General features: G+C 41.8%; 6 protein-coding genes across 10 annotated transcripts in view; 2 read left to right on the forward strand and 4 right to left on the reverse strand.

Moving 5' to 3' along the window:
- Positions 1 to 4,584: 4,584 nt before the first annotated feature.
- LOC106582443 (uncharacterized) lies at positions 4,585 to 13,515 on the reverse strand. 2 transcript variants are annotated; one of them, XM_014165570.3, is made up of 4 exons: positions 13,318 to 13,515; positions 6,079 to 6,441; positions 5,696 to 5,962; positions 4,585 to 5,492 (listed from the first exon to the last, which is right to left on the reverse strand). In XM_014165570.3, exons 1-4 carry the CDS (start codon positions 13,394 to 13,396, stop codon positions 5,383 to 5,385), a joined length of 819 nt encoding a protein of 272 aa, XP_014021045.3. In that variant the 5' UTR covers positions 13,397 to 13,515; the 3' UTR covers positions 4,585 to 5,382. The 2 variants fall into 2 exon arrangements, with proteins under 2 accessions (XP_014021045.3, XP_014021036.3); XM_014165561.3 differs by having other exon boundaries at positions 5,693 to 5,962.
- A 12,983-nt stretch (positions 13,516 to 26,498) lies between these two features.
- Positions 26,499 to 45,658, forward strand: prs6b (26S protease regulatory subunit 6B). Of its 2 annotated transcripts, none has more exon segments than NM_001146666.1 (10): positions 26,499 to 26,544; positions 27,325 to 27,423; positions 28,981 to 29,167; positions 31,137 to 31,283; positions 39,879 to 40,082; positions 40,254 to 40,421; positions 44,149 to 44,225; positions 44,367 to 44,535; positions 44,924 to 44,979; positions 45,188 to 45,645. In NM_001146666.1, coding segments are annotated over 10 exon segments (1,257 nt in total). In that variant the 5' UTR covers positions 26,499 to 26,508; the 3' UTR covers positions 45,302 to 45,645.
- Positions 45,659 to 52,209: 6,551 nt separating this feature from the next.
- On the forward strand, positions 52,210 to 81,281 carry LOC106582539 (beta-1,4-galactosyltransferase 3). 3 transcript variants are annotated; one of them, XM_014165743.3, is made up of 8 exons: positions 52,279 to 52,503; positions 53,427 to 53,522; positions 70,515 to 71,832; positions 73,059 to 73,294; positions 76,798 to 76,985; positions 77,218 to 77,340; positions 77,527 to 77,631; positions 77,843 to 81,281. In XM_014165743.3, exons 3-8 carry the CDS (start codon positions 71,547 to 71,549, stop codon positions 78,102 to 78,104), a joined length of 1,200 nt encoding a protein of 399 aa, XP_014021218.1. In that variant the 5' UTR covers positions 52,279 to 52,503; positions 53,427 to 53,522; positions 70,515 to 71,546; the 3' UTR covers positions 78,105 to 81,281. The 3 variants fall into 3 exon arrangements, with proteins under 3 accessions (XP_014021203.1, XP_014021218.1, XP_014021209.1); XM_014165734.3 differs by lacking the exon at positions 53,427 to 53,522 and adding an exon at positions 70,277 to 70,405 and having other exon boundaries at positions 52,294 to 52,503; XM_014165728.2 differs by lacking the exon at positions 53,427 to 53,522 and having other exon boundaries at positions 52,210 to 52,503.
- A 7,321-nt stretch (positions 81,282 to 88,602) lies between these two features.
- Positions 88,603 to 91,515, reverse strand: LOC123729272 (uncharacterized). The gene is made up of 4 exons (XM_045703674.2): positions 91,342 to 91,515; positions 91,014 to 91,152; positions 90,223 to 90,330; positions 88,603 to 90,058 (listed from the first exon to the last, which is right to left on the reverse strand). Exons 1-4 carry the CDS (start codon positions 91,485 to 91,487, stop codon positions 89,189 to 89,191), a joined length of 1,263 nt encoding a protein of 420 aa, XP_045559630.2. The 5' UTR covers positions 91,488 to 91,515; the 3' UTR covers positions 88,603 to 89,188.
- Positions 91,516 to 101,249: 9,734 nt separating this feature from the next.
- Positions 101,250 to 107,550, reverse strand: LOC106582531 (uncharacterized). The gene is made up of 5 exons (XM_014165717.3): positions 107,480 to 107,550; positions 104,109 to 104,254; positions 103,781 to 103,919; positions 102,998 to 103,105; positions 101,250 to 102,833 (listed from the first exon to the last, which is right to left on the reverse strand). The coding sequence occupies exons 2-5, from the start codon at positions 104,252 to 104,254 to the stop codon at positions 101,964 to 101,966; spliced, it is 1,263 nt and encodes a 420-aa protein (XP_014021192.1). The 5' UTR covers positions 107,480 to 107,550; the 3' UTR covers positions 101,250 to 101,963.
- A 5,894-nt stretch (positions 107,551 to 113,444) lies between these two features.
- LOC106582523 (serine/threonine-protein kinase Nek8) overlaps positions 113,445 to 127,929 on the reverse strand; it is a 22,479-nt gene continuing 7,994 nt past the window's right edge. Inside the window, exons 3-5 of the mRNA XM_014165701.3 lie at positions 117,945 to 118,083; positions 117,640 to 117,747; positions 113,445 to 117,468 (exon numbers count right to left, since the gene is read on the reverse strand). Coding sequence (XP_014021176.2) covers positions 116,476 to 117,468; positions 117,640 to 117,747; positions 117,945 to 118,083 — 1,240 coding nt within the window. The 3' untranslated portion in view covers positions 113,445 to 116,475. The remainder of the gene's footprint in view (positions 117,469 to 117,639; positions 117,748 to 117,944; positions 118,084 to 127,929) is intronic.

The raw sequence follows: 127,929 nt of genomic DNA on the forward strand, positions 1-127,929 counted from the left end.
TCCTTTCTATTGAATACACTATTGTCCGGTTTAAATATTATCGATTATTTAGACAATTGACAACCTGAGGATTAATTATACACATAATGACATGTTTCGACAAACTTTACCGGTACTATTAGGATGTATTCGTCTGCATGTTTTGACCGTCTTGAAGCCAGTGGATTACTGAACAAAACGCGCCAACAAAACAGAGTTTTTGGGATATAAAGTGGGACTTTATCAAACAAAATGCACATTTATTGTGTAGCTGGGACATTTGTGACTGCAACCATATGAAGATCTTTAAAGGTAAGTGATTAATTTTAATCGCTATTTCTGACTTTTGTAATTCCTTTACTTGGTTGTAAAATGTTTGTATGCTTTTGTAAGCGGGGCGCTGTCCTCAGATAGTCGCATGGTATGCTTTCACCATAAAGCCTTTTTGAAATCTGACAAAGTGGCTGGATTAACAAGAAGTTAATCTTTAAGCCGATGTATAACACTTGTATTTTTTATGAATGTTTATAATGACTATTTCTGTATTTTGAATTTGGCGCTCTGCAATTTCACCGGATGTTGTCGAGGTGGGTCGCTAGCGGAACGCTTGCGCCAGAAAGGTTAAACGGAAGCAAACAAAAAAAGCGGGGATAAACATACCTGGATTTGTCCAATAGAAACTCATGTTTGCTAGATGCAGGCAAGAGTGTGCAAGGCGGTATTGATCTGTGTGCACCTACTTTGTAAACTTTCATTCATAGGCTAGGTTGAAGCAACCTCATGATGGGTATAGGGACATTTTGAGTATCATGTAGTAGCCTAAACCGATCACTGTTACATTGAACTGGGTGAATGGAATATGAATGAGTCATCCAATATGCTATAATAGAAATAAGTCTATGCTCATGAAAAAAAATCGTTCTCCCTCATCTTAAACGGCACTGACTACCTCTGGTGGAAATAGCAAGAAACACGCATTATATGGCTTATAAAAGTATTGAATACAAAAGTGTTGCCAGCGCTGAGTAAGAACTTAAACTCTCTCGTAAAAACAGCAGCTCTTTTCTGTATTCGTTGACAGTCTCTCGAGTCATGGTTTTAAACGTTTTGAAATCTCACAGTATCAACTTTGCTGTAGTTTTCTTTTATGCCTGCTACTTTACTGCCGACACAGTAATATGAGCCATCCTATTGGCCAGTGGTAGGCCGATAGGGCACTTGATTTGCTCTCTGGGCCCGCTGGGAAGGCAGAGTTTGTACCTTCACAGCCCGAGACGAATAAAACAAAATAGAAACACAAGGCTTGATAGTTGGGTTTTTTACATAAATGTTTGGAAATCGACTAGGAATGCCTTGGAGATCGACCAGTTGATCGCGATCGACCGGTTGGTGACCACTGGCATAGAGTCTTACAAGCACTGGAAATTGAAGCAGTGGGAACATGTGGGTCTGAGCACGTGTGATGTCATCGATGTTTGTGTGTGTCTGTCTATTGTATTGTTCATATGTGTTTGAAAAATGTTACATTTATCTTACAAAAAAAGGAGTTACAAAAAAAGGAATTGAAATCCTGTCAAGTGTAGCACATGACAATAAACATACATTGTCTTTCTTACAAATCACACAAGTGTAGTTCATCAAAACACCTAAGTTACACTGACGCTACACTGTAACTTGCTGTGGAAAAAAGCCAACACGTTATTTGAAACCTGAGAGGTGGTGTTATAGGTTGTGAGACTTCTGAGTCATTTGGTCGTTGCAGATGGAAATTGTTTTGTTGAATGTGTCAAACTGCAATAAAAAATTCTGAACTTCAACATACATGATGTTTACTACTGAAAGTTTGAGGGAGTAGGAAGGGGTAGAGGAATCTGTTTTGTTGACAGTGCTCCAATATGAATAAAATTCCTTAAACAACAATGTTCTTGTGTTAGATTTGGTATATAGCATTTTTAAAAACAGTTTTAGCTGTGGACAGACTTGACATACAAGATAAACATACACTATATATACAAAAGTATGTGGACAACACTTCAAATTAGTCGATTTGGCTATTTCAGCCACACCTGTTGCTGACAGGTGTATAAAATCGAGTACACAGCCATGCAATCTACATAGACAAACATTGGCAGAAGAATGGCCTTACTGAAGAGCTTAGTGACTTTCAATTTGACACCGTCATAGGATGTCACCTGTTCAACAATTTACTTAGTCAAATTTCTGCCCTGCTAGAGCTGACCTGGTCAACTGCAAGTGCTGTTATTGTGAAGTGAAAACATCTAGGAGCAACAACGGCTCAGCCCGCTGAGTGCTGAAGCAAGCAGCACATAAAAATCTCACTACCGAGTTCCAAACTGCTTACGGAAGCAACTTCAGCATAATAACTGTTAGTCAGGAGCTTCATGAAATGGGTTTCCATGGCCGAGCAGCCGCACACAAGCCTAAGATCACCATGCGCAATGCCAAGGGTCGGCTGGAGTGGTGTAAAGCTCGCCGCAGTTGGACTCTGGAGCAGTGGAAACGTGTTCCCTGGAGTGATGAATCAAGCTTCACCATCTGGCAGTCCGACGGATGAATCTGGGTTTAGCGGATGCCAGGAGAACGTTGGAGTAATCTCTCAGTTAATTAGCATTTGTTGATAACAAACACAATTATCCATGAATCATATAAATGTTGCTTAGGTCCTTACATAGAACGTTAGTACGTCGCATTACAGGGAATTCAACATGGAGGGCATTAGAGCAGCAGTTAGCTACAGTTGAAGTCGGAAGTTTACATACACTTAGGTTGGAGTCATTAAAATGTGTTTTTCAACCACTCCACAAATTCCTTGTTAACAAACTATAGTTTTGGCAAGTCGGTTAGGACATCTACTTTCTGCATGACACAAATAATTTTTCCAACAATTGTTTACAGACAGATTATTTCACTTATCATTCACTGTATCACAATTCCAGTGGGTCAGAAGTTTATATACACTAAGTTGACTGCCTTTCAACAGCTTGGAAATTTCCAGAAAATGTCATGGCTTTAGAAGCTTCTGATAGGCTAATTGACATCATTTGAGTCAATTGGAGGTGTACCTGTGGATGTATTTCAAGGCCTACCTTCAAACTCAGTGCCTCTTTGCTTGACATCATGGGAAAATCAAAAGAAATCAGCCAATAACTCAGAAAAACAATTGTAGACCTCCACAAGTCTGGTTCATCCTTGGGAGCAATTTCCAAATGCCTGAAGGTACCACGTTCATCTGTACAAGCAATAGTACGCAAGTATAAACACCATGGGACCACGTAGCCGTCATACTGCTCAGGAAGGAGACGCGTTCTGTCTCCTAGAGATGAACGTAATTAGTGTGAAAAGTGCAAATCAGTCCTAGAACAGCAACAAAAGACCTTGTGAATATGTTGGAGGAAACAGGTACAAAAGTATTCAGACCCTCGAAATTCTCAAATTATTCAGACTCGAAATTGAGCTGCGGTGCATCCTGTTTCCATTGATCATCCTTGAGACGTTTCTACAGCTTGATTGGACTCCACCTGCGGTAAATTAAATTGATTGGACATGATTTGGAAAGGCACACACCTGTCTATATAAAGTCCCACAGTTGATAGTGCATGTCAGAGCAAAAACCAAGCCATGAGGTCAAAAGAATTGTCCAGAAGGAAGAATCTCTGCAGCTCTCCACCAATCAGGCCTTTATGGTAGAGTGGCCTGACGGAAGCCACTCCTCAGTAAAAGACACATGACAGCCCACTTGGAGTTTGCCAAAAGGCATCTAAAGGACTCTCAGACCATGAGAAACAAGATTCTCTGGTCTGAGGAAACCAAGATTGAACTCTTTGGCCTGAATGCCAAGCGTCACGTCTGGAGAAAACCTGGCACCATCCCTAAGGTGAAGCATGGTGGTGGCAGCATCATTCTGTGGGGAAGTTTTCAAGCGGCAGGGACTGGGAGACTAGTCAGGATTGAGGGAAAGATGAATGGAGCAAAGTACAGAGAGATCCTTGATGAAAACCTGCTCCAGATTGCTCAGGACCTCAGACTGGGTCGAAGGTTTACCTTCCAACAGGACAATGACCCTAAGCACACAGCCAAGATAATGCAGGAGTGGCTTCGGGACAAGTCTCTGAATGTCCTTGAGTGGCCCAGCCAGAGCCCGGACTTGAACCCGATCTAACATCTCTGGAGAGACCTGAAAATAGCTGTACAGCGACGCTCCCCATCCAACCTGACAGAGCTTGAGAGGATCTGCAGAGAAGAAAGGGAGAAACTCCCCAAGCTTTTAGCATCATACCCTAGAAGACTCGAGGCTGTAATCGCTGCCACATCATTGCCAAAGGTGCTTCAACAAAGTACTGAGTAAAGGGTCTGAATTGTTATGTAAATGTCATATTTCTTTTTTTTATTTTTAATACATTTGCAAAAAAATTTTTTTTCACTTTGTCATTATGGGGTATTGTGTGTAGATTGATGAGTATTTTTTTTTATCTAATGCATTATAGAATAAGGCTGTGGAAAAGGTAAGTAACGCAGCGTGAGTTGGTGTCACGGGCTGGCTCGAGGAACAGGAGAGGTAGAGTCAGGCGCAGGAGACAGAGAGAGTTCGTGACCACACTTCTTTATTGGAAGCACTGTACGTGGTCGACAAAGTATAGGGGCGCAGCCCTGAAAGATTCTGCGGTGGTGTACACAAACAAAATAAACCACTGGCAGAAGGAAAAACTCAGTACACGTTCTTTTCGAACACAAAAAACCCGGACAAGCAACACAATCACGTACAACCACATACATCCTACGCTAACCTAAATAACCCCCCCTTACTAATGACTAACCCAAAACAGGTGCGTGCCTACCTAGACCTAACCAAACGAAAGTGAAACAAAAAGGGATCGATGGTAGCTAGTAGGCCGGCGACGACGACCGCCGAGCTCCGCCCGGCCGAGGAGGGGCGCCACCATCCGTCACTGTCGTGACAGTTGGGTTCATCTTTCTTTATTTTAAACGTGAATCAGCAAAACAATAAACAATACAACGAAGGAAAAGCTATGCGTGCAAACACATGCAACGCAAAGACAACTTCCCACACCAGACAGGTGGAAAAAGGGCTACCTAAGTATGGTTCCCAATCAGCGACAATGAAGTTGTCCCTGATTGAGAGCCATACCAGGCCAAAACACAGAAACACAAAACATAGATAGGGAACATAGAATGAACATAGAAATATAAAATATAGAACATACATCAAACCCCAAAACACACAAAACAAACACCCCCTGCCACGCCCTGACCAAACTACTATAACAAATAACCCCTTTTAATGGTCAGGACGTGACAAGGTCAAAGGTTCTGAATACTAAATGCACTGTATATTTGGCCTAAGCAGTCTTACTATCTCCTGTCTTATCTGCGTAAGACAAGAAGGGCTGTGAGCAGAGCCAGAAGCACGGTGATGGGGACCAGGAGGATGGCCACGAACAGGAAAGCTGGTTCAGGAAGCACCTTCTCTAATGCTGAAAAACACAAGAGGAGCAGACATAGGGTGGCGTCAGTCATTGAATGGTATTGCAGATACGGAGAGAAAGCTACATTTCATTGCTATGCACCGACACAAATGGCTATATACTGTATGATAAACCTGGATATAAGTCGACTTGGCAGTCTTCAGTAGATGTGACACACTGTAACTGTAAGGTATGTAATGAGAAAACACTACCTGGCGTCTCAAGCGGCTGTTGGAAGGGCTGGCTCATTATCATGGTGGAGCCCAGGTGGATTTGACACTCATAGTTCTTGCCCTTCTCCAAGGGGAGGATCACAGACAGGGTAACAGGCAGTGACATGCTGGGGTGAAGAGGATCAATGGTCTTTTGGAATACTTTAGATCCGTCTTGTAGCAAGGATAAGACAAACCCATCATCCCGGGAAACATTCACAGCACACATGAGTTGGGTCTCATTCTCAAGCCCAAAGAACATCGAATCTGTTTTAGACATACAGAAAGACACACACATTTGTATCATAACATGGTCTGGTATAGGAAATGAAAAACTGCAATTAGTGGACAACATGGCAAAAGCATAGAAATTGTATCATTACCATGTATCAATAGCTTAACACCGTTCCCTTTCGTCCTCTTATCTTGTTTGGCAGCCCTATAAGAAAGTTTACACTCATACTTTCCAGTGCTATCCTCCCACTGGACATTCTTCAGAAGTACAGATCTGTTTGGTGAGTTGCGGTCACTGTCCAGAACATCCACACGATCCTTGTACGGTGACTCTGGGTCAGGCCACAGTCTTGTCATTTGGGTCAAACTTGTAATTTTATGCCAGTAGAGAATGGGATTCTTTGCCACCTGCTGCTCTGGAGTGTGGATGAACTGGCAGTCCATTGAGGCATTCTGAGCCAGTTTATACACAACCTCATCAGGTTTCTGGGTAACTGTCTGGGCCCAGGCTCCTGTGAAAGAAAGTGTATATGGAGGCTCTATGATGAGTCTAAATTTATTGGCAGCCTTGATAAAGATGAGCAAAAAAGACTGCATCAAATAAATCATACAAATATTGAGATTTATTGTATGCTCCAAAAAATTGGAAAATTATATTATTTCATTCTAATTCAATTTCTCTGAGAAAAATATTTTATTTAACAAGTAATAAAAACAATCTAAGAAAAGGTGTGTATAATAATTTGTGCGTATTGCGTTTTGCTATAATGCAGCATTTCTGTATGGTGCACTCAAAATGTATTGTAGTTTAGTAGCCAGCCTAGGTTACTGCTCAAATGTTGCTGTAATAGGCCTATGTGATTCTACTTTGCATGGTGTTTTGTTGCAGGTTTAGTTTTTTAGGTATTCAATATCAAGCTTTAAAAACCACGAAACCAGACTGCAACATTTTAGTAGCCGAGCTAGGATTGTGGCATGTGTCTGTAAACCTTCCCTCCGCTGAACGCTGTGAATTTACCAATGCAAGCGCATCTGGCTGTAATTTCATAAAGTAGATAACTCAACTGTTAACTCATTCATTCTGGCTTGTGTGTCCTATTCAGCCCGTGGGCCTTGTGTTCGACACCTGTGCGCTAGCCTATTAGCCACCTTTTGACTGACTTGTCATCATTGCCCTTACTCGTTTGATTATATTGACATTCCCAGCCTTAGTTACAGTAGTCCGTTTTTGTTCAAAAGATTTGAGTAATTGAAACTGAAACAGTATATCCCGAACAGTTGGAGGCAGCAAACAATGTACCAAGCCAGTTGTGATTTACAACCTGATAGCAACATTTTTTTGGACTACCAAGAAATGTATTGGTGAATTATACTGAACAAAAATATAAACGTGACATGCAACAATTTCAAAGATTTTACTGAGTTACAGTTCATAGATAGAAATCAGTCAATACATTCATTAGGCCCTAATCTATGGATTTCACATGACTGGGAATACAGATATTCTGAGATTTTGTGACCAACAATCATTTGTTGGTCACATATACCTTTTTCCCATGGATCAGAAAACCAGTCAGTATCTAATGTGACCACCATTTGCATCACGCAGCGTGACACATCTCCTTCGCATAGAGTTTGCAAAGTAGTTAAAACGCTGTCCGATCCACTTTAAACTGAAATTAATTATTTTTTAAAGTCTGATGTTAATATAGATAACATTTTGTTGGGCTCGGGGGCAGTATTGAGAAATTTTGAAAAAAATATGTGCCCATTTTTAACTGCCTCCTACACCAACTCAGAAGCTAGGATATGCATATTATTAACACATTCGGATAGAAAACACTCTGAATTTTCTAAAACAGTTTGAATGGTGTCTGTAAGTATAACAAAACTCATATTGCAGGCAAAAACCTGTGAAAAATAGATTTAAAAAAATGTGAATTTTGTGACTGTACTATTTAGTGTCATTTTTTTATAGATACCATAGTGAGAAAGGATTCATTTCGCAACACCTACGGCTTCCACTAGATGTCAACGATCTTTATAAAGTTGTTTGAAGCGTCTATGATAAACAGAGAGCAAATTAGAATGCAAGGAAGTTGACATGTCGTCACTTCATTTCTTTGCGCCTGCGCATAAATCTGAGAAGCGTGAGTTTGTCATTATTGTTTATCTAGACATAGGATAGGTTGTGTGAAAATATTACTGATGTTTAACGTTAAAAATGGACCAAAAGATTAATGCTAAACAACGTTTGACATGTTTGAACGAACGTAAATAGATTATTTACTAGTTTTTTTTTAGCTTTTCGGCGTGATTTTACACCCCCCCCACCACGTTTTGTGGGAGCATAATGAACGCTAACTACTTGGTGTTATTTGGACATAAATTATGAACTTTGTCAAAAGAAACCACATTTGTTCCGGACCTGGGATTCCTGGCAGTGCCTTCTGATGGAGATAATCAAAGGTAAGGGGATATTTACAATGTTATTATCGATATTAGATGATGCTAACTGTATAGCATAGCTTATTGTTCTTAGCATAGCACCCCGTTTATTGCAAAATGTGATTTCCCAGTAAAGTTATTTTGAGATCTGGCCATTCGGTAGCAATTACGAGATGATAATATATTATTCTTTGAATGACAATATTATAATTTACCAATGTTTTCGAATAGTAATTTTGTTATGTTCACCGGAAGCATTTCAGAGAAGAAAAAAATCTGAATTTCACGCTACTGTAAAATGCTGTTTTTGGATATAAATATGAACTTGATGGAACAAAAAATGCATGTATTGTATAACATAATGTCCTAGGAGTGTCATCTGATGGAGATTGACAAAGGTTAGTGCATAATTCTAGCTGGTTTCTGCTTTTGGTGACGCCTGACCTTGAATTGAAAATGGATGTTTGTACTTTTGTGGCTATGTACTGTCCTAACATAATCTAACTTTATGCTTTTGCCGTAAAGCCTCTTTGAAAATCGAACAATGTGGTTAGATTAAGGAGATGTTTATCTTTTAAATTGTGTAAAATAGTTGATTGTTTGAGAAATTGAAATTATTAGATTTTTGATGTTTTGAATTTCCAGCCTTGTTAGCAATCCCGACTCGGGGTTCATTGCTAACCTGTAGCCCCAACAGGTTAAAACGCTGTCCGATCCACTTTAAACTGAAATTAATTATTTTTTAAAGTCTGATGTTAATATAGATAACATTTTGTTAAACAAAATCTCTTTCTCTGAGCAATTGTATTAGTATAAAATAACATAATTTAAAAAAATGTAGGAGCATACAATATATTAATTATGCTATTTAGCAGATGCTTTATACAAAGCGACTTACAGTCATGCATGCATATATTTTATGGAAGGGTGTTCCTGGGAATCAAACACAATACGCTGGAGTTATAAGCGCCATGCTCTACCAACTAAGCAAAGGACACTATATACACTGAGTATACCAAACATTAGGAACACCTTCCTAATATTGAGTTTCCTCAGAACAGGCTCAATTCGTAGGGGCAAGGACTCTACAAGGTGTCGAAAGTGTTCCACAGGGATGCTTGACTCCAATCCTTCCCACAGTTGTGTCAAGTTGTCTGGATGTCCTTTGGGTGGTGGACCATTCTTGATACACATGGGAAACTGTTGAGCAAGGAAAAATCCTGCAGCGTTGCTGTTCTTTACACAAACCGATGCGCCTGGCACCTACTACCACACCCCTTTCAAAGGCACTTAAATATCGGGTTGCCTTGTGAGGATTTGTAGGCGAGTAAGTAAATCGCCACTACCATCGGATCTATTGGCCAATGTGCAATCACTGGAAAACAAACTGGATGATCTACGCTCGACTATTCTAACAACGGGACATTAAAAACGGTCATATCTTAAATTTCACCAAGTCGTGGCTGAACGTCGACACGGATGATAAAGAGCTGGCTGGGTTTTCCATGCATCTGCAGGATAGAGCAGTTACGACTAGTAAGACGAGGGGCGGGGTGTCTATTTGTCAATAACAGCTGGTGGGCGATGTCTAATATTAAAGAAGTCTCAAGGTATTGCTCACCTGGGGTAGAGTACCTCCTGATAAGCTGTAGACCACACTATGTATATTATTCGTAGCCGTCTATTTACCACGACAAACCGATAATGGAACTAAGACCACACTCAACGAGCTGTATAAGGCCATAAGCAAATTTAAAAAATGCTCATTCAGAAGCGCCGCTCCTACTGGCCGGGGACATTAATGCAGGGAAACTTAAATCCGTTTTACCTAATTTAATTTCTACCAGCATGTCACATGTGCAACCATACTCTAGACCACCTTTACTCCACACACAGAGATGCATACAAAACTCTCCGTCGCCCTCCATTTGGCAAATCTGACCATAATTACCAGCAAGCAAAAACTAAAGCAGGAAGTACAGTGACTCGCTCAATACAGAAGTAGTCAGATGACGCGGCTGCTACCCTACAGGACTGTTTTGCTAGTACAGACAGGAATATGTTCCGTGATTCATCCAATGGCATTGAGGAGTATACCACCTCAGTCACCGGCTTCATCAATAAGTGCATTGAGGACGTTGTCCCCACAGTGACCGTACGTACATATCCCAACCAGAAGCCATGGATTACAGGCAACATCCGATTCGAGCTAAAGGCTAGAGCTGCCGATTTTCAAGGAGCGGGACACTAATCCAGACGCCAACAAGAAATCCCGCTATGCCCTCAGATGAACCATCAAACAAACAAAGAGTCGATACAGGATTAAGATTGAATCCTACTACACCGGCGCTCGTTGGATGTGGCAGGGCTTGCAAACTATTACGAACTACAAAGGGAAACCCAGACGCGAGCTGCCCAGTGACGCAAGCCTACCAGACGAGCTAAATGCCTTCTATGTTCGCTTCGAGGCAAGCAACACTGAAGCATGTATGAGAGCACCAGCTGTTCCAGACAACTGTGTGATCACACTTTCCGTAGCTGACGTGAGCAAGACCTTTAAACAGGTCAACATTCACAAGACTGAAGGGGAAGACAGATTACCAGGGCGTGTACTCAAAGCATGCACAGACCAACTGTCTTCACTGATATTTTCAACCTCTCCCTGACCAAGTCTGTAATAGCTACATATTGCAAGCAGACCACCATAGTCCCTGTGCCCAAGAATGCAAAGTTAACCTGCCTAAATCACTACCACCATAGCACTCTTTACATTTTACCAGGTAAGTTGACTGAGAACACATTCCCATTTACAGCAACAACCTGGGGAATAGTTACATGGGAGATGAGCCAATTGTAAACTGGGGATTGTTAGGTGACCATGGAGATATGAGGGCAAGATTGAGAATTTAAGCCAGGACACCAGGGTTAACACCCCTACTCTTACAAAAAGTGCCATTGAATCTTTAGTGACCACAGAGAGTCAGGACACCCATTTAACGTCCTTCCGAAAGACAGCCCCTACACAGGGCAATCTCCCCAATCACTGCCCTGGGATATTTGTTTTTAGACCAGAGGAAAGGGTGCCTCCTACTGGCCCTCACGCATCACTTCCAGCAACATCTGGTCTCCCATCCAAGGACCTACCAGGACCAACACTGCTCAGCTTCAGAAGCAAGCCAGCAGTGGGATGCAGGGTGGTATGCTGCTAGCTACTGATTGATGTTGGTAGCCATGAAGTGCTTTGAAAGGCTGGTCATGGCTCACGTCAACGGCATCATCCAGGAAAACCTAGACCCACTCAAATTCGCATACCGCCCCAACAGATCCACAGATGACACAATCTCAATCGCACTCCACACTGCCCTTTCCCACCTGGACAAAAGGAACATGTATGTGAGAATGCTGTTCATTGACTGCAGCTCAGCATTCAACACCATAGTGCCCAAAGCTCATCACTAAGTTAAGGACCCTGGGATTAAACACCTCCCTCTGCAACTGGATCCTGAACTTCCTTACGGGCCGCCCCCAGGTGGTAAGGATGGGCAACAACACATCTGCCACGCTGATCCTCACTACCGGGGACCCTCAGAGGTGCGTGCTTAGTCCCCTCCTGTACTCCCTGTTCACTCACGACTGTGTGGCCAAGCACGACTCCAACACCATCATTAAGTTTGCTGATGACACAACGCTGAGACAGCCTAAAAGGAGGAGGTCAGCTACCTGGCAGTGTGGTGGGGGGACAGCAACCTCTCCCTCAATGTGAGCAAGACAAAGGAGATGATCATGGACTACGAGAAAAGGAGGGCTGAACAGGCCTCCATTAATATCGACGTGGCTATAGTGGAGCGGGTCGAGAGTTTCAAGTTCTTTGGTGTCCACATCACTAACAAACTATCATGGTACAAACACACTGAGAGAGTTGGGAAGAGGGCACGACAACACCTTTTCCCCTTCAGGAGACTGAAAAGATTTGGCATGGGTCCCCAGATCTTAAAAAAGTTCTACAGCTGCACCATCGAGAGTATCCTGACTGGTTACATCAACGCCTGGTATGGCAAATGCTTGGCATCTGACCGTAAGGCGCTACAAAGGCTAGTGCGTACGACCCAATACATCACTGGGACCAAGCTTCCTGCCCTCCAGGGCCTATATACTAGGCGGTGTCAGAGGAAAACCCCCAAAATGTCAATTTCCAGTCACCAAGGCTTAGACTTTTCTCTCTGCTACCGCACGGCAAGCGGTCCAAAAGGCCGCTTGCGGTTCAGTATTTGTATTATTTATTTGATAGTCTTTTTTTTGCTGATCTTTATCAAGGGTGCCAATATTTTCAGATATGACTGTACCTGTAACTAGCCATGATATTTACTCATGACAGACTTAACATAGTTTATTCTTAATATACAGTTTGTGGCTACGTGCTTATAATGGTTTAGTAATAATTAAGGAGTCAGAATTATTTCAAACATTAAAAGGTCCAGTGCAGTCAAAAACATGGTTTCATATACATTTCCACACTATGAAGTAGGAATAATACTGTGAAATTGTGAAAATGATGATAATGCCCTTTTTGTGTAAGAGCTGCTTGAAAATGTCTGCCTGTTTTGGTCAGATGGAGTTTTGGCCTGCCTGGTGACATCAACATGCGATCAATTAGTTAATAGACCAAAAAAGAAAGAGAGATCCAAACTTCTGCCAATAATAGCTAGTTTTCAGTTCTCCCCTCCCTACTCAGTCCACTCCCAGACACTCCTAGCAAAATTATTGAAAAATTGCTCTTTGCTAAGAAGTTACTTTTTGAAAAAGAAATCACAGTCAGTTACTTAATTGTTGCCCAGAAATGATTTAATATTGAGATTTAAAAAAACAGCTGCATTGGACCTTTAATCCATTTTGCCGTAACATTTAAAAGGTGGTAAAAGTTTGAGGTTCAAAAATCTCACCTGCAGCGACGAGGAGGGCAATACTTAGAATGTTCCACAAATCTCTCTTTGAATTTGAGGTAATCAAAACCTTTGCCATTTTCCTTTTTACCACAATAATTATCTGATTAGACCTTTATCAGCACAGACAAAAATGATAAAACAAGCTGTGCTGAAAATGATCATTTCCTGTCTCTGTCTGTATGGTTAAGTTTTGTAATGTATTCTAGAGAACTTCATAGGAAATACACCCACTGAAAGAGTTGGGCTGATCTGTGACTCACTGATATCTTTCCAGTCAGAGGATTGAAGGGACATTTCACTCAGAAAAACTATTTTGGTATTTTATTCATTATTCACTGTTGATACAGTCCCAAAAATATTTAGTTTTTGAGTGAAATTTACCTTTAAGGCAACCTCAGAGAGTTACACGTAATAGTGAACTTTGTTTTCAGAGGACACCCGAGATGCAAAAACTAGGTGGCAGTATGCACCCTTTCAGTTTGTCTACCAACTCATAGAAGTAGTAGAAAATTGACTACTTCAAAATGGAAACTGCCGCAGTGGCGCTGCCTGTGCACTCACATACACCACAATGGGACTTACACCAACCTGAAACACATAATGTATTGGGGCGGACTGTTCTGCCCTCTGTATTTCAGACCAAAGTGAGACAATCTTAAAGCTCACTATAGACCTATAAAACATGTTAGCCTCTACAAAGTCTTTGGATGTATTTGCAGTATGACTATACTGTGTTCTTTGTTATTTCTTCATCTTTTCCAGTGCTAACTGAATGGGCAATTCATGTATTTACAGTGTGATTGTGTGTTCTGTTTCTCCATCCTCCATACTTTCCATCGCCATACTTTATTGTCATAATCACTGCAGCTGATAGCATAGCACATACTGTCACGTCCTGACCATAGAAAGATGTTATTTTCTGTAGTAGAGTAGGTCAGGGCATGACAGTTTTTTCTTCTTCTATTTCTATGTTGTCAGGTTCTAGTTTTGTATTTCTATGTTGGGGTTTTGTTTGGGATGATATCCAATTAGAGGCAGCTGATCCTCATTGTTTCTAATTGGAGATCATACTTAAGTAGGTTTTTTTTTTTTTCACCTGGGTTTGTGGGAGATTGTTTTTGAGTAGTGTATGTTTCACTGCTGTATCACGGTTTGTTGTTTTGTCCATGTTTATGTATTGCATAGTTTCATTTACATTTACGTTTTTAGTCATTCAGCAGACGCTCTTATCCAGAGCGACTTACAGTAGTGAATGCATACGTTCTTTTTTTTCTTTTCGTACTGGTCCCCCGTGGGAATCAAACCCACAACCATGGCGTTGCAAACACCATGCTCTACCAACTGAGCCACATGGGACTTTCATAGGGTAAATAAAATGTGGAACAACACACACGCTGCACTTTGGTCCGCTTCTTCCTACGACAACCGTGACACATACTCAACTTTTACTTGACGATAATCAACGGCATCCATCAATGTCAAATCAAATTTTATTGGTCATATACACATATTTAGCAAATGCTATTGCGGAAGTAGCTAGATGTTTGTGTTCCTAGCTCCAACAGTGCAGTAGTATCTAACAATTCACAATAATACACACAAATCTAAAAGTAAAACAATGGAATTACGAAATATAAATATTAGAAATATATATATAGTACCAGTCAAAAGCTTGGACACACCTACTCATTCCTGTTTTTGTGGGGTTTTTTTACACATTGTAGTATAATAGTGAAGACATCAAACTATGAAATAACACATATGGAATCACATAGTAACCAAAAAAGTGTTAAACAAATCCAAATATATTTTATATTTGAGATTCTTCAAAGTAGCCACCCTTTGCCTTCATGACAGCTTTGCACACTCTTGGCATTCTCTCAACCAGCTTCATGAGGTAGTCACCTGGAGTGCATTTCAATTAACAGGTGTGACTTGTTCAAAGTTAAATTTTGGAATTTCTTTCCTTCTCAAGGATCAGACACTTTTTTCAATTGTCGCCTAAAATGATCATCTTTGAAATGCAAGAGAAAGGACATTGTCTGACTTGGACTCTAGGCACAATTTAGATTTTGGCCACTAGATGGCAGCAGTGTATGTGCAATGTTTTACACTGATCCAATGAACCATTGCATTTCTGTTGAAATGTTGTATCAAGTCTGCCCAAATGTACCTAATTGGTCAATATATACTTTTTCAAGTACATAACTGTGCACTCTCCTCAAACAATAGCATGGTACGTTTTCACTGTAATAGCTACTGTAAATTGGACTGTGCAGTTAGATTAACAAGAATTTAAGCTTTCTGCCCATATAAAATATGTCTATGTCCTAGCAAATTTCTCTTGTTACTTACAACGTCATGCTAATCACATTAGCACATGTTAGCTCAACCGTCCCGAGAGTGGGACACCAATCTGTAGAGAACCTTAAGAGCATTTATTAATGTGTTTGAGCCAATCAAATCAAAAATCCAATCAAATCTTCAAATCTAATTTTTTTTGTCACATGCGCCAAATACAACAGGTATTTCACCTTACAGTGAAATGCTTACTTACAAGCCCTTAACCAACAATGATGTAAGAAGTTAAGAAAAACATTAAAATAAGTGTTAAGTAAGAAACAGAAAATAGAAAATAAAAGTAACAAATAAATAAACAGCAGCAGTAAAATAACAAGCGAGGCTATTTACAGGGGCTACCGGTACAGAGTCAATGTGTGGGGGCACCGGTTAGTCGAGGTAATTGAGGTAATATGTACATGTAGGTAGAGTGACTACGCATAGATTATAAACAAAGAGTAGCAGCAGCGTAAAAGAGGGGTCTTGGTAGTCATTTGATTAGCTATTCAGGAGTCTTATGACTTTGGGATAGAAGCTGTTAAGAAGCCTTTTAGACCTCAACTTGTCACTCTGGTTCTGCTTGCCGTGCGGTAGCAGAGAGAACAGTCAATGACTAGGGTGGCTGGAGTCTTTGACAATTTTTAGGGCCTTCCTCTGACACCGCAACAATCAGTTGTGTTGTGATAAGGTAGGGATGGCATACAGAAGATAGCCCTATTTGGTAAAAGACCAAGTCCATATTATGGTAAGAACAGCTCAAATAAGCAAAGAGAAATGACAGTCCATCAATACTTTAAGATATGAAGGTCAGTCAATCTGGAAAATTTCAAGAACTTTGAAAGTTTCTTCAATTGCAGTTGCAAAAACCCATCAAGCGCTATGATGAAATTGGCTCTCATGAGGACCGTCACAGGAAAGGAAGACCCAGAGTTACCTGTGCTGCAGAGCATAAGTTCATTAGAGTTAAATGCACCTCAGATTGCAGCCCAAATAAATGCTTCACAGAGTTCAAGTAACAGACATATCTCAACATCAACTGTTCAGGCCTTCATGGTCGAATTGCTGCAAAGAAACCACTACTAAAGGACACAAATAATAAGAAGAGACTTGCTTGGGCCAAGAAACACAAGCAATGGAAATTAGACTTGTGGAAATATGTCCTTTGTTCTGATGAGTCCAAATGTGAGATTTTGGGTTCCAACCACGGTGTCTTTGTGAGACACAGAGTAGGTGAACGGATGTTCTCCACATATGTAGTTCCCACCATGAAGCATAGAGGAAGTGTGATGGTGTGGGGGTGCTTGCTGGTGACACTGTCAGTGATTTATTTAGAAATCAAGGCAAACTTAACCAGCATGGCTACCACAGAATTCTGCAGCGATTGGTCATCCCATCTGGTTTGTGCTTAGTGGGGCTATAATTTGTTTTTCAACAGGACAATGACCCAAAACACATCTCAATGCTGTGTAAGGGCTATTTGACCAAGAAGGAGAGGGATGGTGCTGCATCAGATGACCTGGCCTCCACAATCACCTGACCTCAACCCAATTGACATGGTTTGGGATGAGTTGGACCGCAGAGTGAAGGAAAAGCAGCCAACAAGTGCTCACCATATGTGGGAACTCTTTCAACACTGTTGGAAAAGTATTCCAGGTGACTACCTGGAAGCTGGTTGAGAGAATGCAAAGCTGTCATCAAGGCAAAGGATGGCTACTTTGAAGAATCTCAAATATAAAATACATTTTTAGTTGTTTAACTTTTTTTGTTGGTTACTACATGATTCCATATGTGTTTTTTCATAGTTTTGATGTCTTCACTATTATTCTACAATGTAGAAAATAGTTAAAATAAAGAAAAACCCTTGAATGAGTAGGTGTTCTAAAACTTTTGACTGGTAGTGTATATCTGTGATGGGATGCATAGACATTATGGACAGTATGTGGATAGAATATTTAGTATATCTGTAGAATACGTAGGATAGAATGTTTTACAGCAATAGTTGAATAGGATGGCCTTGACTAGAATACAGTGTATATACACCAGTGGAGGCTGGTGACTTGAGAAGTTGAGTGTCACGACTCCCACCGAAGGTGGCGCCCCCTCCTGCTCGGGTGGCGCTCGACGGTCGTCGTCACCGGCCTACTAGCTGCCACTGATTCCTTTTTGTTTTCCCCTTTCTGTTATTGTTTGCACCTGTCCTTAGTTGGGTTGATTAGCGGGGCTATATTAGCTAGTTAACCCGCTTGCTCTTTGTGCGGGATTGTTTCTCTGTATGCTGTGCTTGGTGACACGCTGATTTTTGTATTTTGCATTAGTGCGTGTGTTTGCGCCAACAGTGTTTTTGTCCCCTGTGTTTGGGGCACTTTGTTTTGTGTGCGCTCTGATTGCTGTTTGGGGCTGCTTGTGTTTTAGCCATTGTGCTCATTAAAGCCACTACCCTGTATCGCTGCTTCCTGCATTTGATTCCTCGCCAGCACTACACCCAAGCCTCATTTGAAAAACTGAGTTTAATTGTATTTGGCTAAGGTGTATCTAAACTTCCGACTTCAACTGTCTATATATATTTTTTGTAATTTGTTTTGTTGTTTGTTTTTATTGTTTCCTTTTACGATATAACAATGCAATTGAATTACATTTTGCACTAAACAATAACTTGGCAGCCATTAATATACAGTACCAGTCAAAAGCCTGGATACACCCACCCACTCATTTGAATGGGTAGGTGTGTCCAAACCCCCCACCCGCACCACACATACAATAGAGAAGATAGAAAGGGAAACAATCTCAACCTTATAATTTTTCACCAGCAACCCCCCCCCCTCCCCCTAATAACAACTAAACAAACAAAACAAAAGGCCTACCCCTACCAGTCGTCTATGTATGTCTGTAGTCTATCAGGCCATTACAGATTGTTTTCTCTTTCTGTCTCTGAGAGAAAATGTCCTCAGATGTCAGAAAAGTTATTGAGTTTACCATTCATTTTATAAATCAATCTTTCATATGAAGCTTTTTCTGCCAAGACTATGTACCATTCCTTATATGAGGGAGGGTCCATCTCCCTCCAGTGTCTCAATGTGAATCTTTTGGCTGTTGTTAGAGCAACTTTTAGCCAGTTTAAACATGAGATTCTAAGTCTATCAATATCGTTACTGATATTCAGTAATAGAAAAGCAGGATTTGCAGGTGTTGTGGTATCCAGAATATCCCCAATCTTTTCCATCACCTTCTGCCAAAAGGTATGCAAGCTTTGACAGTCACAGAACATATGGTTTATGTCACCTGTACTTGACTGACATCTCCAGCATAGACTGGATTCTACCAAACTATTCTGTTCAACCTCAGAGGAGTCCAATAAATCCTATTGAACACTTTAAATTGAATCCGTTTGAACCAGGCATCTCTCATAGAGAGGAGAATCTGTTTTACTGTTATATTCCATTCCTCCTCTCCAAAAGTTACCTGCAGGTCTTTTTCCCCATACGGACTTTAGGGTTTTACAAATTCCGTTATATCCACCTACAGTATAAGGTAAGCCCTGCGGTATGTGGTAATTTGCAAAGAATTTCTATCTTATTAACACATATCAGAATGTACAGAGAATTTGTTGTTACTCTGTCCTACCTTAAACATAAGCTGGGGATCTCTCCAAAAGTCTTGTTTCTGTAAATTATACTTGGACCTTAGTTCTTCAAAAGAGGTAAACACGTTTTCTTGATATAGACAACCAATGTTCTTTATCCCCTTTCTATATCAATCTTTCCAGAAAACCATGTGTACCCCTATTTTTAATTTAGGAGCTATGACCATCTTTATAACCTGTATCCTACCCCATAATGGGATGTGTAGTTTATCCCAGCTCTTAAACTGAATTTTAATTTTGTTCAGTAGTGGGTCAAGATTTTCATAAATCATGTTCTCCAGACCAGGATTTAAAGCGATCCCCAGGTACCTCAAGTTTTTAGGGAAACATTGAAACCTCCAGCTGAGGACGTAATTCCTCAGACAATGTTTTGATAGCGGCATTAATTCAGATTTGGTCCAGTTTACTTTATAGCCCGATATCTCTGAAAATGCGTTTACTAAGTCCAGTGTCATGACGTTGGCCTCTTTTGGTACAGGGAGGACAGTTGACCCCTCCCTTTTGCACACAATCCACCCTGTGTGTAAAGGGTCGTAAAAACTCTAAAATTCCAGGAGAGTCTCTGGCCACATGGCCCATCGAGAGACACAGGAAATTCTTCCAACTCATAGAATTGGAGAGCCAAGCGACATTTTGTGTTCTGGAGAAGGTATGGAAGATTGGTGAAGAATCCAGCTACGAACTGATCCGCTTGGTACCATTTTGTGATACTCAGAAGAGACAATATAGCCATATTACCATAAAACTGTTTATATAATAGACTCAGTTTAAGACTTGCCTCATATGGGTGTATGGAATGTATTAATAAGGATAAAGCTTTTGTAAGACATTGAGATGCTATGTACTGATGTAATGTGATAGAATTGTATTTCTGTAACCAAATCTAACTCAGTCATAGGCACGCCCCAGGGACACATACAGGACCAGGCGTCATTTGACCAGCCTGTTCGATGGGCACTATAAAACACTCCCTGATTTACATTTCTCCAGACCAGGCCTACACTCCGTTGGCACATAGGTTCTACCATCTAATTCCTCTACTGAAAGTGAACCATACCACGTGGTTAACTTTTAGACTATTGATACCGACAGAATAAGAACAAGTCTTTGATATTAATTATTAGTCTGCAGCTAAGTAAATTATATCATCGAACGCGAAGACCAACGAAACCACCATTCTATGACGACATTAATGAATGTCGCTCTGAAAGATCCATTCTAACCGAGAGAGAGAGAGAGAGAACGCGGACAAAACTTCCCAACAGAACTACTCTCCAACAAGAATCAGAACGACACACTGAGCGTAAATATATATTGATTGCAATTGTTCCCGAATGAGTGAGCCTTCAATTGTCAATTGTTAATATTAATGAACCTGTGTAACTTCTCAGCCGACCTTTTATGATCCGTTGTTCAACAGGCCGACCTGCCTGTTTAGCGAGTAGGGCACATTCCGATACCAATCCTTTGTGACGATAATGACTGTTTGTATGTTTTTCTGTTAATTACTTAGTGTAGTAAATAAATGATTTTAAGACAATTGATGTATGGATGATTTTAGTAAAGACTGGGTTCGTGCAGATACAACAATTTACGACGTTTGGTATGAGACTGGACTAGAGGTAAAATACACCAATTAAACTAGAAGATAATCTGCCTATACTATAATAGAATATTATAGTACAGGAAAGTTATATTAGGAAAATTATAGCTTTGTAATCTGAATATTCTCCTTGGTGCCCCGATCTCCTAGTTAATTACAATTAAACGATTAATCAGTTTAATCGAGTGATAATAATTATAGGGAGCTAATTGATAAACATATCTTCCGTTTAATGGTACCCCCAAAGACACGACACCAGTGAAGGCGATATGGAGAGTTGGGGGTCTGACATTATTAGTAATATGTCATCTGCATAAAGCAGTAGTTTATTCTCCCAACCTCCCATATTATTAACCCCTATGATTGACTTATGCAGCCTAATAGCTTCGGCTAATGGTTCTATTGTTATAATAAATACATTTACATTTACATTTAAGTCATTTAGCAGACGCTCTTATCCAGAGCGACTTACAAATTGGTGCATTCACCTTATGATATCCAGTGGAACAACCACTTTACAATAGTGCATCTAAATCTTTTAAGGGGGGGGGTTAGAAGGATAACTTTATCCTATCCTAGGTATTCCTTAAAGAGGTGAGGTTTCAGGTGTCTCCGGAAGGTGGTGATTGACTCCGCTGTCCTGGCGTCGTGAGGGAGCTTGTTCCACCATTGGGGTGCCAGAGCAGCGAACAGTTTTGACTGGGCTGAGCGGGAACTGTGCTTCCTCAGAGGTAGGGAGGCGAGCAGGCCAGAGGTGGATGAACGCAGTGCCCTTGTTTGGGTGTAGGGCCTGATCAGAGCCTGAAGGTACGGAGGTGCCGTTCCCCTCACAGCTCCGTAGGCAAGCACCATGGTCTTGTAGCGGATGCGAGCTTCAACTGGAAGCCAGTGGAGAGAGCGGAGGAGCGGGGTGACGTGAGAGAACTTGGGAAGGTTGAACACCAGATGGGCTGTGGCGTTCTGGATGAGTTGTAGGGGTTTAATGGCACAGGCAGGGAGCCCAGCCAACAGCGAGTTGCAGTAGTCCAGACGGGAGATGACAAGTGCCTGGATTAGGACCTGCGCCGCTTCCTGTGTGAGGCAGGGTCGTACTCTGCGAATGTTGTAGAGCATGAACCTACAGGATCGGGTCAACGCCTTGATGTTAGTGGAGAACGACAGGGTGTTGTCCAGGGTCACGCCAAGGTTCTTAGCACTCTGGAAGGAGGACACAATGGAGTTGTCAACCGTGATGGCGAGATCATGGAACGGGCAGTCCTTCCCCGGGAGGAAGAGCAGCTCCGTCTTGCAGAGGTTCAGCTTGAGGTGGTGATCCGTCATCCACACTGATATGTCTGCCAGACATGCAGAGATGCGATTCGCCACCTGGTTATCAGAAGGGGGAAAGGAGAAGATTAATTGTGTGTCGTCTGCATAGCAATGATAGGAGAGACCATGTGAGGATATGACAGAGCCAAGTGACTTGGTGTATAGCGAGAATAGGAGAGGGCCTAGAACAGAGCCCTGGGGGACACCAGTGGTGAGAGCACGTGGTGCGGAGACAGATTCTCGCCACGCCACCTGGTAGGAGCGACCTGTCAGGTAGGACGCAATCCAAGCGTGGGCCGCGTCGCAGATGCCCAACTCGGAGAGGGTGGAGAGGAGGATCTGATGGTTCACAGTATCAAAGGCAGCAGATAGGTCTAGAAGGATGAGAGCAGAGATGAGAGAGTTAGCTTTAGCAGTGCGGAGAGCCTCAGTGACACAGAGAAGAGCAGTCTCAGTTGAATGACCAGTCTTGAAACCTGACTGATTTGGATCAAGAAGGTCATTCTGAGAGAGATAGCAGGAGAGCTGGCCAAGGACGGCATTTTCAAGAGTTTTGGAGAGAAAAGAAAGAAGGGATACTGGTCTGTAGTTGTTGACATCGGAGGGATCGAGTGTAGGTTTTTTCAGAAGGGGTGCAACTCTCGCTCTCTTGAAGATGGAAGGGACGTAGCCAGCGGTCAAGGATGAGTTGATAAGCGAGGTGAGGTAAGGGAGAAAGTCTCCGGAAATGGTCTGGAGAAGAGAGGAGGGGATAGGGTCAAGCGGGCAGGTTGTTGGGTGGCCGGCCGTCACAAGACGTGAGATTTCATCTGGAGAGAGAGGGGAGAAAGAGGTCAAAGCACAGGGTAGGGCAGTGTGAGCAGAACCAGCGGTGTCGTTTGACTTAGCAAACGAGGATCGGATGTCGGCGACCTTCTTTTCAAAGTGGTTGACGAAGTCATCTGCAGAGAGGGAGGAGGGGGGGAGGGGGAGGAGGATTCAGGAGGGAGGAGAAGGTGGCAAAGAGCTTCCTAGGGTTAGAGGCAGATGCTTGGAATTTAGATTGGTAGAAAGTGGCTTTAGCAGCAGAGACAGAAGAGGAAAATGTAGAGAGGAGGGAGTGAAAGCATGCCAGGTCCGCAGGGAGGCGATTTTTCCTCCATTTCCGCTCGGCTGCCCGGAGCCCTGTTCTAAATAGGAGAGGCGAGAGACAGTCACTTTGTTTCTGCTGAAAATGGAGATGACCGTAGTCCGTTAGTGACTACTATGGATTTGGGGTCATGGTACGTAAGTTTAATAATATTCTGAAAGCCCTGTCCAAATCCAAATTTATTTATAGTACAATGCAGGTAGTCCCAGCCCACCCTATCAAAAGCTTTCTCTGCATCTAGGGATAAGGCTGTCACTGAAGTATCCAAATCTTTTACCTTCCAGATGACATGCTGTTGCCGTCTAAGGCTGTCAGATGAAGTTCTGCCTTTCACAAATCCCACCTGGTCTGGATTTATGATTTTCTTTATGATATGATTAGCCAGAAGTTTTGTAAACAATTTTCCATCTAAATTGATCAAAGAAATTGGACAGTAGCGCCCACACTCATGGGGATCCTTTCCCTTTTTGATGATAAGGGTGATTGCTGCATCACTCATAGAAGGTGGGAGCTCACCTGTGTCAATCGATGTGTTAAATGTTTAAAATATTTCTGGGCTAAGCTGCTTTGCAAACCTTCTGCGGGTGAGAGGGGGTCTGGTTGAAGTTATTTATTGCAAAGCTGATTTGACCTATTTGGATCTTCCCAGGACAGTCATGACAACAGAGAAGTGTCATCAAATTATTTTTCAAACATCCTTTCTGAATTTAAAAGTAATCCTCGAAGTAATCATCTAGTGTTTCAAAAGTATCTGTAATCTGATTACAATATTTTTGCTGGTAACTAAATGGATTATAGTTACCATTTTTTGTAATCCGTTACTCCCCAACCCTGACTGTATCTAAACATATCATTTTTATCAGTAAGATGTGGTCTTTTGATATAGTTGATGACATTAATTATTATTGTAATTTTTAATGTAGGCTCCTATCTTGCCGATACACATCAAATATGAATATTTGTCAACAGTTGACATTGTACTTTATTGATTGCATGTTTGGATTTCTGTGACTTTAAATGTCAATACAATTAATTTGTGACTTTACAAGTTTGCCACCCAATCTTATTTGTATAATTATTATTATTGTTAATATTACTATTATTCATAATAGAATACATTGGACAGTAACCTGTGAAGGAACATTTTATGCTTGTGCTTTTTGACCAATTTGACTGGGTTCATTTAAGTGAATAATTGAGCTCGCCTGTGAGGAATCCTCACTATCAGTATAATGCAATTGGCAGTACGCCAAGAACATTGTTTTGAGAACCAAAAGGGGTGTCAGTTTCAAGGTCTCAGCTTAGAGAGAAGAAGCCTTGTGAGGTATTGGTCAGTCACATGCACGAACTAAAAGTTAATGATGAATTAATCATGAATAATGTAAATCATACAAATATAACCTGTCTGTTTAAGCAAGCATATAAGAGAACTCACGGGACTGCCCCGACGGAGTTCCTAACAGACGTGTACTACTTGGTGCATTAAGTTTGTTGGAACCTCTCCAGGTTCCTGATAAAAAAAATAATTATTTAAAATTGACTCAGAGTGTCCCTGTGTTGAATTTCCACAACAAACCTTAAAGCCCTAGATTCCTAGACTGTTCTTTAAGGAACCTTTTAAAAAGGTTCCTCAGGGAAAAGTTTCCACTGGTGTTGCAACCTGAGGAACCCCTAAAGGTGCCTCCAGGAACCTTTTCATTTTAGAGCCCTCAAACTCAACTCTGGACCTCGAAGCCAGTTCCACTGCTGTAACGGGTGTCGTAAGGATCAGACCAAAACGCAGCGGGAACGTGTATACTCATCTTCTTTTTAATGTGAAGAAGGAAAAACAAACAAATCACATATACAAAACAAACGACCACCACTAACAGTCCTATCAGGTGCTCAGACACTAAACAGGAGACAACTACCCACAAATACCATAAACCAAACACCCCTCTTAAATAAGAACTTCAATTAGAAGCAACGAGGAGCAGCTGCTTCCAATTGAAGGTCAACCCCATAAACTAAACATAGACATAGAACGACTAGAACTAGCATAGAAATAAACTAACAAGAACATAGCCCAAAAACCCCGGAACACTCTAAACAAACATAACTCTTACACAATAACATAACCCAACAAACCCTGAACCACATAAAACAAACACCCCCTGCCACATCCTGACCAAACTACAATAACAAATAACCCCTTTACTGGTCAGAACGTGACAACTGCATTGTTTTCATTGTTCCCCTCTAATCAGGGACTGATTTAGACCTGGGACACCAGATGTGTGCAATTAATTATCAGGTATAACAGAAAACCAGCAGGATTCACACCTCGTAGGGTAAGAGTTGAGTACCGCTGTTTAGACTATACTGTTTGCGCAATACATTTTGATAACTCGAATACTAATTGAGGGCCTTTCCGACTGTCAGCAATGCGATTTAAAACAATCCACAGCTTATTTATTTCAAAGACGCTAATGATCCTCTGTGGCCAAATCATGCTTTCTGGTGTAGTAGCCTATTTTGAATGATTTTATTTGTTTCTGTATAGACAGGAGTAGGCTAATTAGGCTATATAATTTTGGCAATTTTAATTCAATTTACTTTAGGGGAAGCTTAGCCTATGGGGGACAGTGATCCCTTGAAAACAACTGAATGTTATTGTGATAGATTTGGTATGAAGCATGTTTTTTTAATCTGTGAACAGACTTGAAATACAAGACAAAAAAAAAAAAAAAAAACTATGCAACAGAGGAAAGATGTAGCAGCAGTAGAGTCATACAGCCTATTATAGCCACCAACTAACTGGCAGGAAATCCACAAACCACACCTAACCTATTGCACGTCACTGTCAACATACTTTGCCAAACTGTTCTGTACATAAAACTAGTATTCTGCTAAAGAGAGTGTGAGCTGTCATTCACCTGCTATCCATCATATCTATCATCAGTATTCATCTTATTCATAGTGATGTGAGGGTGCTTGCATACTATATCAGATGGAGGCAAGGTTTAGAAAACAAATTACTCAGAAGAACACAACATTTCATTTTTGGAGCAATCTCTCAATTCATTTGCATTTGTTGATAACACTTGTCCACAGAAACTTCATTACCCATGAATCACACAAATGTCGCTTGGGTCCTTACGTAGCACGTCACATGATAAGGAATTCAACATGGAGGACATTGGAGTAACTGTTGAAAAAATTCAGGTATGATTCATTTTGACGGTGTACATTTTCACGCCGTTTCACCGTTGTTTTTGATTATACAAAGCTTTAAAAAGTATAGACAACTTAAAACGTACTATCTTTAATCTAAAGTGTTCTTTGCATACATTTAAATCGTACGTCATCCAACTAAATGTGCCAATTCATTCACGGCACTGTAAATGCTCTGTCATGTAAGCTAACATGCTATCTCAACTGGCAAGCTAGGCAATTTTAGCTAGTTAGCTAAACGTTTGTATTTTGGTGTGGCTACGTAGCTATTTATGTTGTGGGGGTAGTATTGGTAAGCTTCAAGCTACAACGTAAACAAAATAACAAGTCAACGGCCGGCGGGTAAGGTTAGATAGCGAAGTTAGTTATTAACAAGTCAGAAAACAACTGAATGTAACGTTAGCGAGCTAGCTAAGTAGCTAGCGCGATAAATTAGATTGCATATGACTGAGCCTAATGTTGAATGTCTTATTAATTATTAGCCAAGACAGAAGAAGTCAGCTACCTACCGCAGTAACGTACTTATCCGTTACGGAATAGCACTGAAACAATCTCGTGGATTGAAATGTCTTCCAATTCGCGTCTCTCACATTTTTTGTCGGTCATCACTCACCCAGCATTAGGCAAGTAAATTAACAAGCTAGCTAGCAACACAACAAACAGTTAGCAAACGTTAGTAGTTAACATTAGCTACAGAGTTTTCACAGATTTGGGGGTATGCTCTCAACGTAGAATTTGTGTAAATGTTTGTATTGTCTTGTGTCTACACAGGACGAAGTGCCTGCCATGCTGAACTCACGACCCCATACGGGGCTTTCTTTCCTGGCCCCAGAACCAGAAGATCTTGAAGACCTTTACAGCAGATACAAGGTCTGTACTGGGAACAGCTTCTGTGTGTCTGTGCTTGACTGTTGAGAACTATTTCTGTCAGCACCACAAGAAAAGCAATTTAAATCATACTGGCCCATTCTGTGATTTCTTCAATCACAGTAAAGATGTTAATTAGTTGCGGTGCCTAGAGAAAGTATTCACACCCCTTGACTATTTCCACAGTTTGTTGTTACTCCCTGAATTTAAAATTGATTAAATCGAGATTTTTGGGGGTCTCTGGCCTACACCCAATACCTCATAATGTCAAAGTGGAATTATATTTTTCTATTTTTTTAAACAAATTAATTAAAAATGAAAAGCCGAAATGTATTGAGTCACGTATTCAACCCCTTTGTATGGCAAGCATAAATAAGCTCTGAAGTAAAAATGTGCATAACCAGTTACATAAGTTGCATGGACTCACTCTGTGCAATAAGTGTTTAACATGAATTCTGAATGACTACCTCATCTCTGTACGCCACACACAATTATCTGTAAGGTCCCTCAGTTGAGCAGTGAATTTCAAACACAGATTCAACCACAAAGACCAGGGAGGATTTACAATGCCTCGCACAGAAGGGCACATATTGGTAGATATATATTTTTTTAAACGGACATTGAATACCCCTTTGAGCATGGTGAAGTTATTAATTACACTTTTGATGGTGCATCAATACACAGAGCGACTACGAAGTTACAGGCTTCCTTCCTAACTCAGTTGTCGGGGAGGAAGGAAACAGCTCAGCGATTTCACCATGAGGCCAATGGTGACATTAAAACAGTTTCAGAGTTTAATGGCTGTGATAGGAGAACTGAGGATGAATCAACAATGGTCTTATTACTCCACAATACTAGCCTAATTGACAGAGCGAAAACGAGAGCCTGTACATAATAACAATATTCCAAAGCAGCATCCTGTTTACAACAAGGCACTGAAGTAATACTGCAAAAATGTGGCAAATCAATTAACTTTTTCCTGAATACAAAGTGTTGTGTTTGGGGCAAATACAACACAGTACCACTCTGTATTTTCAAGTATAGTAGTGGCTGCATCATTTTATGGGTATTTATGTAATCGTGAAGGACTGGGGATGTTTCAGGACAAAAAAAGAAACATAATGAAGCTAAGCACAGGCAAAATCCTAGAGGAAAACCTGGTTCAATCTATTTTCCACCAGACACTGGGAGATGAATTCACCTTTCAGCAGGACAATAACCTAAAACACAAGGCCAAATCTACACTGGAGTTGCTTACCGAGAAGAATGTTCCTGAGTGGCCGAGTTTTGACTTAAATATATGGCAAGACCTGAAACCTGTTGTCTAGCAATGATTTGACAGAGTTTAAAGAATAAAAAAAAATGGCCAAATCTGGAAGATGGGTAGGAGCAAGCCCATGTAATGCTTTGTAGGTTAGCAGTAAAACCTTGAAATAAGCCCTAGCCTTAACAGTAAGCCATTGTAGAGAGGCTAGCACTAGAGTAATATGATCACCATGATTCATCAATAAACATTCATTCTCCATGACACCATTCCCAATCTCCCTTTTACTATTGTAGAAGCTGCAGCAGGAGCTGGAGTTTCTAGAGGTGCAGGAGGAGTACATCAAAGATGAACAGAAGAACCTGAAGAAGGAGTTCCTCCACGCCCAGGAGGAGGTGAAGAGGATACAGAGTATCCCCCTGGTCATTGGCCAGTTCCTGGAAGCTGTGGACCAAAACACAGCCATCGTGGGCTCCACCACAGGTACAGTATTTTTATACTTTTGTCTGTCCTCACATAGATTGTGTAGGTAAGCCTCTGGTTGTTGGATCCAGAGACTGGAGACTTGACTCCGAGCCGATTTCGGTCCGATTATTGGCCCTTTTCTAGTATAGCGGCCCTTCTCTGCCTAGCAATACTGCTGCTATGCCAGCCGCCATTCACTGCCTGAGCAAGGAGCACTGCACAATGCCGATGAATGTCTAGCTGGGAAAATCAGCAGGAGCAGCGGGAAGCTAGCTTATTCTCCAACAGAAAGGTGCAGTATTGAGAAACTGATGAATTGACACAGTGACCAAAATTGCAGATGCGCTTCCCTTAGACGGTTAGTTGACAGTTTGTGCAGAAATTCTTTGGTTGTGTAAGCCCACAGTTTCATCAGCTATCCGGTTGGCTGGTCTCAGACATTCCCGCAGGTGAAGAAGCTGGATGTGGAGGTCCTAGGCTGGCGTGGTTACACGGGGTCTGTGGTTGTGACGCCGGTTGGACATACTGCCAAATTCTCCAAAAATGCCATTCAATGTGGCTTATGGTTGAGAAATTAACATTAAATTATCTGGAAACAGCTCTTGTGGACATTCCTGCAGTCAGCATGCCATTTGCCCGCTCCCTCAAAACTTGAGACATCTGTGACATTCTGTTGTGACAAAACTGCACATTTTAGTGGCTTTTTATTGTCCCCAGCACAAGGTGAACCTGTGTAATGATCATGCTGTTTAATCAGCTTCTTGTTATGCCACACCTGTCAGGTAGATGGATTTATCTTGGCAAAAGATAAATGCTCAACAGGGATATAAACAAATTTGTGCATACATTTGAGAACTTTTTGTGCATATGGAAAATTTCTGGGATCTTTTATTTCATCTCATGAAACATGGGACCAACACTTTACATGTTGCATTTTATATTTTTGTTCATTGTATTTATCGTAGTAGCAGTAAACAGCAGCAAGCGATATGAGCGATGGAGAGATGTGAAAGGGAGCGAAGTTGCAGCCTTGCTCTATCCAAATGTAGATGTAGGATCAAGTTATAACCCGCCCATTTCTTGACAGATGGCTGGAATAGCCAATTGAGTTGTTTCGAATTTTGTCCTTGCAGCTGAGTTGTTTAGAGAGAATATTTTCTCACGATCCCGGGAAATGACATAAAATACTAGTTTCGTAAACATCCGTGTTCACAAATCATAACATTATGTTGGACTCATTTGTGTTAAATAGATATTTTATATTCTCAAACTAACAGCAGTGCCTATATGATTTCATTCCATACAGGCGTGACATGCTGGAGTGATGCTTCTGTGCAAATGTTGTTGATCAGTTGGCTAATATACTGTTAGTCCAAAATGAAGGGCTAACAGATTGTAGTCTGTAGCGCCATAGACTCCATTGATCAGCCAAAACAAGCTCAATAACTCAATGCATGCACACACTTCTATTGAATATGGATTCACCTGTATTGTGAGTATGCCTATGACATCTTCATTTACCCAGTTTATCAAAATATTTACCATTCAAATAAAATGACCATTGTTATTTAGTTTGGTAATAACTAAGTCAAATGTATTGTTCGGTTTTAAAATTGAGTTATTGCATACATGGCTGTCTTTGGGAAATGTTATATTGTTCATCTGCCTAAAATATCGGACAACTTAGACCCCTAAAAAATCTATCGGTCATTCTCTAATAGCCACACACCCATAAGCACCCATATTTTGCACAGTAACACCAATGCCTCATTCTTACTGTGATGCTGAACATTTGGCTCTAATATTCACTAATGACATTTCCCTCTCTTTCCCTGTGCCACCCTCTTTCTCTGCTTCTCTCGCTGTCCACCCCCTTCTCTGTCCACCCCCTTCTCTGTCCACCCCCTTCTCTGTCCACCCCCTTCTCTGTCCACCCCCTTCTCTGTCCACCCCCTTCTCTGTCCACCCTCTTTTCTCCGTGACTCAGGCTCAAACTACTATGTGCGTATCCTAAGCACCATCGACAGAGAGCTGCTGAAACCCAATGCGTCGGTGGCCCTGCACAAGCACAGCAATGCCCTGGTGGACGTGCTCCCCCCAGAGGCTGACAGCAGCATCATGATGCTCACATCAGGTACACATACACACTATTTTACCCCCTGGTATACATATCCCTTTTGTAATATGGGTCAAAGACGTAAAAGGTTTTCATCAAAGTAGCAAAAAAATAAAACATCAATTACAATTCCCTAAAAGGCTTTTGTATGTTGATTGGCATGTCACCTATGCCCTTATAAGCTTTATTTTTCAATATAACTTTATAATTCATTTTTATTGTGATTCATATGACTGTACCCAAGTAAAATGTCTTTCAGAATAACACTAAGTGTTTATGAAAAATTGGCATTTTTTTTATTTTTTTTTTATATCACAACATTTCTGCTTAGACTGGCAGAAATATAACTACCCAGAAAAATGACATTTTATTTTGTGTACCACATTTGATTTGTCACGGGTACAACTGAAATTGTATTTTTGTTTTGTTTTTACAAAAACGTACTGCCTTACACTGGAAAAAATGCAAAAATCTATGAAAATATCTTTCACTTCATCCTTTGAGATTTGTTTTTCTTTCTGAGTCAACAAAACAAAGTTATTGTATTTTAATATAAAATACTGGTGTTAGACTGTATGACAATATTTTGTTACCCTGAACACATCGCTACGGCCCACAAATATTGATTAAATGTGATTCCTTCAGCAATTTTTTAAGTTATAAAACTGCGTAAAAAGACAGGATAAGATGTTTAAAATGTGCAGGCTAGCTGAACTTAGATCGCTTCCATACTAGAGAGAGAGAAATGACCCATACGCCACACACATAAAGAACATGGGTTTTACTATGCAACATAGTTTAATTGACACATGAGGTACAGTTTAATTCATGTAGGATTAAATCAGTATTGAATATTTCAAACAAAGCATTAATTTGAAAACATTGCAAAAAATTGTTTTGCTTAAAATTTAACCTCAATTTTTCCCCTCTTTTTTTGAGCATCAGATTGTGTCGTATGGATTGGTGGATGATTAGGATTGACATCCTTCTCTGATAGCTGAAAAACAAAAATGTAATAGTTATGACACTGACACAGAATAAGATTCGCATCCATTAAATGTTATTAGTAGTCTAATAGTAGGCTATACAATGATAACACTTGATCAAAGTTTAAAAGTTAAATCAACTCCCCCTCCCTTTCTCAAACATGTTTTGTTACTATTTCATTGATAATGTTAATAATAATCACTTTACTATAATTTCAGCCTGCGGCAACACTTTACATTGCGTTAGTTTGCATTATTACATGATAGTTAATGTTTTAATTATGCATTGTTACACTATAACTGGTAAATTTCTCTTCAATGCAGGTACATAAATGCAATTTCAAGATACCTACACACATGGCTACATAAAATGGGCCATCAAACTACTTCAATTCATACTTGTACAGTCCCGATTTTTCATAAAGTGACCCAAATGTGAAGCAGCTTATAACTAATAGTTCATAATACATTTTTTATCCATAATTTGTGTGTGTGTAATATTATATTAACCTGTTATGGATAGGGGGCAGTATTTTCACGGCCGGATAAAAAACGTACCCGATTTAATCTATTTATTACTCCTGCCCAGAAACTAGAATATGCATATAATTATTAGCTTTGGATAGAAAACACTCCAAAGTTTCTAAAACTGTTTGAATGGTGTCTGTGAGTATAACAGAACTAATTTGGCAGGCCAAAACCTGAGAAGATTCTGTACAGGAAGTACCCTGTCTGACCATTTCTTGGCCTTCTTGATCATCTCTAACCAAAACAGGGGATCTCTGCTGTAACGTGACACTTCCTATGGCTCTCAGAAGGCGGCAAAAAGCTGAAGGGTGGCTTTGCAGGCCCTGGCTGAAAAACACTAGCGCATTTAGATAGTGGTCGATCAGAGAACAGAGACTGGAGGCGCGTGCCAGAGGCGACCCCATGTTTTTATTCTTTCGTCTTTGAACGAAAACAACAACTCCCGGTCGGAATATTATCGTTTTTTTACGAGAAAAATAGCATAAAAATTGATTTTAAACAGCGGTTGACATGCTTCGAAGTACGGTAATGGAATATTTAGAATTTGTTTTGTCACGAACCCTTGGATAGTGTCTTGAACGCACGAACAAAACGCTGCTATTTGGATATAACTATGGATTATTTTGAACCAAACCAACATTTGTTATTGAAGTAGAAGTCCTGGGAGTGCATTCTGACGAAGAACAGCAAAGGTAATCCAATTTTTCTTATAGTAAATCTGAGTTTGGTGAGGGTCAAACTTGGTGGGTGTCAAAATAGCTAGCCTGTGATGGCGAGCTATCTACTCAGAATATTGCGAAATGTGCTTTCACCGAAAAGCTATTTTAAAATCGGACACCGCGATTGCATAAAGGAGTTCTGTATCAATAATTGTTATGTTTTTTGTGAACGTTTATCGTGAGTAATTTAGTAAATTCGCCGGAAGTGTTCAGTGGGAATGCTAGTTCTGAACGTCACATGCTAATGTAAAAAGCTGGTTTTTGATATAAATATGAACTTGATTGAACAAAACATGCATGTATTGTATAACATAATGTCCTAGGATTGTCGTCTGATGATCATCAAAGGTTAGTGCTGCATTTAGCTGTGGTTTTGTTTTTTGTGACATTATATGCTAGCTTGAAAAATGGGTGTGTGATTATTTCTGGCTGGGTACTCTGCTGACAAAATCTAATGTTTTGCTTTCGCTGTAAAGCCTTTTTGAAATCGGACAGTGTGGTTAGATAAAGGAGAGTCTTGTCTTTAAAATGGTGTAAAATAGTCATATGTTTGAAAAATTGAAGTTTTTGGATTTTTGAGGAATTTGTAATTCGCGCCACGCCTATCATTGGATATTGGAGCAGGTGTTCCGCTAGCGGAACGTCTAGATGTAAGAGGTTAACTAATTTAATCCATCAGTTATACCTTATTAACCTCTCTTGGGTATGTGGGACGTGACCGTCCCACCTGCGGGACACACTATTCAACAGCCAGTGAAATAGCAGGGCGGCAAATTCAAAACAACCAAAATCTCATAATTCAAATTTCTCACACATACAAGTATTATACACCATTTTATAGATAAGACTCTTGTTAATCCAACCACATTGTCCGATTTCAAAAAGGCTTTACGGCGAAAGCAACACATTAGATTATGTTAGGACACCACCTAAACAAGAAAAGCCACACAGCCATTTTCCAAGCAAGAAGAGGCGTCACAAAAAACTGAAATACAGCTAAAATTAAGCACTAACCTTTGATGATCTTCATCAGATGGCACTCATAGGACTTCATGTTACACAATACATGTATGTTTTGCTCGATAAAGTACATATTTATATCCAAAAACCCAATTTTTACATTGGCCCGTAATGTTCAGAAATGTTTTTCCTTAAAAAACTTCCGGTGAATGAGCACATCAATTTATAGAAATACTCATCATAAACGTTGACAAAATATTAAACTGTTATTCAAAGAATTATAGATAAACATCTCCTTAATGCAACCGCTGTGACATTTCAAAAAAGCTTCACGGGGAAAGCACACTTTGCAATAATCTGAGTACGGCGCTCAGAAAACAACAGCAGGCAATACAGATACCTGCCATTTTGGAGTCATCTAAAATCATAAATAGCATTATAAATATTCACTTACCTTTGATCTTCATCAGAATGGAATCCTAGGTCCACAATAAATGTTTTGTTCGATAAAGTCCATAATTTATGTCCAAATACCTCCTTGTTGTTTGCGCGTTCAGTAAGCTACTCCAAATGTAGGAAGCGCGCTGAAATTTCACAACGAAAAGTCAAAAAAAGTTATTTATGTTCATAGAAACATGTCAAACGATGTATAGCATCAATCTTTAGGGCCTTTTTAACATAAAACTTCAATAATATTCCAACCGGACGATTCCAATGTCTTGAAAAATGTAATGGAACACAGCTACCTCTCACGTGAACGTGCGCCATTGAACGTGCGCCTTTCCTGAGTCAGCAACTTCCAACTTCCTCTGTTGCTCTCTGTTCACCATAGAAGCCTCAAACAACTTTCTAAAGACTGTTGACATCTAGTGGAAGCCTTAGGAAGTGCAAAATGAACCCAAAGTCACTGTTAGATAGGCAATCACTTGAAAAAACTACAGCCTCAGATTTCCCACTTCCTGGTTGGATTTTTCTCAGGGTTTTGCCTGCCATATGAGTTCTGTTATACTCACAGACATCATTCAAACAGTTTTATAAACTTCAGAGTGTTTTCTATCCAAATCTACTAATAATATGCATATCCTACCATCTGAGTCTGAGTAGCAGGCAGTTTAATTTGGGCACGCCTTTCATCCGGACGCATTTCTAAGGTATTTGAAAATCGCGCCACGGGATTACACTGGCTGTTGTGTAGGTGGGACGATTTCGTCCCACCTAGCCCAGAGAGGTTAACTACAGTGTAATAGTGCAACTTAATGTTAAGTGTTATCCACCCAGCTTTATATCGTATTCTGTTGCTGACGATAGCATGAAAACAATACCTTGCTTTTCTTCTTGCTAGTCTTTCTGGATCTGCGTTAATCTTTTGTCTGTGCTGTGCAGCACTCTCCTTATTAGATAACGGCATCTACAGTATAAAGATAATGTGCCTTGAAATACCTTAAAATGCCATACAACTGTTTAAAATTATATTCAGTATTCATACAAGTAAATATGAATTGCATAATTAAATGTTGTAAACTAGTGAAAACATGGGATAACAAAGCTACTGTCATTCAGCATAACGAGTGATATAACATGATACTTCTGTTGTGCTGAAGGACCAAAAGCTTGATACTGAAGGACAGATTTCATACATAAACATATTTAACAGGCAGTTCTTTGGCAACCTATATAAAGTAATGATCTTGACCTCCAAAAGATTATCCTTACTTTTCATATTTAATATAGCATTTTATAATATAACATTAAAAGTAAGTTTTCTGTGTTGTACTGAAGGGCATGTGTTTTTGTTACAAAGGTTACTAGAGGGTGAAAAGGTGAAATCATAAAATAATTCAGATTTACTCACCTCATCACATTGATAGAGGGTCTTCTTTGTGATGTCACACGATTACCATCATGTTATACGCTTTAAAATGGCTTTTTGCCTTTGTTCTAATAAATGACATTGATGAAGTGCAAAAGTCCGGACAAAAGTTATTCTCGTTTTAAAATATTTTTTGAGATACAGTATTGTCGCCCATTATTCTATATATTGTTGCAAACACTAACACAATTATGCCATGGGTGTTCATTTCTATTTTTAGGATGAATTTCTACATTTTAAAAACACTTATCATTCAAATTTTAACCCGGACAGTTACACTGAAGGACATTTTAGAGCTCAATAACTACCTTAATTACATCTAGACGTTCCGCTAGCGGAACACCTGCTCCAATATCCAATGATGGGCGTGGCGCGAAATACAAACTCCTCTAAAATCCGAAAACTTCCATTTTTCAAACATATGATTATTTTACAGCATTTTAAAGACAAGACTCTCGTTAATCTAACCACACTGTCCGATTTCAAAAAGGTTTACAGCGAAAGCAAAACATTAGATTATGTCAGCAGAGTACCCAGCCAGAAATTATCAGACACCCATTTTTCAAGCTAGCATATAATGTCACAAAAAACAAAACCACAGCTAAATGCAGCACTAACCTTTGATGATCTTCATCAGATGACAACCCTAGGACATTATGTTATACAATGCATGCATGTTTTGTTCAATCAAGTTCATATTTATATCAAAAACCAGCTTTTTTACATTAGCATGTGACGTTCAGAACTAGCATTCCCCCCGCAAACATCCGGTGAATTTACTAAATTACTCACGATAAACGTTCACAAAAAACATCAATTATTTTAAGAATTATAGATGCAGAACTCCTCCATGCACTCGATATGTCCGATTTTAAAATGGCTTTTTGGTGAAAGCACATTTTGCAATATTCTAAGTACATAGCCCTGCCATCACGGCTAGCCATTTAGACACCGACCAAGTTTAGCCCTGACCAAACTCCGATTTACTATTACAAAAGTTTGATTACCTTTGTTGTCTTTGTCAGAATGCACTCCCAGGACTTCTACTTCAATAACAAATGTTGGTTTGGTCCAAAATAATCCATCGTTATATCCAAATAGTGGTGTTTTGTTCGTGCGTTCAAGACACTATCCGAAGTGTAAATAAGGGTCACGAGCATGGCGCAATTCGTGACAAAAGATTTCTAAATATTCCATTACCGTACTTCGAAGCCATTTTTCTCGTAAAAAGCGATAATATTCCGACCGGGAATCTGCGTTTAGGTAAACAGACGAAAGAAAACAAAGCATTCTGTCGACGCGGGCACGAGCCTGAGTCTCACAGTACTGTAACCAGCCACTACCCAAACGTGCTACTTTTTTTCAACCAGAGCCTGCAAAGCCACGATTCAGCTTTTTGCCGCCTTCTGAGAGCCCATGGGAGCCGTAGGAAGTGTCACGTAACAGCAGAGATCCTCTGTAATGGATAGAGATAATCAAGAAGGGCAAGAAATTGTCAGACAGGCCACTTCCTGCATGGAATCTTCTCAGGTTTTGGCCTGCCAAATGAGTTCTGTTATACTCACAGACACCATTCAAACAGTTTTAGAAACTTTAGGGTGTTTTCTATCCAAATCAAACAATTATATGCATATTCTAGTTTCTGGGCAGGAGTAATAATCAGATTAAATCGGGTACGTTTTTTTATCCGGCTGTGAAAATACTGCCCCCTAGCCATAACAGGTTAATGTAAAAGTTTGCAACACAAATATTTCTGGATCAAAAGAAGGGTAAGAGTGATTTAATATTATATTGATCCATATACACTGCTCAAAAAAATAAAGGGAACACTTAACACAATGTAACTCCAAGTCAATCACACTTCTGTGAAATCAAACTGTCCACTTAGGAAGCAACACTGATTGACAATAAATTTCACATGCTGTTGTGCAAATGGAATAGACAACAGGTGGAAATTATAGGCAATTAGCAAGACACCCCCAATAAAGGAGTGGTTCTGCAGGTGGGCACTTCTCAGTTCCTATGCTTCCTGGCTGATGTTTTGGTCACTTTTGAATGCTGGCGGTGCTTTCACTCTAGTGGTAGCATGAGACGGAGTCTACAACCCACACAAGTGGCTCAGGTAGTGCAGCTCATCCAGGATGGCACATCAATGCGAGCTGTGGCAAGAAGGTCTGCTGTGTCTGTCAGCGTAGTGTCCAGAGCATGGAGGCGCTACCAGGAGACAGGCCAGTACATCAGGAGACGTGGAGGAGGCCGTAGGAGGGCAACAACCCAGCAGCAGGACCGCTACCTCCGCCTTTGTGCAAGGAGGAGCAGGAGAAGCACTGCCAGAGCCCTGCAAAATGACCTCCAGCAGGCCACAAATGTGCATGTGTCTGCTCAAACGGTCAGAAACAGACTCCATGAGGGTGGTATGAGGGCCCGACGTCCACAGGTGGGGGTTGTGCTTACAGCCCAACACCATGCAGGACGTTTGGCATTTGCCAGAGAACCCCAAGATTGTCAAATTCGCCACTGGCGCCCTGTGCTCTTCACAGATGAAGCAGGTTCACACTGAGCACATGTGACAGAGTCTGGAGACGCCGTGGAGAACGTTCTGCTGCCTGCAACATCCTCCAGCATGAACGGTTTGGCGGTGGGTCAGTCATGGTGTGGGGTGGCATTTCTTTGGGGGGCCGCACAGCCCTCCATGTGCTCGCCAGAGGTAGCCTGACTGCCATTAGGTACCGAGATGAGATCCTCAGACCCCTTGTGAGACCATATGCTGGTGCGGTTGGCCCTGGGTTCCTCCTAATGCAAGACAATGCTAGACCTCGTGTGTCAGCAGTTCCTGCAAGAGGAAGGCATTGATGCTATGGACTGGCCCGCCCGTTCCCCAGACCTGAATCCAATTGAGCACATCTGGGACATCATGTCTCGCTCCATCCACCAACGCCACGTTGCACCACAGACTGTCCAGGAGTTGGCGGATGCTTTAGTCCAGGTCTGGGAGGAGATCCCTCAGGAGACCATCCGCCACCTCATCAGGAGCATGCCCAGGCATTGTAGGGAGGTCATACAGGCACGTGGAGGCCACACACACACTACTGAGCCTTATTTTGACTTGTTTTAAGGACATTACATCAAAGTTGGATCAGCCTGTAGTGTGGTTTTCCACTTTAATTTTGAGTGTGACTCCAAATCCAGACGTCCATGGGTTATTAAATTGGATTTCCATTGATTATTTTTGAGTGATTTTGTTGTCAGCACATTCAACTATGTAAAGAAAAAAGTATTTAATAAGATTATTTCTTTCATTCAGATCTAGGATGTGTTTAAGTGTTCCCTTTATTTTTTTGAGCAGTATATTTTTATGTTAAATGAATGGCTTTTGGACACCAAATCTACACGTCTTTGACCCATACATATTGCACAGTTGTGAGTGGAACAAACATGCATTCATGCGTGCTTACATGCATATTCCACTCATTGATACCTTATCACTTGTAGTGCAGCTCCTCTACTCTGTTATGTTATATGCATTATTTTCCTGTATCTCTCCTTGCAGACCAAAAGCCAGATGTGATGTATGCTGACATCGGAGGGATGGATATCCAGAAGCAGGAAGTGAGGGAAGCAGTGGAGCTTCCACTCACACACTTTGAACTCTACAAACAGATTGGCATTGACCCGCCCAGGGGGGTTCTGATGTATGGGCCTCCTGGCTGTGGGAAGACCATGCTGGCCAAGGCTGTGGCTCACCACACTACAGGTAGGCCGTTCACCATTATCTATAGGATGCACTGGTGCTAACATGATTAGGCTATGTTGTCATTTTTTTTGTAGCAAATAATTGTCATGTTACCATATCAGTATTTGGTTATTGACCAATAAATTTCATTTGATATCTTGGTCTCTTTCTCTGTCGCTTTCTCTCTCTCAGCGGCCTTCATCCGTGTGGTAGGCTCAGAGTTTGTGCAGAAGTACCTAGGTGAGGGCCCCCGCATGGTGCGTGATGTCTTCCGGCTGGCCAAGGAAAACGCCCCCGCCATCATCTTCATTGATGAGATCGATGCCATTGCTACCAAGCGTTTTGACGCACAGACTGGAGGTATGAGCCATTGTGTACCTTTTTAGAATCAGCTGCACTTCAGAATAGGCTATGGAATGGACTGGTCATTGGCTAATCACTAGCATTGAACATAGCAACCAAATCCAATAAGACAAGCAAAATAGAGCAGATTTACAGATTGGGATTTACTGATATCAAATGTCTCTACCTGTGTTCTTCAGGGTTCTCAAGGTGCTTAAAGTACTTGAATTTGGCACTCTGAAATTCAAGTACTGGAATACCTTGACTCTGACGTTTTTGTCAAGTTGGTACTTGAATGAAAATGAGAGGAGAGGGCCTTCTGAGTAGCGCACAACCGCCCGTGATCGGGAGTCCCATAGGGCTGCGCACAATTGTTCCAGCATTGTCTGTGTTAGGGGAGGGTTTCGCGGGGGGCTTTACTTGTCTCATCGCGCTCTAGTGACTCCTTGTGGCGGGCTGGGCTCCTGCAGGCTGACCGCGGTCGTCAGTTGAACGGTGGATCCTCTGACACATTGGTGCAGCTGGGTTAAGCGCGCAGGTGTTAAGAAGCGCAGTTTGGCGGGTTATGTTTCGGAGGACGCATGACTCGACCTTCGTCTCCCGAGCCCGTTGGGGATCAACATTGGGGAGAAAAAGGTTAAAAAAAAACCATATATTGATAGGAGAGGAGAACAAATAATGATCAAATGTGTTTAGGAAAATATTTTTATGTATTGGTCTTGACAATTTAATTTCCAGGCAGACTACAGAGTTTTATTTCCTCACGTGTTTCATGCTGTGGTTGCCAGGGGAGCTTGCTCATTCCATCCACACTGCCAATTATCCAGGCAGGTACTGAACTACAGCCGTCACGTCGATGGCTAAAATTCCAGGAAAATTGATTCAAATCCTGCCTTTTGTGCATATGGAACATTTCTGGGCTCTTTTATTTCAGCTCATGGAACATGGGACCAACACTTTATATTGCGTTTTTTATATTTTTGTTCACCTTTTTATACCACTATATCACTGGACCCAACCAACCGACACCATGTAAGGCGCAAAAAATGTGTCAGACTTTGACATTGCGAGCAAGGGGAAGTCGACTCTGAAGAGCCACATGAAGGGGGAAAGTCACAACGCTGCATCTTGCGCTGGTGCCAGTTCTACGTTGTGTGACTTTTTCTCTGCTACAACCTCTGGCAAAAAAAGCTCTAATCACCTCATTCACAGGGGGCACGCGATATTCCGCTTTATCAAGTGGCATTCGTGCTCCTGCCGTTTTAGTGGCCGTTTACGAGCCGTTTTTCTGACACAGCCCACCCGCCCTTCTCCTGACCAGCGACACTAAAGCTGCTAGTCAGAAGCAGGACGCTTTTTCATAGCTATTAACTAGTAGAATCCCAAAGGCTCAATTAAAAACATTCATTAAGGGCCTGCCGGGTGGCGCAGTGGTCTAAGTCACTGCATCGCAGTGCTAGCTGTGCCACCAGAGACTCTGGGTTCAAGCCGTGACCGGGAGGTCCATGGGGAGACGCACAATTGGCCCAGCGTCGTCCGAGTTAGGGAGGGATATCCTTGTCTCATCGCGCAATGCATGCTGACCAGGTCGCCAGGTGTACGGTGTTTCCTCCGACACATTGGTGCGGCTGGCTTCCGGGTTGGATGTGCGTTGTGTCAAGAAGCAGTGCGGCTAGGTTGGGTTGTGTTTCGGAGGACGCATGGCTCTCGACCTTCGCCTCTCCCGAGTCCGTACGGTGTTTCAGCGATGAGACAAGACTGTAATTACTACCAATTGGAAAACACGAAATTGGGGAGAAAAGAGGTAAACATTTTAAATAATTTTTCATTAAGCTGGAAGTTGGTAGTAATGCGAATAGGAAATGTGTGTTCACCAGTAGACATCTCCCAAAACTCTGCTCATCACTACTCATATTACAAAATCATCAGTACTGACTTATGTATGTCATAAATAAGTAGTGAAACAATGTTTTTGAGTAGAGCTTGTAAGGTAGTGATGGAAACGCCTCAACAATATCCAATGGTAGCGCCAGGCGCGAAATACGAAAAACCTCAAATGCTATAATTTCAATTTCTCAAACGTATGACTATTTTACACCATTTGAAAGATAAGACTCTCCTTTATCTAACCACATTGTCCGATTTCAAAAAGGCTTTACAGCGAAAGCAAAACATTAGATTGTCAGGAGAATACCCAGCCAGAAATAATCCCACACCCATTTTTCAAGCTAGCATATATGTCACAAAAACCAAAACCACAGCTAAATGCAGCACTAACCTTTGATGATCTTCATCAGATGACACTCCTAGGACATTGTGTTATACAATGCATGCATGTTTTGTTCAATCAAGTTCATATTTATATCAAAAACCAGCTTTTTACATTAGCATGTTTTGTTCAGAACTAGCATACCCACCTGAAAACTTCCGGTGAATTTACTAAATTACTCACGATAAACGTTGACAAAAAAACAATTATTTTAAGAATTATAGATACAGAACTCCTTTATGCAATCGCAGTGTCCGATTTTTAAAATAGCTTTTCGGTGAAAGCACATTTTGCAATATTCTGAGTACATAGCCTGGCCATCACGGCTAGCTATTTTGACACCCACCAAGTTTGGCACTCACCAAACTCAGATTTACTATAAGAAAAATTGGATTACCTTTGCTGTTCTTCGTCAGAATGCACTTCCAGGACTTCTACTTCAACAACCAATGTTGTTTTGGTTCGAAATAATCCATAGTTATATCCAAATAGCTCCGTTTTGTTGGTGCGTTCAAGTCACTATCCGAAGGGTGACGCGCATCGTGACAAAATGTCAAAATATTCCATTACCGTACTTCGAAGCATGTCAAACGCTGTTTAAAATCAATTTTTATGTGATCTTTCTCGTAAAATAGCGATAATATTCCAACCGGGAGACGTTGTATCCGTTCAAACACTGAAAGAAAAACATGGAGTCGTCACATGCACACGCGCTCCAGTGACATTGTTCTCGAAACTTTAGACTGTGTTACTAATTATATGCATATTCTAGTTTCTGGGCAGGAGTAATAACCAGATTAAATCGGGTACGTTTTTTTATCCGGCCGTGAAAATACTGCCCCCTATCCCAAACAGGTTAACAATAAATATTAGTGCTTGGAAAAAGTACTTGAAAGTCCTTGAATTTGACTTGCTACTGTCTATGCGAACCCAGGATCTCACATTTTTAGCTGTTTACATTGCAATATTTCAATCAAATAATGTTCAAATCAGCCTCAACTAAGCAAGTGGAACATGTTTGTGTAAAGGCCCCCTAGTTGCAATGAGTGTTGGCTAGGCTATGGTTTATCCTTGGCCCAGATGGAGACAACAGACCCATGGTCCGTCCGCTTATCTAGAGCATTGGGGAAATAAATAACATTCACATTTTTGTGTGGCGAAGTGATTTGTTTTGACTGCCACCACCATAGTTGGATAAGTTTAAGGACAGGGTAGTTGCAGTTAACATCAGGTTAGAGTTGGGAATCGGAAGTTGCCTACAAAACAGAACTACCTGTAAAGATGTCAGTAAATGTCATTGTTTAAAGCATCCAGGTGAACAGATTCACACATCCACAATAGAGACAAACTTGGTTGTGGCCTTTATTATTTTGAATGGGATTGATTATTAGGACTGAAAATAAGACCAAGCATTTATTGGTGTGGTTGAACCCTGACATTGGTAATCCGTCATTGTATTCTCTCCTTCCCAAACAGCTGACAGGGAGGTGCAGAGGATTCTGCTGGAGCTTCTCAACCAAATGGACGGCTTTGACCAGACAGTCAACGTCAAGGTGAGCCTCTGTGACATACTGTCTCCAGGGTTTATTGTATGTTGTAGTCCCATTAATGCAGCTAACCTGTAACCTTGTGTGTCACATTGAGAATATATATTTTTTTTAAATGTCTGACCCACCTGTTTGTTCCCTTGTCAGGTGATCATGGCCACCAACAGGGCTGACACCCTGGACCCCGCCCTCCTGCGTCCGGGCCGTCTGGACAGAAAGATTGAGTTCCCCCTACCTGACCGCCGACAGAAACGCCTGGTCTTCTCCACCATCACCAGCAAGATGAACCTCTCTGAGGAGGTGGACCTGGAGGACTGTATCCTTATTAGGCCCTACTTACAGCAGTCTCTCATAACGTGTGTGTGTGTGTTAATGGGTGCAGGTGTGTATTGTACTAGCAGCATCATGCAATCTTTTCCTCCTCAGAACAAAGCACAGGAGCACAAATCCAATTCTGTGTCCAGTTCGAGTGTGCTTGTAAGTTTTCATTAAATATTTACCTCCTTGAATACCGCTCTGATCTGGAACAATAGTCTCATTAAAGGTCAAATGAACCATGACTTTAGTACTCTAACTGAATCCCGCCTTTGTAAAGTCTAATGCACTTTCCCATACCTTTCTTTGGTTGCAAGTAACCGAACGAACACTACATTGTTTAGTGTCGTATGAGTTTGTGTTTGCAGTTGTCCTTAACCAGTGTGTAGATGTGGCCAGACCAGACAAGATCTCCGGAGCAGACATCAACTCTATCTGCCAGGAGGTGAGTGGGACCCCGTGCTGTTGGGAGGAATTCTTCCATGGGGGGTCAAACTACTCCAAAAGACTCAATGTCAAAGAGTAGCAAGTTATTGCGCTTGCTAACTCTTGTAACAGAGGATATTTAGTTCTCTTTGAACATCACCTGTTGTCGGTGTGAGAACTGGAAACGCTGTTTTAAATGTTTTAATTCTTTCATTCCTCTCACTCAGGCTGGCATGCTGGCAGTCCGTGAAAATAGGTACATCGTCCTAGCCAAGGACTTTGAGAAGGCCTACAAGACTGTTATCAAGAAGGATGAGCAGGAGCATGAGTTCTACAAATAGAAAGTAACCTCTTCCGCCCTCTCTAAAAAAAGAAAAAGGCATTCACACAATTTTGTGGTTTGTGTGTTTGTCTACTACTGTGTCCATTTGTGGTTTCACAGACTGACTAACATTGACCTTGGACTGAATTTTGCTTAATTTACTAAAGGCCCAATGTCAACTTGGCTGGGATTCCAAACTTGAACACACACACACACATACATAGTGAATGGACTGTCTTTGTGCTCTGCAGGTTCTTAAGTATGTTTTACTTGACTGTAGCTAGTATAATGGCCTAGAGTTTGTACCTGTAATGTACTCACTGATTAAACAGTACTCTAAAAAATATTAAAGAAGTTTTCCATAAAAATGTAAGAAGTATGCACAGTTGGTCTTTAATGTTCATGTGGACTGAAATATACTGGTTTAAAGTCTAGTGATGTAACAAGACACAAACAATAACATGCCCAGGGTCATCTGCAGTGGTAGCCATACATTTGATAGATAAACTGACTGTTGGTCATAGAGCCTCTATTCTTGGCGCTCTGTTCCTAGTCAGTCTAGACAGGCAGGCACCACTGATGCGGGGTCCTCCGTTAGAGGGGACATGGCGGCTTCTCCCTCTTTCCCTCTCTCTCTCTCTCTCTCTCTCTGTGTCTGCCCATGAGTCAAAGCAGTTCAGCCTCAGGTTGAAGTTCAGCCTTACACCACAAGGGGAGAAAGACTTTCTGTTAGTCAGTCAAGCTCTCTGGAGATAGACATTAACTATTAACCTCTTGGGTATGTGGGACGTGACCAGTGAAATAGCAGGGTGCCAAATTCAAAACAACCAAAATCTCATAATTCAAATTTCTCAAACATACAACTATTATATCCCATTTTAAAGATACACTTCTCCTTAATCTAACCACATTGTCCGATTTCAAAAAGGCTTTACGGCGAAAGCATAGCATTAGATTGTTAGTACATCACCTTGACAAGAAAAACCACACAGCCATTTTCCAAGCAAGGAGAGGCGTCACAAAAACCAGAAATACAGCTAAAATTAAGCACTAACCTTTGATCTTCATCAGATGGCACTCATAGGACTTCATGTTACACAATACATGTATGTTTTGCTTGTTAAAGTTCATATTTATATCCAAAAAACCCATTTTACATTGGCGTGTAATGTTCAGAAATGTTTTGCCTCCCAAAACTTCCGGTGAATGAGCACATCAATTTATAGAAATACTCATAATCGTTGATAAAATATTAAACAGTAATTCAAAGAATTATAGATACCTCTCCTTATTAATGCAACCGCTGTGTCAGATTTCAAAAAAACTTTGCAGCGAAAGCACACTTTGAAATAATCTGAGTACAGCGTTCAGACACGAAACCAAACCTGCCATTTTGTGGCGTCAATAAAACTCAGAAATAATATTAGAAATATTTACTTACCTTTGATCTTCATCAGAATGCACTCCCAGGAATCCCAGCTCCACAATAAATGTTTGTTTTGTTCGATAAAGTCCATTTATGTCCAAATACCTTTTTTGTTCGCGCGTTCAGTCCACTACTCCAAATGCAGGAAGCGCGCAAAAATTTTACATTTACATTTAAGTCATTTAGCAGACGCTCTTATCCAGAGCGACTTACAAATTGGTGCATTCACCTTATGATATCCAGTGGAACAACCACTTTACAATAGTGCATCTAAATCTTTTAAGGGGGGGTTAGAAGGATTACTTTATCCTATCCTAGGTATTCCTTAAAGAGGTGGGGTTTCAGGTGTCTCCGGAAGGTGGTGATTGACTCCGCTGTCCTGGCGTCGTGAGGGAGCTTGTTCCACCATTGGGGTGCCAGAGCAGCGAACAGTTTTGACTGGGCTGAGCGGGAACTGTGCTTCCTCAGAGGTAGGGGGGCCAGCAGGCCAGAGGTGGATGAACGCAGTGCCCTTGTTTGGGTGTAGGGCCTGATCAGAGCCTGAAGGTATGGAGGTGCCGTTCCCTTCACAGCTCCGTAGGCAATCACCATGGTCTTGTAGCGGATGCGAGCTTCAACTGGAAGCCAGTGGAGAGAGAGCGGAGGAGCGGGGTGACGTGAGAGAACTTGGGAAGGTTGAACACCAGACGGTATATAAATATCAGCAGCTCAAGCAGGGTCATTGTCTAAGATGGCAAGTTCTTCAGTTCCTGTGCAAGCTCTCTGCCATCCAAGTTTGAGTGTTCTTTATAGTGCAGTGTCATACTAAGGGCCTCACATTGTTCTGTCAGCTCATTTGAGAGACTTTGGAAGGTTGACAGCACTCAACTTCTCTCCCACATTTTCCAATGTGGAAAATCTTTCCTGAAGGGCTGAGGTTGCAGCATCAACAACGACATTGAAAAATGTCACATCCAGCTTCTTCAGATCATCACTCAAAGGCTCATCAAATGATTTGTATGAAAAGTGCCACTTTGTGGATCTCAGACTTTTTTGTTGTAGAACGGCCTCTACGTTCATAGCCTCGCAAATATCCTTGGCTGATGTTTGTGCAGTCATAAAGCCTGTTGCCCTGTAGTTGCTGAGACCTCTGTCTTTATGAGAAGACTGACTGCACCATGCATACTGGGAGACTACATCAGCTTGCTCACATGCTGGATCTGGCTCAAGATGTCATACCACACCACTGTACAGATGCTGAAGTGGTATGATCCCACCTCTGGCAAGGACTGGGCCTCAATCTTTATCACAGGGTCTTTGGTTTGATCCCTCAACTCAATCAGTGACTCTCTCACCTCTGCTGCCTGATACCTCAGTGGCTCGACACTCTTAACTTTACACTCCCACAGCCTCCCGAGTGGCTCTGTGGTCTAAGGCAGTGCTAGCTATGCCACTAGAGAACCTGGTTCGAGTCCAGGCTCTGTTGCAGCCGGCCGCGACCAGGAGACCCATGGGGCGGTGCACAATTGGTCCAGCATCGTCCGGGTTAGGGGAGGGTTTGGCCGGCAGGGATGTTCCTGTCCCATCGCGCACTAGCGACTCCTGTGGCGGACCGGTCGCAATGCACGCTGACACGGACGCCAGGTGTACGGTGTTTCCTCCGACACGTTGGTGCTTCCGGGTTAAGCAGGCGTTGTCAAGAAGCAGTGCGGCTTGGCTGGTTTGTGTTTCGGAGGACGCACAGCTCTCGACCTTCGCCTGTCCTGAGTCCGTACGAGAGTTGCAGCGATGGGACAGGAGTGTAACTACCAATTGGATACCATGAAATTGGGGAGAAAAAGGGGTAAAAAAAAAATGTATATACTTTACTCTCCCACCTTGTCTCAGTCCATGACTTCAAAGTGATGTCCACATGTTTTTTCAGGATGGCCCATTGCTGTGTTGAGGCTGAGAACAAGGTGTACAGTTTGTGTAAGATGCCAAAGTAACCTGTGGCATCAGCCACAACCAGGTTCAATGTGTGAGCCCCACATGGCACAAATAGAGCTCTTGGATTCATTTCCAGGAGTCTGGCTTGGACACCTTTGTTTTTGCCTCTCATGTTGGCCCCATTATCATGACTGTCCTCTGAATTTTTATCTCTAATCTTTTGAGAATCAGGGATGCCAAATGTTGACCCGTGGACTTGTCTGCCTCTCAAAACCCCATAAATGTTCCTTTATGTGGGGCTCCTTCAGTGACACAATTATAATCACAACTGACAACTGTTCAGTGTGGCTGACGTCTGAGGTGCATTCTAGAATGATAGAGAAGAATTTTGCCAGCTTGATGTCACTCACCATTATTGAAATGACCTTGCTGCTCAACAAATCAATGAGTTCATTCTGTATTTGGTGGCCAAGGTCCCTTTTTGGACACGGTTAAGGTGCTCTTTCATGACTGGATCAAATTGTGCCATCAGTTCAACCTCTTTGAGGAAATTTCCATTTGATGGAGAGTACAGTGTTTCTGTGTGTCCCCTTAGTGACAGATTTCTAATTGCCAGAGACTGCACAATAGCAGTCAGACGTGTCAACACCTCTCTCCATCTTATCCTCTCAGCCTCCATAAGTGCCATCTCATGCTTAGAATTTGTTTACCCTTTTTTTAGCCTTGCCAGTTCTTTCCATGTTTTGGTGTTCTGGACTGCTGTCGTGTGAAGTAAGCAAAGTTCTTGTATGTTTCCAGTCTTGTCAGTCCTGAGTTTGCTAAAGTAATTTTCTTCTTAGAAAAGTTTGCAGCAGAAGTGGCTGTTTCTTTCAGAATACACCAACCAACTTCTAGGGTTTTTTTTTCACCACTCACCAAGGTCTTCCTGAAATACTGGTGGTGGCAACTTCTTCCATCACTCCCATTCCTTGGGAAAATAAAGTTAGGTGGTACCTCACTTGGTCCTCTGCAGACTAGGTGTGTCTGAATTCTTTCAGTCAGAACTGAAGGCCAGTCAACCACTGTAGACAGTGGTTCATCCTCAGCAGCAGGGTTTGGTGGGGATGCTGCTACAGGCATTTATAATGGAGAGCACATGGGCATTAGTTTACACATGTTATTCACAGCATTTATAGTGGTGGAACATCCCACATACAAACCCAGTAATAATAAAATCATTGTTACCTACAATATGGAAACTTAACTTTGCAAAAGGGAAATTGTGTTTTGTTTATGTTATGCAGGGATACAAACACATGTGCGTGTACCCATACACACATGCGCGTGTTCACAAACATACCTGAAGAATCCTGGTGGGGAGAAGTGGAAGCAAATGGGTCTTCATCCTCAGGCTCAGACAACATTTGTTAAGACACCTGTGTGGCTGAGGAGGTAGATGGCTCCTCATCCTGGCTAGTGCCAGAGGGTGCTCCAAAATATTTCAGAAGTGCCCCTGAATTTACATTGAAATACAGTATATGAGTCTGACACCCTAAATACATTTGTTGCACAATTAAATATACGTCATTATGCACAATATATCAAACTTTCAGAATAGGAACCAAATGAAATAAGACACCCCAAAAGACTCAATATATCACAAAAGATACAACATATCAGCATAATATAGACATATTTTAAGTTAGCTTACAGCATTGGAAATTCCCCTTACTGAGCTCGGGAACTAATCAATACAATCACAGAAAACATTTATGATGTCACCTCAATGAACGTTAACCAAATCAATAATGTGCTAGTTAGGTTGTAATCGTTTTGCTGCAGGCTACACACATTATCATGATGAAACTGTGTGAAATTATATCCAATGTTATGTAAGCTAGTTGGACAGAAAACGGAATATAGTCGCCCTATGTGTAATAGCATAGCAAGCAACATAGGCTAACAAACATGAGTGTTAAACTAGCCTATTTCATCACATGCATAATATTATAATCATAAAGAGATGACATAGCTGCTTACCTTTATCTTCTGCGCATTTCTCCTCTTCTTTCCTCTTTTTCCTAAACTGGGCACTTGATGGCTTAGACCTTATCTTATCCATTTGTGTTGATTTGGCACTCGAGCATCAATACATTACCCATCCCCCAACACTCAACCAAGAGTCAAGACTAAACCAATTCAATTTGGTGGTGTGCAGACTGGATTTATATTATTGTTAACGATTTTACAGAAACCAGAAAAAAATGCAACAATATGTCTGTGAAACAATATATTCACAGTATTATGAATGAATTGTGGTTTATTTGGTAGCATTTCGTAGTGTGACTGATTTTACTAATTGCATTAGTACTGTACAAAGTTAAGAGGTGTGCTATTTGATAGATTCCCCCACTCCCCCTACCTCGGGCTTCCAGTTGGTAGACCTGAGGTCAACATACCCTCGCCCCCCTCCCCATCTCATACTTCTGAGTGAGAGACCTTCCCAGGCAGTAGCCTGCCTAGCTCACAAACTAGAATCAGGGCGCCCACTCCGACAAGGTTAATTGACCCACAGTGACATGAAATCATTGACGTGACGTGCAAATATCACCATTCCCAACAAAATGTTGTGCGGGCGCCCCGTGCCGCCCCTAGCAAGATGCTGCCCATGTCGCCCATACCTAAATCCGCCACTGGGTAGCATTCTTTGACCAGGGCAGAAACTGCACCACATTGCTGACACTACAGCATCCAAGGTTGACTGGGGCTTCCAGGGGTGGAACTGAGGAAGGTGAGGTGGGAAGCTTGGGCATTCTGAAGAAAGGTTTGGACAACCAAATTCAAATGTGTGTGCGATCACAAACGGCCATAACTATTTGTCCATAACTACAGTTTCAGAGGATCAATCCATCACCTTAAAGTGGCATGTAGTTATTTGTCAGATTATAGAAATATATTTAGTTTAGATATGTTAGTGATCATGAAAATGCTATTCATTTTGGTAACCACTTCATTGCCTTTGTTTAACTCCTGCCAGTGGACCAGTAACTTAATCTACATGTAACAACTACCCAGTCCCATAACGTTGAATACTGAAGTATTGAGTGGATTCCTTACCTTTTAAATAAGCTGTTTTGTGTTGAAATATGGCAAAAAGTCAGTACTTTGGCTTTGACCACAATTGGTTTACACTTGATTTTCAACTAAGAGATAAGTGATGCACCATTCCAGAATCTAGAACACATCTATTACAATAGAATACTTTATTTTCTCCCATCTGACATTTGGTATAAAATCGATATTTTATTAGAAAGTACAATTTCTACATAAAAGCACAGCTCAGAACGTGTACGAAAGATACAGTAGTAGGTCTAAATAAACACATGTAATTTATATTACACAATTTCTGTAATTTATCTTTACCATGTCTCATCGAGTCAAGCATATGGTGTTTTCCTCGTTCTATAGTCAGTAAGCCATAACACAAAAGGGTCGTTATGTCACTGTGTACTACCCAACGTCACCCCATTCAATTGTATTGTCAGTGCATTCATTTAATTATTGTGAAACCAAAACAGCAAGTAGTGGTGAAAATCAGGACATGCATACAGCACGAAAAGGTTCGAGAAGGTGCGCTAAACTAACTCTTAAAAAGTCTCTACCGACGTTACCATTCATTACTACAAGCAACACCAAACAGCTGTGTACATCACTTCCTGTACTGGTCTACATGTGAAGTGTGGCTGAAGAAGCTGCATTTCAACTTCGAAACGCAGCCCCGGAGCAACTCGAATTGTGAAAGTGATGTTTAGCAATTCTGTTGCCTGGAATAAATTAGAAAAGGAACTATTGAGCTATCCACGAACAAGAGGAGTGGAATGGTAAACACCGTCTCGTGCGTTTAGTTGGTAAGCTGGCTACAGTTTATTTATTTTTATCTAGCTAACTAGCTAATAATGCTAACTGGATAACAAATCATGACCGTGTATGAAATAAGTTAGCTAGTCGTTAGCAAGCTAGCAAAGCAGAAGGAAATGGAGTCAGTGACGTTAGTTTGCCGGCTTTTATAGCTTGTTTCTCCGTCACATTTGCTAGTTAGCCAACGTTAGCTACGGACTATCTAAAATGTTAAATATTTATTTATTTATTGTGGCCGCTTTAAGAGTTGTTGAGGCAAGGCTCGAGCCCAGGTAAATTAGCTACGCCAGAAATGGTGGAATCTTTGGTTACATCATCAAGACTCTCGTACAAGATCTAAAGACTTGAATGGTCTAATAATGTAAAAACACAAAACGAAATAGTTTACTGAACACCATAGAGTGTGTGTATGTCTGTCTGTAGGCAGGCTACATGATATTGTTGCATCTGTTCATGTCTGTGACCAAGCAAAAAAATCTTATTCCGATGGAATAGCTGGGTGATTTTGGTTTATTTCATCTTTATTTAACCAGACAAGTCAGTTAAGAACAAATTCTTATTTACAATGACGGATTTAGGAAATACGTTCGATTTTAAAGAGAAAATGCGAAATTAGATTTTTTTTTTTCACAACCTTTAAGACTAAAATAACCGTAAACTTTTGGGTTAACAGTCATGTTCAGGGACAGAACGACTTTATTTTTTATTTTTACGTTGTCAGCTGTGGGATTCGATACAGCAACCTTTCCGTTACTGTCCCAACACTCTTAACTACTAGGCTACCTGCATATTAGATGTGCATAAGCCATTTGTTACTTTAAAAAAAATATATACAAACAATACGGTCTTCTCTAAGTATTTTGTCATTACCACCACGACAAGCAAATGTATATTATAATAACGTTTTTTTCAGATGTGTGTACTTTGTTACCATGTATATGAATAGTGACAGCTGAGCACATGGAGGAAATTCACATTTTGATGCCGGGAAATGTTTTTAAAAATAAAGGTAAATATAATATTTTTATTGAATGTCATTACCAAGTAGGTTATAATTAAAACAACTTGTTACATTTTTTTTTTTTTTTTTAATGATTTATTTAGGATACATTGTATGCTAGCTGTTCAATTGGAGTTAGCATGTCATTCTCATCCCACGTGATTACCACCACATAATGAACTGTGATGGTAAGGAAAGAATGTGGTAATGACGAAATGTATTAGTTCATACATTTTTACTAACCTTAAGACCTGAAAAAACAAATTACATATGATCATGATTAAGTTGAAATTGAACACTTATTTGCTATTACATTTTGTATTGTGTTTGGATGATGGAGTGATTGTGATGTCTATTTATGTGACTGACTATGGTTATTAATGACTTTAATTATTTTCTATGAGATGTCGCCAAGGAGAGAACAAGGACATACACTATATATACACAAAAGTATGTGGACACCCCTTCAAAATAGTGGATTTTGCTATTTCAGCCACACCCGTTGCTGAAAGGTGAATACAATCGAGCACACAGCCATGCCTTCACCACAGACAAACATTGACAGTAGAATGGCCTTTACTGAAGAGTGCAGCGACTTTCAATGTGGCACAGTCATAGGATGCCATCATTTCCAACAAGTCAGTTCATAAAATTTAAGCCCTGCTATAGCAGCGCTGGTCAACTGTAAGTGCTGTTATTGTGAAGAGGAAACGTCTAGGAGCAACAACGGCTCAACCACAAGTGGTAGGCCACACAAGCTCACAGAACGGGACTGCCGGGCGCTGACGCTCGTAAAAATCGTCTGTCCTCAGTTGCAACATTCGCTACCGAATTCCACACTGGCTCTGGAAGCAACTTCAGCAAAAAAAACTTTTGTCGGGATCTTCATGAAATGGGTTTCCATTTACGAGCAGCCCCGCCCAAGCATAAGATCACCATGCACAATGCCAAGCGTCGGCTGGAGTGGCGTAAAGGTCTCTGCCATTGGACTCTGGAGCAGTGGAAACGCGTTCTCTAGAGTGATGAATCATGCTTCACTATCTGACAGTCCAACGGGCGACTCTGGATTTGGCAGATGCCTTGAAAACGATACCTGCCCCATGCATAGTGCCAACCTTACGTTTGGTGGAGGACGAATAATGGTCATGGGCTATTTTTAATGGGCTAGGCCCCTTAGTTCCGATGACGGGAAATGTTAACTCTCCAGCATACAACGACATACAACTCTGCCTAGAAGGCCAGCATCCCGGAGTCGCCTCTTCACTGTTGACGTTGAGACTGGTGTTTTGCGGGTACTATTTAATGAAGCTGCCAGTTGAGGACTTGTAAGGCGTCTGTTTCTCAAACTAGACACTCTAATGTACTTGTCCTCTTGCTCAGTTGTGCACCAGGGCCTCCCACTCTTTCTATTCTGGTTAGAGCCAGTTTGTGCTGTTCTGTGAAGGGAGTAGTACACAGCGTTGTACGAGATCTTCAGTTTCTTGGCAATTTCTCGCATGGAATAGCCTTCATTTCTCAGAACAAGAATAGACTGATGAGTTTCAGAAGAAAGTTATTTGTTTCTGGCCATTTTGAGCCTGTAATCGAACCCACAAATGCTGATGCTCTAGATACTCAACTAGTCTAAAGAAGGCCAGTTTATTTGCTTCTTTAATTAGCACAACAGTTTTCAGCGGTGCTAACATAATTGCAAAAGGGTTTTCTAATGATCAATTAGCCTTTTAAAATGATAAACTTGGATTAGCTAGCACAACGTGCCATTGGAACACAGGAGGGATGGTTGCTGATAATGGGCCTCTGTACACCTATGTAGATATTTCATTAAAAACCTGCCGTTTCCACCTACAATAGTCATTTACAACCATTAACAATGTCTAAACTGTATTTCTTATCAATTTGATGTTATTTTAATGAACCAAAAATGTGCTTTTCTTTCTAAAACAAGGACATTGTTTTAGAAAGAGGTGTACATACAATGTGTTACTTGGAGGAGTTTCTCCATTTGTGGAAGAGACTGCAATGACATGCTTTGATGCCTACAGTTTGATGCTGAATATGCAAAAACAGGATTTTAACAACATACTTACAACAGTTAGTGAACTACTGTTTACACAATCAGCCAACCAGTGCTGTGTGACCATTCATTTTCTACCCTTCAACAGGTATTGGACATTTTAAAGGGACACTAGGATTTTGGCAACAAAGCCCTGTATCTACTTCCCCAGAGTCAGATGAACTCATGGATACCAGTTTTATGTCTCTGCGTCCAGTATGAAGGAAGTTGGAGGTAGTTTGTGCGCTAATGCTAACTAGCGTTAGCGCAATGACAGTCTATGGTATCTACTAGTATGCTCACAGTTACCATAGACTTCCAGTCATTGCACTAACGCTAGTTAGCAATTTCTTTCCAACTGCACACAGAGACATAGAAATGGTATCCACAAGTTCATTGGACTCTGGGGAAGTAGATAAAGGGCTTGGTTGCCAAAATCTTGAAGTATCCCTTTTAAGGTCTGAAGTGCACTTGCCCATTAGCCAAGTAAGGAGTAGGCTTTTGGTTGCCTGTCAGATATGATAACTTGCATTCAGAAATGCAATATTCTGTCTTTTTATATGAACGTAGTGAATGAACCACACATTTTTATGTTGTGTGGTTGTTTCCAGTGTAAACTGTCACCTGCCCAATGGAACAACCACAGAGCAGGCTCAATTTGCACGACTGCTCAGTTCACTTGCCCTAGGTGACAAGGCAACTTGTTATGCCAATCCCTGTTGATACTTGTGGTTATTTCATTAGTGTTAGCCTTCCTATTTGTCGGGTCCATTGCTGACCCTGCTCCCTTTCTGTCCAATCAGGGCAAGACATTACATTTTCCCCCAACACAATCTATCAATGATGTTGAACCTGTCCCGGGCTGCCATCTATATGTTTTCTGGCCAGTACTCTGGAATGATAGTAGCGGTGGATAGGCAACACATTCGCCGTTCATGTCTGTGTGACTCTTAGTGACCTTTTTGTTATGTTTACGTGGTTATCCTCAGTTTTTCTGGTTGGTCCCTATGGTTGTCATTGCTTAGCTACTGAGCCGTGCAGCTTGTCATCATGGTTGCAATGAGGGCTGTTCCAGAGGTGTGTGTGGGTGCTCAAGCCACAAATGAACTTTGCGCTATGGAAACTACTCAGACTAGTTACTACCCAAGCAGCAGCAGAGAGTAAAGGAGAAGCTGTGGAGAATTTTTCTTTTTTTCTCTTCAGCAGTGAGCCTGTCCCAGTGGACTCAGAACTGAGGGAGCGGCTAAAGAGACATGTACCAGCTGCACTGACAATGAATGGCCAGTGTGTTGCCATGGGTTGCTATGACAAGGGCGTTAGCCCTCATTAACATGTGTGTGTGTGTGTGTGTGTGTGTGTGTGTATATTACACTTTTTTCACACTGTATGCTAATGTTTTAATTGCCTGGACTTGTTTAGTTGGAAGAGCTATCTACTGTATCTTTGTAGGCTATTTTTCTTTTCTTTTTTAGAATGTAGGGTTGTCCTTATAGCCAGTGGTTATCCAAATATGAACAGTTTTCCCTTGTCTTGGCAGTCAAGTAAAGGTAATGCTCTTGTCACAAAGCACATTTTCTGGTGCATATTGATGCTCAGGGCAGTGCAAACTGAGCTGGTCTCTGGCTCAAGCCTCTTCCTCCGTTGATACCACAGACTGGAAAGGAGCCTACGTTTTCTCAAGTTCTAGGCTAGCCTATATGACAATGGTCATTTCACATCCTCGGGAGTCAGGAACCGTCCTCAAGGATTTCAGTTGTTCTGTTTAGTAATTGAATATGGATAGCTTTTTTTTTTCTCCACCTTTTATTTAACCAGGTAGGCAAGTTGAGAACAAGTTCTCATTTACAACTGCGACCTGGCCAAGATAAAGCAAAGCAGTTCGACACATACAACAACACAGAGTTACACATGGAATAAACAAACATACAATAGAAAAAGTATATATATCGTGTGTGAAAATGAGGTAAGATAAGGGAGGTAAGGCAATAAATAGGCCATGGTTGCGAAGTAATTACAATATAGCCATTAAACACTGGAGTGATAGATGTGCAGAAGATGAATGTGCAAGTAGAGATACTGGGGTGCAAAGGAGCAAGATAAATAAATACAGTATGGGGATGAGGTAGTTGGATGGGCTATGTGCAGTGATCTGTGAGCTGCTCTGACAGCTGGTGCTTAAAGTTAGTGAGGGAGATATGAGTCTCCAGCTTCAGTGATGTTTGCAGTTCGTTCCAGTCATAGGCAGCAGATAACTGGAAGGAAAGGTGGCCAAAGGAGGAATTGGCTTTGGGGATGACCAGTGAAAAATACCTGCTGGAGTGCGTGCTACGGGTGGGTGCTGCTATGGTGACCAGTGAGCTGAGATAAGGCAGGGTTTTACCTAGCAAAGTCTTGTAGATGACCTGGAGCCAGTGGGTTTGGCGACGAGTATGAAGCGAGGGCCAGCCAACAAGAGCGTACAGGTCGCAGTGGTGGGTAGTATATGGGGCTTTGGTGACAAAATGGATGGCACTGTGAAAGACTGCATCCAATTTGTTGAGTAGAGTGTTGGAGGCTATTTTGTAAATGACATCGCCGAAGTCGAGGATCGGTAGGATGGTATGTTTGGCAGCATGAGGATGCTTTGTTGCGAAATAGGAAGCCGATTCTTCTAGATTTAATTTTGGATTGGAGATGCTTAATGCGAGTCTGGAAGGAGAGTTTACAGTCTAACCAGACACCTAGGTATTTGTAGTTATCCACGTATTCTAAGTCAGAACCGTCCAGAGTAGTGATGCTGGACGGCAGGGCAGGTGCGAGCAGCGATCGGTTGAAGAGCATGCATTTAGTTTTACTTGCATTTAAGAGCAGTTGAAGGCCACGGAAGGAGAGTTGTATGGCATTGAAGCTCGTCTGGAGGTTAGTTAATACAGTGTCCAAAGAAGGGCCAGAAGTATACAGAATGGTGTAGTCTGCGTAGAGGTGGATCAGAGAATCACCAGCAGCAAGAGCGACATCATTGATGTATACAGAGAAGAGGGTCAGCCTGAAAATTGAACCCTGTGGCACCCCCATAGACTGCCAGTGGTCTGGACAGCAGGCCCTCGGATTTGACCCACTGAACTCTATCAGAGAAGTAGTTGGTGAACCAGGTGAGGCAGTCATTTGAGAAACCAAGGCTGTTGAGTCTGCTGCTAAGAATGTGGTGATTGACAGAGTCGAAAGCCTTGGCCAGGTCGACGAATACAGCTGCACAGTATTGTCTCTTATCGATGGCGGTTATGATATCGTTTAGGACCTTGAGCGTGGCTGAGGTGCACCCATGACCAGCTCTGAAACCAGATTGCATAGCGGAGAAGGTACGGTGGGATTCGAAATGGTCGGTAATCTATTTTAACTAGAGGTCGACCGATTAGGATTTTTCCACGCCGATACCGATTATTGGAGGACCCAAAAAACCGCCGATACCGATTGATCGGCCGATTCAATTTTTTGGCAATTTTATGTTTTTTGAATTTATTTATTTTTATTTATTTTTTTATTTTAAAAATGTAGATTATTTTTTTTTTATAAAAAAAAATATATATATATATATATATATATATATATTTTTTTATTTGTAATAATGACAATTACAACAATACTGAATGAACACTTATTTTAACTTAATATAATACATCAATAAAATCAATTTAGCCTCAAATAAATAATGAAACATGTTCAATTTGGTTTAAATAATGCAAAAACAAAGTGTTGGAGAAGAAAGTAAAAGTGCATTATGTGCCATCTAAGAAAGCTAACGTTTAAGTTCCTTGCTCAGAACATGAGAACATATGAAAGCTGGTGGTTCCTTTTAACATGAGTCTTCAATATTCCCAGGTAAGAAGTTTTAGGTTGTAGTTATTATAAGAATTATAGGACTATTTCTCTCTATACGATTTGTATTTCATATACCTTTGACTATTGGATGTTCTTATAGGCACTTTAGTATTGCCAGTGTAACAGTATAGCTTCCGTCCCTCTCCTCGCTCCTACCTGGGCTTGAACCAGGAACACATCGACAACAGCCACCCTCGAAGCAGCGTTACCCATGTAGAGCTAGGGGAAACAACTACTCCAAGTCTCAGAGCGAGTGACGTTTGAAACGCTATTAGCGTGCACCCGGCTAACTAGCTAGCCATTTCACATCGGTTACACCAGCCTAATCTTGGGAGTTGACAGGCTTGAAGTCATAAACAGTGCAATGCATTGTGAAGGGCTGTTTGAATGAATGCTTACGAGCCTGCTGCTGCCTACCATCGCTCAGTCAGACTGCTCTATCAAATCATAGACTTAATTATAACATAATAACACACAGAAATATGATCCTTAGGTCATTAATATGGTCGATTCCGGAAACTATCATTTCGAAAACAAAACATTATTCCTGTTACATTGCACAACCTTCAATGTTATGTCATAATTACGTAAAATTCTGGCAAATTAGTTCGCAACGAGCCAGGCGGCCCAAACTGTTGCATAAACCCTGACTGCGTGCAATGAACACAAAATTACACAATTTCACCTGGTTTATATTGCCTGCTAACCTGGATTTCTTTTAGCTAAATATGCAGGTTTAAATATATATACTTCTGTGTATTGATTTTAAGAAAGGCATTGATGTTTATGGTTAGGTACAGTCGTGCAACGATTGTGCTTTTTTCGCAAATGCGCTTTTGTTAAATCATCCCCCGTTTGGCGAAGTCGGTTGTCTTTGTTAGGAAGAAATAGTCTTCACAGTTCACAACGAGCCAGGCGGCCAAAACTGCTGCATATACCCTGACTGTTTGCAAGAGAAGTGACACATGTTCCCTAGTTAAAAGAAATTCATGTTAGCAGGCAATATTAACTAAATATGCAGGTTTAAAAATATATACTTGTGTATTGATTTTAAGAAAGGCATTGATGTTTATGGTTGGAGCAACGTGTACCTAAGCGATTATATGCAACACAGGACAGGCTAGATAAACTAGTAATATCATCAACCATGTGTAGTTAACTAGTGATTATGATTGATTGTTTTTTTATAAGTTTAATGCTAGCTAGCAACTTACCTTGGCTTCTTACTGCATTCGCGTAACAGGCAGGCTCCTCGTGGAGTGCAATGTTAACCTGTTGGGGGTAGGGGGCAGTATTGACACGGCCGGATAAAAAACGTACCCGATTTAATCTGGTTACTACTCCTGCCCAGTAACTAGAATATGCATATAATTATTGGCTTTGGATAGAAAACACCCTAAAGTTTCTAAAACTGTTTGAATGGTGTCTGTGAGTATAACAGAACTCATATGGCAGGCAAAAACCTGAGAAGATTCCTTACAGGAAGTGCCCTCTTTGACAAGATCTTGTTCTTCTTGTCTCTGTTTATTGAAGACTGAGGATCTTTGCTGTAACGTGACACTTCCTATGGCTCCCATAGGCTCTCAGAGCCCGGGAAAAAGCTGAATGATATCGAGGCAGCCCCAGGCTGAAACACATTATCGCTTTTGGCAAGTGGCCAATCAGAGGACAATGGGCTTAGGCGCATGCACGAGTCGACCGCGTGCTTTATTTTCTTTCGTCTTTTTTACCTAAACGCAGATTCCCGGTCAGAATATTATCGCTTTTTTACGAGAAAAATGGCATAAAAATTGATTTTAAACAGCGGTTGACATGCTTCGAAGTACGGTAATGGAATATTTCGAATTTTTTGGTCACGAAATGCGCCGTGCTCGTCACCCTTCTTTACCCTTTCGGATAGTGTCTTGAACGCACGAACAAAACGCCGCTGTTTGGATATAACTATGGATTATTTGGGACCAAACCAACATTTGTTATTGAAGGAGAAGTCCTGGGAGTGCATTCTGACGAAGAACACCAAAGGTAATCAAACTTTTCTAATAGTAAATCGGAGTTTGGTGAAGGCTAAACTTGCTGGGTGTCTAAATAGCTAGCCCTCTGATGCCGGGCTATCTACTTAGAATATTGCAAAATGTGCTTTCACCGAAAAGCTATTTTAAAATCGGACATATCGAGTGCATAGAGGAGTTCTGTATCTATAATTCTTAAAATAATTATGCTTTTTGTGAACGTTTATCGTGAGTAATTTAGTAAATTCACCGGAGGTATGCTAGTTCTGAACATCACATGCTAATGTAAAAAGCTGTTTTTTGATATAAATATGAACTTGATTGAACAAAACATGCATGTATTGTATAACATAATGTCCTAGGGTTGTCATCTGATGAAGATCATCAAAGGTTAGTGCTGCATTTAGCTGTCCTCTGGGTTTTTGTGACATTATATGCTAGCCTCAAAAATGGGTGTCTGATTATTTCTGGCTGGGTACTCTGCTGACATAATCTAATGTTTTGCTTTCGTTGTAAAGCCTTTTTGAAATCGGACAGTGTGGTTAGATTAACGAGAGTCTTGTCTTTAAAATGGTGTAAAATAGTTACATGTTTGAGAAATTGAAGTAATAGCATTTCTAAGGTATTTGAATAACGCGCCACGGGATTTCACTGGCTGTTACGTAGGTGGGACGAAATCGTCCCACTGGCCCTAGAGAAGTTAACCTCTCTAGGGGAGGTGGGACGAAATCGTCCCACACTATTCAACAGCCAGTGAAAAATCAGAGCGCCAGATTTAAAACCACAAAATGTCATAATTCAAAGTTCTCAAACACAGGACTATTTTACACCATTTTATAGATACACTTCTCCTGAATCTAACTGCGTTGTCCGATTTCCAAAAGGCTTTACAGCGAAAGCAAAACATTAGATTATGTTAGGAGAGTTCATCGACACAATAACCACCCAGCCATTTTCTAAGCAAGTAGCATGCATCACAAATACCCATAACACAGCTAAATGCAGCACTAACCTTTGACGATCTTCATCAGATGACACTCCTAGGACATTATGTTACACAATGCATGCATTTTTTTGTTCGATAAAGTTCATATTTATATATAAAAACAGCATTTTACATTGGCGCGTGATGTTAGGAAAATATTTTGCCTCCAATACTTTCGGTGAATCAGCACCACAATCTACAAAAATACTCGTCATAACATTGATAAAATTTTAAACGTCATTCAAAGAATTATAGATTAACATCTCCTGAATGCAACCGCATTGGCAGATTTCAAAATAACTTTACTGGGAATTCACACTTTGCAATAATCTGAGTACTGTGCTCAGAAAAAAACACTAGGCGATACAGATAGCCGCCATGTTGGAGTCATCTAAATTAATAAATAGTATTAGAAATATTCACTTACCTTTGATGATCATCAGAAGGCACTTCCAGGAATCCCAGGTACTCTACAAATGTTGTTATGTTCGATAAAATCCATAATTTATGTGCAAATAGCTTATTGTTGTTCGCGCGTTCAGTTCAGCTACTCCAAATGTGCGAGCGGAAAATGTTACGACAAAGTAAAAAAAATTGTATTTATGTTCATTGAAACATGTCAAACGTTGTAAAACATCAATCTTTAGGGCCTTTAGAACGTGAAGATTCAGTAATATTTCAACTGGACGGTTCCTGTGTCTTGAAAAAGGTTTTGGAACGGAGGATCCACCCTCATGAACGCGCCCCAATGAAGTAATGTCATTCTCTGGCTGACCAAGTTCCCAGCCTTCTCATTTGGTCTCTGTTCATCGTAGACGCTTCAAACAGACTGTTGAAGACTCCTAAAGACTGTTGACATCTAGTGGAAGCCTTAGGAAGTGCAAAATGAACCCTAACTCACCGTGTGTTCGATTGGCAATGACTTGAAAGGACTACAAGCACCAGAATTCTCACTTCCTGCTTAGAATTTTCTCAGGTTTTTGCCTGCCATATGAGTTCTGTTATACTCACAGACATCATTCAAACAGTTTTAGAAACTTCAGAGTGTTTTCTATCCAAACTAATAATATGTATATTCCAGTTCCTGGGCCCGAGTAGTAGGCCGTTTAATTTGGGTACGTTTTTCATCCGGCCGTGAAAATACTGCCCCCTACCCTAGAGGTTAAATAAAGGTCTAAAAAAAATTATAAATAAAAAATCACCGTCCAAAAATACAGATTTCCGATTGTTATGAAAACTTGAAATCGGCCCTAATTAATCGGCCATTCCGATTTTAATCGGTCGACCTCTAGTTTTAACTTGGCTTTTTAAAACCTTAGAAAGGCAGGGTAGGATAGATATAGGTCTGTAGCAGTTTCGGTCTGGAGTGTCTCCCTATTGTGTATTGTCGCCTTACACTGGGAGTGGTAGTGAGCCGAGGGGGAAGAGCTGTTTAGTCTACTCTTTCCCCTCACATGGTTTCTGTTAGCTTTGTTCATACCGTATCTTCTTTCCTCCTATACACTCCCACAGGGTGATAACGGGTTTGTTGAGCAAGAGGTGACACATGGAGTCATCTTGTGACTCATGGCAATAGATAGAATGAGCTAGTGACACTAGATAATGCAGTGGATATGACAGTTTGCTTCGTAATGGAACACTGGCGGCAGGTGATATGTTGGTAAAGTTCTTTTGCCAATCTGAGGTGAAATGTAGCAGAAGTCTGCATGATTCTCAGTGGAGCCTATCTTCAGTGTGTAGAACTGAATGGTTCTGAATAGAGTGCAAGGATTTGAGGGCCTTTTCCGCCCAAGCTCCAAAGCTGTTTTGGAGCAGATTTGCAGACTACAGAGATCACAAGGTTAAAGCTAGAAAGCACAGTCGTCCACAGCTGACAGATGCTGACGGATGGATATAGTACGCGTTCCTCTTATCAGCCGAACATGGCATCACTCCAGTCCCTCACCCTTCTCTTCGTGTCTGGCATCCCGCTCTGCTCCGGCAGGTTAAGGCTTTGATTCACAGGCAGGCCTTGCGTTAGTCTGCTATCAACTGCTTCTACCCCATCCTCCCACTCCTGCACCCCTACTGCTGCTCTGCAGCTCTCCTTTGGGACAGACACACACCAGATGTTTTCAAGTACTTGGCTACATATTTCCACTTTCCGCCACTCTTTTCTTCTCTTCTATTGCGTCGTCCTATATTTCCCAGCAGTCTGTTGAGCTGGCTGGCTGACTGCTCCCCTCTCACGGGACTGCGGGTCTCTTAGTGGGTCCCCTGTGCCTGGCCGACAGGCTGGCTGGCTGCCTGGCTATGGGCTGCGCATGCGTGGGATCCTGAATAACCAGCCACGCTAACAGAGATCCTTAGATAATGATTCATATATACATTTTGCATACTTCTCGCTCTCTCTGCTCCCCTTCCATCCCTCCCCACCTCATTTCTCTCTTTCCTCGGCCCCCTCGCTGACTACTATTATCTCATCCATTCCAGTGTGTGCAAGTATGCATGTGTACATACAGTATACATATAATATTGATGGCTCCAGGCAGAAAAGGATTGTCCCATATCTTGCCTGTAATCTTCCATAGCTGCCATCACTCGGTCTGAAGTGTGTGCTGCTTTACAGTCTGAGGAGGAGGGGGTGACGTGAGGAGGTGGAAGAACACTGGAGGGAAGATGTTTGTTTTGGCTGACTCGGGCCTGCATGAGCTAGTCATGCCAGTTCTACCTCTTTGACTTTCAAATGTCGAGACTCGAGAGAGGGAATGTAGCCTAGTTTGAATGCTGGTGAGACAACTAAACTAGCCACTTGCATTGGGCCTACTCTCTGCTTTCTCTCCCTCTCCTTTGTCATTCTCAGATTCCCTCACATAGCATCACATAGCCTGAGGAACAGGGGCATCTAAATCAAGTCACTGGCTCTTTTTATGTGTGCTGAGAAGGCAAGGCCCTGGCTTTGTCAAGGGAGTTGCAAGCTGCCAAGTTGTCCTGCTACACTATATCCCAGGCAGCAATCCTATATCCCATTTTAAGTCAATACGGCCCCTGAGCGCTTAACCGGGCTGGGATGATACTATACACACCCTGTTGATCAGCCGACTATTCCTGTAAACACCTGTGAAACTGCAGTGGACATTGGACATACGGTAGTATAGTGTGCATTTAAACCGTAGTAAATGAAGGTTATCATGTTTGCTCTAAGGATTTAGCCACAATGCCTATATGGTTGCTGTGTATATGATGTTGCTGGCCACGTTCATTTGAGAGGACTGCCTGAGAAGTTCCACATTGCATCTGCTCATATTTAAAGTTGTAAAAAAAAAAGTTATTTTCCTTTTTCCTCTCTTCACTCCCTCCCTCTTTCTAGCTCTCTCCTTCCTGTTCCAGTATCTCCACATTTTGCTGACTCATGTCATGCTCTCACCCTCTTGTCTTTCCATTTCTCTGTCTCTCTGTGTGTTTAATGAACTTGTTTCCTCATTGTCTGGGGATTAAGGAGTATTGAAGCTGAAAAGGCGGGGTAAGGGAGATTTCTGTTGGAACTGATGTGCTCACAGTTGCAGATCACACACGCATATCAGGGTTTCTGTTATGAAAATGTGGCGCCGGACATTTGACCAGCAACACTATAATTTACCAGACATTTGAGAAATGTACCGAACCCATGTGCATTGGGTGCATAACTTGAATAGGGCAACCACCCACGGTGCTCAGAATGACAATCACATTTGGAATATGGTAATTCATCTTAACAGAAAATGTAAGTTGAGGATGCAAGGACGTGTGTCCTTACTGTGTACTTTGAAGATGTTAAAATAACTGTCCACATTTACTTTCCCTCAGCCAACAAGATGAGAAACGAACCCAATCACTAGCATATGTATAGGCCAAGCATGAGTTTCAAGTTTGGGGAAGCACATTTTCACCATCAAAATGCACCATTATAATATAGCATTCCATGCATCATCACATTTGCAGATTTATGTAAGATAGCCTACTATTTGTAATGTGATGAGTAGATTGGATAGTCAGTTAGGCTAATAATAATACTCAGACTGCTCAATGCATGGCTGAGCGCATGCAGTGTAGAGGCCTTGGCTATAGTCTGTCGGATAAGTTTCTTACTTTGCATGGGAAAAACCCATTTCATACAATTCTACTGCACTTGATATGACTGGAGACATTGGCTGTGTGTGTATAAAATACAAAAAAAATAAAAATGTAATAAACAACAAATTACAGGGTAGCCTACTCTGCTGACACTGACAAACAATCAATAACTACATTATCCATATAATAGGCTTATGAGAAGGGGAGACACAAATACAATATGACATCCATCTAAACTGGAGGAGGACATTTTAGAAAAACAACATTTTAAGTGACAGTGAGCCAACAATGATAGAGTGAATATGCACAGTCACCAGCGATGGGGCTGATGCCCCCCGCTCGTCCCAATAAGATAGGCTATGGGTCTACTGTTGTTCGCTCAACTGAAAGACAGATTAGTCTTTTCATTGTCTTTACAGCAATAGCCATTTTCTTTCCACACTGTCTTCCCATGATTTGTATTTTGAAATATTGCAATATCCCTGGCTGGGCCTCTTTTCGCTGACGGTCGCAACTCCACAATCATATTTTTCCTTTTGTTTATTTAGCACCATTTTTTTGGTACTTTTTTTGAAACACCGCATTGTTGCTTAAGGGCACGTAAGTAATCATTTCACGGTGAAGTCTACAGCTGTTGTATTTGGCGCATATGACAAAACATTTGACTTTAAATTATCTATTTGGTATTTGCAGCACGCGCTGACCAAATTGCACGGAGGTTAAGGTCAGCTAATGATCCTCTGTGGCCAAATCATGCTTTTAGTAGCCTATTTTGAATTATTTTATTTCTGGAGAGGAGTATGCTAATAAGGCTACATAATTTTGGCAATTTAGTTAAGGAAAGCTTAGCTTCCCCTAGCCTTATTGATGCGCTGCCTGTGAGCCTATATCAATCTACCATACACTATAGTAAAGTTTACCTAATTTTTATTGGTCAGCTTGTCGAGAAGGAAATGGCTCAGACTCAGGGACAGTCGTGGGATGATGGATCCTAAATTCATACAACCAGTAGGCCTAGGCTACATAGAACAACGTTAAAAAGCAATGAATCTGATGCGACGGATAAGAACGTTTTAGTTTAAAATGTTGATAAACCTATTTTGTTCTTAACAATATTAGTGCAGCAATGCACACAAGGCAACGTGTGCATTTGGCTACCGGACAATGAAACAAAGTTGACGACCAATGGCACATGAGAGAAATAGGCTACTAGTGTCAATGACATGAATGTCTGTATAAAATAATTGCCTCCACGGATATGGTCAGATTTTGTCTAGGCTACTTTGAAGCAAGGTAAATCATGCCTCTTAATATGTAGTAAAACTTTCAGGTTTCAAGCAATTACAGTCCATTCGGAAAGAATTCAGACCCATTTTTACAAATTACAGCCTTATTCTAAAATGTATGAAATATATATTTTTTCCCCTCAATCTATACACAATGCCCCATAATGACAAAGCAAAAACTGGTTTTTAGAATTTTTGTGCAAATTTGTATTTTTTAATATTTTTTTTACTTGATGACATCTACATCAGACCCTTTACTCAGTCCTTTGTTGAAGCACCTTTTGGCAGCGGTTAGTCTCGAGTCTTCTTGGGTATGACACTACAAGCTTGGCACACCTGTATTTAGTGAGTTTCTCCCATTCTTCTCTGCAGATCCTTTCAAGCTCTGTCAGGTTGGATGGGGAGCGTCGCTGTACAGTTACATTATTTTCAGGTTTCTCCAGAGATTGGGCTCTGGCTGGGCCACTCAAGGACATTCAGAGACTTGTCCCAAAGCCATGCCTGCGTTGTCTTGACTGTGCTTAGGGTCGTTGTCCTGTTTTGAAGGTCAACCGTCCTGAGCGCTCTGGAGCAGGTTTTCATCAAGGATCTCTGTACTTTGCTCCGTTCATCTTTCCCTCGATCCTGACTAGTCTCCCTGCACCTGAAAAACATCCCCACAGCATGATGCTGCCAACACCATGCTTCACCGTAGGGATGGTGCCAGGTTTCATCCAAACATGATACCTGGCATTCAGACCAATCTTGGTTTCATCAGACCAGAGAATCTTGCTTCTCATGGTCTGCGAGTCCTTTAGGTACCTTTTGGCAAACTCAAAACGTGCTGTCGTGCCTTTTACTGAGGAGTGGCTTCCGTCTGGCCGCTCTACCATAAAGGCCTGATTGGTGGCGTGCTGCAGAGGAACTCCGGAGCTCTGTGTGTGACCATCGGGTTCTTGGTCACCTCCCTGACCAAGGCCCTTCTCCCTCGATTGCTCAGTTTGGCCTGGCGGCCAGCTCTCGGGAGAGTCTTGGTGGTTCCGAACTTCTTCCATTTAAGAATGATGGAGGCCACTGTGTTCTTGGGGACCTTCAATGCGGCAGACATTTTTTGGTACCCTTCCCCAGATCTGTGCCTTGACACAATCCTGTCTCGGGAACTCTACGAACAAATCCTTCACCCTCATGGTTTAGTTTTTGCTCTGACATGCACTGTCAACTGTGGGACCTTTTTATATAAAAAGTGTGTGTGCCTTTCCAAATCACCTGTGGTAAATTCAGTTGATTGGACATGGAGTCCAATCAAGTTGTAGAAACAGTTCAAGGATGATCAATGGAAACCGGATGCACCGGAGCTTAATTTCCAGTCTCATGGTAAAGGGTCTGAATAATGATGTAATTTTTTTCTCGCTTTGTCATTTATGGGGTATTGTGTGTACATTGAGGGATAAAAAAAATTAAAATAAAATGTATCCATTAAATAATGCTGTAACATAACAAAATGTGGAAAGTCAAGGGGTCTGAATACTTTCCGAATGCACTGTAAAGTAGCTAAATCAAATTGTATTGGTCACATACACATGGTTAGCATACATTTTCAAAATGCATACTGCCTCCAGCTCATTGCAATGTGGTGTGTGATGCGTTGATGAAGCCTGCCTTACGTTGCCTATGCATTTGAATGGGAAGCGCACTTCAATTACCAGTTGATTAAAAAAAAGTTGTGTGTTTATTAATATGCTCTCTTTTTAATCGTGGCCCTAAAACTATTTTTAACAGATCGCATTAAGAATTTTTGTGCTATGATTTGGCCTTATAAAAGTGCTAGCTGACAAATTTTCCACAAAAAGGCTGTATTGTGCGTGTGATGCATAAGGAATATACGTGCCAATTTAATTCTACAAAATTATGCAAATGAACCCATAGACTGATAAGCATGACTGGTCAAATGTATTTCCATCAATGAGTAGGCTAAAAAGCATTATTTCGCAAAATTTTTTTTTGAGGGGGGGACAATTGGCCGGTGCCAATTTCATTTATCGGCGTTTCAATTTTTTTATGGCCAAAAGCCGGCTATTACTGGCTAACAGAAACCCTGATACATATCATTATTATACATGCACACACCCTCGCCCATTGACTCTCATCCTGTTTTCTGCAACTCTGTATCTCTACCATTCTGCCAATCCCTGGGCTCTCCATGTGGGATTAGGATTAGAGTTAGTCTGAGGCTGGCGTCTTTAATGTGCACTAATTGATTCGGGAGTGCCGACGTGTCGGGTATTCTCCAACAGATAGCCATAGCAAGGAAGGAGGATTACGCGAGCACAAGTAGCAGGACTGTTTTAACGACCCATGATCGTTCTATGGTCTGTCTGAGGGGTAGTGGTAGTAGTAGGACCTTTTCCTAGAGCTAGAACGTCCACTGCTTTCTATCTTGATTCTCTGAATCGCTTCAGCTTCTCTGAGCTTGTTTCTTTCTGCTTCTCGGTTGCTGCCAGCGGTCTGTTCTCTTCGAAGGCGTCCGTATTGGAGCTCCTGTTATGCCTGATTCCTCCTGGCTCTCTCCAGCTGGGCTGTTTGGCTGAAAACAAACAAGCTGTTTGTTCCTGCTGTGCATCATTTATGTGGTAAACAGTTAGTCTAATTGGGAAAGATGCTAGCAGCAACAATAGATTATTATAGGATGTCAATCGTAACAACTTCTTAACCACCTACCTCTCTCTCGTTGTCTTTCAGAGCACCATTCTCGTGATTGGTCCGAGCCCCTGTCCGCCACGCCTGGTGAACCCCTCCCCCTTGGATGCGTCTCTCAGCCCAGAGTGTCAGTCAGAATGGAACAATAGCCGCAGTCGCCATCGGACCTTCCCCTTTCTCTCTTTGCTCTCTGTCTGCCCCGTCCCCACACCCTTCCCCTAACACACACACACAGCCAGCCCCTGACTACTCCTCCTTCCACTGTACAGGTTTCGGTCCACTTCCTCTTCCTACCTCTCTAGCCAGCCTTGTCAAGCCAAATGAAACCATAATCCTCTGTAAAAGATAGGGGCCTATACAGCTGCCTGTGCTCCCTTTTGTTGTTGGTGGCTGTTTATTTAGAGGGCCCCCATGAGAGTAGCAGCTAGAGAACACAAGGCAGCACAACAGCACCCAGTCAGCCGTTTTACTGGAAACAAACGAGCTGTGGTGGTGGTTTGGACACTGATGGAATTTTAGTAGCATGATGTTGGGCTGGTATCGCCACCACACGCCATCGATGAACCAGAGGGCCACCAGCAGACTTTGGAGATTGACACATCTCAACTTGTGGTGGGACAAGAGATTGAAATAAAGACATCAATCTTTTTTCAGGATAATTTTTTTACCTTCTTTTTTGCTTCTCCAGTGATCAGCTAAACCAAAGTGCCTTTCTTGGTTTCTCACTGTCGTTTACTATAAACTTGATCTAACTTCATATCACACTCCAATATCTGAAAATAGATTTAAAAGAAACATTTCAACATCTCAAGGATTTTGCACTTTTCATTGATGCACCTCCATACCATTGCCTGTTGCACATGTCATATCATACACAATACTGACAGTGCACACTTGTTTACTGAAAAAACATACACCTCCATTCCGACTGTTGACAATCCCACCCCGTATTTCACCCAGCCACAAAGTAAGCATTCTCTCACAGCGTTCTTCTAGTGTAGGTTGCTAGGACTAACGAAGCCAAACCTATCACCAAACCGCTCTCCAAGTTCCTTGTGACGCAGAGCCAGCGACATGGCGACGTGGCTACAGTCAAAATGGCGCTACCTGTTCATGTTCCTGGGTGTCCAGCTGGTTGTCATGGCTCTGCTGTCCCGCGAGGGCTACCACAAGCGAGTGTCGTACTTCATCAGGATTTTCCGCAAGCCGGAGACCACTGCGTTGGGGACGTCCGGTGCCGGCTCGCCCCACTTGCGCAATCACACGGGCAGTGACGTCTACGCCAACTTGTCCCTCCTGACCAAGGCCCACGGCCGGGGCGAGGACATGCCCTACTGCCCCAAGACGTCTCCCCTGATAGGTGAGTTCACACACAGAAATAGAAGTCCTAGAACTGGCAGCCCCATTATATTTCTGAGTTCACCAGCCGCCGTCTTCAGTTATCCAGCGCTCCCCGTACCTCTTACTTCATTCCCTCTCCAGACTGAAACTGAAGAGGGAATGTTTTTTACAATGTACGCCAGAAAAATACTTTCTCGTAAAAAGAAAGTGGCTCAGATACTTGATTAGTGGGCCAGAAAACGTAATGTGAAATGTGGCCAGTCAGAAAGCCTCGGTTGGTTTGTTGTGGAAGGGAATTTCCAAATAATTCCACACATGCAACCGTCCTTGCTTGTTAGTTGGCTACTAATTTCGGTAGGAGAAATCCTGTTTGGAGAATTCTGTATTTCCTGCTTTTTCTGTTCTGATTCCTGGAGTCCTTCACCCAGGATTTCTGGGAAAGTTACCAGAATTGAGTAGACATGATATGGTGGAACCTTGGCTTCACCTATACAGTCAGGAACTGATCAATGTTCAATGATGGCCCCTAGTAAGGGAAGGAAGGATATGTTTTGACTTTGAGATCATTCAAACTGAGCCAAGACTTGGTGGCGGCTGACCCAACAGGAGTGTTTGTTGTACGCTTCGACTAGAGGGTCTGAATATACTTGTGTTCAAATGGTCAGTTTAGCTTGTTTCCAACTTCCTACTTTTTTGCATTCAAATTTGGATATACACACTGAAACCAAGAGATTTGCCTACAGCAAAGGCTTCTACAATGTTTTGCTGTGCCCTTTTATGTTTGTATCTTTTTACCTTTATTTAACTAGGCAAGTCAGTTAAGAACAAAGTCTTATTTTCAATGATGGCCCAGGAACACTGCCTTGTTCAGGGGCAGAATGACATATTACCTTGATAGCACGGGGATTCGATCTTGCAACCTTTCGGTTACAAGTCCAACGCTCTAACCACTAGACTACCTGCCTCCCCAATCAGTTGGTTGTCCATGCTAGCATGCTCGTTCCAACAGGGTTTTTGGGATTGGAGATAGGTTTTATATGAGACGACCGAGCAGAATGGATTAAAGGGGGCACACTGTCGTCTCATGTAAAACATTTGATCTAAAACCCCAAAAACCCTATTAGAACGAGCATGCTAGCATGGACAACCTACTGATTTTTAATTAATTGGTGTGTTACGATATAGGTCTAGCAATAAAATGCTGTTATGACATCTAGCTTCTTCTCACCCCGTTTCTCTTATCAGGTGGACCGATCCACGTCAGCTTTCCTTCCGGGTTGACACTGGCCCAAGTTGCGCGGAAGAATCCATTGGTGGTCCTCGGGGGGCGCTACAGGCCGCCTGACTGTGAGGCGCGGCACCGCACCGCCATAATCATTCCCCACAGAAACCGGGAGCACCACCTGAAGTTCTTCCTCTATTACCTTCACCCATTCTTACAGCGACAGCAGCTCAACTACGGCATCTACGTCATCCACCAGGTGAAATGCATACGTGTATATATACACACACACACATTGTTTCAAAATGTTCATTTTAAAGGGGCAGTTGCTATATACCTTTTTGGATGTATAAATTAATGATATGTACCCATTTGATTCTTGAAGAATATAACTTATAAATGCCTCATGAGTTTAGTTCAACTGTCACACTCCATGAGAACCCAACATATACGTTTGTTTTTCTCCAATGTTTGTAAATGTAAACAAACACTGTCTAGCCTCAAAACATGGTTAAAACTGTCATGAATGGTCAGTCCTTGCATCCATAGCTCTATGAATTGGAGTGTTTACACATTTCTCCATCCCTCAGCCTTTTACTGAAACGGGGTTGTGAAAAACACGTTGTTTCAACTGTTGATTGCTGTTTTAAAGACAACATTAATGTTATCAATTGATTGTGCAATCTGTAACACAGCCTATCAGTATGAATATGTGCTTTACACTTCCTACAATTGACCAAAAGATATATTCATTTGGACTACGTTCTAGCTGTAGTGGTGAGGCCAAGTATACATTCAGCCTAGATCAAAACCACCCTCTGGTGTCCTAACCATGGAATCACACACAGCCTTATGGTTGAAAGATGCTTACCGGAAGGTTTAACCGAGTTGAATCTTCTTAACAACTTGTAGCAATCCCTTTGTTTACACTTTGAACAAGCACTTTGTCTTACCCTCACACTGTTTGTCAAGTTGTCACTGCCTGCTTGTTGTTTACCTGCAACATATGAACGCCAAGCCAACCTCTACCAAGTTAGCATCTCAAAATGAAACTGGCTCTAAGGCACTTATCATTAGATAGATGTTACAGCATCATGTCTAAAGCATTTATTCATAACTCTGCATGTGTGCAGTATTTTTGCGTAACCAGTGCCAGATTGCACTCAACTCAAACAAGATAATGCAGGCTAGCAGCAGTTCAAGCATTTGCATGTCTTCAGCTGTGGTTGGTTGTCATAGTTACACACACACTGAACCACAGGAACAAATACTACTCATGCTATTGACCTCAGTAACACTCATCTTGCCAGGTGTAATCCTCCTGAGATGTTTTTTTAGTTTAGTGAATATTATTAGACCCTTTGAGTGTATGCTGTAATATTTTTTTAATGTATTTAACCTTTATTTAACCAGGAAGGGCTCATTGAGATTTGATGTCTCTTTTTCAAGAGCGTCCTGGCCAATTTACAGATGATCAGTTGTACTGTAAATAATCAGACTATTGATTTCATTATGTAGACTAGACAATTAATTTCCATGTTGAATAGTTGCAGGTGACTAGGGTCTGGTTTCAATGATGGACTCTTCTGGTATAGAGGAACTAGTAATTCAATACCTATGTCGATAAGGGAAAAAATATATTTCCGAACACTCGCCCAACAAATCACGAGACAGACATGCCAGAACGCTGTATGTCATTAGAGGATACTTTCACTGCTCTCAGGGCAGGTCTTCCAGCTTTGACTAGAGTAAGTGACTTTTCATAGCCGGTTAGGAGAATTAGGTTAAGGATAGGAAAAGGGCTAGGGTTAGCTAAAACGCAAAAATTGTCCCCGACTCAAATATGTAGCTGCAACCAGCCCTGAGAACAGTCTTGGTTTCCACTGATGTGATCCACGTTGCTATTCAAAGCCAAAGTTTACAGGCAAAAGCTTTTGCAGTGGTTTTAATAATGGTAGTTGATTCAAACTAGCCACTTGTGAAATGCACTCATTAAAAAGAACCTCTGGGATCTCCATCTTGCTAGCTACTATGTAGTATTTATTCAAGCAGATAAAGTAGTGACCTAGGCAGTGACGTAGTTCCTCTATGCCCACAGAGTCCATCATTGAAACCAGACCCGTGTTGCCTACGGTCGGCTTTGAGACTACTAACGGAGAATAAACAGTATAAAAATGAAGTCGCACACTCCATATATTTAATGGGTTAACCCCATTACCCGTTATTGTTGTATGGAACCAACGTCAGTGTTTACCCTCTATTCATTTAGCAACGGGGGCCCAAATATGATATATGCACTACATGGTCAAAAGTATGTGGACACCCCTTCAAATTAGTGGTTTTGGCTATTTCAACCACACCGTTGCTGACAGGTGTGTAAAATCGAGCACACAGCCATGCAATCTCCATAGACAAACATTGGCAGTAGAATGGCCCGTACTGAAGAGCACAGTGACTTTCAACACGGCACCGTCATAGGATGCCACCTTTCCAACAAGTCAGTTCGTCAAATTTCTTCCCTGCTTGAACTGCCCCGCTCAACTGTAAATGCTGTTATTGTGACGTGGAAACGTGTAAGTGCAACATCGTCTCAGCCGCGAAGTGGTAGGCCACACAAGCTCACAGAACGGGACCGCCAAGTGCTGAAGCACGTTGTGCGTAAAAATCGTCTGTCCTCAGGTTGCAACACTCACTACTGAGTTCCAAACTGCCTCTGGAAGCAACGTCAGCACAAGAACTGTTTGTCGGGAGCTTCATGAAATTGGTTTCAATGGCCGAGCAGCTGCATACGAGCCTAAGATCACAATGCGCTATGCCAAGCGTCGGCTGGAGTGGTGTAAAGCTCGCCACCATTTGACTCTAGAGCAGGGGAAACGCGTTCTCTGGAGTGATGAATCACTCTTCACCATCTGGCAGTCCGACGGACGAATCTGGGTTTGGCGGATGCCAGGAGAATGCTACCTGCCCTAATGCATAGTGCCAACTGTAAAGTTTGGTGGAGGAGGAATAATGGTTGGGGGCTATTGTTCATGTTTCGGGGAAATCTTAACTTGGTGGCAACAGTTTGGGGAAGGCACTTTCCTGTTTCAGCATAACAATGTCCCCGTGCACAAAGCGAGGTCCATACAGAGATGGTTTGTTGAGATCAGTGTGGAAGAACTTGACTGGCCTGCACCCTGACCACAAACCCATCAAACACTTTTTGGGTGAATTGGAACGCCGACTGCGAGCCAGGCCTAATCGCCCAACATCAGTGCCCGACCTCACTAATGCTTTTGTGGCTGAATGGAAGCCCCCGCAGCAATGTTCCAACATCTAGTGGAAAGCCTTCCCAGAAGAGTGGAGGCTGTTATAGCAGCAAAGGGATGACCAACCCCATATTAATGCGCATGATTTTGGAATGATGTTTGACAAGCAGGTGTCCACATACTTTTTGCCATGTAGTGTATCTTTATCTCCTGTCTATCGTTCTGCTGAGACGCGCTTTTAAATGGATAGTCATTAACTCGATGACTGGAAGTCTATGGGAACAGCTAGCATGTCATTGCACTACCGCTTGCAGCAATGCACCGTTACCCTTGCCACCACTGAATTCTTTTTTTTTTAAATCCTAAGGGAAATAGTGAACCTTCATATTGAATAACCTATTATTATTGTTATAATTTGTATAGAGACCATGTCAATATTGAATATTTGCAGGTTGTTGCTGACATAAGGGTCTCTAAAGGCCAAATAAAACATGTCTTACTTGTCCCTCTTTAGGCTGGTAACTACACGTTTAACCGGGCCAAGCTGATGAACGTTGGGTTCCGAGAGGCCATGCGGGAGGAGGACTGGGACTGCCTGTTCTTCCATGATGTGGACCTCATCCCTGAGGACGACCGCAACACCTACATGTGCGACGCCAACCCCAAGCACGCTGCCATCGCCATGGACAAGTTTGGATATAAGTCAGTCTATTCTCTTTTTTTGAATTTTTTTTTTGCTTCTTTTTCCCCTTATGGTTATTAGTTCTTCTTTTCACCGTAAGTCTCATTGATTTTCACAAGTTTATTCAACACAAAATGTATTATATTTTAGTTGTCATTTAGTTCTTTCATTATGCGTGGCTTCACTCATTTCTGATTTCACTTGTTCCCTATCTGATCCTTCATTTTTATTTTAATCCTGTCATTCTCCTAGGCTGCCATACAAGATGTATTTCGGAGGGGTGTCAGCGTTGTCTCCACTGCACTACCTGAAGATGAACGGCTTCCCCAACAACTATTGGGGCTGGGGAGGAGAGGACGATGATATTGGAGTCAGGTGAGAGGGGTCCTTGGGAGTTTTGGAGGTGGAACATTGAGCCAATTCATTGAGCTATGGACCCATTGTGGTTTGTTCTGTCTAACAAATGATACAATTTAAAGACACGGAATAATCCTATTATTTATAATAGATAATAACCCAATTAAAATTCTTTCTCTTTCCTTCCCTCTCTCCCATTCTCAGAGTATCCCTAGGAGGGATGTTCATCTCTCGTCCATCGGTGAAGGTGGGCCGATACAAGATGATCAAACACAAGCTGGACAAGGGAAATGATGTGAATCCCAGGAGGTATGGTACAGGACTGACACATGTTTGTGTATGGCTGGGGTACATTCAGTAGGGTGACACGTTCAGATTCTTTCAAATAGGCAGCACATTGTATCTGTACATTTATTTATTTCCATCTGCTACCTCTGAATGTTGCCCTCTATCGAATAAGACTGTCTGTTGAATAAACCCACAGACATCACTAAAATCCCCTCTCCCTGCCTCCCCCTAGGTTCAACATGCTGGCCAAGACGCGTCAGACATGGAAGCTGGACGGCATGAACACTGTGGAGTATGAGGTGCTGTCACGTGAACACTTCCCCCTCTACACCAACATCACTGTGCACATCGGCACCGAGGCCGGCCTGCATGCCATGGCGCCGTCCCCCAAGATCCCTGCCAAAGCCGCAGCAAAGCCACCAGTCGAAGCCCCCACCAAACCTCCAGCCAAGCTCCAACAGGAACAAAAACAGAACCAACCCATGAACCACTGACTTGGACCACCTTTACCCACTCCACTCCCATCCACCACCGACTCTCCCCTCCTAACTTATGCCTGGGAGCAGGGATGTGAGAGGGAGCCCTGGACCCTTAAGTCGCTCCTTTCTTTGCCTTCACACCTCATATCAACTCCTACAGTGGGGAGAGGTAGGTGGCTCCCCCTATTGGACTAGAGGCCATTATACGCACATGCCTTTTCCTTCTGTTCCTTCCTCTGGTCTGATCAACATTATCAACTGAGACTTTAACAATAGCATAGCAGAGACTGAACCGAAGACCAATGCTCTCCACTGCCTAGATATAATCTGTGGGCTGAGGCTTTGTCTGTCTGAATGAATTACTGTCGCATTCTCGACCCTAGTTGTGATTCTCGAGCTTCTCCAGCTATGTCCCACCACTCCACTGACTGACTCTATGAAAGGGACTTATGGTAGAGGAGAGGAAAAAAGACTGACTCTATGAGTTTATATCGCTGCCGAAAACCCCCGTTGCCTTAGAAAAACCTGTCTTGTTCTATTTGTCCTTTTAGTAGAACTTCAGGTCGAGAGTTATGAATGGAACCCGTTTCTAGTGATAGCAAGATTAAGGGATAGAATAAATAAATGAAAAACCATTTTATGCTACTGATATTGCAATAGCATATGGGTCTTTCTGCTGATTAGGTGGCTTTTGAGTAGTGTAACTTGGTGAGAACTTGATTTCACCCAATTTTAACATTCTGCCATAAAGAGCACATGTTCAAAACACGGTTTCCCATCTCGAGGTGAAATTAAAGAAATGACCATAGCAGGTGCCAAATAAACTAACAGGGTTGACCGTAACCGGGTTAAGTCAGCCATAAATCCCCTTGTGACAGAGGGAATGGAAGCTTGTTGTATGCAACAAGGAGGGGCAGTTGAATGCAAATTAAATTGTTCAAACATTTCTAGCCTATTTATGGGTAACAGGGTAGACGTGTTATGTTCGAGCTGCTCCGTTTTCCATCAAAAAACACCAGACAATGGCCAAAAAGAGTAAAACCAGCTCACCTGCTTGTACACTATGATTTGACTATTATATGTTCAATCTTTCTTTTGAAAGAAATATTTAAAGAGGAATTTCACCATATTAAAACGAGAGTTCAGTTCACTTTTTTTTTTTCTTTAAAATGATTCACTAATCACATGAAATAATTAAGTCTTCAGAAATTATTTTGTCAAAGCAACAAAATAACTAGGGCTTTCAAATAATGCTGAGGTTAAGTGGGTTAAAATCTTCCTTGAAGTCACAGGATGCTTAGAGGGATATGTCAAAATTCGGAATTTTGGCAGTTTAAAAGTCTTTTTTTCCCCCATGTGGTCAGTATTAAAGGGCACTTCATTTAAAGAACAGGCTTTTAATATTGAATTTCTACTTAATATATCAAAGGGATGAAAAGGCACTAATTTCAGAACGACCCATATGTAACTGATTTTACAGTTTAATATACAAAGTGAAGCCGCTACCCTGATCTTGACATGGGTAAGTGCTGTTTGCAATTAGCATGGTAGTCACCCCCTGGGCCTGTCTTCATAAAGCATCTGAGTAGGAGTGCTGATCTAGGATGAGGTCCTCCGTGTTCATATCAAATTCATTATGGCAAAGGCAACAATGATCCTATATCAGAACACCTAGTCTGAGGGACATGCACAATACAGGCCCTGAATATCAGGCTGATTATTGAAGGATTCTCTCATAGTAGGTTCACAGTTCTGGCACAGCTTTTTGGTATGGTTGGGTTTTATCACTACAATCAGAATGTGTCTTTTCTCCAGTTATCTCCTTCAATCTCTAGATTGCGTTGACGTGGGGTTAAATTTTGCCTTGTCAAATAGAATAGGTGCGGGTGAAATGATCAATGCACTGCCTTCAGGTGGGCTGGCTATATTCACATCAGAATGGTGGTTTGTCATTTGTGTTTTATCGTATTGTTTGTTACCTTATGGAGCTTTTATGTTGGTTTCCTATGATCAGCTTAAAACTGAGGGATTGAAGTCCTAGTGGGCTCTCCATAGTCAGAGACTTGGGCTCCATCTCCATACTCTAAATTGGCTGAATGGTTTGAAAACCAGGAGAGCTGAAAACCAGGAATTTTGTCCATGGATGACCAGAAACCACTATAATTAATTAGGTCTTTAAACGGAATCAGGCACTGGTAAGTGACGTGGAAACTAGTGCCAGTTGACTGTGTGTAGTACACTCATTGGTTGTACTGATTCTGCTGAAGCACTGATTAAAGATTGATATAGGTATACTGGGTTAGCATTTACAGCATTTCCCCACTAGCCATTCTTTCAACATATTACATTTTTTATTTTGTGCTATCTAAAATCTGTCACCCCTAGAATTCCCCAGTGCAATGTCCTCCTCACTGCATGGCTTGTCCCCTGACTTTCCTCTTTGCACGCTGTCTGGACCCCCTGACCAATATGATTGTTTACACTAGATCCCTACTGGGAATTGAACCTCTGTGTGTGCATCACATAGAGGACTCAGGCCTCTTGGCTGAAACCAAAGATGGCTTCGAGAGAAAGCATTGGACGCCTGATAGTTGTGCTGGCGGTTGCATGCTGACATGGGAATAGATGGGATTCCACTGACGGATGCTGAGGTTTGTGTGTGTGTGCTACTATCTGATCTAGGAATCTCTTAGTCTATATAGTGAAGCAGGTCACCTATGTCTTGACCTTTTCTACTCCATATGAAGCCTGATTATGCATGATACACAGACCCTGTATTAGATGAGTGGAATGTACAGAAAACCATACACAGACCACTATCACATGAATTCACATTTGAGTTTCTAGAAGCATGCTAAAGTGTATGCTTGTGTAGTGATTCGTAAGACGTATGCTATATGTACCTTTTAACACTTCATGTAGTGGTTTATTATATATCATGCTATTGTATTATCATGTCTATTTGTGCTCTGCAGTTTGCTTCAGTTGATGTATAGCTTGACTTTCACTCCATTATGATGTGGATCTGCTGTCCAGGGTGACTGCGCCTGAAGATGGAGCTCACCGCAGGGCATTGAAAATGTAACAAGGACAATGTGATACTATATTTCTGATTTTTAATTCCTCTCTCAATGAAGTCTGCACAGTCCAGAGTGGCCTTATACAATGATTAATAAACAAAGATTAGTCAAACACCTGTGAAGTTCCTTCTGACTGGATGAACTGTGTGGGTTACCCTTTCTGTAGCTGAACATGGCTCTGGTTGACAGTCTTGCAAGAGGCCATTTTCTTACACTGTTGTAAAGTAGTCTGGCTGACAGCTCTTGGTCACAGCTCTTTGCTGTGTAGTCACGTGAGTTGCGTCAGCCAGGCTAGTTGTAAAGAGGATAGAACACAATCTATTTGTGAAAAGGGACTTAAGATTCTTAATTGTAAGAAATAATGAACAGCTTCTTGTCATAAATGATACAAAACAAATGCTTTTTACTAGGTACACCAGGGCTCTCCAATCCTGTTCCCGGAGAGCTACCCTTCTGTAGGTTTTCACTCCAACCCCAGTTGTAACTAACCTGATTTCAGCTTATCAACTAGCTAATTAGTAGAATCGGGTGTGCTAGAAAAGGGTTGGAGTGAAAATCTACAGGAAGGTAGCTCTCCAGGAACAGGGTTGGAGAGCCCTGATGTACAGAGTCAATTGTATGATACAGTGCTAAAGATGCAACTGATTTACAAGAGGAATAAGATTCCCAGAACCGATACTTTTTTGACTCTAATTGCCTCTGTGAACTTGCACCTAACCAGATGTGCAACATTGTAGCCATACTGTAGCATTAGAAGAAGTGATAGTACATTCAAGATCATCCCTAAATCCTTACTCAACCTTAACTCACTCCAAGGTGTCCTTCTTACCAATGCAAGAAAACATTTATTGTTGATTTAGTTAAAAAAAATTGGGTCTACTGTAGTGGGAAATATTCACTGTTAGATATGTTTTACTGGACATTTAGAATTATTCCATTCGTTAATCCCGTCTCCCAAATATAATATTCCCTCTCCATAAACATGTCAGACTTTTCCAATGAAGGATGTAAGGGGAGTGGCCCACCCTCTGGAGAAGCAGTCAAATCATCTATTTCACCAACACTCCATAACCTTAACTTGTTAAACATCACATCCTCAAACTTCACTACCCTCCCTCCTTTAGTTGTCACCTTGTTCAGCTCTAACTGAACAGTATATATCCTCCTGATTCCTGCTTACAAGCAAAAACTCAGAGGAAATACCAGTGACGCGCTCAATACGGATGTGGTCCGATGATGTTTTGGCAAGTTGGTTGAGGCATCTAAGGCATGACACAAGTAATTTTTCCAACAATTTTTTACAGACAGATTATTTCACTTATAATTCACTGTATCACAATTCCAGTGGGTCGGAGGTTTACATACACTAAGTTGACAGCTTGGAAAATTCCAGAAAATTATGTGATGGCTTTAGAAGCTTCTGATAGTCTAATTGAGATCATTTGCATCAATTGGAGGTGTACCTGTGGATGTATTTCAAGGCCGACCTTCAAACTCAGTGCCTCTTTGCTTGACATGGGAAAATCAAAAGAAATCAGCCAAGACCTCAGAAAAAAAATGTAGAGCTCCACAAGTCTGGTTCATACTTGGGAGCAATTTCCAAACGCCTGAAGGTACCACGTTCACCTGTACAAACAATAGTAGGCAAGTATAAACACCATGGGACCACACAGCCGTCACACCGTTCAGGAAGGAGACGCGTTCTGTCTCCTAGAGATGAATGTAGTTTGGTGCCAAAAGTGCAAATCCATCCAAGAACAACAGCAAAGGACCTTGTGAAGATGCTGGAGGAAACAGGCACAAAAGTATCTATATCCACAGTAAAACGAGTCCTATATCGACATAACCTGAAAGGCCGCTCAGTGAGGAAGAGGCCACTGCTCCAAAACTGCCATAAAAAAGCCAGACTATGGTTTGCAACTGCACATGGGGACAAAGATCATACTTTTTGGAGAAATGTCCTCTGGTCTGACGAAACAAAAATATCACTTTTTGGCCATAATGACCATCGTTATGTTTGGAGGAAAAAGGGGGAGGCTTGCGAGCCGAAGGACACCATCCCAACCGTGAAACACGGGGGTGGCAGCATCATGTTTTGGGGGTGCTTTGCTGCAGGAGGGACTGGTGCACTTAACAAATTAGATGGCATCATGAGGAAAGAAAATTATGTGGATATATTGAAGCAACATCTCAAGACATCTGTCAGGAAGTTAAAGCTTGGTCGCAAATGGGTCTTCTAAATGGACAATGACCCCAAGCATACTTTAAGTTGTGGCAAAATGGTTTAAGGACAACAAAGTCAAGGTATTGGAGTGGCCATCACAAAGCCCTGACCTCAATCCTATAGAAAAATTGTGGGCAGAACTGAAAAAGTGTGTGCGAGCAAGGAGGCCTACAAACCTGACTCAGTTACACCAGCTCTGTCAGAAGGAATATTATTGTGGGAAGCTTGTGGAAGCCTACGTGAAACATTTGACCCAAGTTAATACATTTAAAGGCAATGCTACCAAATACTAATTGAGTGTATGTAAACTTCTGACCCTCTGAGAATGTGATGAAAGAAGTAAAGGCTGAAATAAATCATTCTCTCTACTATTATTCTGACATTTCACATTCTTAAAATAAAGTGGTGATCCTAACTGACCTAAGGCAGGGAATTTTTACTTGGATTAAATGTCAGGAATTGTGAGAAACTGAGTTTAAATGTAATTGTCTAAAGTGTATGTACCAAACCCTTATTACTCCCTTCAGGGGACCTGTCCTCACCTCCTGACCTCAACCACCCTTCACCTAATCCACAGATGTCCATCTGTCTCACCTGTATCAACACGTTGCTCTCCTCTTGTCCACCCAACACATTCCACAGCTATCTGTCTTTCTACAGAGACCCAGTCTCTTTCACTCCTTAATATACTATGCGTCTGATCTATCATGTCTTTAATATCTCAATGTTCAAAATGTTGAATCCAACACAGGCAACATCCGCATTGAGCTAAAGGCTAGAGTTGCTGCTTTCAAAGAGCGGAAACACTAATCCAGACGCTTATAAGAAATCCCGCTACGCCCCCTGACAAACCATCATACAGGCAAAGCGTCAATACAGAACTAAGATCGAATCCTACTACACAGACTCTGACACTCGTCGGATGTGGCAGGACTTGCAAACTATCACGAATTACAAAGGGAAATCCAGCTGAGAGCTGCCCAGTGACGCGAGCCTACCAGACAAGCTAAATTCCTTCTATGCTCGCTTCGAGGCAAGCAACATTGAACCATGTGTGTGTGCTAGTTGTTCTGGACGATTGTGTGATCATGTTCTCCGTAGCCAATGTGAGTAAGAACTCTACCCAGGTTAACATCCACATGGCCGCAGGGCTAGACGTAATACCAGGACGCGTACTCAGAGCATGCGCTGACCAGATCGCAAGTGTCTTCACTGACATTTTCAACCTCTGCCTGACCAAGTCTGTAATACCAACATGTTTCAAGCTGGCCACCATAGTCCCTATGCCTAAGAAGTTCAAGGTAACCTGTCAAAATGACTACCGCCCCTTAGCACTCACATCTGTAGCCATGAAATGCTTTGATAGGCTGATACTTGGCTCACATCAACGCCATCATCCCAGAAACCTTGGACCACTCCAATTTACATACTGCCCAAACAGAACCACAGATGATGCAATCTCTACTGCACTCCACACTATCCTTTCCCACCTGGACAAAACAAACCTAGATGAGAATACCGTTCATTGACTACAGCTCAGCATTCAGCACCATCGTGCACGCCAAGCTCATCACTAAGCTAAGGTCCTTGCGACTGAACACCTCCCTCTGCAGCTGTATCCTGGAACAGCTTCTACCCCCATGCCATAAGATTGCTAAATAGTTAACAAAATAGCATTGACCTTTTTTGCACCAACTCTTTTTGACTCTATGCACACACACACTGGACTCTACCCACACACCCACACATGCAGTACCAGTTTGGACACACCTACTCATTCAAGGGTTTTTCTTTATTTGTACTATTTTCCACATTGTTGAATGATAGTGAAGATATCAACACTATGAAATAACACATATGAAATCATGTAGTAACCAAAAAAGTGTTAAACAAATCAAAATATATTTTGTATTTGAGATTCATCAAATTAGCCACCCTTTGCTTTGATGACAGCTTTGCACACTCTTAGCATTCTCTCAACCAGCTTCATGAGGTAGTCACCTGGAATACATTTCAATTAACAGGTATGCAGTTTGTTAATTTGTGGGGTTGATTTCCTTCTTAATGTGTTTGAGCCAATCAGTTGTGTTGTGACAAGGTAGGGGTGGTAAACGGAAGATAGCCCTATTTGGTAAAAGACCAAGTCCATATTATGTCAAGAACAGCTCAAATAAGCAAAGAGAACCAACAGTTCATCATTACTTTAAGACATGAAGGTCAGTCAATACGGAACATTTGAATGTTTCTTCAAGTGCAGTCGCAAAAACCATCAAGTGCTATGATGAAACTGGCTCTCATGAGGATTGCCACAGGAATGGAGCCTCAGAGTTACCTCTGCTGTAGAGGATAAATTCATTAGAGTTAACTGCACCTCAGAACTTGCAGCTAAATAAATGCTTCACAGAGTTCAAGTAACAGACACATCTCAACATCAACTGTTCAGAGGGGACTTCTTGAATCAGGCCTTCATGGTCAAATTGCTGCAAAGAAATCACTACTAAAGGACACCAATAATAATAAGAGACTTGCTTGGGCCAAGAAACACGAGCAATGGACATTAGACCGGTGGAAATCTGTCCTTTGGTCTGATGAGTCCAAATTTGAGATTTTTGGTTCCAACCGCCATATCTTTGTGAGACGCAGAGTAGCTGAACGGATGATCTCCGCATGGGTGGTTCCCACCGTGAAGCATGGAGGAGGAGTTGTGGGGGTGATTTGCGGTTGACACTGTCAGTGATTTATTTAGAATTGAAGGCACACTTAACCAGCATGGCTACCACAGCATTCTGCAATGATACACTATCCCATCTGATTTGCGCATAGTGGGACTATCATTTGTTTTTCAACAGGACAGTGATCCAACACACCTCCAGGCTGTGTAAGGGCTATTTGACCAAGAAGGAGAGTGATAATGTGCTGCATCAGATTATCTGGCCTCCACAATCACCCAACCTCAGCCAAATTGAGATGATTTGGGATGAGTCGAACCTCAGGGTGAAGGAAAAGCAGCCAAAAGTACTCAGCCTAGGTGGGAATTCCTTCAAGACAGTTGGAAAAGCATTCCAGGTGAAGCTGGTTGAGAGAAAGCCAAGAGTGTGCAAAGCTGTCATCAAGGCAAAGGGTGGCTATTTGAAGAATCTCAAATGTAAAAATATGTTTTGATTTGTTTAACACTTTTTTGGTTACTACATGTTTCCATATGTGTTATTTCATAGTCTGTCACGACTTCTGCCGAAGTCGGTCCCTCTCCTTGTTCGGGCGGCATTTGGTGGTCAACGTCACCGGCCTTCTAGCCATCGCCGATCCACTTTTCATTTTCCATTTGTTTTGTCTTTGTTTTACACACCTGGTTTCAATTCCCCAATTATATGTTCATTATTTAACCCTCTGTTTTCCCCATGGTTTTTGTGTGTGTTTGTTTTATGTATTTTGGTCCTTTTGTGTGGGCTTGGTAATACTACATGTATTTGGTAATTTTGAGTAAAGTTACTTTTATTACTCATCTCTGATGTCCTGCGCCTGACTCCTCTGCACCAGCTACACCCAGACCGTTACATAGTCCTGGAATTAGTAGGTGTGTCCAAACTTTTGACTGGTACTGTACTTACACTGACACTTGAACACATACGCACACTCACTCACACATAACACGTACACACAGACACACATTTGCAACACACACACTTACACACTCTATCCTGTTGCCTAGTCACTTTACCCCTACCTATTAGTACATATTTACCTCAATTTCCTCGTACCCCTGCACATCGACTCGGAACTGATATCCCATGTTTGTATCCAAAATGGTATTTGTTAGATTTGTATTAGCTGAGTGGAATGTATAGAAAACCACACATAGACCACTCTGAATTCACATTTGAGAATGCTGAAGCATGCTAAAGTTTTTGTGTTGTGATTAATTAGACATATGCTATACACACCAGTGGAGGCTCCTCAGAGGAAGGGGAGGACCATCCTCCTCAGTGAATTTCAGAAAATGTTTAATAGTGGAACATTAAAAAAGTTATCCTTTTTTAGATAAAACTTTACTAAATATATTCACGTCACCAAATAATTGATTAAAACACTGAAGAAGGTCTACAGTAGCCTCAACAGCACTCTCTGGGGTAGCACCATGGCGTAGCCGGAGGACAGCTAGTTTCCGTCCTCCTCTGTATATTGACGTCAATACAAAACTTAGGAGGCTCATGGTTTTTACCCCTTTCAAAAGATTTACACAGTAATTATGAGAACATCCGGAAAACGATCTCCAACCTATCAGAGCTGTCCACCCAATCAAGGGATCAGAGAATGAATATGGTACTGAAAACATAACCTACAGCTAGCTAGTACTGCAGTGCATAAAATATGGTGAGTAGTTGACTCAGAGACAATAGGTGAACATTTTTTAACAAAATTATTTTGTCAAAAATGAAGGAAAAGCAAGAGAGTTATATTTCGTGGTATTCTTTTTCTCACTTTCTCTTTCTTAGTTAGTGAATACAGCTAGCTAGTTTTGCCTACTCAAACACCAGTGTCAAACAGAGAGGGATGCTATGTTAGCTAGCTGGCTATGGCTAAACTGTGTGCACCTACATTGTAAACTTTTATTCGTAGCTCATGATGGCTATAGGGAATATTTGAGTATCATGTAGTAGCCTAAACCTATCGATGTTACATTGAACTGGGTGAATGGAATATGAATGACAGTCATTCAATATGCTGTAATAGAAATAAAAATAATGTCTCCCCTGATCTAAAACGGCACGACCGCCACTGATATGCACCGTGTACCTTTTAACAGTTCATGCAGTGGCTTATTATCAAATCATGATATTGTATTATCATGTCTGTATGTGTGCTCTTTAGTTTGCTTCAGTTGATGTATAAATAAACTTTCACTTCATTGTGATGTGGATATACTTTCCAGGGTGACTGCTCCAGAAGATAGAGCTCCCCGCAGCGCAGTGAAAATGTAACAAGGTCAAGGACAATGTGATACTGTATTTCTGATTTAGTTTCTCCTCTCTCAATGAACTCTGCACAGTCCAGAGTGGCCTTAATACGATGATTAATACAAAAAAAATGATTACTCAAACCCCTGTGTTGAAATTCCTTCTGACGGGATGAAGTGGATGAACTGTGAGTGGGACACCCTGTCTGTAGCTGAACACAGCTCTGGTTGACAAAGTCTTGAAAAGAGGCCATGTTGTACACTTTGTTGGATATAACACCGCATATATTTGTGAAACATGACTTGAATTCTTAAGTGTAAGCTAAATGTAAGATCTCCTTGTCTTAGATGATACAAAACAAAGGTTTTTTTACTATGTTCACAGTCAAATGTATATCAAGCTAAAGATACAACTGATTTGCAAGAGGGATGAGATTTCAAAAACATTCACAGATAGTTATTGTAGCAGTACTGTAAGGTGATAGAGTCCTTCAACATCATTCATGAATCCTTAATCAACCTTAGGTTTCCTTCGTAACAGTGCAACACAACTTTTATTGTTGTTGATGTATATACTGTATATATATATATATATATATATATATATATATATATTTAGTCTACCGTAGTAAGAAAATGCGTAAATGTATTGTTACATAGTATAGTTTCACTGGACATTAGAATTATTCCATTATTCCATCCCCCGTCCCAAATACAGACTTTCGCCTTTTTCAGAAACATGTCAGACTTTTACATTGAAGGATGGAAGGGGTGTGGCCCACGCTCTGGAAAAGCAGAGTCAAATCAACTCCCAACTATTTCACATCTCTCAATAACCTTCTTACGACTTGTTGTTAAACATCACATCCTCAAACTTGACTATCCTCCCTCCTTCAGTCACCACCTCCTTTCGCTCCCAAGTCTCCACTTCCCCATTCCTTTGCTCATAGCGGTGGATTCGCACCTTTCCCGTCGTGGGGAGTGGGCATGGGAGACCCCTCGCTGCCTCTTTGTAGAGAAGCTGTTTCATGACATCTTGACTGGGTTGAGTTATGCCTGATGGAACCAGAGAATTACCCTGGTCTACCTTTGAAAAGGGAGATGGTGAGTTCTTGACCTCAGGCGTTGGTAAGGCTGCCCGCTCCCATCTCGATGGAGAAGGCGCTCGCACAGGAGCTCGCACTAGCGTCTTGACCTCAGGCGTTAGTAAAGCATTGCGCTCAAATCTCGATGGAGATGGTGAACGCTGTACAGGAGGTTGAGGACGTAGCAATGTGGTTTTTACCTGAGTGTGAGGATTGGGTGTCAGAAGACGTCCTCTTTTTTGCCCCCCGGTGTTGCCGCCACCGCCATCTACCCCTGCCCTTTGTATCTCCGGCATGATTCCGGCCATGGTGGCTCGCATTGTGGGGTCTCTTTGCACCATCCTACAGACAGCGTTACAGTACTGCTGGCCTTGGAGACTGAGGGTCTCCTGGATCTTAGTTGGACAGACGTTGGGGGTGTGCAACCTGATTCTGGCACAGAGTTCAGCAATGATTTTACCCATAGCCCACACGTCCGAACGCTGGTCGCGTTGGCCCCGCCTCTGCAGGACCTCAGGGGGAGAGTAGGCCTCGTTGCCCAGATCCATTGCAGAATTTAGGCCATTGCGGAAGAATTTGGCCAGCCCCATATCAATGATCACAGCTCGGTGAGTGTCATGCTCTATCTGGAAGAGATAATTTGAGAGGGGTTGAGAAATATTGTTTTATTTCTAGTCTATTCATTTACAGTGATAATGTGATAAACAACAGATGAACAACTGCTTCTAAAGTCTTGCATCATTAATGAAGAACATCAGAATAACAAAAACAACTTTATTGCCTTTCTCACCATGATGTTGTCAGGCTTGAGGTCCTGATGGACAATATCTTTGCTGTGTAGATAAAGTAGTCCTTCACACATGCCTGTGATGATGGTGGCCTTTATAGATGGAGTCAACTGTGGGGGAAGAAAGGCTTTGATTATCAACTGATGAGCTAACTTGCACATAGAAATGTTTTTTTTTCTTCTTCAATTTAAAGTTTTATTAAGTTTTCTTGTTTTTCAATCAACCAACAGAACACATTCCACACTCGCGATGTGGCAGACTTAAATTAAAAATTAAAAAAAAACAATAATACAAATAAAAATAAACTAATAATAAAATAAAATACTTTTTTTTTAAAACTAACAATAATAATAAGAATGAAAAAAATATTTTTAAAAAGAAATATATATTAAAAAAATAAAGAAAAATTATAAGGAAAAAAGAAATATAAAATAAAATACTTTTTTTTAAACTAACAATAATAATAAGAAAAATTATAAGCAAAAAAAAGAAATATAGAAATAATTCGTTTTTAGTTTTTACAGCACCTTACACAACATGTATCTGCTCATTTCCCTAATCCCCCCATTCACTCTGTCCAATTTGAAATATAGTTGAATAGTGGAGACCAGAGTCTATCAAACTTGGGCTGTTATAGAAATGTTTTAATAATGTTGGGAAGGCCCCCCTGAAAATCCTGTAGGCCTACATACTTGTTTATCAGATATTTCAGATGTAAAAGTTTTGCTATGTGAACTTTCATCAACACCGTCGTATGCATGTTTGTTGGGAGCGCTGGGATCCATAGGCCTACCTGTATTTTCGATTTTTGTGATTTGAAGATGGTTGTCTCCAGTTCCTCTCCAAAGATGAACTCCATGGGGATGATCCACTTAGAGTCCTTGAGTGTTGGATTACCCAGAAGCTTCACTATGTTAGGATGAATTGCCTTACTGGAGTCCCAGGTCACAGAGAAAGTGTGAAAGAAAATGGTGAAAAATAGTTATGAGGGCATTGGAGTTTACAGACAGCACAACTAATCACTTCTGTAGTGACCTTCATCAGCAACCTCATCAACACCATCTCTGATATCATCACCATTTAGCAACATACCATGATAGCACATTGTCTGTCATACTCACTTGTATACTTGACACTCTCTCTCCAGGTCTCTCCTATTGATTAAGTGTTGTGGCACCTTCTTGATTGCAGCCCAGGTGTCATTGTACATCTCCCTGTATATCTTCCCAAAGCAGCCAGCAGCAATAGTGCTGGTGGAATACGCCATCTAGGGGGTTTGGTGGGGAGTGGGCAGTGGGGTCAAGGTCCAATAGAAATGATTAAAGCAGTGATTCTCAATCCTGGTCCTGGGGACCCAAAGGGGTGCACATTTTTGTTTTTGCCCTAGCACTACACACCTGATTCAAATCATCAAAGCCTTTTGATGAGTTAATCATTTGAATCAGCTGTGTAGTGCTAGGGCAAAAACAAAAATGTGCCCCCCTTTGCATCCCCCGGACCAGGATTGAGAACCAGTGGACTAAAGCTTTCACCTCTGCATAACATTTGTTATAGTACTATTGTTATGGTAAGTACCAGTATGTACACCCTACAGTTACTTCTCTCAAAGTTACAAAGACAAAGAGAGAATTCCAAACAGAAGACGATAATGAAGTGGGTGAGAAGGGTGTGCATGTTGACTACAAACTGAAGAAAACAGTGCTGCAACTGTAGAACAGAGGAATTCTACTGACAGTTTCTCACATAGTAAGGCGTAAATTCTGTTGAAAATCTAAACTGGTATTCTAATCCAAACCAACCATCTCTAACTGAGGCATTCCCAAATCCCTGATAGCAATGTAGCATATTTATGCCAGCACAATCAAAGGTTGTCAAACTCTACACAGAAACGTAAAAGTCACATGCTGTGTTATGTCATTCGTTTGTCATATACAGTACCAGTCAAAAGTTTGAACACACCTACTTATTAAAGGGTTTTTCTTTATTTTTTACTATTTTCTTCATTGTAGAATAATAGTGAAGACTATATCAAAACTATGAAATAACACATATGGAATCATGTAGTAACCAAAAAAGTGTTAAAGATATCAAAATATATTGCCTTGATGACAACTTTGCACACTCTTTCTTTCCTGCCTTGCTAGAGCTGCCTCGATCAATTGTAAATGCTGATATTGTGAAATGAAACGTCTAGGAGCAACAACGGCTCAGCCACGAAGAGGTAGGCCACACAAGCTCACAGAAAGGACTGCCGAGTGCTGAAGTGCGTTGCACGTAAAAATTGTCTGTCCTCGGTTGCAACACTCACTACCGAGTTCCAAACTTCCTTTGGAAGCAACGTCAGCACAAAAACGGTTTTTGGTATGGTTGGGTTTTATCACTACAATCAGAATGTGTCTTTTCTCCAGTTATCTCCTTCAATCTCTAGATTGCGTTGACGTGGGGTTAAATTTTGCCTTGTCAAATAGAATAGGTGCGGGTGAAATGATCAATGCACTGCCTTCAGGTGGGCTGGCTATATTCACATCAGAATGGTGGTTTGTCATTTGTGTTTTATCGTATTGTTTGTTACCTTATGGAGCTTTTATGTTGGTTTCCTATGATCAGCTTAAAACTGAGGGATTGAAGTCCTAGTGGGCTCTCCATAGTCAGAGACTTGGGCTCCATCTCCATACTCTAAATTGGCTGAATGGTTTGAAAACCAGGAGAGCTGAAAACCAGGAATTTTGTCCATGGATGACCAGAAACCACTATAATTAATTAGGTCTTTAAACGGAATCAGGCACTGGTAAGTGACGTGGAAACTAGTGCCAGTTGACTGTGTGTAGTACACTCATTGGTTGTACTGATTCTGCTGAAGCACTGATTAAAGATTGATATAGGTATACTGGGTTAGCATTTACAGCATTTCCCCACTAGCCATTCTTTCAACATATTACATTTTTTATTTTGTGCTATCTAAAATCTGTCACCCCTAGAATTCCCCAGTGCAATGTCCTCCTCACTGCATGGCTTGTCCCCTGACTTTCCTCTTTGCACGCTGTCTGGACCCCCTGACCAATATGATTGTTTACACTAGATCCCTACTGGGAATTGAACCTCTGTGTGTGCATCACATAGAGGACTCAGGCCTCTTGGCTGAAACCAAAGATGGCTTCGAGAGAAAGCATTGGACGCCTGATAGTTGTGCTGGCGGTTGCATGCTGACATGGGAATAGATGGGATTCCACTGACGGATGCTGAGGTTTGTGTGTGTGTGCTACTATCTGATCTAGGAATCTCTTAGTCTATATAGTGAAGCAGGTCACCTATGTCTTGACCTTTTCTACTCCATATGAAGCCTGATTATGCATGATACACAGACCCTGTATTAGATGAGTGGAATGTACAGAAAACCATACACAGACCACTATCACATGAATTCACATTTGAGTTTCTAGAAGCATGCTAAAGTGTATGCTTGTGTAGTGATTCGTAAGACGTATGCTATATGTACCTTTTAACACTTCATGTAGTGGTTTATTATATATCATGCTATTGTATTATCATGTCTATTTGTGCTCTGCAGTTTGCTTCAGTTGATGTATAGCTTGACTTTCACTCCATTATGATGTGGATCTGCTGTCCAGGGTGACTGCGCCTGAAGATGGAGCTCACCGCAGGGCATTGAAAATGTAACAAGGACAATGTGATACTATATTTCTGATTTTTAATTCCTCTCTCAATGAAGTCTGCACAGTCCAGAGTGGCCTTATACAATGATTAATAAACAAAGATTAGTCAAACACCTGTGAAGTTCCTTCTGACTGGATGAACTGTGTGGGTTACCCTTTCTGTAGCTGAACATGGCTCTGGTTGACAGTCTTGCAAGAGGCCATTTTCTTACACTGTTGTAAAGTAGTCTGGCTGACAGCTCTTGGTCACAGCTCTTTGCTGTGTAGTCACGTGAGTTGCGTCAGCCAGGCTAGTTGTAAAGAGGATAGAACACAATCTATTTGTGAAAAGGGACTTAAGATTCTTAACTGTAAGAAATAATGAACAGCTTCTTGTCATAAATGATACAAAACAAATGCTTTTTACTAGGTACACCAGGGCTCTCCAACCCTGTTCCTGGAGAGCTACCCTTCTGTAGGTTTTCACTCCAACCCCAGTTGTAACTAACCTGATTTCAGCTTATCAACTAGCTAATTAGTAGAATCGGGTGTGCTAGAAAAGGGTTGGAGTGAAAATCTACAGGAAGGTAGCTCTCCAGGAACAGGGTTGGAGAGCCCTGATGTACAGAGTCAATTGTATGATACAGTGCTAAAGATGCAACTGATTTACAAGAGGAATAAGATTCCCAGAACCGATACTTTTTTGACTCTAATTGCCTCTGTGAACTTGCACCTAACCAGATGTGCAACATTGTAGCCATACTGTAGCATTAGAAGAAGTGATAGTACATTCAAGATCATCCCTAAATCCTTACTCAACCTTAACTCACTCCAAGGTGTCCTTCTTACCAATGCAAGAAAACATTTATTGTTGATTTAGTTAAAAAAAATTGGGTCTACTGTAGTGGGAAATATTCACTGTTAGATACGTTTTACTGGACATTTAGAATTATTCCATTCGTTAATCCCGTCTCCCAAATATAATATTCCCTCTCCATAAACATGTCAGACTTTTCCAATGAAGGATGTAAGGGGAGTGGCCCACCCTCTGGAGAAGCAGTCAAATCATCTATTTCACCAACACTCCATAACCTTAACTTGTTAAACATCACATCCTCAAACTTCACTACCCTCCCTCCTTTAGTTGTCACCTTGTTCAGCTCTAACTGAACAGTATATATCCTCCTGATTCCTGCTTACAAGCAAAAACTCAGAGGAAATACCAGTGACGCGCTCAATACGGATGTGGTCCGATGATGTTTTGGCAAGTTGGTTGAGGCATCTAAGGCATGACACAAGTAATTTTTTACAGACAGATTATTTCACTTATAATTCACTGTATCACAATTCCAGTGGGTCGGAGGTTTACATACACTAAGTTGACAGCTTGGAAAATTCCAGAAAATTATGTGATGGCTTTAGAAGCTTCTGATAGTCTAATTGAGATCATTTGCATCAATTGGAGGTGTACCTGTGGATGTATTTCAAGGCCGACCTTCAAACTCAGTGCCTCTTTGCTTGACATCATGGGAAAATCAAAAGAAATCAGCCAAGACCTCAGAAAAAAAATGTAGAGCTCCACAAGTCTGGTTCATACTTGGGAGCAATTTCCAAACGCCTGAAGGTACCACGTTCACCTGTACAAACAATAGTAGGCAAGTATAAACACCATGGGACCACACAGCCGTCACACCGTTCAGGAAGGAGACGCGTTCTGTCTCCTAGAGATGAATGTACTTTGGTGCCAAAAGTGCAAATCCATCCAAGAACAACAGCAAAGGACCTTGTGAAGATGCTGGAGGAAACAGGCACAAAAGTATCTATATCCACAGTAAAACGAGTCCTATATCGACATAACCTGAAAGGCCGCTCAGTGAGGAAGAGGCCACTGCTCCAAAACTGCCATAAAAAAGCCAGACTATGGTTTGCAACTGCACATGGGGACAAAGATCATACTTTTTGGAGAAATGTCCTCTGGTCTGACGAAACAAAAATATCACTTTTTGGCCATAATGACCATCGTTATGTTTGGAGGAAAAAGGGGGAGGCTTGCAAGCCGAAGGACACCATCCCAACCGTGAAACACGGGGGTGGCAGCATCATGTTTTGGGGGTGCTTTGCTGCAGGAGGGACTGGTGCACTTCACAAATTAGATGGCATCATGAGGAAAGAAAATTATGTGGATATATTGAAGCAACATCTCAAGACATGGGTCTTCTAAATGGACAATGACCCCAAGCATACTTTAAGTTGTGGCAAAATGGTTTAAGGACAACAAAGTCAAGGTATTGGAGTGGCCATCACAAAGCCCTGACCTCAATTCTATAGAAAAATTGTGGGCAGAACTGAAAAAGTGTGTGCGAGCAAGGAGGCCTACAAACCTGACTCAGTTACACCAGCTCTGTCAGAAGGAATATTATTGTGGGAAGCTTGTGGAAGCCTACGTGAAACATTTGACCCAAGTTAATAAATTTAAAGGCAATGCTACCAAATACTAATTGAGTGTATGTAAACTTCTGACCCTCTGAGAATGTGATGAAAGAAGTAAAGGCTGAAATAAATCATTCTCTCTACTATTATTCTGACATTTCACATTCTTAAAATAAAGTGGTGATCCTAACTGACCTAAGGCAGGGAATTTTTACTTGGATTAAATGTCAGGAATTGTGAGAAACTGAGTTTAAATGTAATTGTCTAAGGTGTATGTAAACTTCCGACTTAAACTGTATATATCCCACTTAAGACACTCCTCCTCTCCAATCCTTACATTTTATGGTTTAACAGGAAAATCGTAATGTACCAAACCCTTATTACTCCCTTCAGGGGACCTGTCCTCACCTCCTGACCTCAACCACCCTTCACCTAATCCACAGATGTCCATCTGTCTCACCTGTATCAACACGTTGCTCTCCTCTTGTCCACCCAACACATTCCACAGCTATCTGTCTTTCTACAGAGACCCAGTCTCTTTCACTCCTTAATATACTATGCGTCTGATCTATCATGTCTTTAATATCTCAATGTTCAAAATGTTGAATCCAACACAGGCAACATCCGCATTGAGCTAAAGGCTAGAGTTGCTGCTTTCAAAGAGCGGGAAACACTAATCCAGACGCTTATAAGAAATCCCGCTACGCCCCCTGACAAACCATCATACAGGCAAAGCGTCAATACAGAACTAAGATCGAATCCTACTACACAGACTCTGACACTCGTCGGATGTGGCAGGACTTGCAAACTATCACGAATTACAAAGGGAAATCCAGCTGAGAGCTGCCCAGTGACGCGAGCCTACCAGACAAGCTAAATTCCTTCTATGCTCGCTTCGAGGCAAGCAATATTGAACCATGTGTGTGTGCTAGTTGTTCTGGACGATTGTGTGATCATGTTCTCCGTAGCCAATGTGAGTAAGAACTCTACCCAGGTTAACATCCACATGGCCGCAGGGCTAGACGTAATACCAGGACGCGTACTCAGAGCATGCGCTGACCAGATCGCAAGTGTCTTCACTGACATTTTCAACCTCTGCCTGACCAAGTCTGTAATACCAACATGTTTCAAGCTGGCCACCATAGTCCCTATGCCTAAGAAGTTCAAGGTAACCTGTCAAAATGACTACCGCCCCTTAGCACTCACATCTGTAGCCATGAAATGCTTTGATAGGCTGATACTTGGCTCACATCAACGCCATCATCCCAGAAACCTTGGACCACTCCAATTTACATACTGCCCAAACAGAACCACAGATGATGCAATCTCTACTGCACTCCACACTATCCTTTCCCACCTGGACAAAACAAACCTAGATGAGAATACCGTTCATTGACTACAGCTCAGCATTCAGCACCATCGTGCACTCCAAGCTCATCACTAAGCTAAGGTCCTTGCGACTGAACACCTCCCTCTGCAGCTGGATCCTGGAACAGCTTCTACCCCCATGCCATAAGATTGCTAAATAGTTAACAAAATAGCATTGACCTTTTTTGCACCAACTCTTTTTGACTCTATGCACACACACACTGGACTCTACCCACACACCCACACATGCAGTACCAGTTTGGACACACCTACTCATTCAAGGGTTTTTCTTTATTTGTACTATTTTCCACATTGTTGAATGATAGTGAAGATATCAACACTATGAAATAACACATATGAAATCATGTAGTAACCAAAAAAGTGTTAAACAAATCAAAATATATTTTGTATTTGAGATTCATCAAATTAGCCACCCTTTGCTTTGATGACAGCTTTGCACACTCTTAGCATTCTCTCAACCAGCTTCATGAGGTAGTCACCTGGAATACATTTCAATTAACAGGTATGCATTGTTAATAGTTAATTTGTGGGATTGATTTCCTTCTTAATGTGTTTGAGCCAATCAGTTGTGTTGGGACAAGGTAGGGGTGGTAAATGGAAGATAGCCCTATTTGGTAAAAGACCAAGTCCATATTATGTCAAGAACAGCTCAAATAAGCAAAGAGAACCAACAGTTCATCATTACTTTAAGACATGAAGGTCAGTCAATACGGAACATTTGAATGTTTCTTCAAGTGCAGTCGCAAAAACCATCAAGTGCTATGATGAAACTGGCTCTCATGAGGATTGCCACAGGAATGGAGCCTCAGAGTTACCTCTGCTGTAGAGGATAAATTCATTAGAGTTAACTGCACCTCAGAACTTGCAGCTAAATAAATGCTTCACAGAGTTCAAGTAACAGACACATCTCAACATCAACTGTTCAGAGGGGACTTCTTGAATCAGGCCTTCATGGTCAAATTGCTGCAAAGAAATCACTACTAAAGGACACCAATAATAATAAGAGACTTGCTTGGGCCAAGAAACACGAGCAATGGACATTAGACCGGTGGAAATCTGTCCTTTGGTCTGATGAGTCCAAATTTGAGATTTTTGGTTCCAACCGCCATATCTTTGTGAGACGCAGAGTAGCTGAACGGATGATCTCCGCATGGGTGGTTCCCACCGTGAAGCATGGAGGAGGAGTTGTGGGGGTGATTTGCGGTTGACACTGTCAGTGATTTATTTAGAATTGAAGGCACACTTAACCAGCATGGCTACCACAGCATTCTGCAATGATACACTATCCCATCTGATTTGCGCATAGTGGGACTATCATTTTTTTTTCAACAGGACAGTGATCCAACACACCTCCAGGCTGTGTAAGGGCTATTTGACCAAGAAGGAGAGTGATAATGTGCTGCATCAGATTATCTGGCCTCCACAATCACCCAACCTCAGCCAAATTGAGATGATTTGGGATGAGTCGAACCTCAGGGTGAAGGAAAAGCAGCCAAAAGTACTCAGCCTAGGTGGGAATTCCTTCAAGACAGTTGGAAAAGCATTCCAGGTGAAGCTGGTTGAGAGAAAGCCAAGAGTGTGCAAAGCTGTCATCAAGGCAAAGGGTGGCTATTTGAAGAATCTCAAATATAAAAATATGTTTTGATTTGTTTAACACTTTTTTGGTTACTACATGTTTCCATATGTGTTATTTCATAGTCTGTCACGACTTCTGCCGAAGTCGGTCCCTCTCCTTGTTCGGGCGGCATTTGGTGGTCAACGTCACCGGCCTTCTAGCCATCGCCGATCCACTTTTCATTTTCCATTTGTTTTGTCTTTGTTTTACACACCTGGTTTCAATTCCCCAATTATATGTTCATTATTTAACCCTCTGTTTTCCCCATGGTTTTTGTGTGTGTTTGTTTTATGTATTTTGGTCCTTTTGTGTGGGCTTGGTAATACTACATGTATTTGGTATTTTTGAGTAAAGTTACTTTTATTACTCATCTCTGCTGTCCTGCGCCTGACTCCTCTGCACCAGCTACACCCAGACCGTTACATAGTCCTGGAATTAGTAGGTGTGTCCAAACTTTTGACTGGTACTGTACTTACACTGACACTTGAACACATACGCACACTCACTCACACATAACACGTACACACAGACACACATTTGCAACACACACACTTACACACTCTATCCTGTTGCCTAGTCACTTTACCCCTACCTATTAGTACATATTTACCTCAATTTCCTCGTACCCCTGCACATCGACTCGGAACTGATATCCCATGTTTGTATCCAAAATGGTATTTGTTAGATTTGTATTAGCTGAGTGGAATGTATAGAAAACCACACATAGACCACTCTGAATTCACATTTGAGAATGCTGAAGCATGCTAAAGTTTTTGTGTTGTGATTAATTAGACATATGCTATACACACCAGTGGAGGCTCCTCAGAGGAAGGGGAGGACCATCCTCCTCAGTGAATTTCAGAAAATGTTTAATAGTGGAACATTAAAAAAGTTATCCTTTTTTAGATAAAACTTTACTAAATATATTCACGTCACCAAATAATTGATTAAAACACTGAAGAAGGTCTACAGTAGCCTCAACAGCACTCTCTGGGGTAGCACCATGGCGTAGCCGGAGGACAGCTAGTTTCCGTCCTCCTCTGTATATTGACGTCAATACAAAACTTAGGAGGCTCATGGTTTTTACCCCTTTCAAAAGATTTACACAGTAATTATGAGAACATCCGGAAAACGATCTCCAACCTATCAGAGCTGTCCACCCAATCAAGGGATCAGAGAATGAATATGGTACTGAAAACATAACCTACAGCTAGCTAGTACTGCAGTGCATAAAATATGGTGAGTAGTTGACTCAGAGACAATAGGTGAACATTTTTTAACAAAATTATTTTGTCAAAAATGAAGGAAAAGCAAGAGAGTTATATTTCGTGGTATTCTTTTTCTCACTTTCTCTTTCTTAGTTAGTGAATACAGCTAGCTAGTTTTGCCTACTCAAACACCAGTGTCAAACAGAGAGGGATGCTATGTTAGCTAGCTGGCTATGGCTAAACTGTGTGCACCTACATTGTAAACTTTTATTCGTAGCTCATGATGGCTATAGGGAATATTTGAGTATCATGTAGTAGCCTAAACCTATCGATGTTACATTGAACTGGGTGAATGGAATATGAATGACAGTCATTCAATATGCTGTAATAGAAATAAAAATAATGTCTCCCCTGATCTAAAACGGCACGACCGCCACTGATATGCACCGTGTACCTTTTAACAGTTCATGCAGTGGCTTATTATCAAATCATGATATTGTATTATCATGTCTGTATGTGTGCTCTTTAGTTTGCTTCAGTTGATGTATAAATAAACTTTCACTTCATTGTGATGTGGATATACTTTCCAGGGTGACTGCTCCAGAAGATAGAGCTCCCCGCAGCGCAGTGAAAATGTAACAAGGTCAAGGACAATGTGATACTGTATTTCTGATTTAGTTTCTCCTCTCTCAATGAACTCTGCACAGTCCAGAGTGGCCTTAATACGATGATTAATACAAAAAAAATGATTACTCAAACCCCTGTGTTGAAATTCCTTCTGACGGGATGAAGTGGATGAACTGTGAGTGGGACACCCTGTCTGTAGCTGAACACAGCTCTGGTTGACAAAGTCTTGAAAAGAGGCCATGTTGTACACTTTGTTGGATATAACACCGCATATATTTGTGAAACATGACTTGAATTCTTAAGTGTAAGCTAAATGTAAGATCTCCTTGTCTTAGATGATACAAAACAAAGTTTTTTTTTACTATGTTCACAGTCAAATGTATATCAAGCTAAAGATACAACTGATTTGCAAGAGGGATGAGATTTCAAAAACATTCACAGATAGTTATTGTAGCAGTACTGTAAGGTGATAGAGTCCTTCAACATCATTCATGAATCCTTAATCAACCTTAGGTTTCCTTCGTAACAGTGCAACACAACTTTTATTGTTGTTGATGTATATACTGTATATATATATATATATATATATATATATTTAGTCTACCGTAGTAAGAAAATGCGTAAATGTATTGTTACATAGTATAGTTTCACTGGACATTAGAATTATTCCATTATTCCATCCCCCGTCCCAAATACAGACTTTCGCCTTTTTCAGAAACATGTCAGACTTTTACATTGAAGGATGGAAGGGGTGTGGCCCACGCTCTGGAAAAGCAGAGTCAAATCAACTCCCAACTATTTCACATCTCTCAATAACCTTCTTACGACTTGTTGTTAAACATCACATCCTCAAACTTGACTATCCTCCCTCCTTCAGTCACCACCTCCTTTCGCTCCCAAGTCTCCACTTCCCCATTCCTTTGCTCATAGCGGTGGATTCGCACCTTTCCCGTCGTGGGGAGTGGGCATGGGAGACCCCTCGCTGCCTCTTTGTAGAGAAGCTGTTTCATGACATCTTGACTGGGTTGAGTTATGCCTGATGGAACCAGAGAATTACCCTGGTCTACCTTTGAAAAGGGAGATGGTGAGTTCTTGACCTCAGGCGTTGGTAAGGCTGCCCGCTCCCATCTCGATGGAGAAGGCGCTCGCACAGGAGCTCGCACTAGCGTCTTGACCTCAGGCGTTAGTAAAGCATTGCGCTCAAATCTCGATGGAGATGGTGAACGCTGTACAGGAGGTTGAGGACGTAGCAATGTGGTTTTTACCTGAGTGTGAGGATTGGGTGTCAGAAGACGTCCTCTTTTTTGCCCCCCGGTGTTGCCGCCACCGCCATCTACCCCTGCCCTTTGTATCTCCGGCATGATTCCGGCCATGGTGGCTCGCATTGTGGGGTCTCTTTGCACCATCCTACAGACAGCGTTACAGTACTGCTGGCCTTGGAGACTGAGGGTCTCCTGGATCTTAGTTGGACAGACGTTGGGGGTGTGCAACCTGATTCTGGCACAGAGTTCAGCAATGATTTTACCCATAGCCCACACGTCCGAACGCTGGTCGCGTTGGCCCCGCCTCTGCAGGACCTCAGGGGGAGAGTAGGCCTCGTTGCCCAGATCCATTGCAGAATTTAGGCCATTGCGGAAGAATTTGGCCAGCCCCATATCAATGATCACAGCTCGGTGAGTGTCATGCTCTATCTGGAAGAGATAATTTGAGAGGGGTTGAGAAATATTGTTTTATTTCTAGTCTATTCATTTACAGTGATAATGTGATAAACAACAGATGAACAACTGCTTCTAAAGTCTTGCATCATTAATGAAGAACATCAGAATAACAAAAACAACTTTATTGCCTTTCTCACCATGATGTTGTCAGGCTTGAGGTCCTGATGGACAATATCTTTGCTGTGTAGATAAAGTAGTCCTTCACACATGCCTGTGATGATGGTGGCCTTTATAGATGGAGTCAACTGTGGGGGAAGAAAGGCTTTGATTATCAACTGATGAGCTAACTTGCACATTTTTTTTTCTTCTTCAATTTAAAGTTTTATTAAGTTTTCTTGTTTTTCAATCAACCAACAGAACACATTCCACACTCGCGATGTGGCAGACTTAAATTAAAAATTAAAAAAAAACAATAATACAAATAAAAATAAACTAATAATAAAATAAAATACTTTTTTTTTAAAACTAACAATAATAATAAGAATGAAAAAAATATTTTTAAAAAGAAATATATATTAAAAAAATAAAGAAAAATTATAAGGAAAAAAGAAATATAAAATAAAATACTTTTTTTTAAACTAACAATAATAATAAGAAAAATTATAAGCAAAAAAAAGAAATATAGAAATAATTCGTTTTTAGTTTTTACAGCACCTTACACAACATGTATCTGCTCATTTCCCTAATCCCCCCATTCACTCTGTCCAATTTGAAATATAGTTGAATAGTGGAGACCAGAGTCTATCAAACTTGGGCTGTTATAGAAATGTTTTAATAATGTTGGGAAGGCCCCCCTGAAAATCCTGTAGGCCTACATACTTGTTTATCAGATATTTCAGATGTAAAAGTTTTGCTATGTGAACTTTCATCAACACCGTCGTATGCATGTTTGTTGGGAGCGCTGGGATCCATAGGCCTACCTGTATTTTCGATTTTTGTGATTTGAAGATGGTTGTCTCCAGTTCCTCTCCAAAGATGAACTCCATGGGGATGATCCACTTAGAGTCCTTGAGTGTTGGATTACCCAGAAGCTTCACTATGTTAGGATGAATTGCCTTACTGGAGTCCCAGGTCACAGAGAAAGTGTGAAAGAAAATGGTGAAAAATAGTTATGAGGGCATTGGAGTTTACAGACAGCACAACTAATCACTTCTGTAGTGACCTTCATCAGCAACCTCATCAACACCATCTCTGATATCATCACCATTTAGCAACATACCATGATAGCACATTGTCTGTCATACTCACTTGTATACTTGACACTCTCTCTCCAGGTCTCTCCTATTGATTAAGTGTTGTGGCACCTTCTTGATTGCAGCCCAGGTGTCATTGTACATCTCCCTGTATATCTTCCCAAAGCAGCCAGCAGCAATAGTGCTGGTGGAATACGCCATCTAGGGGGTTTGGTGGGGAGTGGGCAGTGGGGTCAAGGTCCAATAGAAATGATTAAAGCAGTGATTCTCAATCCTGGTCCTGGGGACCCAAAGGGGTGCACATTTTTGTTTTTGCCCTAGCACTACACACCTGATTCAAATCATCAAAGCCTTTTGATGAGTTAATCATTTGAATCAGCTGTGTAGTGCTAGGGCAAAAACAAAAATGTGCCCCCCTTTGCATCCCCCGGACCAGGATTGAGAACCAGTGGACTAAAGCTTTCACCTCTGCATAACATTTGTTATAGTACTATTGTTATGGTAAGTACCAGTATGTACACCCTACAGTTACTTCTCTCAAAGTTACAAAGACAAAGAGAGAATTCCAAACAGAAGACGATAATGAAGTGGGTGAGAAGGGTGTGCATGTTGACTACAAACTGAAGAAAACAGTGCTGCAACTGTAGAACAGAGGAATTCTACTGACAGTTTCTCACATAGTAAGGCGTAAATTCTGTTGAAAATCTAAACTGGTATTCTAATCCAAACCAACCATCTCTAACTGAGGCATTCCCAAATCCCTGATAGCAATGTAGCATATTTATGCCAGCACAATCAAAGGTTGTCAAACTCTACACAGAAACGTAAAAGTCACATGCTGTGTTATGTCATTCGTTTGTCATATACAGTACCAGTCAAAAGTTTGAACACACCTACTTATTAAAGGGTTTTTCTTTATTTTTTACTATTTTCTTCATTGTAGAATAATAGTGAAGACTATATCAAAACTATGAAATAACACATATGGAATCATGTAGTAACCAAAAAAGTGTTAAAGATATCAAAATATATTGCCTTGATGACAACTTTGCACACTCTTTCTTTCCTGCCTTGCTAGAGCTGCCTCGATCAATTGTAAATGCTGATATTGTGAAATGAAACGTCTAGGAGCAACAACGGCTCAGCCACGAAGAGGTAGGCCACACAAGCTCACAGAAAGGACTGCCGAGTGCTGAAGTGCGTTGCACGTAAAAATTGTCTGTCCTCGGTTGCAACACTCACTACCGAGTTCCAAACTTCCTTTGGAAGCAACGTCAGCACAAAAACGGTTTGTCGGGAGCTTCATGAAATGGGTTTCCATGGCCAAGCAGCCACACAGAAGCCTCGCCACCATTGGATAATATGCTGTTTTTCATGGTTCGTACTAGGCCCCTTAGTTCCAGTGAAGGGAAATCTTAACACTTCCGCATACAATGACATTCTAGACAATTTTGTGGTTCCAACTTTGTTTCAACAGTTTGGGCAAGGCCCTTCCTTGTTTCAGCATGACAATGTCCCAGTGCACAAAGCGAGGTCCATACATAAATTATTTGTCAAGAAGGGTGTGAACTGGCCTGCACAGAGCCTTGACCTCAACCCCATCAAACACCTTTGGATGAATTGGAACACCGACTGCGAGCCAGGCCTAATTGCCCAACATCAGTGCCTGACCTCACTAATGCTCTTGTGGCTGTATGGAAGTCCCCTCAGAAATGTTCCAACATCTAGTGGAAAGCCTTTCCAGAAGAAAATAGGCTGTTAAAGCAGCAAAGGGGGGACCAACTCCATTATAATGCCCATGATTTTGGAATGAGATGTTCGACAAGCAGGTGTTCACATACTTTTGGTCATGTAGTGTATATATACACAGTGCCTTCAGGGCCTACACACAATACCCCATAATGACAAAATGTTTTTAGAAATGCTTTTGATCATGTTGTGTTCCTTTCAGTGACCATTTGTGGCCCTCCATCATATATAATGTGGCCCTTACTTCTGTTCCCAGCACTACAATGATTTTAAAATATTTGATGTTGGGAATGACAACACATTACAGTAAGGAATTCAGAGCTTATGCTATTCAAACAAAGATGGAATTGTTCAACTTTGAGCATGTAAGTACACAGAATATGAAAATGCCATTTATTTCCGTCAATATGCAGCTTTCTTGACATTGGCTTTACAGAAATGGCCACATTTGGTAAATCACGTTGACACCTCTAGAATGGAGCAATAACTTTTGCAATCCTCTTTACATGACATATATTTCATTCAGTGGAGGCTGCTGAGGGGAAGACGACTCATAATAATCGCTAGAACAAAGTGATTGGAATGGCATCAAATCATGTGTTTGATGTACTTGATAACATTCCCACATTCCGCTCCAGCCATCACCACAAGCCCGTCCTCCCCAATTAAGGTGCCACCAACCTCCTGTGATTTCATTGGATACTGATATAACACACGAAAACGCCTTTGTTCTATTTTACAAAAGCAAACTTCATGATTGTTATACATGGGAAGTTAATCAAATGCAGTTAATATAATCGTAAAGGCAGTGTAGCACTTATTTCTAAATGCCAGAAACGCATATATAAAGAGTAATTTAGAGCACCCCCAAAAAAACATTCCCAAATTGCAAATTCTTAAATCAATTGTTCTTATATTGTAATGCTGTTCTAAAAGTTCTGTTTGAGGATTTCTCCAAAATAGCTCTAACTTCAGGAAACAATCCTACAAAGCCCTGTGGTCATCGTCACATGGTGAATAAAACACCTATAACATTTTAAAACAAGGACACTGTGCCATCTGGTTTGCTTAATATAAGGAATGTGAAAAGATGTATACTTTTACTTTTGCTACTTAAGTATATTTAAAACCAACTACATTTATACTTTTACTGAAGTAGTATTTTACTGGGTGACTTTCACTTTTACTTGAGTCCTTTTCTATTTAAGTATCTTTACTTTTACTCAGGTATGATAATCGGGTATTTTTTCCATCACTGGTATTTCCACGTTATTGCTGAAATAAGTTTTTAATTATATGAAGATTCTAATTGTTTCAATATGTTGTGAATAGTGTACCAAAATCCTCTCAGCCGTTTTCCATAACTAAGTGAAGTGAAGTTAAGTGCCACTTGGTGCGCAACAGCTTACCATGTACAGTAGGCTACAGGCAATATGTTCCTCTACTATGTGAGTCATAAAAATTACAATCTTGTGCTCAGGGCATTCCAGCAGTCTTACTGGTTTTTATATGCGAGTTGCATAAATTGTAAAATTGTAAACGAACAAAGAATTTGTCAAGTTAGAACCCATTTATATTAGTTACATTAATATACAGAACCAACTACGTAAATGTCAGATGAGGTCCATTATTTCCATTATTTGACTTTAAGGTCAAATCCTATTAAATGATACTTACCTCTGTCAGTTTACTTCAGGTATGACTGCTGTCTTGCTGTGTCAGGTGTAAACATAAAATAACACAGCCGTGTGTCTTTACCTCTTGCCTGTCCCACCCCTAAAGTAGTCACACCCCTTTCTCTGGAAATTACAGAGAATGTGGTCGGTCTGTCATACACAGAAAGTGTGCGAGACACATGTGCATACTATTGTTGCATAACATTTGTTAGGGAAAGTACACTCTACAGAGTCAATTCTCTCAAAGTCACAAAAACAAAGATAGAATTCCAAAGAAAATATGACAATGAAGTGGGTGAGAAGGGTGTGTCTGTTGACAATAAACTAAAGCAAACAGTGTTGCATCTGTAGAACAGAGGAATTCTACAGACAGTTTCTCACATAGTAAGGTGGAAATTCTGTAGAAAATCTAGCCTGATACTCTAATCCATTCAAAACCAACCAACCATCTCAAACTGAAGCATTCCCAGATAGCACAGTACACTATTTATGTCAGCACAGTCAAATGTTGTCAAACTCTACACAGGCACAAAAAGAGGAGAAGAGGTATTTGGAGTGGGCTTCTAGTCCGACTCAGGAGACATGGACACCATCCACCGCTTCAGAATATATTACGTGCTAAGGTTCAGTCCCTGGACAATAAAGTAGATGAGCTCAGGGTGAGGATCTCCTTCCAGAGAGACATCAAGTAACATACTCTGTTTCACGGAATCATAGCTCTCCAGATATACTGTCCTGGTCCATACAGCCAGCAGGGTTCTCAGTACATCGCGCAGACAGGAATAAAGAATTCTCCGGAAAGAAGAAAGGCGGTGGTGTATGTTTCATTATTAACTACTCATGGTGTGATTGTGATAACGTACAGTAACTCAAGTCCTTTTTTTAACCCGACCTAGAATACCTCACAATCAAATGTAGACCGTATTACCTCCCAAGAGAATTCTCTTCGGCTACAGTCACAGCCATGTATATTCCCCCTCAAGCCGATACCACGACGACCCTCAAGGAACTACTGTCACGGATCCTTAAGGGCAGGAGGAAGGGGCAGAGTCAAACGCAGGAGACTTATGTCCAGTAGTGCCGAAGTTTATTAACACCGACACTCGGTGGTCAAAAAAGGCACAGGGAGCGCACAATACCCAAAAGGGAAAACAGGTAATCCACGAAAGAGAATACGCACGGGGCGCAGCCCGGCAATAATAATAATAAACGTGTTCAGCTACAGGGAACACACAAGAACAGCGTACACAGACACTGCCCGCTGACATACAATTAATCCCGCACAAAAAACGAACCCAAAGGACCAAACTAAATACCCCCCCCACTAATGACAGACAAGAAACAGGTGCGGACCTAGACAGACAAAGAACACAGAAACATAGATCGGTGGCAGCTAGTAGACCGGCGACGATGACCGCCGAGCGCCGCCCGACCGAGGAGGGGCCCCATCTTCTGTGGATATTGTGACAACTACACTGGACTTTGTGCAAACTGGAAACCACATATCCTGAGGCCCCATTTATAGTAACTGGGGATATTAACAAAGCAAATTTGAGGAAAACTCTACCGAAGTTCTATCAACTCATTGCTTGTAGTATTCGCGAATCAAAAATTCTCTACCATTGTTACTTCCTCTTCCAGGATGGCTACAAGGCCCTCCCCCGCCCTCCCTTCAGCAAATCAGATCACGACTCCATCCTGCTCTTCCCTTCCTATAGGCAGAAACGCTTGTCTGACCAATTGGAATCCATGCTTCAAGACTGTTTTGATTACGGGGACTGGGATATGTTCCGGGTTGCCTCAGAAGAACATTGACGTATACACGGACACGGTAACTGAGTTCATCAGGAAGTGTATAGGGGATATTGTTCCCACTGTGAGTATTAAAACGTACCTAATCCAAAAAATGTGGATAGATGGCTGCCTTCGTGCAAAACTGATAGCGTGAACCACTGCATTTAACCACGGCAAGGTGACTGAGAATATGGTTGAACACAAATAGTGTAGTTATTCCCTCCATAAGGCAATCAAACAGGCAAAACGTCAGTACAGAGACAAAGTAGAGTTGCAATTCAATGGCTCAGACACAAGATGTATTTGGTAAGGTCTACAGACAATCACGGATTACAAAGGGAAACCCAGCCACGTCTTGCTCCTGGACAAGCTAAAACACCTTCTTCCCGCTATGAGGATAACACAGTGCCAGCGACGCGGCCCGCTCCCAAGTACTGTGAGATCTCGTTCTCCATGGCCGACGTGAGTAAAACATTTAAGCGTGTTAACCCTCGCAAGGCTGCCGGCCCAGACGACATCCCTAGCCGTATCCTCAGAGCATGCGCAGACCAGCTGGCAGGAGTGTTTACGGATATATTCAATCTCTCCCTATCCCAGTCTGCTGTCCTCACTTGCTTCAAGATGTCCACCATTGTTACTGTACCCAATAAAGCAACGATAACTGAAGTAAATGACTATCGCCCCATAGCACTCACTTCTGGCATCATGAAGTACTTTGGGAGGCTAGTTAAGGATCATATCACCTCCACCTTACTTGTCACCCTAGACCCACTTCAACTTGCATACCGCCCCAAAAGATTCACAGACGGCGCTGTCTTCCCAACGCATCACCGGGGGCACACTGCCTGCCCTCCAGGACACCTACAGCACCGATGTTACAGGAAGGCCACAAAGATTTTCAAGGACATCAACCACCAGAGCCATGGCCTGTTCACCCCTCTACCATCCAGTAGGCGAGGTCAGTGCAGGTGCATCAAACCTGGGACCGAGAGACTGAAAAACAGCTTCTATCTCAAGGCCATCAGACTAGCCTAGAACATGGAGGTGGAAACATTATGCTTTGGGGGTGTTTTTCTGCTAAGGGGACAGGACAACTTCAGGGACGATGGATGGGGCCATGTACCGTCAAATCTTGGGTGAGAACCTCCTTCCCTCAGCTAGGGCATTGAAAATGGGTCGTGGATGGGTATTCCAGTATGACAATGATCCAAAACACACGGCCAAGGTAACAAAGGAGTGGCTCAGGAAGAAGCACATTAAGGTCCTGGAGCGGCCTAGCCAGTCTCCAGTCCTTAATCCCATAGAAAATCTATGGAGGGAGCTGAAGGTTCGAGTTGCCAAACGTCAGCCTCGAAACCTTAATGACTTGGAGAAGATCTGCAAAGAGGAGTGGGACAAAATCCCTCCTGAGATGTGTGCAAAGCTGGTGGCCAACTACAAGAAACGTCTGACCTCTGTGATTGCCAACAAGGGTTTTGCCACCAAGTACTAAGTCATGTTTTGCAGAGGGGTCAAATACTTATTTCCCTCATTAAAATGCAAATCATTTTATAACATTTTTGACATGCGTTTTTCTGGATTTTTTCCTTATTCTGTCTTTCAATGTTCAAATAAACCTACTATTAAAATTATAGACTGATCATTTCTTTGTAAGTGGGCAAATGTACAAAATCAGCAGGGGATCAAATACTTTTTTCCCCCACTGTAAATATGCAGAATATGAAAATGTTTTTTTTCCCCAAGCAATGTGCAGCTCTCTTGACATTGGCTTTATAGAAATGGTCACATTTGGCAATTACATTGACACAAAATCTCCTTTGTTCTCTTTTACAAAATCAATGTTGATTAACTTCATACTTGTTAAAAATGGGAAGTTAATCAAATACAGTTAATATAATCTTCAAGGCAGTATTGCACATTTCTCTATGCCAGAAACGCATAAAGCACCCCCCAAAAAAACATTCCCAAATTACAAACTCTTAAATCAATTCTTCTAATACTGTTCTAAAAGTTGTTTTTGAGGTTTTCTCCAAATCAGCTCTAACTTCGTAAACAATCCCACAACGCCCTGTGGTCATCATCACACGGTGAATGGAAAAACGTATAAAAAGTGGCATACATTTGTGAAAATGAGGCAGACGAATTGGGCGTCTACTCGTCAATCTGCGGGGCACATTTCATCCCTGAGACCTTCCACAGCTATCAACAATGGAAGGAGGGCTTCAGCAAGAAGTTGCTTCTCAAAGCAATGCCGGTGTAGAAGCATTTGGGCCTACCCCTGCACATCGACTCGGTACTGGTACTAGCTTCTCCAGCTATATCTCGCCACTCCACTAACTTTCAAATCATATGAAAGTGGCTTATGGTATGGGGAGAGGAAGCGAGGAAACGCAGACCAAAATGACGATCCCGGGGATCAGGAGCGAACCGGTCACCTCTGCTGAGGCGCAGGAACCTGTCGCCGGCTGAGGCAGGGGAGTCTGTAGCGGCTCCCGGGCCCGACGTCATTCCCACTGACAACAAAAAAATAAAATAAAAACACTCCCTGATGCTTCCCTTAGGTGAGCCGTTATTCTGTGACAATGTGCGCTGAGAGTCGGGAAGCTAGTTCAGGGAGTGAGTGTTTTAATAAATAAATTCAACATAAATACAAAAATAAGAAGCAAACAACACACAGACATAACACTGGAACAGAAACAATAATGCCTGGGGAAGGAACCAAAGGGAGTGACCTATAAAGGGAAGGTAATCAGGGAAGTGATGGAGTCCAGGTGAGTCTGATGACACAGGTGCGCGTAACGATGGTGACGGGTGTGCACCATAACGAGCAGCCTGGTGACCTAGAGGCCGGAGAGGGAGCACATGTGACAAAACTGGATGGTTTGAGCCTTGAATACTGATTGGCTGACAGCCGTGGTATATCAGACCATATACCACGGGTATGACAAAACATATATTTCTGCTACTCTAAGTTGGTAACCAGTTTATAACAGCAATAAGGCACCTCAGGTTTGTGGTATATGGCCAATATACCATGGCTAAGGCTATATCCAGGCACTCCGCGTTGCGTCGTACATAAGAACAACCCTTAGTCGTGGTATATTGGTCATCTAACACACCCCCTCGGGCCTTATTGCTTACATATACTGTATGTACAGCACCAGGGTGGCTGCTGAAAACCCTGTTGCCTTAGAACAAAACAGGTTTTCTATTTGTCCTTTCACTCTTACTTTACTTTTAATAAAACTTCAGCTCGAGAGTTATGAATGGAACCGGTTTCTAGTGATAGCAAGATTAGGAGATAGAATAGATAAATGAAAAATCTCTTTCAGTCACTGATAATGCAATAGCATATGGGTTGTTCCACCAATTACAGTGCCTTCAGAAAGTAGTCATACCCCTTGATTTATTCCACATTTTATTGTGTTCCAGCCTGAGTTTAAAAATGATTACATTTAGATTTTTGTTGTTGTTACTGGCCGAAACGCAATACCCCATAATGTCAAAGTGGAATTATGTTTTTCAAAATGTTTACAAATTTATTAAAAATGAAAAGCTGAACTGTCTTGAGTCAATAAATATTCAACCCCTTTGTTATGGCAAGCCTAAATAGCGCCAAATAATGTAACAGGGTTGACCGTTTATTTAGAGAGAAAGCATTGGACGCCTGATAGTTGTGCTGGCGGTTGCATGCTGACATTGGAATAGATGGGATTCCACTGACTCCAGGGATGCTGAGGTTTTTGTGTTCGCGCTACTATCTGATCTAGGAATCTCTTGGATGACCTGCTTCACTATGTAGACTATGTCTTGACCTTTTCTACTCCATATGAAGCCTGATTATGCATGATACACAGACCCTGTATTCAATGAGTGGAATGTACAGAAAACCACACACAGACCACTATCACATGAATTCACATTTGAGTTTCTAGAAGCATGCTAAAGTGTATGCTTGTGTAGTGATTTGTAAGACGTATGCTATATGCACCATGTATTGTACAGTATGTACCTTTTAACACTTCATGCCGTGGTTTATTATCATATGATATCGTATTATAATGTCTGTATGTGTGCTCTTTGGCTTCAGTCAATGTATAACTTGACTTTCACTCCATTATGATGTGTCACGTTTGTCGTATGATGAAGAAGACCAAGGCGCAGCGTATGTATCGTTCCACATTTTATTATAACTGTGAAACTATGCAAGACATACTAATGAACAAAACAACAAACCGTGACAAAGAGGTGCAACATACACTTACTCAAAATAATCTCCCACAAAACCTAGTGGGAAAAATGACTTAAATATGATCCCCAATTAGAGACGATGACCAGCTGCCTCTAATTGGAGATCATCCCAAAAAACCCAACATAGAAATACAGAAACTAGAACCACCCAACATAGAAAATGTAAACTAGACAAAACCCCCTGTCACGCCCTGACCTACTCTACCATAGAAAATAAAAGCTTTCTATGGTCAGGACGTGACATGTGGATCTGCTGTCCAGGGTGACTGCGCCTGAAAATAGAGCTCACTGACAATGTGATATTTCTGATTTCATTTCTCCTCTCTCAATGAAGCCTGCACAGTCCAGAGTAACCTTATACAATGACTAATAAACAAAATGATTATTCAAAACGCCATTGAAGTTCCTTCTGACTGGAGGAAGTGGATGAACTGTGTGGGTTACCCTTTCTGTAGCTGAACACAGTTCTGGTTGACAGTCTTGCAAAATGTTATTTTGTACACTGTTGTTGTAAAGAGGATAACGGCATATATTTATGAAAAATTACTTTTATTCTTAAGAGTAAGAAAATTTTTACAACTTCTTGTCTTCGATTATTTCTATACTACCAGTCAAAAGTTTGGACAAGTTACTCATTCAAGGGTTTTTCTTTATTTTTACTATTTTCTACATTGTAGAATAATAGTGAAGACATCAAGACTATGAAATAACACATATGGAATCATGTAGTAACCAAATAAAGTGTTAAACAAATCAAAATATTTTATATTTGAGATTCTTCAAATTAGCCACCCTTTGCCTTGATGACAGCCTTGTACACTTGGTATTCTCTCAACAAGCTTCATGAGGTAGTCACTTGGAAAGCATTTAAATTAACAGGTGTGCCTTCTTAAAAGTTAATTTGTGCAATTTCTTTCCTTCTTAATGCGTTTGAGCCAATCAGTTCTGTTGTGACAAGGTAGGGGTGGTATACAGAAGATAGCCCTAATTTGGTAAAATACCAAGTCTATATTATGGAAAGAACAGCTCAAATAAGCAGAGAAATGACAGTCCATCATTCCTTTAAGACATGAAGGTCAGTCAATACGGAACATTTCAAGAAAGTTTCTTCAAGTGCAGTCAGTCGCAAAAACCATCAAGCGCTATGATGAAACTGGCTCTTATGAGGACCGTCACATGAAAGGAAGACCCACAGTTACCACTGCTGCAGAGAATAAGTTCATTAGAGTTAACTGCACCTTAGATTGCAGCCCAAATAAATTCTTCGGAGTTCAAGTAACAGAGACATCTCAACATCAACTGTTCAGAGGGACTGCTTGAATCAGGCCTTCATGGTCAAATTGCTAAAACAACTACTACTACTAAAGGACACCAATAATAATAAGAGACTTGCTTGGGCCAAGAAACATGAGCAATAGACATTAGACTGGTGGAAATCTGTCCTTTGGTCTGATGAGTCCAAATTTGAGATTTTTGGTTCCATCCGCCGTGTCTTTGTGAGACGCAGAGTTGGTGAACGGATGATCTCTGCATGTGTAGTTCCCACCGTGAAGCATGGAGGAGGATGTGTGACGGTGTGGGGGTGCTTTGCTGGTGACACCGATTTATTTAGAATTCAAGGCACAATTAACCAGCACGCCTACCACAGCGATACACCATCCCATCTGGTTTGCGCTTAATGGGTCTATCATTTGTTTTTCAACAGGACAATGACACAACACACCTCCAGGCTGTGTAAGGGCTATTTGACCAAGAAGGAGAGCAACGCTGCATCAGATGACCTGGCCTCCACAATCACCCAACCTCAACCCAATTGAGAATGTTTGGGTTGTGTTGGACTGCAGAGTGAAGGAAAAGCAACCACCATGTGCTCAGCATATGTGGGAACTCCTTCAAGACTGTTGGAAAAACATTCCAGGTGAAGCTGGTTGAGAGAATGCCAAGAGTGTGCAAAGCTGTCAAAGGCTAAGGGTGGCTACTTTGAAGAATCTTAAATCTAAAATATATTTTGATTTGTCTAACACTTAATTGGTTACTACATGATTCCATATGTGTTATTTCATAGTGTTGATGTCTTCACTATTATTCTACAATGTAGAAAATAGTAAAAATTAAGGAAAACCCTGGAATGAGTAGGTGTGACCAAACTTTTGACTGGTACTGTATGTACACAGTCAAATGTATGATAGCCTTCCCTGTGGCTCAGTTGGTAGAGCATGGTGTTTGCAACGCCAGGGTTGTTGGTTCGATTCCCACGGGGGGCCAGTACGGAGAGAAAAAAAAAAAATGGCAAAAAAAATGAATGAAATGTATGCATTCACTACTGTAAGTCGCTCTGGATAAGAGTGTCTGCTAAAATGACTAAAATGTAAAAAAAATGATATAGAGCTAAAGAGACAACTGATTTGCAAACAGGGATAAGTTTCCCAAAACAAAAAGGTTTCAAAACCATTCACAGATAGTTACTTGACACCAGGTGCCTCTGTACACTGTCACCTAACTAGATGAGCAACATTGTAACATGATGTAGCATTAGAAGAAGTGATAGTACTTTCAAGATCATCCCTAAATCCTTACTCAACCTTAACACACTCCAAGGTTTCCTTCTTACCAGTGCAAGACAACTTTTGTTGTTAATATATATATATGTGTTTGTTTGGGGGGGGGGGTCTCACGTAGTGGGATAGTGTGTCGTTTTGTTTTTAGGCACAGCACGTCCGGTATAGTTTCACTGGACATTAGAATGCTTCCATTAGTTTATCCCACCTCCCAAATATACTCTTCCCCCTCTCCATAAACATGTCAGACTCTTACAATGAAGGATGGAAGGGGAGTGACCAGAGTCAAATCAACTCCCAACTATTTCAGAAGCAGAGTCAAATCAACTCCCAACTATTTCAGAAGCAGAGTCAAATCAACTCCCAACTATTTCACAACCTCTCAATAACCTTCTTACGACTTGTTGTTAAACATCACATTCTCAAACTTGACTATCCTCCCTCCTTCAGTCTCTACCTCATTTTGTTCCCAAGTCTCCACTTCCCCATTCCTCCGCTCATAGCGGCGGATTCGCACCTTGCCCGTTGTGGGGAGTGGGCATGGGAGACCCATGACATCTTGACTGGGTTGAACCATGCCTGATGGAACCACCAGTGCATTACCCTGGTCTACCTTTGGAAGGGGAGATGGTGAGTTCTTGACTTCAGGCTTTGGAGAGGCTGCATGCTCCCATCTTGCCGGGGAAGGTGACCGTTGTATGGGTTGTGGTTGCAGTGTCGTCTTGACCTCAGTCTTTGGCAAGACTGCATGCTCCCATCTTGCCGGGGAAGGTGACCGCTGTACGGGTTGTGGTTGCAGTGTCGTCTTGACCTCAGTCTTTGGCAAGACTGCATGCTCCCATCTTGCCGGGGAAGGTGACCGCTGTACGGGTTGTGGTTGCAGTGTCATCTTGACCTCAGTCTTTGGCAAGGCTGTGCACTCAGCTCTTGATAGCGGGGGAGCTTGAGGACGTGGCGATGTGTCTTTTACCTCAGTATGAGGAAAGGGTGTCGGAAGATGTCCTCTTTGTTGCTCCCCGGTGTTGCCACCTCCCCCTGCCCTTCGTATCTCTGGCATGATCCTGGCCATGGTGGCTCGCACTGTGGGGTCGCTCTGCACCATCCAACAGACAGAGTTACAGTACTGCTGGCCTTGGAGACTGAGGATCTCATAGATCATAGCCGGACAGACACTGGGGGTGTGCAGCCTGACTCTGGCACAGAGTTCAGCAATGATTTTACCCATAGCCCACACGTCTGAACGCTGGTCTCGTTGGCCCCGCCTCTGCAGGACCTCAGGGGAAGAGTAGGCCTCGTTGCCCATATCCACAGCAGAATTTAGGCCATTGCGGAAGAATTTGGCCAGCCCCATATCAATGATCACAGCTCGGTGAGTGTCCTGCTCTACCTGGAAGAGATCATTTGAGAGGGGTGGAAAAATATTGTTTTATATCTAATCTAAGCATTTAGTGCGACAATGTCCTTTATTCCCAACAACAGATGAACAACTGCTTCTAAAGTCTTGCATCATTAATGAAGAACATTAAAACAACAAAAACTATTTTAATGCCTGTCTCACCATGATGTTCTCAGGCTTGAGGTCCTGATGGACGATATCTTTGCTGTGTAGGTGAAGTAGTCCTTCACACATGCCTGTGATGATGGTAGCCTTTACAGATGGAGTTAACTGTGGGAGATCAAAGGCTTTCATAATCAACTGATGAGTTAACTTGCACTTTTTTGTAATAATGTTTGGAAGGCCCCCTGAAAATCCTGTAGGCTTAGATAATTATTTATCAAATATATTTAGAGTTTTTCAATGTGAACTTTCATCAACGCTGTCACATGCATGTTTGGTGGCAGCAGTGGGACCCATAGGCCTACCTGTATTTGAGACTTTTGTGATTTGAAGATGGTTGTCTCCAGTTCCTCTCCAAAGATGAACTCCATGGGGATGATCCACTTAGAGTCCTTGAGTGTTGGATTACCCAGAAGCTTCACTATGTTAGGATGAATTGCCTTACTGGAGTCCCAGGTCACAGAGAGAGTGTAAAATACAATGGGGAGAAATGGTTATCATGGAAATGGAGGTTACAGACAGCACAACTAATCACTTATGTAGTGACCTTCATCAGCACCCTCATCACATTTATCCTAAAGTAAAGCAAAATCCAAGAAGAGATCATCTTTTCCCCCTTTGTTTCCCCCTGGGCTCCCAAGTGGTGCAGCGGTCTAAGCCACTGCATCTCAGTGCTTGATGCGTCACTACAAACACACTGGTTCGAATCTAGGCTGTATCACAACTGGCGGTGATTGGGAATCCCATAGGGCGGCGCACAATTGGCCCAGCATCGTCCGGGTTTGGCCGGTATAGGATGTCATTGTTCTTAACAGACTTGCCTAGTTAAATAAAGGTTAAATATTTTTTTTTTTTTTATCCTAGACACAAATGAGCTCACTTTAACACCAAAATGAGACACAGAGCATTTTCTTAATTTTAAAAATGTCTACTTAAGAGAAACAACCACATACACTATATATACAAAAGTATGTGGACACTCCATCAAATTAGTGGATTTGACTGTTATTGTGAAGTGGAAATAACAACGGCTCAGACGAGAAGTGGTAGGCCTAAAACTCACAGAACGGGACTGCCGAGTGCTGAAGTGCGTAGTGTGTAAAAATTGTCTGTCCTCGGTTGCAACACTCCAAACTGCACCTGGAAGCAATAGAATAACTGTTCGTCAGGAGCTTCATGAAATGGGTTTCCATGGCCGAGCAGCCGCACACAAGCCTAAGATCACCCTGCGCAGTGCCAAGCATTGGCTGGAGTGGTTGGACTTGCCACCATTGGACTCTGGAGCAGTGTAAACGTTTTCTCTGGAGTGATGAATCACGCTTCACTAGGACGAATGTGGGTTTGGCTGATGCCATAGAACACTACAGTACCTGCCCCAATGCATAGTGTCATCTGTAAAATTTGGTGGAAGAGGAATAATGGTCTGGGGCTGTTTTCATGGTTTGGGCTTGGCCCCTTAGTTTCAGTGAAGGGAAATCTTAACGTTACAGCATACAATGACATTCTAGACGATTCTGTGCTTCTAACTTTGTGGAAACAGTTTGGGGAAGGCCCTGTCTTGTTTCAGCATGACAATGCCCCCATGCACAAAGTGAGGTCCATACAGAAAGGTTCAACATCTAGTGCAAAGCTTTTCCAGTAGAGTGGAGGCTGTTAGAGCAGCAAAGAGGGGACCAACTCCATATTAATGCCCATGATTTTGGAATTAGATTTTCGACAAGCAGGTGTCCACATACTTTTGGTTATGTCGTGTAGCTCATATTTGTTTTACTCAAATCAAAATAATAGATCTAAATTATCTTAAATAATTGAATTTGCCTGTACAGGTCTCCATGCATGAGACAATGAGATTACAGCAAGATCTGAAATAAAACTCGATTTGACTATATTATGACTGCAATGATTTGGATGCTCCTTCTCAAACATGTCTGTTTTCACATAATATTCTCATTGCTGCATTTTTTTGTGACCAACTGCTGCAATTGGCCCACAACCACGTCACGTTCGGGCGGGATTTTTTTTATTTCAGTGCGAGTTAGCTAGCTCACTAGAGATTCACTCACTGTAGTCTTTTCGATTGTCAAGCCTCTACACAATATTAGATGTGATTTCAACAAGAAGACTTCAACAAAACTTTCAACAAAGTAGACTACTAAATCAAATCAAATTTCAAATCAAATCAAATTTATTTATATAGCCCTTCTTACATCAGCTGATATCTCAAAGTGCTGTACAGAAACCCAGCCTAAAACCCCAAACAGCAAGCAATGCAGGTGACTAAATGACTTCTAAAGAACTAGGGTAAGGGAACAATGTACACAGTATGTCTAACGTTAGTGTCCGAACATCAAATGCTGTAAATGTAACTATTTATTAGCTAAAGTCAGCTGCTTAGTTACCATACTAAATTATCTAACGTCACCTACTTAACTTAGCTTGCTACCAGAGATTAACATATTTTCCCAAACTAACGTTAGCTAGCTAGGTGACTAATGTTAGCTAGGCTAGGGGTTAGGGGAAGAGTTAGCTAAAATGCTAAGTAGTTGCAATCTAGCTAAATAGTAAGTAGTTGCAAAGTTGACAATTTGCTAAAATGCTAAAGTCCTCCGTGATGAGATTCAAACACGCAACCTTCAGGTTGTTAGAGGTTCGCGTTATACTCCTACCCATCGACCCCGACTAACCACCCTAATTTTGTTTTTGCCTGAAGTAACCTTCTGTCTTATGTAACCATACCAAACGTAACATATCATTCTAATTTGAGTGTCCTGGATTTACATTTACTATGTTATGTATAGTCTATGAGACCAGGCTGATAGACTGTGTATTCTTACCTCTTGGAATTGTGAAATGTATAGCTAGCTAGTTAACAAGTGTCTATTTAGTGTTGATAATTTTAACTGTCAGTGCCAATATGTGTTTAGGCTAGTTCTTATTATAAACATTTACAATGCATCAGCTGCCAAACTAACAGCACTAAGGGGACTGCGGGAAAACTGGGTAGCTAGAGACTAGAAACAGGATGGCCTTTTTTACACGATACATATTGAAGCATAGAGTTGTTTCATAGAGACATGAGAAATTATTGTACTCAATATCTTTACTGGAAAGTTTTTTTTTTTGACATGATGACAACCTTGTCATATAGAGACAGTGATGGCCGCCTCGCTTCGCGATCCTAGGAAACTATGCAGTATTTTGTTTTTTTATGTGTTATTTTTTACATTGTTACCCCAGGAAGTATTCGGTTTTATTACATACAGTCGGGAGGAACTTTTGGATATAAGAGCAACGTCAACTCACCAACATTACGACCAGGAATACGACTTCCCCGAAGCGGATCCTCTGTTTGGTCCACCACCCAGGACAATGGATCGGATCCCAGCCGGCGACCCAAAACAACGGCGCCGCAGACGGAGCGGTCTTCTGGTCAGGCTCCGTAGACGGGCGCACTGCTCCCGAGCATACTACTCGCCAATGTCCAGTCTCTTGACAACAAGATAGACGAAATCCGAGCAAGGGTTGCCTTCCAGAGAGACATCAGAGATTGTAACGTTCATTGTTTCACGGAAACATGGCTCACTCGGGATACGTCATCAGTCGGAACAGCCACCTGGCTTCTTCACGCATCGCGCCGACAGAAACAAACATCTCTCTGGTAAGAAGGGCGGGGGTGTATGCCTTATGATTAACGAGACGTGGTGGGATCATAACAACGTACAGGAACTCAAGTCCTTTTGTTCACCTGACCTATAATTCCTTACAATCAAATGCCGACCGCATTATCTACCAAGAGAATTCTCTTCGATCATAATCACAGTCGTGTATATCCTGCCCCAATCAGACACAGACGGCCCTGAAAGAACTTCATTTGACTCTATGTAAACTGGAAACCACACCTCGTGAGGCTGCATTTATTGTAGCTCGGGATTTTAATAAGGCTAATCTGAAAACAAGGCTCCCTAAATGTTATCAGCATATTGAATGTGCAACCCGGGCTGGCAAAACCCTGGATCATTGTTGTTCTAACTTCTGCAACCCATATAAAGCCCTCCCCCGCCCTCCTTTCGGAAAATCTGACCACGACTCCATTTTGTTGCTCCCACCCTATAGACAGAACAGAAACTAAAACAGGAAGCGCCCGTGCTCAGGTCTGTTCAACGCTGGTCCGACCAATTGGATTCCCCGTTTCAAGATTGCTTCGATCACGTGGACTTCGATGTGTTCCACATGGCGTTGGACAATAACATTGATGAATACGCTGATTCAGTGAGCGAGTTTATTAGCATGTGCATCGGTGATGTTGCACCCACAGTGTCTATTAAAACATTCCCCAACCAGAAACCGTGGATTGATGGCAGCATTCACGCAAAACTGAAAGCGCGAACCACTGCTTTTAAATCAGGCCAGAAACATGACCGAATACAAACAGTGTAGCGATTCCCTCCGCAAGGCAATCAAACAAGCTAAGCGTCAGTATAGAGACAAAGTAGAGTCGCAATTCAACGGCTCAGACACGAGAGGTATGTGGTAGGGTCTACAGTCAATCACGGACTACAAAAGGAAAACCATCCCCGTCGCGGACCACGATGATTTGCTCCCAGACCACCTAAACAACTTCTTTGCTTGCTTTGAGGACAACACAGTGCCACTGACATGGCCCGCTACCAAAACCTGCAGGCTCTCCTTCACTGCAGCCAACGTGAGTAAAACATTTAAACGTGTTAACCCTCGCAAGGATGCCAGCCTAGACGGCATCCCCAGCCGTGTCCTCAGAGCATGCGCAGACCAGCTGGCTGGTGTGTTTACGGACATATTCAATCAATCCCTATCCCAGTCTGCTGTTCCCACATGTTTCAAGAGGGCCACCATTGTTCCTGTTCCCAAGAAAGCGAAGGTAACTGAGCTAAATGACTATCGCCCCGTAGCACTCACTTCCGTCATCATGAAGTGCTTTGAGAGACTAGTCAAGGACTATATCACCTCCACCCTACCTGACACCCTAGACCCACTCCAATTTGCTTTCCACCCCAATAGGTCTACAGACGACGCAATCGCAATCACACTGCCCTATCCCATCTGGACAAGAGGAATACCTATGTAAGAATGCTGTTCATCGACTACAGCTCAGCATTTAACACCATAGTACCCTCCAAACTAGTCATTAAGCTCGAGACCCTGGGTCTCGACCCCGCCCTGTGCAACTGGGTCCTGGACTTCCTGACGTGCCGCCCCCAGGTGGTGAGGGTAGGAAACATCTCCACCCCGCTGATCCTCAACACTGGGGCCCCACAAGGGTGCGTTCTCAGCCCCCTCCTGTACTCCCTGTTCACCCATGACTGTGTGGCCATGCACGCCTCCAACTCAATCATCAAGTTTGAAGACGACACTACAGTGGTAGGCTTGATTACCAACAACGATGAGACGGCCTACAGGGAGGAGGTGAGGGCCCTCGGAGTGTGTTGTCAGGAAAATAACCTCACACTCAAAGTCAACAAAACAAAGGAGATGATTGTGGACTTCAGGAAAAAGCAGAGGGAGCAGCCCCCTATCTACATTGATTGGACAGTAGTGGAGAAGGTGGAAAGTTTTAAGTTCCTCGGCGTACACATCACGGACAAACTGAAATGGTCCAGCCACACAGACAGCATGGTGAAGAAGTCGCAGCAGCGCCTCTTCAACCTCAGGAGGCTGAGGAAATTTGGCTTGTCACCAAAAACACACAAACTTTTACAGATGCACAATCGAGAGCATCCTGTCGGGCTGTATCACCGCCTGGTACGGCAACTGCTCCGCCCACAACCGTAAGGCTATCTACAGGGTAGTGAGGTCTGCACAACGCATCACCGGGGGCAAACTACCTGCCCTCCAGGACACCTACACCACCCGATGTCACAGGAAGGCCAAAAAGATCATCAAGGGCAACAACCACCCGAGCCACTGCCTGTTCACCCCGCTATCATCCAGAAGGCGAGGTCAGTACAGGTGCATCAAAGCGGGGACCGAGACACTGAAAAACAGCTTCTATCTCAAGGCCATCCGACTGTTAAAAAGCCATCACTAACATTGAGTGGCTGCTGCCAACATACTGACTCATCTCTAGCCACTTTAATAATGAAAAATGTATGTAATAAATGAATCACTAGCCACTTTAAAACAATGCCACTTTATATAATGTTTAAATACCCTACATTACTCATCTCATATTGTCCCGTGTGGCTCAGTTGGTAGAGCATGGTGTTTGCAATGCCAGGGTTGTGGGTTCGATTCCCACGGGGGACCAGTACGGAGAAAAAAATGTATGAAATGTATGCATTCACTACTGTAAGTTGCTCTGGATAGGAGCATCTGCTAAATGATTAAAATGTTTAAAAAAAATGGATATACACTGTACTCTACCATCTACTGCCTATGCCGTTCGGCCATCGCTCAATGTACATATTCTTATTCATTCCTTTACACTTGTGTGTATAAGGTAGTTGTTTTGAAATTGTTAAGTTACATTACTTGTTAGATATTACTGCATGGTCGGAACTAGAAGCACAAGCATTTCGCTACACTCGCATTAACGTCTGCTAACCATGTGTATGTGACAAATAAAATTAGATATATATTTTTTTATAGACATGTTTGTTTGTTTGTTTTTATGTGTGAAAGTGTGTATCTGCAGGCCAGCAGAGGCAGAAGTATTATGACCTGATGAATGGCTCCTACACGGCCCAGACTGTGCCCACAGGAGGCCCTGACCGAGGGCTCATCACAACCATCATTTTCATGTAATATTTATGATTTACCTTTATGGTCCCTCATGCTTGAGACTCATTGCCTGCTTTTGTGTAATGTATCTATCTAATCCTCTCTTCTCATTTTTTCTGTGCAGTCTTCAGATATCAGGCGGAAGCTGTCCTCTGAGATAGCTGGCTTGGCAGCAGGGATGCTAGCACTTACCCCCGGATGCACCAGCCCCTGCTCTGTGGACACGAGTTTCAGTTAACAGCATCTAGACACGCCCCCCTCCTCCATGGGTGAACCCTACACCCCAGGCTCCTCTGCTTCCTCCCTGGGAAAAGGAACGCACTACACACCTCGCTCCTGGATTCCGTTCTCACAGGACTCGGGTTACTCTGTTGCCAGGTCAGTCCGTCATGTCACCACACATGAAGTTCCCTCAGGAAATAAAAGGTATTTGAATTGAAACACCCTACACCCTGTTGGGGTGACATTGAGTCTATGGAAGATAATAATACAAATATAACATGAGGTTATAAACATGCATAACAGTAGTCTTGAAAATCCAACCCTGGGCAAGTGACTAGGGTCTGATTTCAATGTCAGACTATTTTGGCAACTTTGATAAGGGATATTTTTCCGGGTGGGTCCTCTTCAGTCAGACAACTCTCCAAACAAATCACCAGGCAAACCAAAGCCTCTCCTTCCAGACTCACATTAAGCATCTCCAATCCAAAATTAAATCTAGAATCGGCTTCCTATTTCGCAACAAAGCATCCTTCACTCATGCTGCCAAACATGCCCTCGTAAAACTGACTATCCTGCCGATCCTTGAGTTCGGCGATGGCATTTACAAAATAGCCTCCAACACTCTACTCAGCAAATTGGATGCAGTCTATCACAGTGCCATCTGTTTTGTCAACAAAGTCCCATATACTACCCACCACTGTGACCTGTATGCTCTCGTTGGCTGGCCCTCGCTTCATATTCGTCGCCAAACCCACTGGCTCCAGGTCATCTATAAGTCTTTGCTAGGTAAAGCCCCGCCTTATCTCAGCTCACTGGTCACCATAGCAGCACGCGCTCCAGCAGGTATATTTCACTGGTCACTCCCAAAGCCAACTCCTCCTTTGGCCGCCTTTCCTTCCAGTTCTCTGCTGCCAATGACTGGATCGAATTGCAAAACTCACTGAAGCTAGAGACTCTAGACATCTCCCTCAGTAACTTTAAGCACCAGCTGTCAGAGCAGCTCACAGATCACTGCACCTGTACATAGCCCATCTGTAAATAGCCCATCCAACTACCTCATCCCCATCTGTTATTGTTCATTTTTTTTGCTCCTTTGCACCCCAGTATCTCTACTTGCACATCTATCACTCCAGTGTTTAATTGCTCAACTGTAATTACTTCACCACTATGGCCTATTTATTGCCATACCTCATTTGCACACACTGTATATCTATACACACCTTTTCTATTGTGTTATTGACTGTATGTTTGTTTATTCCATGTGTAACTTTTGTCGTTTGTGTAGCACTGCTTTGCTTTATCTTGGCCAGGTCGCAGTTGTAAATGAGAACTTGTTCTCAACTAGCCTACCAGGTTAAATAAAGGTGAAATAAAAATACAATAAAAAAAAAAGTTTGCAGGCAAAAACTTTGCTTTGGTTTTACTGAAGATAGTTGATGCAAACTAGCCACAAACTAGCCACTTGTGAAATGCATTCATTAAAAAGAACCTCTGATCTCCATCTTGCTAGCTACTATTTTATCCAAGCAGATATAGTGACCTAGCTCCTCTATGCCAAATGTATGTTCTATTACATACAGACGCTGTTAAATTAGAGCATGTAACGATGTGTGCTGAGAGTCGGGAAGCAAGTTCAGGGAGTGAGTGTTTTAATAAATAAACACTAGAAAGTAAGGGAAAGCCGCACACTCTAAGAGCTCAGATGCAAAAATGTAATAACCTAATAACCAACGTTTCGACAGCAAAGCTGTCTTCATCAGGGTATCATCACAAACACTGCGAGATGAGTCATTTATATAGTGTCAAGAGACACACAGGTGTTTGTAATCATGGCCAAGTGTGGCCTAATATCATTGGTTAACTCAAATATTTAAAAAAAAATGGCATACAAAGAACATACAAAAAGACAAACAAATGGATAGCATACGATCATAGCATTTGTAGTCTAAAATGTATCTAACAAACAATTACAATGGCAAAATCACAATAATCACAAGAATGGCTTCAGATCAAAGTCTATGTTGAGACCGGAGGGAGCAAGGGTCTTTAAATTAAAGATCCAGGCAGCCTCTCGTTTTAACAATAAATTATCAAGGTCACCCCCTCTCCTAGGGAGGGTGACATGTTCAATGCCAATATAACGCAGAGACGAAATCGAATGGTTTGCTTCCAAAAAGTGGGCCGCAACTGGGTAAGTCAAGTTTTTGCACCTAATGGTGCTACGATGCTCTGAGATACGTACTTTCAATTCACGCTTTGTTTTACCCACATAATTTTTACCACAAGGACAAGTTATAAGATAAATAACTGCCTTAGTGGAACACGTAATAACACCTTTAATTGGGATAGATTTCCCTGTTTGGGGGTGTTTGAAGGATCTACATGTATAAGTGCCATTGCATTGAGCACAGCCATTACACTTGTAATTTCCATCCAGTAGGGGCGCAAATAGACGTTGTTCAGGAATATCTTGGGGTGGTAAATCAGAGTGTACCAATTGGTCTCTGAGATTTCTGCCCCGCGAGAATACGACCAGGGGAAGGTCAGACCCTACTTCCCAATTTCAGAATACCATCTTTACTGTCCTAGATGGTTATTTAAATTCTGGTCAGATAACCAAAAAAGAATATGACTTTCTGGCCATTCAACACCCTAAAATTGCCACTTTCTATACTTTGCCGAAATTACACAAGAATGTTACAAACCCTCCAGGGCGCCCTATTGTAGCGGGCATTGATGCAGTAACGGCCCCTCTATCCACTTTTGTTGACTTTTTTATTAGACCACTCGCAGAACAGCTCCCCTCCTTTGTAAAGGACACCAGCAGTATGATTTCTATCATTGAATCTCTTGATCCTCTCCCTGAGAACACCTTGTTAGTTACTTTTGATGTTGAGTCGTTATACACTAATATTCCACACGAGGGCGGTATTGAAGCCATGGAACATTTTCTCCCGCAATGTGACCCTAATGAACTACCTTCCAGTGCCTGCATTATAACATTGGCTGAAATAGTACTCACACATAACTATTTCATGTTTCTAAATGATTTCTTTATTCAGACGAAGGGTACTGCTATGGGATCCCCCATGGCTCCTAACTATGCTAATTTTTATGTGGGTTACATGGAGAAACAATCCATTTTCAACCCTCTCAAAAATGTTTTCTTGCCTAACATCATTATTTGGAAACGGTATATTGACGATATTTTTGTTCTATGGAGGGGTGATGCAGAACAGCTCCAGGCATTCCATGCTTTTCTTAACTCCTGTTCTGAACATCTGAGATTTACTATGCAATCTGATACACGTC

The sequence above is a fragment of the Salmo salar genome, chromosome 02 (genome assembly GCF_965601325.2).
Source record: "Salmo salar chromosome 02, fSalSal1, whole genome shotgun sequence".
Taxonomy (NCBI): domain Eukaryota; kingdom Metazoa; phylum Chordata; class Actinopteri; order Salmoniformes; family Salmonidae; genus Salmo; species Salmo salar.

Coding starts and splice junctions, on each gene's coding strand:
- LOC106582531 (XM_014165717.3), bottom strand. CDS start 104,254: ATGGCGTATTCCACCAGCACTATTGCTGCTGGCTGCTTTGGGAAGATA. Junction 103,920..104,108: donor AGAGAGTGTCAAGTATACAA/GTGAGTATGACA, acceptor CTGGGACTCCAG/TAAGGCAATTCATCCTAACA. Junction 103,106..103,780: donor CACAAAAATCGAAAATACAG/GTAGGCCTATGG, acceptor CTTCCCCCACAG/TTGACTCCATCTATAAAGGC.
- LOC106582539 (XM_014165728.2), top strand. CDS start 71,547: ATGGCGACGTGGCTACAGTCAAAATGGCGCTACCTGTTCATGTTCCTG. Junction 73,295..76,797: donor GCATCTACGTCATCCACCAG/GTGAAATGCATA, acceptor GTCCCTCTTTAG/GCTGGTAACTACACGTTTAA. Junction 77,341..77,526: donor GACGATGATATTGGAGTCAG/GTGAGAGGGGTC, acceptor TCCCATTCTCAG/AGTATCCCTAGGAGGGATGT.
- LOC123729272 (XM_045703674.2), bottom strand. CDS start 91,487: ATGGCGTATTCCACCAGCACTATTGCTGCTGGCTGCTTTGGGAAGATA. Junction 91,153..91,341: donor AGAGAGTGTCAAGTATACAA/GTGAGTATGACA, acceptor CTGGGACTCCAG/TAAGGCAATTCATCCTAACA. Junction 90,059..90,222: donor TCAAGCCTGACAACATCATG/GTGAGAAAGGCA, acceptor TATCTCTTCCAG/ATAGAGCATGACACTCACCG.
- LOC106582443 (XM_014165561.3), bottom strand. CDS start 13,396: ATGGCAAAGGTTTTGATTACCTCAAATTCAAAGAGAGATTTGTGGAAC. Junction 6,442..13,317: donor TGCCCTCCTCGTCGCTGCAG/GTGAGATTTTTG, acceptor TTTCTTTCACAG/GAGCCTGGGCCCAGACAGTT. Junction 5,493..5,692: donor GCCGCTTGAGACGCCAGGTA/GTGTTTTCTCAT, acceptor TGTGTTTTTCAG/CATTAGAGAAGGTGCTTCCT.
- prs6b (XM_045696142.2), top strand. Junction 40,083..40,253: donor TGTGGCTCACCACACTACAG/GTAGGCCGTTCA, acceptor TCTCTCTCTCAG/CGGCCTTCATCCGTGTGGTA. Junction 44,980..45,187: donor TCAACTCTATCTGCCAGGAG/GTGAGTGGGACC, acceptor CCTCTCACTCAG/GCTGGCATGCTGGCAGTCCG.